The sequence below is a fragment of the Aegilops tauschii genome, chromosome 2 (assembly GCF_002575655.3).
Source record: "Aegilops tauschii subsp. strangulata cultivar AL8/78 chromosome 2, Aet v6.0, whole genome shotgun sequence".
NCBI lineage: Eukaryota > Viridiplantae > Streptophyta > Magnoliopsida > Poales > Poaceae > Aegilops > Aegilops tauschii.
Window position 1 is genome coordinate 642242671 of NC_053036.3, and position 144179 is coordinate 642386849.

Below are 144179 nucleotides of genomic sequence, written 5' to 3' on the forward strand. Positions count from 1 at the left end.
AGACAAAAGATACACCTGAGGCACGGGAGGACCAGCAACGTATGCACGGAAAAGACGGCATACATCAGGGTCATGCAAGCTACGCTCTTACCAAAGAAGAGAAGGAAATCTTCTTTGAATGCCTGCTCAGTATTAAAGTACCGTCTGGCTTCTCGTCGAATATAAAGGGAATAATAAACATGGCAGAGAAAAAGTTCCAGAACCTAAATTCTCATGACTGCCACGTGATTATGACGCAACTGCTTCCGGTTGCATTGAGGGGGCTTCTACCGGAAAACGTTCGATTAGCCATTGTGAAGCTATGTGCATTTCTCAATGCAATCTCTCAGAAGGTAATCGATCCAGAAATCATACCAAGGTTACAGAATGATTTGGTGCAATGTATTGTCAGTTTCGAGTTGGTGTTCCCACCATCCTTCTTCAACATCATGACGCACGTCCTAGTTCACCTATGCGAAGAGATTAACGTTTTGGGTCCTGTATTTCTACACAATATGTTCCCCTTTGAGAGGTTCATGGGAGTCTTAAAGAAATATGTTCATAACCGTGCTAGGCCAGAAGGAAGTATCTCCAAGGGCCGTCAAAATGAGGAGGTCATTGAGTTTTGTATTGACTTTATTCCTGAACTTAAGCCGATTGGTGTTCCTGAATCGCGGCATAAGGGCAGACTGGATGGAAAAGGCATGCTAGGAGGGGAACAAATAATATGTATGGACGGACATTCTCTCACTGAAGCACACTACACAGTTCTACAGAATTCCGCCTTGGTGGCTCCGTATATGGATGAACACAAGAATTTGCTACGCTCCAAACACCTGGAGCGGTCTGATGACTGGATTACACGTGAACAAACCAGGAGTTTCGCCAGCTGGTTGCAAGCACGTACCATGCATGACACCTCTATTGAAGATGACCTGTACTTGCTGTCTCGGTTACCATCTTCGAATATAATGACTTTCAAAGGGTACGAGATAAATGGTAATACATTTTACACGATCGCCCAAGATAAGAAGAGCACCAACCAAAACAGTGGTGTCCGCTTTGATGCAGAAACCAAGACGGGAAAGGAAACATATTATGGTTATATACAGGACATATGGGAACTTGACTATCGACGTGGTTTGAAGGTCCCTTTGTTTCGGTGCAAATGGGTCAATATGACACGAGGCGGGGTAACGGAAGACCCGCAGTACAGAATGACAACAGTGGATCTCAACAATCTTGCGTATGCAGGCGAACCATTCGTCCTAGCCAATGATGTGGCACAGGTTTTCTATGTGAAGGACATGTCTACCAAGCCAAGAAAAAGAAAAGATAAGGAAGCGAATGCATCGTACGATGAGCCAAAGCGGCACATAGTTCTTTCTGGGAAGATAAACATCGTGGGAGTGCATGACAAGACAGACAAGTCAGAAGATTATGAAAAGTTTGATGAAATTGCTCCATTCACAGTGAATATTGACCCGAGCATCCCGTTAAATGATGAAGATTTTCCATGGTTACGGTGCAAAGGGACACACGGGAAGAAAAAGTTTCACACCCAAAGATCTGGGATGTGATCGGCTTCACTAGCTATCATCACTTTCTTCTGTGTTTCACACCCAGAAGGGAATCTCTGTAATAGTTAGGGTTGTTAATTATGTGTTTTGGCATTTGAAACGCGAAGAAATTTTATGTGCAAACAAATTCTTTCATGCCTTACTGATTTTTAAAGTTAAGTTATTCACAAACTAGTGATTCACAGTAATTTCAAATAATTCAAAATTTAAACTATTCAAATTTGAAAACTACGGGCACTAACAGAAAGTTTGTAATTTTTTGTACCTAAAGCAAAAATATTCACAAAGAAACTCTAAATACACAAAAAAATACAACTCAAAAATAAATAAAGAAAAAAAAAGCCCGCCTACTAGGCCAGAGGGGACTGCATACGACCCAGTAGGCCCACGGGGCAGCACAGCACAGGTAGGCCCAGAAGGCCTGCATTTGAGAGGAGCTCGAAGGAGCAGCCGCGGCTGGGTTTATAAACCAGTGCGGCTGCCCTTCGCTAGGCGAGGTGGGACTAAACTTTGCGCCCCTCGCCTGGCAGCGCACCCCCCTTTAGTACCGGGTCGTGGCACCAACCGGTACTAAAGGGGGGGCCTTTAGTACCGGTTGGAGCCACCAACCGGTACTAAAGGGGGTCACTTCCCGCCGCTTGGCCTGGCCAAAACAGGCCTTTAGTACCGGTTGGTGGCTCCAACCGGTACTAAAGGTCCATCCTATATAACTAAACACTTCGAAAATTTTCAGTTTCTCATCTCCCACTTCTCTCTGCCGCCGCCCCGTCCCGCGCCGTCGCCGCCCCTGTCGCGCCGTCCCCATCGACTCCGCGACGCCCCCGTCCTCGTCGCGTCGTCCCCGTCGACTCCGCGGCGCCCCCGTCGCCGGCGTGTCGCCGCACCGGCCCGTCGCCGTCCCGGTCGCCGTACCGGCCCATCGCCGATCCCCTCGCTTCGCCGTCGCCGTCGCCTTTGGATCGACCTCGCCTCGCCGTCGCCTCGACCTTGCCCGCGCGCGCTGTGAGCCCCTCCCCCGGCCCCTCTCCTCCCTCCAATCGATCAAAGCCACACACCGCGCGCCGGCGCCGACCAGCGCACACACACGCGCACGCACACACACACACACTACATGCACACACACACACACACACACACACACACACACACTACACACACACACACACTACACGCGCACACACACACAATTTTTCTGTTTTTAGCTTTTAGTTTTTTCTATTTTTCATACAAAGTTTCAGATGAATTAATTAATTAGATTAGATTAATGTCAAATAGTATATAGAAATGTTAGTTATAATATATATAATGTCAAATATTATAGAAATGTTAGTTATATAGAAATGTTAGAAATTTTGGAAATGTTAGTTTTAGCTAGCTAGATGAATTTAAAAAATGTTACTTTACTTTTGCGGCATATAGTATTTGTTGTCGACGATGCCCGGCCGGCATCCTCGCTGTTGACACGTCCGCGACGACGTCCAGCTGACCCATGTCCGGGACTGGGCTCCGCCGGGCTGGCACTGGGAGGTGCTGCCTGGAGGGGCGCGCCGCTTGATGAGGAACCCGGCCCCGGGTCCCGTCGTCGACCCTGATCTCGTTTGGTGGCGTTCGCGTGGGCTAGTTTCGGTGCGGAGGGAGCCGGCCCCGCCGGAGGTGGTACGTCGTCGTGTCAGGGAGGAGGACGAGCACGTCCATCGCTACATGGTTGTGTCAGAGGGCGGCAGGTTCTCCAATACCTGGCAGTTTCTTCAGGGATCTCACTTCAGCTATGATCCTGTGAGGGTTCCTTCTCTTTGGGTGTCCACCGCCCGCGCCGCAGGAACCGCGAGTGTCCTAGATTCTTCTGTAGTATTCGATCTTTAATTAGCTACCTAGCCAGTGATGTACTATTCAATATTATATATTATCCGAGACGATGTATTCAAGATTATATCTATTATTCGAGATTATACTAAATTGTTTTATATTTCTTTTGGCATAGTTAAATAAAAGCTATGGCGGACAATACCGACAGAGAGAGAGAACAGACCATGTTCGATATGATACGCGGGACAGATGATGATCATAATGAAGAAGATTATGACGGCTCCGAATTTCTAAACAACACCGGAGAGGGTGATATGATATTCGATCGCGACGACCGAATTGATGAAGTCATGAACTACGATTATGACGATGACGAAGAACATGTTGATCCTGAAACAACAAACACCGGCGAGGTATATATATTTATGTTAGCAGGAATCTGGTGATCACCACATGTTTTAAATGAGTTGAAGATATATTAACGAATCGATCTTTCTTCTTTCAGCCATTCGGATCGAGCAAATCTTCAGGCAAAAGGACGAAACGAGGCCCGAACAAAAAGTTGAAGGAGGGCGTAAAGTACAATATCGAGGCATTCAAACCTAATGGCGAACCATTAGCACCTAAGAAGATTGCGGACAAGTTCGTTCGTCAGTGCGGAGTTCTTGTGAAGGACCAACTCCCGATCTCCCTTCAAGAATGGAGAGAGCCAGCAAAGCCACGTCCAAATGTTACTTTTGTCGACAACAGTAAAAAAAACTGCTTTGGGATACTCTCATGGAACATTTCACCCTACCAGATCATTTCACAGAAGCAGATGTGCAGAAAGTCAAGGACGCTGCTTTTAGGAAGATGGCGGTTGCATTCAAGAACCACAAGAGATGTGTATGGGAGAAGTACGTCAAGGAAGGAAGGAAGACTCCAGTATTCGAGGGGATACTAGAGAATCAAAGTGCTCATTGGGACGATTTCGTGAAATTCAAGGATTCAGAAATAGCTAAGGAACGGTCGAGAATAAACAAGAAGAATGCCGAAAAAAAGGATAAGTTCCATAAGCTGGGGCCAGGTGGCTACGCGGTGGAAATGCCTAAGTGGGATAAGTCTGAGAAAGAGATGGAGGATGCAGGTGTCACTCCGGTTACTAAGAGCTGGCCCCCCAGGTGCAGGAGTTGGTTCTATGCGCATGGGGGGGAGTTGGACCCGAAGACAGGCAAAGTTTCGACGAAGGCATGTCTGAATGGAGCCGACGATAACATACTTGTTGCAATAGAAGAGGCTCGAACGGGGGTGTTCTAGCCGAATAGAGAGAACGACGAGCTTACGCGTGCCCTGGGAAATCCTGAACACTCGGGAAGAACACGAGGCAAGGGCGCTATTCCGTGGTATGAGGGGTTTTCGGACTGGAACGCCGACTACAGAACCCGTGCGAGAAGGAAGATTGCGGAGGAGAAGCAGAGGAAGATGGAGGAGGAGGAGAGGAAGCTGGACTATGAACGCCTTCAAGGCCTAGAATCAGCGCATGCGGACTTGGCAGACAAATTCCAGCGGCAGCAGGAGCAGATCGACTCACTTAGCCAGCAAAGGGGGTCTCAGCAGCTGCAGCAGCTAGCGATTGATCCAGCATTGGATAGCACCGCCCCATCCATGCCGAGAAGCAGCGTGGGTTCCGCCCCGGACGACGCAATGCTGGATAGATACCCCGTGGATGACATCACGGAGAACACTAACTGCGAGCTACACGTCAAAATGAAGAACATATCCATGAAGGTGGCAGACGCCGTTGCTTTTGCAAATCCCCCCGAGGCAACCTTCCATTGCAACCCGATTCCACCGGGCTATGCTCGTGTCTTGGTTGATGAGGTGGTGGACCCATATTATTTGGAGCTATAGCTTGACATTCCTGGAGGTGACGACGAGCACTTTCTCGGAGAGGCCAAACATCGTATCATCCTATGGAGAAAGGATTGCATCATCTTTCCAAGGCCACCGACACCGCGTCATCCGACTCCTCGTCGAAGTCCGCCACCGAGTCAGCAGACTCCCGCTCCTCCAAGTCCACCAACGTGTGAGGCCACTCCTCCTCCTCCAAGTCCGGCAAAGTGTCAGGCCACTCCTCCTCCAAGTCCGACACAGCGTCAGACGTCCACTCCTCCTCCATGTCCGGCAAAGTGTCAGGCCACTCCTCCTCCAAGTCCGGCACAGCTTCAGGCCACTCCTCCTCGTCCAACTCAGCCTCGTCAGCCGTCTCTGCCGCCTCAGCAACCGCAGAAGAGACACCCTGCAGCTATGGTGCGTAGCGGTACCAGTCGAGGTCATAGTACAGGAAGTACAGGCGAAGGCAAGCGATATAAATATGGTCCAAACCTCACTACTCCTCTTCCTGAGAGGCCTTACGACAGGACCAAGGAGCAAACCAATGCCATAGTGCGGGCAGAAGTCGATGCCCATTTTGGACCGAAACCGCCACCGCCGCCAAGGGAGAAAGTGCCTGTGGAAGTTATGGACCACTTCATTCGTATGGCTGAACCACCAGCCCCTAAGCCTGTTGACACAGACTATGAGCGCCACATCAGGAAGTTACATCGACAACGTCTACAGAAGGAGGCGAGCTCGAGCTCGAGCAAACAACAAGCAGCTGTCAAAAAATGCGGGAGAACCATTGCCCAGCTGGGAGAACAGTGGGCCCAACCGATCCCCCCGCTTGTTGTGCCGCCAACAACACATGACAGTACACGCGGCCAATATTATTGTGGGCAAACAGTTTACGTTCCCCAGGTGGGCGCTGTGGTAATAACCCAGGAGCATATAATGCAGGCTGAAGAACTCAAGATCACTGTTGGACAACTCCTCGAGATCGAGAACATGTCTGTGCTTACAGAGGAGGAAATAAAATGGAAATTTGTCCGGGGCCAACCTTTGGTCAGGCCAGAACATGTCAAGAAGCTCCCAACGAGAATGTATGAATTGCATCAATGGTACATGGACATTACCAAGAGATCCGATCGACAGTCTCTCATGGTGAAAGTCAACAAGGATCATTACTACCATCTGAAACCTGTGACCGTTGAGTATTCTGAACTGTTTCAGTTATACAATCAAGACGCACTCGACAAATCTATCGTCAGTTGCTATTGTCTGTAAGTGATTTCTTTCTGTAATTTAAGTCTCAAGCTAGATGTATTGATCCTTTTGATCAATCATTACCTGTAATTATCCTCACTATATTCTTTTCTGTGGTATTATGCAGGATGAAGATGTATGAAATGACAAAAGGTGGACGCTATGGCATTGGGTTCATTGACCCAAACACCGTTAATGAATACACATGGGAATTAAGCAAGAATTATAAAAAGCAGGTAGAGGACAGCATGTTCGAGTTCTTGAAGCGCCTCAAATACAATGAAGATATACTACTTCCTTACAACTTCAAGTGAGTCACACTTTCTTGTACTACAAATTCTCTGTTTTTGCCTACTAGCTAGCTAGCTACATGTTTTTGCTTACATATGCCCGCTTAATTAAGACATGCAAACGTGTGTGCATGCATATTTCACTGGATCTTGTGTATCATTAGAGTTGACGATGGAACAGTTGAAATACTGGACTCACTACTCAAAGAAAATAGTGACTATAACATCTTGTTTGGGATAGTCAACAGGTAATTTCAATCATTATTAACTATATATCTCGGCCTATTTAGTTCGTCATTTCATGATATGAACTATTTAATAACCCCTTTATTCATTTTCTTTGTCGGCGGGCAGGGCTTGGGCAAGGTTCATCAGCGTCATGGAAGGCGAATGGAAACGACAGCTGAGATGGTTTCGACCCAAGGTAAGTAATTAAGTAGTGCTAGCTAGCTGCCATCTTTTTAATATTATCACACTTGATTAATTATTATCTGATCAAATTAAATTTCATTCTCGTAAAGGCCATAAAGCAGGCGCAGGGGACTGATCTGTGTGCATACTGCGTTTGCGAGAACATTCGCATGATGACGTCCGAAAGGAGCAGATCTCAAAGACAGGAATGGGTACGCTTGTCAGAACACTATTCACAATTTCTGCACCATTATCGATATCTAGTCACACAACTAATACACATGCATATTGATCTCCTTCTTAACAGTTCACAGAGGTGCAGGACAAGCTCCTAGATACGGAGCGCGTAGAAGCACTTCAAGAGGAAATAGCGGGATTTTTGCTCGACCAGGTCATAAATCCGAAGGGAGAATACTATTACCCGCTACCGCCCCCATCGACCAAGTCATGAACCACTTCCAATTTGTCATCGTGCTCTGAAGGCACCAATTAGGCTAATGCAACTGGCTCCGAAGGCAACATGCATATGTACGAGAAATTGTATATATAGCTATACATGTGTGTATGTGTGAATTAATATGGTGGTTTGTGAGACATTGATGATCTATATATATGATTGGTTCTACTAGCTACCATATATATGCATAACGTGTACAATGTGTAGTATCATAAATTACCAGCAAACGAAAAAGAATTAAAATGGAAAACACAAAATTAAATGAAAAAGAAATCATAAAACCAAAAACCCCCCAAACATTTTAGTACCGGTTGGTGTTACCAACCGGTACTAAAGGCCTCCCGGCCCCCGGAGCTAGCTTGTGCCACGTGGTTGCCCTTTAGCACCGGTTCGTGCTGAACCGGTACTAAAGGGGGGGGCTTTAGTGCCCAAACTTTTGTGCCAGTTACGGAACCGGCACTAAAGGGCCTTACGAACCGGTGCTATTGCCCGGTTCTGCACTAGTGAGAGCAAGAGGTGGCATTGTTACGGTTTGATAATTGGAAGGGTGAGTATGTGAGAATTGAGAATGGTGAATAGATGGTGGATGAAATCGATTGGCAAGACGGCTGGGCAAGCAAATAGACTACCTTTCATGCAGAGCTCGTTGATCTAAAATCAAATTCTAAGGTTGGATATGTGCCCTCAAAGTTAGCTTCGCAAATGGTAGATGACGATTGGGCTTCACAGAGATAGATAAAGCCCATGCTTACGGGTGAAGTGGCAATGGGGCTGAGCAAGATGCAGAAGAGGGTTGTGATGGTGCTGCAAGGATTGTTTGTGTTGATTGGAATTCAGTACAATTAGAAGACACTGCTGATTTGTTCATCGCACCAATGGCTGACACTGAGATGGCCAATTTTTTTGGCATTCCAGTGGATCCAGTAGATGATCAAGATGAGGAAGAGAGGGATGAATCGAGTTTGCCTAATGATGCTAACATAGATGCTTATGAAGATGTGGATGGATAGGTGATGAAAGATGCCGCAGATGATGTAGATGATGCACATGATGATGAGCTTGTAAGTGTGTATGAGAAAGAAAATCCTATTATTGAAGTAGGCAAGTTGTTCCCAAGCATGAAGGAGTTTAGGATGTGTTTCAATACTTATGCAGTCAAACATGAGTTTGATGCCAAGACTATGTGGACTGACAGAAAGGAATTTTATGCAAGGTGCAGAGGTTTCGATGGAAGCGTCAGGCCTTGCAAGTGGTACATATCTGCTAGAATTCAACCTGATGGGAGTACCATTAGGGTTAATCAAATCCCAAATCCACATACTTGTATTAGAAGTTCATAGAGAGTATCAACCATGACATCACAACTTTGGATTGCAGAAAAGATCACTCCAATTTTAGCCAAGAAACCAAACACTACAGCAAAGAAACTTAAAGTGGACTTGGAAAAGCAGTACCCCATTAAGGTGAAGTATACCACAATGTGGAAAGAAAATAGAGGGCAATGAAAGAATTATATGGTGATTGGGCAAATACTTTTAGGATGCTTTATAACTTCAAAGCAGAGGTGGAAAAGAGGTCAGCTGGCAGTGTTGTGGATATAGATACTGAGGTAACAGAGGATGGTAGAGTTCTTTTCTCCAAGTTCTTTTTGGCTTTAAAGCCTTGCATACATGGCTTCAAAGCAGGGTGCCGTCCATATTTGAGCATAGACTCATCTTTTTTGACAGGCAAATGAAATGGTCAATTGGCAGCATGCAATGCTTTAGATGGACACAACTGGATGTTCCCTGTTGCTATTGGTTTGTTTCAGTCAGAGACAGAGGTTTCATGGACATGGTTCATGATGCAGTTGAAAAGATGCATAGGGCCAGTGTCACCTTTGGCAGTACACATAGATGCATGTAAAGGGCTAGAAAATGTAGTGAAGAATTTTTTCCTCATTGTGAGCAGAGGGAGTGCTTCGGCCATATCTGGATGAATTTGATCAAAAAATTCAGAGGGGAAGAATCTGGGAGAATATGGCCAGCAGCAAGATCTTACACCAAACAAACACATTCATATCATCTTAATAATATAAAAGCAGCATGCAGTGAGTTTGGTCCATGGTTGAACACCTATCATTCTCTACTGTGGTACATGTCCGGATTTAACACTGCCTTCAAGTGTGATCATATCAACAATAACTTGGCAGAAAGTTTTAACAACAAGATAAATCAGTTAAAGAACTTGCCTGTGCATGACATGGTTGATCAAATCAGGATCATGATCATGCGCATGTGGGATTTGAGAAGAAGGATTGGTGATTGTTTGCAAGGGGATAAGCTTCATGCAGTGGTACAACATGTGGTGAGTAGGAGCAGAAATCTTACACATTTGTCTGTGGAAAAATCTTCATTGTGGGGTGTTGAAGTTAGAGATGCCAAGACTGGAAGGAGGCATGTTGTTAACACTGAGTTGCATGACTGCACTTGCCTCGAGTGGCAACACACCAAGAAACCATGTGACCATGCCATTCTTTTCTTGGCCTCCCAACCCAAGATAAACATGCACCCATATTTGCATGAATATTACTCAGTGGCAAGATTCAAGGCTGCATATGCAACTCCAATTCCATCACTTACACATCAGTCTCAGTGGCGTGAAGTGGAGATTGAAATTTCCATGTGTCCTCCCTAACAAAAAGAAAGGGTGGCAGGCCTAAAGAGAGTACATTCAAGGCATGGTTTGAGAAAGGTGGGAGTAGTAAAAAGGGGAAGGGGAAGAAGGATGCAAAGCCAAAAAGGTCCCAAAAAGGTAACAAAAATAGATGCAAGCTGTGCCAGGAACTTGGGCACCGAAAAGGATCTCCAAAATGTCGTTACACTCCTGAAAGGCCAAAGTATGTTTACGTTTGTGTTTTTTTATATTTGGGTGTTGTTTTTAATTACTAGCAAAATTACAAGCTTTGTTTTCCAGGAGGAAGCCTGGAGGTCAACCCCTTGTTGTTGAAGATTGCTGGGCAATCAAAATGGCAAGAATCAATGGCTGTAGGAAAAAGAGAAATTTTGGTGATGAACCAGAGTTGGATGATGTTGCGGTGCCAAATGAGCAAGAGTTGGATGATGTTGTGATGCAAAATGATCAAGATTTGGATGATGTTGTGCAAAATGAGGCAGTATTTGATCTTGTGATGCATCATGAGCAACATTTGGATGATGATGTGGTGCAGAATGTGGTGCAAACTGAAGCTGTTGCGGCAGATGTTCCGCAAACTGATCCTATATTGCAAGTTGTATTACCAATTGAAGCTACTGGAGTTGATTTTGTGCAAACTGAGCCTCATGTAGATGTTGTGGTGCCAACTGAAGCTATCCCAGCTAGTCCAGTTAAGAAACCCAAGACTTTGAGTGAACTAGGTGTGGTAGGATCAAAAAGTGGTAAGAAGAAGAAGAAATCGAGTGGTAAGAAGAAGTGAAAACTTCTTTTGTCAAACTTGTCTAATGGTGTTGTGTGTTGTAGAATAACAAACTTGCCTCAATTTGTGTAAAATGGTATTTGTGTAATGCTATTCAAATTTTGGCCGAATTTCAAATTTGACCCAAAATTCAAGTTTGACCCAAAATTCCGATTTGAAATTGTTTAGTATGTGGTATTGATGTTACAATGCTTTCTCAAATATTAGTCATATATATGCATGTTAAGCAATCAATCCGAGCACTTATTGTTGATGTGAAACACTAGTCACGAAAAGTGGCTCCAAACACTACTAGGGAAAAGGCTAGCAGCAGCGCGGGTTTTAGGCCTATCAGTAGCGCGGGAACATGCGCTACTGATAAGGCGTTACAGCTATTCCTTAGCAGTAGCGCGTGTTACACGCGCTACTGCTAGGATAAGTAGCTGCAGCGTTTGTTCAATCCCACGCTACTGCTAATGTAACTACTGGCAGCGCGTTTTCACTCCATCGCTACTAGTATTCTTTTTTTTATTTTTTATTTTTAGTGTATTTATCGTACAAATATTGGTACAATACCAGTTATGAGGTTTACATCATTATGTCCATAACAGTGTGTCAAATGAAGGTGGATTAGTTTCAAGTGGAGGCAATATGTGGTGCATGTCAAAAGTATACTACAAATCCAAACTTGATCTACTTTGGACTAGTAGTACTTTCGATGTGCACCACATGTTGCCTCCACTTGAATCTAATCCGCCAACACAAGCTATTTAATCATCATCATAGTCATTACCACCAACATTAGCTATTTAATCATCATAGTCATAGTGTAGCACACATCATCATCTTCAAACTCTCATTCTAGCTAGCTAATCACTCCTGCTGCTCTCTCTTAGGTAAAATAACATAAAACATGTGTAGCTCTCCTCCTTGATTAAGTTGGAGCATGCAGATGAACCTGTCTCCTAATTTTGGGTAGCACATCTATTTGCTGCCCCTAGTACTTCTCTGCGCTCCCCCATCACATATTTGGTCCAGTCTTGCACTATTAAGCATTCATCGCTGATCTTGAATGCACTAAAGTAACATGTAGGATATCTTGGCCGTAAGCTAATAATACTCATGGTACCTTTAGTCTCGATCCCATAAGGCACAACATTCATCGGGAGGCCCTGTTGAAAAAACATCGTATGGTAACATACTTAGCAATGAAGTTTAGCTTCACAAATAATGTATGGAAAAGATGCACTGAGGACAAATAGTAAAAAACTTACCATCCTTCCTAAATAGATGTGACCGTAGTTCATTACGAACACTATTGGTCGCACGTTTTCAGTACTAACATTTCTAAGTCCAGGAGGAATATTTGTCTTGACAGTATCAAGATCCTCAAGCCATGAAACATAATGACTTAGCTCCTCGCAGTTTAGTTCAGCCCCGGGACAGTAGTAGGTCCTGTCTACCAAGCGCTGGACATGTTTGCTTACACCGAAATAAGCTGACAATACAAATTAGTTGTCAACTATTTTTGAATAAACAATATCAAAGACATAAATATGGTTGAGAAACTTACATAATGGTGTAACTGGAGGCGTCTGCACATCGACCCAGATGTCGGTATTACCTTCAATATCATCTTCCGGACGAATATCAAAGGTGATAACCATATCAGGCTCAAATGCATAAGTCTTGCATAGTGCTCGCCATGTTTTGCATCCAAAATAGGTGTTGTCGTCTGAATTGTATAATTTTGCGTGGAAAATATAACCATGCTCGGTCTTCAAGTAAACTTTCTTTACCTCCATAGTATGACTAAAACCTATCTTATCCAATACAAAAACTCTTGCATGGCAGGGGATACGCTAGTAGAATAGCAAAAAAATATAAGTTGAAGCAAATGAAGCAGATGTCATGCTTAATTAGGAAAAAAGACTTGTCGTTGTGACTTACTGTATCCACTTCAAAATTCTCGTCCAGCTTGATGCTGAAGCACCTATCATCATCTAGGAAGATTCCGTCGCACAGGCCGCGCTCGTCTTCGCAGTATTTGCAAATACCGAAATCCTTTTTGTCGTCAGACATTTCCTAGGTTCATAGTTAAAACATTAATTGAAAATCGATAGAAGACAACTACCAGGATACTCAACACACAAATCCGGGGCACTCGATATTTCCTACATATTCTGGCAAAAGTCATGCCAAAATTCACGGAAAAATCCGGCATGACCTTTGCTAAAATAGGACATATCGAGCGCCTGAAATTTGCCGGAACGGAAATGAATCAACACTCTGGCAAAACATAGGCCACTCGGAGGTGTAACCTGCAAACATGACCGGCCACTTGGATATTGAGCAACACAAGATATACATTTCAAAATATCTTATAGGACTCAAATTAGCATGCATTCAATAAGCAAAAGTAAATCATCTCATGCGTCCGTACATCGTCGAATATTATCACTAATACATCCCGAATAGTGTCGTACATATAACATCACTAGTACAACTAAAACCCTAGCACACGACGGGTATCGGCGCGGGCGGTGGACACCCACAGAGAAGGAACCATCACGGGATCATAGCTCCAGTGAGATCCCTGGAGAACCTGCCAGGTATTGGAGAACCTGTGCTCCAACACAAAAAAGTAGCGATGGACGTGCGCGTCCTCCTCACTGACACGGTGACGCAGCACCTCCGCGGAGTCCTCGAGGCTCTGGACCGTCACTGGCCCACGCGACCGCCACCAAAGAAGGTTTGGGTCAACGACAGGCTGGCTCCTCACCAACCTGCGCCCCCCGATAGGTAGCGCCTCCCAGTACCACCCCGGCGGAGCCCAGTCCCGGACATGGCCCATCTGGTCAAGCAGGTGTCGTCCTCCGCCGACTTGACGATGAGGATGCGGGATAGGCATCGTCCACGTCGATGCGAGAAAAATTGCTTTAACTAAAAAATAGCAACAAGTTCTTACTAACTAGTTCTATTAATTCAACTAGTTCTTACTAAAAATAAACTTACTATAAATAAAAATAGCAACAAGTTCTTACTAACTAATTAGTACCTAGGAACTACTACCCTAATTACCATCTAATTTGATAAACCTAGGGGTGGAAAGTGGTAGCGGATATCCCAATTATCCAACTATAAAGTGAAATAAGTGGTCAAATTTTACTCGTTTTATGATTCATCTTAGAAATTTGATTCGTTTCCACCCTTACATGAACCCTAACTCATTTGAGCCGCATCCGCATCCGATTCGTTTCAACCCTTACATGAACCCTAACTAATTTGATGCAACTAAAAAATAAAGAAACCCTAGGTAGAGGTAGGGGAGAGGGAGGAGCAGGCTTGCTCACCTCGGGTGCCTGCGACGAGCGAGGGGCAGGCGGCGTCGAGGTCGGGGTCGGGGCTCGGGCGCGCGGCGGACGGTGGCGTCGAGGTCGGGGTCGGGGGTGGCGTCCGGGGCGGCGTTGAAGGTCGGGGGTGGGGGCGGTGTTGAATCTGGGGTCGGGGGCGGCGTAGAGGGTGTGCGGAGAGCGCGCGACGGCCGACGGCCGACGGCGGCGGCGGGAGTGGAGTGTTGGATTTGGGGGAAGTGGCTGTGGGGAAGGACGAACCCCGTGGTTAAGTCAGAAGTAGCAGTAGCGCGTTCAAGAAAGCGCGCTGCGGCTAAGTTAGCTACAGCGTGTTCTGGGATACACGCTACTGCTACTCCTTTCTCTTTTTTCCCTTTTTCATTTAGTTTTCTTCCCATTTTATTTTTTCCTTTCACCTTATTCTATTTCTTTCATTTTCAATTACCTTTCTATTTGCTTTCCATTTAATTTTATATCCTTTAGCAGTAGCGAGTTTATAATAAGACGCGCTGCTACAAAGAAAGTAGCGGTAGCACGGTTCGTTTTAGGTCGCTACTACTATGTGTAGCCTATCGGCTAAGCCGTGGGAATTATAGTAGTAACGTGTTTAGGACGAGACGCGCTACTGCTAGAACTTTATCTACAGCGCGGTTTGCAGGGGGGCGCTACTGCTACTTAGCACCAGCGTGCTTTTTTGACCCTCGCTACTGCTAAAGTTCTGTGTATAAGGTTTTCCCTAGTAGTGAAATGAGCTCCGAAGCTAGGCTAAACACCCCATTCGTAAGCAAATTTTTTCGACCTTTTCTAAATGGGCCAGAAAATTTGACATCTAGTGTGAAAATATAGGGTCCATGCCCAATATGAGATCGTTTGGATAAATTATGGCATGCTTAGCCCTAAACCCTAGCTTGAATCCCATGCAACCTTGTTCATGATAGCTATGTTTTGTGAAGGGTTTTTCATGAAAATACCCATAGACCAAGTTTCTTATTTTTTCCAGCAACTCACTCACATAAAACGATGATGAGCGCAAGTTTCATACTTTTATGATTTTTTTAATTAGTTATGCTCAACCCTAGCCCTCAAAACCCTCTCAAAACCCCTCAAACCCCATCTGAAACCCGCACTCTACCGCGTTGTTGGATCTCTGTTAGTGGATGGCCTGGATCAGACGCTAGGGCTATGTCACTGATCCGCGTGAGGCTCTATGATTGGCTGCAGTCGACAACGCTGGATAACCCCCCGCCTCAACTCTGGATCACTGGATCACTGCGCGTTCAACGGTGTGGATCGGCATGCATTGGTACGTCAGCAATCCGCGTGCTACTCTTTGATTTGCTGGATTCAGAAACATTTTTTGCGCTGCGGCGAGTGGGCTAACCGTTGGGCTATGGTGAAAGAAGCCAACCCTTTGGACCTTTGGACCGATCCACGCCTCGTCTAGCCAGGCCCTAGCCAGTAGGCTACGTTGCCATGCATGCTCGATTGCAGCCTACGATGCATGCATGCACGGGCGGCACACACACAGAAGAACGGGTTAGCGTGACCCCTTGACCCCCGACCGATGGCACAGATGCGTGCAGTTGTGAAACGTCACAGCGGGGCTATTGATGCAGGGACATCCATTGATGTGATGTAGCCTTCAGCTTCCCTTGCGTGTGTACACACTCTCGATGCCACCGTACCAAACGCCGCCCGGTCATTACTTCCACCCGGTGAAACCAGTAAAAAAATCAAAAAAACACGTTGCACTAGGGCTCTTTAAGCCATACCTATCGTCTTTCTCTCCCTCATCATCCATACCCCAACCCTATCCTCTCCCATCTGCCCTCCTTCTTCCTTCTTCTCCACATCCTTGGAAAGCCACCATGCAATACAACGGCCCGACCTACCGCTTCCCCCCACCATGCCGGAGATGCTCTATCCCGCTGGCGTCTATGTAGAGAACACCCTTAGGGTGTGGGCGATCTCAAGGTGGAGGGGCGCAAGGGAGTTAATGCAGTTCTTCTTTTCGGCCGGCTACCGCCACCACTCCTGGCTCTCCAAGGATGTTCCATGTTGAGGAGGTCAATCACAATGGCGTTGTGGTTACTCTCCTCGCTACATTCAACAACCTCTTTGACGCCTTCCACCTCCTCGGCTGAGTGTTTTGGTGTGGGTGTGAGTTTATTACTTTCACCACCCACAACATCTTCACCGACTTCAACAACATCTTCCCCACCAACAACGGCATGCACACCCTCCCATACCCCGTCGACAACCAGGAGTGAAGGGCGCTCGGGGGAGCGAGGTGGCGTTCGCCAAGAGAAGGAGAAGGAGAAGAACCCAATCTATCTAGCTATCTATCTATCATATTAGTATTTTAAGTTGTAATCATTTATGTTTGTGCGCTACTATTATTAAGCTGTAAGGCTATGCTATCTATGTCGTGGAACTATGGGTTGTGCTACTATTTATATTGTTGTTGGGTTTCGTGCTACTATATATATTGTTGTTTCATGCTATTATTTGTGGGTTGCTATGGGGTGTACCCGTTTCATGCTATTATTTGTGTGTTGCCCTGTGTTGCTACACCCCATTCACCACACAAACCGTCTTCACAATGTTGGCCAAATCATGGGTCATGACCCAAACCATGGACATGCACACCACATACTCACAAAGTGTTCTATCTAGTTTTTGTTTTTTCTATCTAGTTGATATTGGTCAATTGATATATGTGCTTGATGTTCTATCTAGTTGATCTATGTGTTACTAATACAAGGAAGATTCCACTATGGACATGCAAGTGTATGGGTACTCAAATGTTTTTGCAAAAAGAAAAAAATCTTATATTGGTGTGCTGCATGTGGGCATGCATGTATCTAGGCACTGGCTATTAGGTCCACCCTAGCTAGTAGGAGTAGGGTGCAATTTTATTTGTGCCAATAATTATTGGATTAACTCAAATGCCCAAATAAATATTTCTGTGCTCCTAAAAATATTGGTTTGAATTTTACCTCTGGCCAATATTTTCAGAGCAAAACAGGAAGATTTTCTTGTACCTATTTGAAGCGAATTTTAACATGATCATTTACAAAAATGATTTCTGAGGCTTTCACATATCCCCGTTTAATTTGGGTTTCATGGAACCGTAGACAAGCAACAAATATATAAAGCAAAACAAAAAAAGTTACAATACATACATGTGTTCATGTAGCCATTTTATGAATTGCTACATTTGGTGCACCAAGCGTGTGGGCTAGTTTTCTATTTGGGCCTGCTTTTTGTCACAGCACTCATCAGCCCACGGCCCAATAACATTTTTTACCGTGAACTCTACACATGCACTCTGTTAACTGAAGAATTACTGCATTTTCATTCATCAATAGTAACTTTACACATGCACCCACGGCCCAATAGCATTTTTTACGCAATTTACGAATTACCAAAATTGCTGCATTATATGAATTGCTACATTTCATTCATCAATTGCTTCACACATGCACTCTGTTAACTGAGAATATCATTGGGTCTGAATATCATTACCAGAATTCAGGATTTGCTTCACACAAATTCACATTCAGCTAACAAATGATCCCTGACTTACTGAAACTACTAGCTAGACACAGTAACTGAAACTAGGGACCCTTGACTCTGAAACTAGCTTGAAACACAAACTGAAACTGTAAAAATTTCTAGCGATTGATGAACATCAAGTAAAAGAAACCCATAGCAATGACACATCAATCAAATGCTCCAGCCATCATATTTGCTTGCTGCTTCAAATCGATCAGCTGCTTTAGTTGCGTGCCCATTTTCTTCAATTCACACTTCACTTCAGCACTTCCCATCATCGGATCGGCTCTTTCCACCAAATGTGAGGCGTGTTCCACACCAAGCTTCCCCCCAAAATTGAAATTGAGCTCTTGTGTTGAAGCCTGCATTTTCAACCTCTCAACGTACTCATCGAGGTTGCTGCCAATCCCACCCAATCTTGTGTTGGAGTCGTGCTGTGGCAGCTGGGGGAGGCAACTTGGCAAGCAGAGATGTAGCCATCCCACCCAAGGCCAACCCAAGCGTTGAGCTCCCTGTCAAAGTGTGCTTGGCCGCTGAATGGCAAGGCCCACTCCCCATGCCATCTCCACACAGAATCCTTGGTGTTGAATGAGTAGGTGCCCATGCAACCTTTGCTAGGTGCCGTCATGAAGTTAGCTGTGGACATAAAGATGGTGCATCCATCCGGGTGTAGTGCATAGGAGTTGACTCGGCGGTGGAACGTTGGCGGTGGTGGCGGCAGAGTCTTCCAGGACCAGCCCTCGGTTGGTTGTTGCAGCGCATCCGGCGCGGTGGACCCCCATGACATGACCCCAAAGGAGTGTTGTTTCACGCGGAAGTGGTAAGATAATGCATAGAGCATCTCATCAACGACCACGGTGATGCCGAAGCCACAGACCATGTCAGCAGGGGCATGGGCGCCAATCGTCATTGCGGCCGTCTTGGTGTCGTAGATGAGGCTGCATCGCTGGTTCATGAAGGTGAAGATCTTGGTGCCCAAGGAAGAGAACGACATGCCGGGATGGGGTACAGTGCCAACCGGGCACTCTAACCGCAGGGTCGGAGGCTCCGGGAGGTGCCGGGCAGCGCCGCTGTGCTGGTCATCAGAGTCAGAGTCAGAGTCGAAGCTGTCGGCTTGGATCTTGTGGATGCTGTACCCCTTGGTCCAGTCATCCAACACGAGGTACAGATGCTTGATCCGCCGCGACCTCTTTTCACCGCCGTCGCCGGCATATCCCCGGCGCTTATTAGACATCCCCACTGCGATTTGACAGAAGATCTAATAGTAATAACAGAGTAATCTATCTAATCCTCCTCCTGCTGCAGCTCTGCCTCTGTGTTCACCAATCAAGCGTCCTTGAAGAGTTTCGGCAGAAAGATCGAGCCTTGAATTTATTATATGATGGCCCTGCCGCCCTGCAAAATCTCAGTGTTAGAATCGGAATTGGAGGGAGGGGAGGAGTTGGATTCCGAAAATGATTAGCAATCTGGTGGCGTGACGGAGACGACGGCCAGATCAGACGAGATCGGTGGTGAACACCTACCCAAATCAATTCGCATCTAGTAGCAATCACGGAAGGAAAGGGATCTGTGTACCTGCCCTGCCTGCGGTGAGGGCGAATCGGGGACGGACGATGGCGCCAGATTCAATCCACACCCTGCCCTGCGCCGCCTCGCCTCTCCGTCACACCGGCGCGCCAGAATCAGTCCTTCGAAGGGAAGATGACTGGCAGCACTGCGGCGGCGGCGGAGTTAGCGCGACGGAGAGCGGCCGCCCAAGACCCAGGAATATATGGCTGGTGTTTTTTTAGAAGGAGAAAAGTATTCGTGTGGACGCTGCTACGTAGCGGCGCCGCTTCCCTTCCCTTCCCGTGCGCTCGCTAATCGCTCCGCTAATGCGTGTGTTACAGCATCTCTAAAATCGTTTTAGAGTCCCTAAAAAAATCGTTTTAGAGATTACTGTAAAACATTTTTACAATATTTTTACTGGATGACGTGTGTACAGAAGAGATCCCGTATAAATCCTTCAGGTCAAGTGTGGAGGCCACTAGTCAGTAGTATAATTACCTATCCATCGTTTTCCTATCTTCCTCCCGAAGAAAGGAAAAGCGATCTAACTTTCGCCTCGCGCTCCACCGCCGTTCTCTGGCGGCTCCCCTCCGTCGATGACCCTGATCGTCGGCGGTGAGGGGAGGGGGGGGGGGGGGGGGATCGCCGGATCCACACGTGTGGATAGTTTTAGGTCAAGTACCTTAGTTTTTTAGGCTGTTCATCTTCTTGGCTTCGGCGGCGGCGATGGTGGCGCTGAAAAAAAATTCTTCAGATCCTACTCAGATGAGATGATTGGTCCTATTATTGGGGATGGATTTGGAAAGCACTCATGCGCACTTCTGCTTCGAGTGTGGAAGGCTGGTGCATGGCGAGAAGGGTTGTGTCCCGGCGGCGGATCCGGATCAGCAATGGGGGGAATGGCTCCGGGCATCCCCAGGTCGTTCTTGGGGGACAAAAGAAGTATCACACAGAGGCCCCTCGAGTAGTGCAAATAGCTTTGGAAGTGTCAGGTCAAGTGAGGGAGAACAAAATAGGAGGAAGGCGGGCATAGTCCGTGATCTCCCTACAAAGAGGAACCTGCATAATGAGTTCACCACCCCGGCCGTATCCCACTCTGGCGAGGAGGGCAAGGGGGGGAATGAGGGAACCGGTAACCCAAACAAGCAGAAGCAACAGGTGGAGATAACACCCGAGAGGGATCTGCGGGATGAGATTGAGCAGAAGAGAGAAAGAGATATGAGGTATGAGCTCCGACAGAGGCAACAAGAGAAGCAGGCCGAACTGAGGTTCAGGTACAAGCAGTATGGCCAGTGGGGCCATGAGAATGCTGGATCATCGAGCCAATTCAGGGGGAGGGAGCGCAGACAAGGGTACTATGTTAGGAAACCAAGGTCTAAGCATTATGTGGAAAGGCGATCTCCTAGCAGCCCAAGACATGTTGCTCAGTTGGAGAGGAAAAGGAGACTGAAACTTCACTGGGTAGCTAAGGGTGATCTGGATAGACAGGTAGGAATCGATACTTTTGTTCGCGACACGAGGTAGAAAACCTCATCCGTGTTTGACCGTATTGAAGAGAACAATGATTCATCGGCGGACCCTGCCAGGACGGGGGGCCGCCTGGAGCAATGAATTTCCTAGCCTAGAACTGTTGGGGGTTGGGGTTGGACCCGACAGTGGGCGAACTAAGGGACCTGATTAGGTCATACAACCCAGCGGTGGTATTCTTATCAGAAACAAAAAAAGACCTCACGTGCTATGGAGAGACTGAAATGGAGCCTAGGGTTCAGACATGGGGTTGCTGTTAATTGCAATGGCAACAGTGGAGGTTTAGCTTTGTGGTGGAAGGATTCGGTGGAGGTGACAGTGAGGCCTTGGTGCCAATACTATGTTGACGCACAGATTGTGGTAGACGGGGTCACTGGAATCTATGGGGAACCATGTGGTGAGAAGAGAATGAAAACGTGGGAGGTGCTTCGTTATCTATGTACACAAGATAACCTCCCGTGGCTTTGCGCGGGGGATTTCAATGAAGCTCTTCTCCAAAAGGAGCAGATTGGCGGTAACCCGAGGAGTTTGAGCCAAATAGCAAATTTTGCGGAGTGCATGTCCGACTGCGGGCTTGCTGATCTTGGGTTCTCGGGCTACCCCTTCACGTGGGACAATAAACGGGACGACAGTGACAACATACAAGTGAGATTGGATAGGGCCACATGCAATGCTGAGTTTGCACAGCTCTTCCCGACGGGCGAAGTGGTACATGTAATGACCGAGGAGTCTGACCATCAGGCGTTGGTGGTCAAGGTGCAGGTGGCACCGGCTGCGTTGCACCCGGGGGGCCAGAGCCCTTTCATGTACGAAGAAGCATGTACCACACACGAAGGGTACGAGGCAATGATTGCTAGTGCATGGGCCGAAGCGCAAGCAGCCAATCAGGCGAACGGTGCACTTGGGGCGGCATGCAATCGCTTCAGGCTCACGTCAAGGGCCATGCAGGTGTGGAGTCGCCAAGTGTTCGGATCCATCAAAAAACAAATAACTCATTTGAAGGTTCAGTTGGTTGATGCCAAAGAGCGTGCTGTGCGGACGGGGTACGGGCAGGAAATCAAAGATATTGAGGACCAACTACACGAGTTATACGAGAGAGAAGAGGTATATTACAAGCAGAGATCCCGTGTGGACTGGCTCACAGATGGAGACCAAAACACTAAGTATTTTCAGAATCGAGCCTCTCAGCGCAAGTGGAAAAACACGATCAAGGCTCTAAAAAGAGAAGATGGATCAAGGTGTACTGATGACGAGGGTATGAGGATGATGGCTGCGTAGTTCTATGCACAGTTGTTTGCGTCGGAGGGATCGCGTGAGGGAGCCAGGGTTTTGCAGCATATTGAAAAGGCAGTCACGGAGGAGATGAATGATAAGCTGGATGCTCCATTTACGGATGATGAAATTGAGGTAGCTCTGTTTCAGATGGGCCCTACGAAGGCACCGGGGCCGGATGGGCTGCCGGCCATGTTCTATCAGAAGCATTGGGCGCTTGTAAAAAATGATGTGTGCAATGCGATACACGATTTTCTTGCTGGGACTGCTGCCCCGACAGGTTTTAATGATACTGTTATTGTGATGATCCCGAAAGTAAGCTCACCGGAGCTTCTCTCGCAGTTCCGACCCATTAGTCTCTGTAATGTACTGTACAAGATCGCCGTGAAAGCACTGGCTAACCGGCTGAAGGTGGTATTGCCTTTTATGATTTCCGAAGAACAGAGCGCGTTTGTACCTGGAAGGCTAATAACTGACAATGTGTTGGTGGCATACGAGTGTGTGCATGCGATTAGGAAGCGGAAGAGGAGGAAACCCTTGTGTGCGGTAAAGCTCGATATGATAAAAGCCTACGACAGGGTTGAATGGGATTTTCTTTAACAAATGTTGCTGAAGTTTGGCTTCTCCAGTCACTGGACGGAGATGATCATGAGATGTGTCAAATCTGCTACTTTTTCTGTGAAGCTGAATGGGGGGCTCTCTTCCAGATTCATTCCTTCGCGTGGTCTTCGGCAGGGAGACCCCCTCTCCCCATATCTTTTCCTCTTCTGTGTAGAAGGATTCTCTGCAATGTTGACGAATGCACAGCGGGAGAAGGAGCTGAAGGGAGTATCGTTTGGGACAAACGGGCCTACGGTTACTCATGTGTTGTTCGCAGATGATAGTGTGGTTTTCCTGGAGGGGTACCGAGACAATTTTGAGGTACTCCGTGGTATATTGTAGGATTATGAAGCGGCATCGGGACAGAAAGTTAACGTACAAAAATCTGCAATATTCTTTGGGAAGGGTGCTACCTCTTGAGCATGCGTTGGTTTCCCCTTCAAGAGGAAAGGGTGATGCAACAAAGTAGCGTAAGTATTTCCCTCAGTTTTTGAGAACCAAGGTATCAATCCAGTAGGAGGCCACACGAAAGTCCCTCGTACCTACACAAACAAATAAGAACCTTGCAACCAACGCGATAAAGGGGTTGTCAATCCCGTCACGGCCACTTGCAAAAGTGAGATCTGATAGAGATGATAAGATAATATTTTTGGTATTTTTATGATAAAGATTTAAAGTAAAGATTGCAAAAAATAGATCGGAAACTTATATGATGGAAAATAGACTCGGGGGCCATAGGTTTCACTAGTGGCTTCTCTCAAGATAGCATTAGTATTACGGTGGGTGAACAAATTACTGTCCAGCAATTGATAGAAAAGTGCATAATTATGAGAATATCTAGGCATGATCATGTATATAGGCATCACGTCCGCAACAAGTAGACCGACTCCTGCCTGCATCTACTACTATTACTCCACACATCGACCGCTATCCAGCATGCATCTAGAGTATTAAGTTCATAAGAACGGAGTAACGCATTAGGCAAGATGACATGATGTAGAGGGATAAACTCAAGCAATATGATATAACCCCATCTTTTTATCCTCGATGGCAACAATACAATACGTGTCGTTTCCCCTTCTGTCATTGGGATCGAGCAACGCAAGATTGAACCCAAAGCTAAGCACTTCTCCCATTGCAAGAAAGATCAATCTAGTAGGCCAAACCAAACTGATAATTCGAAGAGACTTGCAAAGATAACACATCATACATTAAAGAATTCAGAGGAGATTCAAATATTGTTCATAGATAATCTTGATCATAAACCCACAATTCATCGGATCTCGACAAACACACCGCAAAAAGAGTTACATCGAATAGATCTCCAAGAAGATCGAGGAGAACTTTGTATTGAGATCCAAAGAGAGAGAATAAGCCATCTAGCTAATAAATATGGACCCAAAGGTCTGAGGTAAACTACTCACACATCATCGGAGAGGCTATGGTGTTGATGTCGAAGCCCTCCGTGATCGATTCCCCCTCCAGCGGAGCGCCGGAAAAGGCCCCAAGATGGGATCTCACAGGTATAGAAGGTTGCGGCGGTGGAAATAGGGTTTCGTGGTGCTCCTGGATGTTTTCGGGGTACATGGGTATACATAGGAGGAAGAAGTAGGTCGGTGGAGCTATGAGGGGCCCATGAGGGTGGGGGGCGCGCCTAGGGGGTCGGCGCGCCTCCCTGCCTCGTGGCCTCCTCGATGATTTCTTGACGTCCACTCCAAGTCCTCTGGATCACGTTTGTTCCAAAAATAACTCTCCCGAAGGTTTCATTCCGTTTGGACTCCGTTTGATATTCTTTTTCTGCGAAACACTGAAATAGGCAAAAAAAACAGCAATTTGCACTGGGCCTTGGGTTAGTAGGTTAGTCCCAAAAATAATATAAAAGTGTATAATAAAGCCCATTAAACATCCAAAACAGATAATATAATAGCATGGAACAATCAAAATTATAGATACGTTGGAAACGTATCAAGCATCCCCAAGCTTAATTCCTGCTCGTCCTTGAGTAGGTAAATGATAAAAAAGATAATTTTTGATGTGGAATGCTAGTTGGCATAATTTCAATGTAATTCTTCTTAATTATGGTATGAATATTCAGATTCGAAAGATTCAAGACAAAAGTTTATGTTGACATAAAAATAATAATACTTCAAGCATACTAACAAAGCAATCATGTCTTCTCAAAATAACATGGCCAAAGAAAGTTATCCCTGCAAAATCATATAGTCTGGCTATGCTTTATCTTCACCACACAAAGTATTTAAATCATGCACAACCCCGATGACAAGCCAAGCAATTGTTTCATACTTTTGACATTCTCAAAACTTTTTCAATCTTCACGCAATACATGAGCGTGAGCCATGGATATAGCACTATATGTGGAATAGAATGGTGGTTGTGGAGAAGACAAAAAGGAGAAGATAGTCTCACATCAACTAGGCGTATCAACGGGCTATGGAGATGCCCACCAATAGATATCAATGTGAGTGAGTAGGGATTGCCATGCAACGGATGCACTAGAGCTATAAATATATGAAAGCTCAACAAAAGAAACTAAGTGGGTGTGCATCCAACTCGCTTGCTCACAAAGACCTAGGGCATTTTGAGGAAGCCCATCATTGGAATATACAAGCCAAGTTCTATAATGAAAAATTCCCACTAGTATATGAAAGTCACAACATAGGAGACTCTCTATGAAGATCATGGTGCTACTTTGAAGTACAAGTGTGGAAAAAGGATAGTGACATTGTCCCTTCTCTCTTTTTCTCTCATTTTTTTATTTGGGCCTTCTTCTTTTTTTCTCTTTTTCATGGCCTCTTTTCTTTCTCTTTTTTCTCGTCCAGAGTCTCATCCCAACTTGTGGGGGAATCATAGTCTCCATCATCCTTTCCTCACTTGGGACAATGCTCTAATAATGATGATCATCACACTTTTATTTACTTACAACTCAAAAATTACAACTCAATACTTAGAACAAAATATGACTCTATGTGAATGCCTCCGGCGGTATACCGGGATATGCAATGAATCAAGAGTGACATGTATGAAAGAATTATGAAGGTGGCTTTGCCACAAATACGATGTCAACTACATGATCATGCAAAGCAATATGACAATGATGGAGCGTGTCATAACAAACGGAATGGTGGTAAGTTGCATGGCAATATATATCGGAATGGCTATGGAAATGCCATAATAGGTAGGTATGGTGGCTGTTTTGAGGAAGGTATATGGTGGGTGTATGATACCGGCGAAAGGTGCATGGTATTAGAGAGGCTAGCAATGGTGGAAGGGTGAGAGTGCGTATAATCCATGGACTCAACATTAGTCATAAAGAACTCACATACTTATTGCAAAAATCTATTAGTTATCAAAACGAAGTACTGCGCGCATGCTCCTAGGGGGATAGATTGGTAGGAAAAGACCATCGCTCGTCCCCGACCGCCACTCATAAGGAAGACAATAAATAAATAAATCATGCTTCGACTTCATCACATAACGGTTCACCATACGTGCATGCTACGGGAATCACAAACTTTAGAACAAGTATTTCTCAAATTCACAACTACTCAACTAGCATGACTCTAATATCACCATCTTCATATCTCAAAACAATCATCAAGTATCAAACTTCTCTTAGTATTCAATGCACTTATATGAAAGTTTTTATTATATCCATCTTGGATGCCTATCATATTAGGACGAATTTTATAGCCAAAGCAAACTACCATGCTGTTCTAAAAGACTCCCAAAATAATATAAGTGAAGCATGAGAGATCAATAATTTCTATAAAATAAAACCAACACCGTGCTCTAAAAGATATAAGTGAAGCGCTAGAGCAAAATTATTTAGCTCAAAAGATATAAGTGAAGCACATAGAGTATTCTAATAAATTCCGATTAATGTGTGTCTCTCCCAAGAAGGTGTGTACAGCAAGGATGATTGTGGTGAACTAAAAAGCAAAGACTCAAATCATACAAGATGCTCCAAGCAAAACACATATCATGTGGTGAATAAAAATATAGCTCCAAGTAAAGTTACAGATGGACGAAGAGAAAAGAGGGGATGCCTTCCGGGGCATCCCCAAGCTTAGGCTTTTGGTTGTACTTGGATTTTACCTTGGAGTGCCTTGGGCATCCCCAAGCTTAGGCTCTTGCCACTCCTTGTTCCATAATCTATCAAATCTTTACCCAAAACTTGAAAACTTCACAACACAAAACTTAACATAAAATCTTATGAGCTCCATTAGTGAAAGAAAACAAGACACCACTTCAAGGTACTGTAATGAACTCATTCTTTATTTATATTGGTGTTAAACCTACTGTATTCCACCTTCTCTATGGTTCATTGATACGTCCATTTTGCATCATGCTTTTATATCGATATTTATCGCATTATGGGCCGTTATTACAAGTTATGCCACAATACTTATGCCTATTCTCTCTTATTTTACAAGGTTTACACAAGGAGGGAGAATGCCGGCAGCTGGAATTCTGGGCTGGAAAAGGAGCAAATATTAGAGACCTATTCTGCACAACTCCAAAAGTCCTGAAACTCCACGAAAGTTATTTTTGGAAATAATAAAAAATACTGAGCGGAAGAAATACGTCAGGGGGCCACCACCTGCCCACAAGGGTGGGGGCGCGCCCCCCTGCCTCGTCGGCCCCCTGCTGGCTCTCCGGTGGCCATCTTCTGCTATATGAAGTCTTTCGTCCAGGAAAAAATGATAAGCAACCTTTCGGGACGAGACTCCGCCGCCACGAGGCGGAACCTTGGCGGAACCAATCTAGGGCTCCGGCAGAGCTGTTCTGCCGGGGACACTTCCCTCCGGGAGGGGGAAATCATCGCCATCGTCATCACCAATGCTCCTCTCATCGGCAGAGGGCAATCTCCATCAATGTGACGCCCTCGATTCAATCGTACACTAATCATACACGCAAATGTGTACGATCAAGATCAAGGACTTTCGGGAAGATATCACAACACAACTCTAGACACAAATTAAAATAATACATGCTTTATATTACAAGCCAGGGGCCTTGAGGGCTCGAATACATAAGCTCGGAAACACAAGAGTCAGCGGAAGCAACAATATCTGAGTACAGACATGAGTTAGACAAGATTGCCTTAAGAAGGCTAGCACAAAAGCGACAACGATCGAAAAGGCAAGGTCTCCTGCCTGGGAGCCTCCTAACTACTCCTGGTCGTCGGCGGTCTTCACGTAGTAGTAGGCATCGGCGGTGGCATCTGGCTCCTGGGCTCCGACATCTGGTTGCATCAACCGGAAAGAAGAAGAAAGGGGGAAAGGGGGAAGCAAGGCAACCGTGAGTACTCATCCAAAGTACTCGCAAGCAAGGATCTACACTACAAATGCATCATTATCAAAGGAAGGCTGTATATGTGGACTGGGCTGCAGAAATGCCAGAATAGAGGGAAAGCCTAGTCCTATCAAAGACTAGCATCTTCTGAAAACCACCATCTTGCAGCAACCGGAGGGAGTAGAGTAGCATAAGTAAAGTAGTAGTAGTGTTATCAACCTCGGCCGGAGATCCTTTCTCGACTCCTTGCGAGAAAGAAATCCCAGAGCCATACTATCCAGTTATTATCACAATCCATTACTCATCACCGTCCAGTCCTCATCACAAGTATCCAGTTCTAGTTGTATCGATCGGGATACAACTCCAAGTGTCCGTTACCGTAGGACAGGCTATCGATAGATGTTTTCTTCCCCGCAGGGGTGCACCAACTTACCCACCACGCTCGATTGACTCCGGCCGGACACACTTTCCTGGGTCATGCCCGGCCTCAGCCAAACAATACGCCGTAACCCAACCTAGGCTTAATAGAGAGGCCAGCACGCCAGACTAAACCTATGCCCCCAGGGGTCATGGGCCATCTCCCCGGGAACTCCTGCACGTTGCGTGGGCGGCCGGTGAGCAGACCTAGCTACCTCCTTCAACAAGGCAGGCGCTTACGCAGTCCAACCCGGCGCGCGCCGCTCAGTCGCTGACGTCTATTAAGCTTCGGCTGATGTACACGACGCAGAACGCCCATACTATGCCCACGTGATGGTTAGTGCTATCAGGCCAGAGGCCCCTCGGATCAAATATCCAAATCGTAGTGGATTAGGAACGCGCGGTAACAAGCAGAGACTCACGAAAGAGGTGACCCCGTTGCCCCGTCTCGAGGACTTGCGGCAAGGGCAAGGAATGCCCGGCCACGCCTCGTAATTATCTCACGGGCACCTTCCAGGTCCGCTCGACTCCACATCACTCGCAATTAAGCTCGCGCGGGTACCCCTCAGGGTCGACCCGTCTTTCCAAGTAACAGTGGTAAAGTACAAGTATCCGTGTGTCCAAACATCAAGGGGAAAACCAGAGGAATCACCCCCGATGAATTCCACTAGATGTAATCATCAAGGTGAACGTAAGAGGAATCACCCCCGAGGTTCACACTTGAGGGGTTGGACGACAGAGTCGTATCGAAAGTGGTTAAGGAGGAAATCACCCTCGATGACCACGACCGAATGACTACACTACAGGGTTAACATCAGAAGTGCTGAAGAGGTTCACCCTCGGTACTCGATAGTAACCCAGTAGTGTCAAGCAACTAAGGGGAAGTGATGTGTGGTGTCGGGGCCTGGTCTTCGATCACGTAGATCGAGTCGTCGATGACGAAGCAGGGGCAACAAGGACAAGTGGGGGTCACTGATGGATCACTAACCAACCTATACTAAACAGTTTAGGATAAGCAGGTAAGGTACAACAGCAGATACAAAAGCAGGCTATGCATCAGAATAGGAGCAAACAATAACAGTGGAAAAATCTAATGCAAGCATGAGAGAATGGAATGGGCGATATCGGGATGATCAAAGGGGGGGCTTGCCTGGTTGCTCTGGCAAGGAGGGGTCGTCGTTGACGTAGTCGATCACAGCGGCAGCGGTCTCGGGGTCTACCGGAGAGAAGAGGGGGAAGAAACAGTAAATACATAGCAAGCAAGTGCATAACAGGACAACAGGCAGAGCTAGACGTGTTCTAACGCGGTGCTACACGATACCGGTGGAGGGGGATAACATCCGGGAAAGTTTTCCCGGTTCCGGACTTGTGTCAGACAGATTACCGGAGGGGGTATGTTCCATGTTCAGGTAGTTAGAGGTATCTAACATGTAAACGGACCACGTATTCGGATTCGTTGGATTTTTCTGAGAAACTTCCATATAGAAAACATTTTCATCGGAGTTACAGTTTAATTTCTATGAATTTTCAAAGTTTAAACAATATTCTGGAATTATTTTAAATCAACAGAAAAAGGAATTATGACATCAGCATGCCATAGGTGTGACGTCAGTAGTCAACAGTGCGGTTGACTGGTCAAAATGACCAGTGGGGCCCACTTGTCATGGACAGAGGCCTTAACAGAGTTTATTTATAACTACTATGAGGTTAATTAGCAACTGGGCCCCACATGTCAGTGTCTCATTAAGTTAACTAGATAATTTTAAATAAATAAAACGTTGATTAAGGGAGTGGGGCCCGCATGTCAACGACTAGTCAAAACCAATCATCGGGTGGACTGGGTCAACCGGGCCAGCGGGACCCATTGGGCCCACAGGCCAGTGGCCCAGGCGGTGCCACGTCGGCGCCAGGTCAGTGCAACCGACGGAGTGATGCCGGCGAGCCTACCCGCGGCGGTGCGTCGCCGGAGTTGGCCGGAAAATGCGTACGGGGCACGGAAAGGGGTGCCGCTAGGCACGTTCGAACGGTCACTCGATCGCGCGTCGAGTGGTGGTGGTGACATCGCCGGACCTGGCCGGAAACGTCGCCGGCGATGAGGGGTGGCGGAGGCGAGGTTCGGGCGGCGACGGAACCGGCGTTGCAGTGCGCGTTTTGTCGAACTAAGGAGCTGGGCGAGGTGTACACGATGTGGCAAAAGCAACAGAGGCACGAACAGGACCAATTGGTCGCCGTGGCCACGCCGGCGACGAGGCCAGGCGGCGGAGGGTGCGGCCTAACGCGGCGCGGTGGCTGCGGCACGCTAGCGAGCTAATGGAGAGGGGGAGGAGGAGCAGGGGCTCACAGTGGGGCGTAGCCGTTCAGAGCGGGCGCGGGGAAGGCGTGGTGCAGCTGGAATCGACGGCGAACGGCGGCGGGGATCCGAGGAGGAAGAAGATGGTGCGGGTCGATGCAGGGCTCCCGGGGCTCGGGCCCGTGGTCGAGGAGGACGGGCTCGAAGCGGCGGAGCTCGTGGGCAAGTCGGGGAGGCGAACGGGGCTCGGTGGCCGCGAGGACGGGCGAGGCACGGCGGCGACCGCGTCGGCCTCCTCTCCAAAATGAAGGAGAGGGAGAGGGAGAAGGGGAAGTGGGTGTGTGTGTGTGTGTGGGGGGGGGGGAAATCTCGACGGAAGCCAGGGCACCGACGCTGGCGTCCTTATCCTCCCTGCAGCGCCTGTAGCGGCGTGGTCGGCGAGGTGGGTTCAGCGGCGACTGTGGGCACGATCAGAGGAACAGGGAGGGGGGAGGAGCTGAAGGAAATATGCCCTAGAGGCAATAATAAAGTTATTATTTATCTCCTTATATATCATGATAAATGTTTATTATTCATGCTAGAATTGTATTAACCGGAAACATAATACATGTGTGAATATATAAACAAAGAGAGTGTCACTAGTATGCCTCTACTTGACTAGCTCGTTAATCAAAGATGGTTAAGTTTCCTAACCATGGACAAGGAGTTGTTATTTGATTAACGAGGTCACATCATTAGTTGACTGATCTGATTGACATGACCCATTCCATTAGCTTAGCACCCGATCTGTTAGTATGTTGCTATTGCTTTCTTCATGACTTATACATGTTCCTATGACTATGAGATTATGCAACTCCCGTTTACCGTAGGAACACTTTGTGTGCCACCAAACGTCACAACGTAACTGGGTGATTATAAAGGTGCTCTACAGGTGTCTCCGAAAGTATTTGTTGGGTTGGCATATTTCGAGATTAGGATTTGTCACTCCGAATGTCGGAGAGGTATCTCTGGGCCCTCTCGGTAATGCACATCACATAAGCCTTGCAAGCATTGCAACTAATAAGTTAGTTGTGAGATGATGTATTACAGAACGAGTAAAGAGACTTGCCGGTAACGAGATTGAGCTAGGTATTGGATACCGACGATCGAATCTCGGGCAAGTAACATACCGATGACAAAGGGAACAATGTATGTTGTTATGCGGTCTGACCCATAAAGATCTTCGTAGAATATGTGGGAGCCAATATGGGCATCCAGGTCCCGCTATTGGTTATTGACCTGAGACGTGTCTCGGTCATGTCCGCATTGTTCTCGAACCGTAGGGTCCGCACGCTTAACGTTACGATGACAGTTATTATGAGTTTATGTATTTTGTTGTACCGAAAGTTGTTCGGAGTCCCGGATGTGATCACGGACATGACGAGGAGTCTCAAAATGTTCGAGACATAAAGATCGATATATTGGAAGCCTATATTTGGACATCGGAATCGTTCCGGGTGAAATCGGCATTTTACCGGAGTACCGGGGGGTTACCGGAACCCCCCGGGGGTTAATGGGCCTCTATGGGCCATAAGGGAGAAGAGGAGGGCCGGCCAAGGCAGGCCGCGCGCCCCCTCCCCCTAGTTCGAATAGGACAAGGAAGGGGCGGGGGCGGCGCCCCCCTTTCCTCTTTCCCCTTCCCCTTTCCTTCTCCAACAAGGCAAGAGAGGGGGAGTCCTACTCCCGGTGGGAGTAGGACTCCTCCAGGCGCACCCCTTGGGGGCCGGCCGCGCCTCCCCCTCCCCCCTTTATATACGGGGGCAGGGGGGCACCCTAGAACACACAAGTTGATCTTCGTGGTCGTTCCTCAGCCGTGTGCGGTGCTCCCCTCCAGCATATTCCACCTCGGTCATATCGTTGCAGTGTTTAGGCGAAGCCCTGCGTCGGTAGAACATCATCATCGTCATCACGCCGTCGTGCTGACGAAACTCATCCCCAAAGCTTTGCTGGATCGGAGCCCGGGGAACGTCATCGAGCTGTACGTGTGCTAAGAACTCGGACGTGCCGGAGTAACGGTGCTTGGATCGGTCGGATCGGGAAGACGTACGACTACTTCCTCTACGTTGCGTCAACGATTCCGCTTCGGTCTACGAGGGTACGTAGACAACACTCTCCCCTCTCATTGCTATACATCACCATTATCTTGCGTGTGCGTAGGAAATTTTTTGAAATTACTACGTTCCCTAACAGTGGTATCAGAGCCAGGTTTTTATGGTTTGATGTTTTGCATGAGTAGAACACAAGTGAGTTGTGGGCGATATAAGTCATACTGCCTACCAGCATGCCATACTTTGGTTCGGCGGTATTGTTGGATGAAGCGGCCCGGACCGACATTACGCGTACGCTTACGCGAGACTGGTTCTACCACCGTGCTTTGCACACAGGTGGCTGGCGGGTGTCAGTTTCTCCAACTTTAGTTGAACCGAGTGTGGCTACGCCCGGTCCTTGCGAAGGTTAAAACGGCATCAACTTGACAAACTATCGTTGTGGTTTTGATGTGTAGGTGAGATTGGTTCTTGCTTAAAGCCCGTAGCAGCCACGTAAAACTTGCAACAAACAAAGTAGAGGACGTCTAACTTGTTTTTGCAGGGCATGTTGTGATGTGATATGGTCAAGACATGATACTAAATTTTATTGTATGAGATGATCATGTTTTGTAACCGAGTTATCGGCAACTGACAGGAGCCATATGGTTGTCGCTTTGTTGTATGCAATGCAATCGCCCTGTAATGCTTTACTTTATCACTAAGCGGTAGCGATAGTCGTAGAAGCATAAGATTGGCGAGACGACAACGATGCTACGATGGAGATCAAGGTGTCGCACCGGTGACGATGGTGATCATGACGGTGCTGCGGAGATGGAGATCACAAGCACAAGATGATGATGGCCATATCATATCACTTATATTGATTGCATGTGATGTTTATCTTTTTTATGCATCTTATCTTGCTTTGATTGACGGTAGCATTATAATATGATCTCTCACTAAATTATCAAGAAGTGTTCTCCCTGAGTATGCACCGTTGCCAAAGTTCGTCGTGCCCAGACACCACGTGATGATCGGGTGTGATAAGCTCTACGTCCATCTACAACGGGTGCAAGCCAGTTTTGCACATGCAGAATACTCGGGTTATACTTGACGAGCCTAGCATATGCAGATATGGCCTCGGAACACGGAGACCGAAAGGTTGAGCGTGAATCATATAGTAGATATGATCAACATAATGATGTTCACCATTGAAGACTAATCCATTTCACGTGATGATCGGTTATGGTTTAGTTTGATTTGGATCACGTGATCACTTAGAAGATTAGAGGGATGTCTATCTAAGTGGGAGTTCTTAAGTAATATGATTAATTGAACTTAAATTTATCATGAACTTAGTCCCTGATAGTATCTTGCTTGTTTATGTTGATTGTAGATAGATGGCCCGTGCTGTTGTTCCGTTGAATTTTAATGCGTTCCTTGAGAAAGCAAAGTTGAAAGATGATGGTAGCAATTACACGGACTGGGTCCGTAACTTGAGGATTATCCTCATTGCTGCACAGAAGAATTACGTCCTGGAAGCACCGCTGGGTGCCAGGCCTGCTGCAGGAGCAACACCAGATGTTATGAACGTCTGGCAGAGCAAAGCTGATGACTACTCAATAGTTCAGTGTGCCATGCTTTACGGCTTAGAACCGAGACTTCAACGTCATTTTGAACACCATGGGGCTTATGAGATGTTCCAGGAGTTGAAGTTAATATTCCAACAGAATGCCCGGATTGAGAGATATGAAATCTCCAATAAGTTCTATAGCTGCAAGATGGAGGAGAATGGTTCTGTCAGTGAGCATATACTCAAGATGTCTGGGTATTATAATCACTTGATTCAACTGGGAGTTAATCTTCCGGATGATTGCGTCATTGACAGAATTCTCCAATCACTTCCACCAAGCTACAAAGGCTTCGTGATGAACTATAATATGCAAGGGATGGATAAGACAATTCCCGAGCTCTTCGCAATGCTAAAGGCTGCGGAGGTAGAAATCAAGAAGGAGCATCAAGTGTTGATGGTCAACAAGACCACTAGTTTCAAGAAAAAGGGCAAAGGGAAGAAGAAGGGGAACTTCAAGAAGAACAGCAAGCAAGTTGCTGCTCCAGAGAAGAAACCCAAGTCTGGACCTAAGCCTGAAACTGAGTGCTTCTACTGCAAGCAGACTGGTCACTGGAAGCGGAACTGCCCCATGTACTTGGCGGATAAGAAGGATGGCAAGGTGAACAAAGGTATATGTGATATACATGTTATTGATGTGTACCTTACTAGAGCTCGCAGTAGCACCTGGGTATTTGATACTGGTTCTGTTGCTAATATTTGCAACTCAAAACTGGGACTACGGATTAAGCGAACACTGGCAAAGGATGAGGTGACGATGCGCGTGGGAAATGGTTCCAAAGTCGATGTGATCGCAGTCGGCACGCTACCTCTACATCTACCTTCGGGATTAGTATTAGACCTAAATAATTGTTATTTGGTGCCAGCGTTGAGCATGAACATTATATCTGGATCTTGTTTGATGCGAGACGGTTATTCATTTAAATCTGAGAATAATGGTTCTTCTATTTATATGAGTAATATCTTTTATGGTCATGCACCCTTGAAGAGTGGTCTATTTTTGATGAATCTCGATAGTAGTGATACACATATTCATAATGTTGAAGCCAAAAGATGCAGAGTTGATAATGATAGTGCAACTTATTTGTGGCACTGCCGTTTAGGTCATATCGGTGTAAAGCGCATGAAGAAACTCCATACTGATGGACTTTTGGAACCACTTGATTATGAATCACTTGGTACTTGCGAACCGTGCCTCATGGGCAAGATGACTAAAACACCGTTCTCCGGTACTATGGAGAGAGCAACAGATTTGTTGGAAATCATACATACGGATGTATGTGGTCCAATGAATGTTGAGGCTCGTGGCGGATATCGTTATTTTCTCACCTTCACAGATGATTTAAGCAGATATGGGTATATCTACTTAATGAAACATAAGTATAAAACATTTGAAAAGTTCAAAGAATTTCATAGTAAAGTTGATAATCATCGTAACAAGAAAATAAAGTTTCTATGATCTGATCGTGGAGGAGAATATTTGAGTTACGAGCTTGGTCTACATTTGAAACAATGTGGAATAGTTTCGCAACTCACGCCACCCGGAACACCACAGCGTAATGGTGTGTCCGAATGTCGTAATCGTACTTTACTTGATATGGTACGATCTATGATGTCTCTTACAGATTTACCGCTATCGTTTTGGGGTTATGCTTTAGAGACGGCCGCATTCACGTTAAATAGGACATCATCAAAATCCGTTGAGACGACGCCTTATGAACTATGGTTTGGCAAGAAACCAAAGTTGTCGTTTCTTAAAGTTTGGGGCTGTGATACTTATGTGAAAAAACTTCAACCTGATAAGCTCGAACCCAAATCGGAGAAATGTGTCTTCATAGGATACCCAAAGGAGACTATTGGGTACACCTTCTATCACAGATCCGAAGGCAAGACATTCGTTGCTAAAAATGGATCCTTTCTAGAAAAAGAGTTTCTCTCGAAAGAAGTGAGTGGGAGGAAAGTAGAACTTGATGAGGTAACCATACCTACTCCCTTATTGGAAAAAAGTACATCACAGGAACCGGTTTCTGTGACGTCTAAACCAATTAGTGAGGAAGTTAATGATGAAGATCATAGTACTTCAGATCAAGTTACTACAGAGCCTCGTAGATCAACCAGAGTAAGATCCGCACCAGAGTGGTACAGCAATCCTATTCTGGAAGTCATGCTACTAGATCATGATGAACCTACGAACTATGAAGAAGCGATGGTGAGCCCAGATTCCGCAAAATGGCTTGAAGCCATGAAATCTAAGATGGGATCCATGTATGAGAACAAAGTGTGGACTTTGGTTGACTTGCCCGATGGTCGGCAAGCAATTGAGAATAAATGGATCTTCAAGAAGAAGACTGACGCTGACGGTAATGTTACTGTCTACAAAGCTCGACTTGTCGCAAAAGGTTTTCGACAAGTTCAAGGGATTGACTACGATGAGACTTTCTCACCCGTAGCGATGCTTAAGTCTGTCCGAATCATGTTAGCAATTGCCGCATTTTATGATTATGAAATTTGGCAGATGGATGTAAAAACTGCATTCCTGAATGGATTTATGGAAGAAGAGTTGTATATGATGCAACCAGAAGGTTTTATCGATCCAAAGGGAGCTAACAAAGTGTGCAAGCTCCAGCGATCCATTTATGGACTGGTGCAAGCCTCTCGGAGTGGGAATAAATGCTTTGATAGTGTGATCAAAGCATTTGGGTTTGTACAGACTTTTGGAGAAGCCTGTATTTACAAGAAAGTTGGTGGGAGCTTTGTAGCATTTCTGATATTATATGTAGATGTCATATTACTAATTGGAAATGATATAGAATTTCTCGATAGCATAAAGGGATACTTGAATAAGAGTTTTTCAATGAAAGACCTCGGTGAAGCTGCTTACATATTGGGCATTAAGATCTATAGAGATAGATCAAGACGCTTGATTGGACTTTCACAAAGCACATACCTTGAAAAAGTTTTGAAGAAGTTCAAAATGGATCAAGCAAAGAAAGGGTTCTTGCCTGTGTTACAAGGTGTGAAGTTGAGTAAGACTCAATGCCCGACCACTGCAGAAGATAGAGAGAAAATGAAAGATGTTCCCTATGCTTCAGCCATAGGCTCTATCATGTATGCAATGCGGTGTACAAGACCTGATGTGTGCCTTGCTATAAGTTTAGCAGGGTGGTACCAAAGTAATCCAGGAGTGGATCACTGGACAACGGTCAAGAACATCCTGAAGTACCTGAAAAGGACCAAGGATATGTTTCTCATATATGGAGGTGACAAAGAGCTCATCGTAAACGGTTACATTGATGCAAGCTTTGACACTGATCCTGACGATTCTAAATCGCAAACAGGATATGTGTTTACATTAAACGGTGGAGCTGTCAGTTGGTGCAGTTCTAAACAAAGCGTCGTGGCGGGATCTATATGTGAAGCGGAGTACATAGCTGCTTCGGAAGCAGCAAACGAAGGAGTTCATATCCGATTTAGGTGTCATACCTAGTGCATCGGGTCCAATGAAAATCTTTTGTGACAATACTGGTGCAATTGCCTTGGCAAAGGAATCCAGATTTCACAAGAGAACCAAGCACATCAAGAGACGCTTCAATTCCATCCGGGATCTAGTCCAGGTGGGAGACATAGAGATTTGCAAGATACATACGGATCTAAATGTAGCAGACCCGTTGACTAAGCCTCTTCCACGAGCAAAACATGATCAGCACCAAGACTCCATGGGTGTTAGAATCATTACTGTGTAATCTAGATTATTGACTCTAGTGCAAGTGGGAGACTGAAGGAAATATGCCCTAGAGGCAATAATAAAGTTATTATTTATTTCCTTATATATCATGATAAATGTTTATTATTCATGCTAGAATTGTATTAACCGGAAACATAATACATGTGTGAATATATAAACAAACAGAGTGTCACTAGTATGCCTCTACTTGACTAGCTCGTTAATCAAAGATGGTTAAGTTTCCTAACCATGGACAAGGAGTTGTTATTTGATTAACGAGGTCACATCATTAGTTGAATGATCTGATTGACATGACCCATTCCATTAGCTTAGCAACCGATCGTTTAGTATGTTGCTATTGCTTTCTTCATGACTTATACATGTTCCTATGACTATGAGATTATGCAACTCCCGTTTACCGTAGGAACACTTTGTGTGCCACCAAACGTCACAACATAACTGGGTGATTATAAAGGTGCTCTATAGGTGTCTCCGAAAGTATTTGTTGGGTTGGCGTATTTCGAGATTAGGATTTGTCACTCCGAATGTCGGAGAGGTATCTCTGGGCCCTCTCGGTAATGCACATCACATAAGCCTTGCAAGCATTGCAACTAATAAGTTAGTTGTGAGATGATGTATTACAGAACGAGTAAAGAGACTTGCCGGTAACGAGATTGAGCTAGGTATTGGATACCGACGATCGAATCTCGGGCAAGTAACATACCGATGACAAAGGGAACAACGTACGTTGTTATGCGGTCTGACCGATAAAGATCTTCGCAGAATATGTGGGAGCCAATATGGGCATCCAGGTCCTGCTATTGGTTATTGACCTGAGACGTGTCTCGGTCATGTCTGCATTGTTCTCGAGCCGTAGGGTCCGCACGCTTAACGTTACGATGACAGTTATTATGAGTTTATGTATTTTGATGTACCGAAAGTTGTTCGGAGTCCCGGATGTGATCACGGACATGACGAGGAGTCTCGAAATGTTCGAGACATAAAGATCGATATATTGGAAGCCTATATTTGGACATCGGAATCGTTCCGGGTGAAATCGGCATTTTACCGGAGTACCGGGGGGTTACCGGAACCCCCCCGGGGGTTAATGGGCCTCTATGGGCCATAAGGGAGAAGAGGAGGGCCGGCCAGGGCAGGCCGCGCGCCCCCTCCCCCCTAGTCCGAATAGGACAAGGAAGGGGGGCGGCGCCCCCCTTTCCTCTTTCCCCTTCCCCCTTCCTTCTCCAACAAGGCAAGAGAGGGGGAGTCCTACTCCCGGTGGGAGTAGGACTCCTCCAGGCGCACCCCTTGGGAGCCGGCCGCGCCTCCCCCTCCCTCCTTTATATACGGGGGCAGGGGGCACCCTAGAACACACAAGTTGATCTTGGTGATCGTTCCTCAGCCGTGTGCGGTGCCCCCCTCCAGCATATTCCACCTCGGTCATATCGTTGCAGTGTTTAGGCGAAGCCCTGCGTCGGTAGAACATCATCATCGTCATCACGCCATCGTGCTGACGAAACTCATCCCCGAAGCTTTGCTGGATCGGAGCCCGGGGAACGTCATCGAGCTGTACGTGTGCTAAGAACTCGGAGGTGCCGGAGTAACGGTGCTTGGATTGGTCGGATCGGGAAGACGTACGACTACTTCCTCTATGTTGCGTCAACGCTTCCGCTTTGGTCTACGAGGGTACGTAGACAACACTCTCCCCTCTCGTTGCTATACATCACCATGATCTTGCGTGTGCGTAGGAATTTTTTTGAAATTACTACGTTCCCCAACAGGAGCGACCCAGCGGGAAGGTGGGCTGGCTTGCTGGCACGGGCCGAGGCCCAGGGGGCAGGGGGCTTTCTCTCTCTCTCGCCTCCTCTCTTTCTTTTAGTTCTTTTTTTAACTTAAAATAGAGAGAGGAAAAGATTTATCTGAGCATCCAAAGGATTTAGGAAAAATACGGGACTTGGCCCATTAATTCCTCCACATTTTTAGGTATTGCCACAAATAGTTTGGAGGCAAGAGGAATTGACTAGGAATTTTGGAAATTGGGAATGGCATATTTAAATGCTGCTGGAACACTAATTAATTTACAGGGGCAATTTGGGAACTCCAAAGATTTTGGTTTTAACATGAAAACTACTTAGAGAATATTTGTCATATTGTGAACTATTTTGATTGCGTGAAAGAAGAAGCAAATATTTGACATGCAATTTGAATTTGAAAAAGAAGCAGATTTTGGACAAGTGGCATTTTGGCATGATGGTCATGATGACATGACCTTTATTAGGGGGAGATTACTGTAGTGTGATGCTGGGGATGTTACAAGTCTCCTCCACTACAAGAAATCTCGTCCCGAGATTTAAGTGGGTAAGTAAAGAGTAACTTCGGGAGAACTGACCCTTATATGGTTAATTATGTGGTGAACAATTTAGGGAATGAGGCATAAGTATCTCTCGAGTTGAAACTTAATAAACATCGAGAGCAAAGTATGAAGGTACAATAGGAAGTTTCAAGCGAATGGACAAACGATTGATACCTGAACAAAGTGTGAGGAAGGGGTTCAGAGCATCGGGAACAGATCATCTCTCGAAAGGTGGCTCGTGACATGATACGAAGCCAAATGCAAGAATATTTCGGAATCAAAGATATACAGGAGAGTCAGTTTCGATCCTGTGAAACTGTGGGTTATGGGCCCACCATGTGGGTTAAAAGCAGGAAGGCACTATCATTTTGCACAGTCATGATGGCAAGGCAGGTCAGAGAATAGCCTGTCAATTATGTTGGCAACAACGTTGGTACCAAGGGCGAGGGACGAAGAGAACCATTCTCCTGCTCGTTGAACGAGGCGGACCAATAGGCAAAGTTCTCGTCCATTGGTGGTTACCGGAATGTCATTAGCAATAATAACAAGGTCTTACTGATAAATTGTACACCGAGGTGTTTACATAAGCAGGGAACTATTACTGCTTAGATCATATAGATCACAAGAAAGGTTAAACAAAACAATGGAAAGGAAAATGTGGTTATTATTTTAACCAGACCAATGGAAAGGAAAATGTGCTTATACAAAAGTATTAGAGTATATGCTTCCCAAGAACAAACAGAGCATGATATACATGACAGGACATCAAGTACTTATCCATTTAGTTAATGGGGCAAGGAGAATCATGATGTTTACCCATACAGTGATGTTTGGATAATTGATCTAGAAACATTTAGCATTGTGCCTCCAATGTTCTTAATGATGTTCGGAGTAACACAGTCATGCTTCGGGATAGCATTGACATGGTCAGAAGGTAAAGGTCAGATTTCAGAAACACAAGGATCCAACAGGAACTGCTAGAATAGTTCGTACAATTTCATCATTGAAAGGTGAGGATGCGGCCGATGGGTTCAGCAGCAATCCATCGACAGGTCAAAAGGATGTAATGCCAAAATGATATGAACAAAATTGTGTTGGGGGGAAGGCAAGAATGTTGTCGAGGATAACCCAAATCATCGAGGGGCACGGATGGTATTTCTCATCATGAATTCGATTGATATCCTGGAGGAGCATCAGAATGTTGATGGTGATCACGACACATTTTTTGAGAGATTTCATGAAGATGTAATCGATCGGCGATGACATCAAGTCAAAGGAATGATGAAGCCAAAGGTTATTGGAACCATGGGTATGACACAAACTTGAAATCAAGCTTGTTCTTCAAGGCGAAATGATATGACAAGGAAGATCAACGTAAGCTTAGCTCATCGTCGAAAATTGTGCTTCGGGAAGAAAAACCAGGTAGCACAGTTAAAATTTGGGCATGATAATGATATAGCTGATCAGGCTAGGAATGATGTGATGGAGTATCATTCCAACGAGAATTCACAAGAGGTAGTGCAATGACACAATATCCTTGAGATAACCGGGAGGGGCAATACTCGAGGTAGATCAAAATAGAGGTTGGACAGATGAAATGATCTGCAGAAGACAAGTATTTTAACTTGTCCGGGAAATGGAATCAAGGAGAAAATACAGTCGGAACCACGATTGCAAATAATCAATTTAAAGATGCAAGATGAGCTTATACCAAGGGAGCATTTGATTATAAGAGAAACTTCCATGATAAGATCTACATCGTGTCCACGGGCATGAACACAAAGTTCAAGGCCGACTCCCACTTCTTCAATGCATAACCTCTCATTTACTTCTCGCTTTTGACAAAGTTGTAGTGTAGAAATTTTTATCCGGCGTAACACCAGTAGAGTATGACCCATAGAAATTTCCGGGTTCACACAAATTAGGGAAAGCATTAGCTCAATCCGTTGGGGCATCTTAGGAACATTTGAAAAACTTTAGAGGTAATTAACTCAAGCTCGGAAGCAGAGCATGTTTGGCAAAGCAGAGGATACAAGTTGTCAAAGAAATTATGTATCATGGGAATAACTCACAAGAATTTTGAATGTGAAGGATACTGTCGAATAATAACCCAGCAATGGTACTGTCGGTCCACAATGGAGCTGATGTGAGTATCGGTACTCAACCAGCGAAATAAAGAATGCAAAGGCATCAGATTATAGAACATCTGAATAATTTCCAAGCTTGAATACAAAGGAATTACGATTTTCAAATCAGAAGATCTGAAGCAGAGGCTCTGATCAAAGATAATTGAGGTGAATCGATACAGATCGACAATCAATCACGGTCTGATTTGACAAGAACAAGCTCATGTTTAGATTGACGTCTGAGCTGGAAGGACGAATGCTAGAATCTGATTAAGGATTACGAGCATTCGCGACATATTGGATCAAGGAACTCGGAACGATAGAGACATAGGATGTCAACGAAGATTATTAGAAATATGGAATTAACCATAATGCAAGCAAACAAGAATTTCAACAACAATAGGCTGCTGAGGGTTTTCGGAAGATCGAATGGTATTTCGAAGACTTTTGTGAAATACCTAAACAATTGGGGATGAAGGAATCCTCGATAATTGTGAGGAATTATTCGTACCCGTATTCATGTGGTAAAGAACTGCAGGGCAGTAAGCTCAAAGGATTCTCGGAACAACGGCAGGTATTCTGTGGTATCTTGTAATCATCAAGAGCAATTGGGAATGATTATATGAATGACACGCCTAAGTCGTTATCCATATGAATATAACGATGGTAGGGAATTGCAAAGGCGGAGGTCACAAGGGTCTCGGGAAAACATCGGAGAGTAACTACAGAATCTTCTGGTGCAGTAAGTGGTCATCGGTAATGTCGGGGCTCTCCGGGAGGAAGTGGGTCCGAGAACCCAAGTGTCGGCGTTAGTAAATCCATTTAACCCGAATAGGAGAGAGATCAGAGTCCCAGAGTATAGTCGAGGAATAAAAGATCCTAATACCACCCAATTGGCGACGTGGGCCCGTAAGCCACACAACCAAGTTAGTAAAACGGTTTCCGGTTTCTAGACTCAACTTCGGCCAAGGAGTTGGAAAGGGGGCTACCTACAGGAAACCTGGCTCTGATACCAACTTGTGACGCCCTTGATTCAATCGTACACTAATCATACACGCAAATGTGTATGATCAAGATCAAGGACTCACGGGAAGATATCACAACACAACTCTAGACACAAATTAAAATAATACAAGCTTTATATTACAAGCCAGGGGCCTCGAAGGCTCGAATACATAAGCTCGAAAACACAAGAGTCAGCGGAAGCAACAATATCTGAGTACAGACATGAGTTAGACAAGATTGCGTTAAGAAGGCTAGCACAAAAGCGACAACGATCGAAAAGGCAAGGTCTCCTGCCTGGGAGCCTCCTAACTACTCCTGGTCGTCGGCGGTCTTCACGTAGTAGTAGGCATCGGCAGTGGCATCTGGCTACTGGACTCCGACATCTGGTTGCATCAACCGGAAAGAAGAAGAAAGGGGGAAAGGGGGAAGCAAGGCAACCGTGAGTACTCATCCAAAGTACTCGCAAGCAAGGATCTACACTACAAATGCATCATTAACAAAGGAAGGCTGTATATGTGGACTGGGCTGCAGAAATGCCAGAATAGAGGGAAAGCCTAGTCCTATCGAAGACTAGCATCTTCTGAAAACCACCATCTTGCAGCAACAGGAGGGAGTAGAGTAGCATAAGTAAAGTAGTAGTAGTGTTATCAACCTCGGCCGGAGATCCTTTCTCGACTCCCTGCGAGAAAGAAATCCCAGAGCCATACTATCCAGTTATTATCACAATCCATTACTCATCACCATCCGGTCCTCATCACAAGTATCCAGTTCTAGTTGTATCGATCGGGATACAACTCCAAATGTCCGTTACCGTAGGACAGGCTATCGATAGAAGTTTTCTTCCCTGCAGGGGTGCACCAACTTACCCACCACGCTCGATTGACTCCTGCCGGACACACTTTCCTGGGTCATGCCCGGCCTTGGCCAAACAATACGCCGCAACCCGACCTAGGCTTAATAGAGAGGCCAGCACGCCAGACTAAACCTATGCCCCTAGGGGTCATGGGCCATCTCCCCGGGAACTCCTGCACGTTGCGTGGGCGGCCGGTGAGCAGACCTAGCTACCTCCTTCAACAAGGCAGGCGCTTACGCAGTCCAACCCGGCGCGCGCTGCTCAGTCGCTGACGTCTATTAAGCTTCGGCTGATGTACACGACGCAGAACACCCATACTATGCCCACGTGATGGTTAGTGCTATTAGGCCAGAGGCCCCTCGGATCAAATATCCAAATCGTAGTGGATTAGAAACGCGCGGTAACAAGCAGAGACTCACGAAAGAGGTGACCCCGTTGCCCCGTCTCGAGGACTTGCGGCAAGGGCAAGGAATGCCCGGCCACGCCTCGTAATTATCTCACGGGCACCTTCCAGGTCCGCCTGACTCCACATCACTCGCAATTAAGCTCGCGCGGGTACCCCTCAGGGTCGACCCGTCTTTCCAAGTAACAGTGGTAAAGTACAAGTCTCCGTGTGTCCAAACATCAAGGGGAAAACCCGAGGAATCACCCCCGATGAATTCCACTAGATGTTAACATCAAGGTGAACGTAAAAGGAATCACCCCCGAGGTTCACACTTGAGGGGTTGGACGACAGAGTCGTATCGAAAGTGGTTAAGGAGGAAATCACCCTCGATGACCATGACCGAATGACTACACTACAGGGTTAACATCAGAAGTGCTGAAGAGGTTCACCCTTGGTACTCGATAGTAACCCAGTAGTGTCAAGCAACTAAGGGGAAGTGATGTGCGGTGTCGGGGCCTGGTCTTCGATCACGTAGATCGAGTCGTCGATGATGAAGCAGGGGCAACAAGGACAAGTGGGGGTCACTGATGGATCACTAACCAACCTATACTAAACAATTTAGGATAAGCAGGTAAGGTACAACAGCAGATACAAAAGCAGGCTATGCATCAGAATAGGAGCAAACAATAACAGTAGCAAAATCTAATGCAAGCATGAGAGAATGGAATGGGCGATATCGGGATGATCAAGGGGGGGGGGCTTGCCTGGTTGCTCTGGCAAGGAGGGGTCGTCGTTGACGTAGTCGATCACAGCGGCATCGGTCTCGGGGTCTACCGGGGAGAAGAGGGGGAAGAAACAGTAAATACATAGCAAGCAAGTGCATAACAGGACAACATGCAGAGCTAGACGTGTTCTAACGCGGTGCTACACGATACCGGTGGAGGGGGATAACATCTGGGAAAGTTTTCCCGGTTCCGGACCTGTGTCAGACAGATTACCGGAGGGGGTATGTTCCATGTTCAGGTAGTTAGAGGTATCTAACATGTAAACGGACCACGTATTCGGATTCGTTGGATTTTTCTGAGCAACTTCCATATAGAAAACATTTTCATCGGAGTTACGGTTTAATTTCTATGAATTTTCAAAGTTTAAACAATATTCTGGAATTATTTTAAATCAACAGAAAAAGGAATTATGACATCAGCATGCCATAGGTGTGACGTCAGTAGTCGACAGTGCGGTTGACTGGTCAAAATGACCAGTGGGGCCCACTTGTCATGGACAGAGGCCTTAACAGAGTCAAAATGACCGGGGCACGGAAAAGGGTGCCGCTAGGCACGTTCGAACGGTCACTCGACCGCGCGCCGAGTGGTGGTGGTGGCATCGCCGGACCTGGCCGGAAACGTCGCCAGCGACGAGGGGTGGCAGAGGCGAGGTTCGGGCGGCGACGGAACCGGCGTTGCAGTGCGCGTTTTGTCGAACTAAGGAGCTGGGCGAGGTGTACACGATGTGGCAAAAGCAACAGAGGCACGAACGGGACCAATTGGTCGCCGTGGCCACGCCGGCGACGAGGCCAGGCGGCGGAGGGTGCGGCCTAACGCGGCGCGGTGGCTACGGCATGCTAGCGAGCTAATGGAGAGGGGGAGGAGGAGCAGGGGCTCACAGTGGGGCGTAGCCGTTCAGAGCGGGCGCGGGGAAGGCGTGGTGCAGCCGGAATCGACGGCGAACGGCGGCGGGGATCCGAGGAGGAAGAAGATGGTGCGGGTCGATGCAGGGCTCCCGGGGCTCGGGCCCGTGGTCGAGGAGGACGGGCTCGAAGCGGCGGAGCTCGTGGGCAAGTCGGGGAGGTGAACGGGGCTCGGTGGCCGCGAGGACGGGCGAGGCACGGCGGCGACCGCGTCGGCCTCCTCTCCAAAACGAAGGAGAGGGAGAGGGAGAAGGGGAAGTGGGTGTGGGGGGGGGGAGATCTCGACGGAAGCCAGGGCACCGACGCTGGCGTCCTTATCCTCCCTGCAGCGCCTGTAGCGGCGTGGTCGGCGAGGTGGGTTCGGCGGCGACCGTGGGCACGGTCGGAGGAACAGGGAGGGGGAAGGAGCGACCCAGCGGGAAGGTGGGCCGGCTTGCTGGCACGGGCCGAGGCCCAGGGGGCAGGGGGCTTTCTCTCTCTCTCTCGCCTCCTCTCTTTCTTTTAGTTCTTTTTTTAACTTAAAATAGAGAGAGGAAAAGATTTATCTGAGCATCCAAAGGATTTAGGAAAAATACGGGACTTGGCCCATTAATTCCTCCACATTTTTAGGTATTGCCACAAATAGTTTGGAGGCAAGAGGAATTGACTAGGAATTTTGGAAATTGGGAATGGCATATTTAAATGCTGCTGGAACACTAATTAATTTCCAGGGGCAATTTGGGAACTCCAAAGATTTTGGTTTTAACATGAAAACTACTTAGAGAATATTTGTCATATTGTGAACTATTTTGATTGCGTGAAAGAAGAAGCAAATATTTGACATGCAATTTGAATTTGAAAAAGAAGCAGATTTTGGACAAGTGGCATTTTGGCATGATGACATGACCTTTATTAGGGGGAGATTACTGTAGTGTGATGCTGGGGATGTTACAATCAACATCTTCCCCAGCACCATCTCCTCTCAAAACCCTAGTTCATCTCTTGTATCCAATTCTTGTCTCCAAGTCCGGGATTGGTACTAGTAGGTTGCTAGTAGTGTTGATTACTCCTTGTAGTTGATGCTAGTTGGTTTATTTGGTGGAAGATCATATGTTCAGATCCTATATGCATATTAATACCCCTCTGATTATGAACATGAATATGCTTTGTGAGTAGTTACGTTTGTTCCCGAGGACATGGGAGAAGTCTTGCTATTAGTAGTCATGTGAATTTGGTATTCGTTCGATATTTTGATGAGATGTATGTTGTCTATCCTCTAGTGGTGTTATGTGAACGTCGACTACATAACACTTCACCATTATTTGGGCCTAGAGGAAGGCATTGGGAAGTAATAAGTAGATGATGGGTTGCTAGAGTGACAGAAGCTTAAACCCTAGTTTATGCGTTGCTTCGTAAGGGGCTGATTTGGATCCATATGTTTCATGCTATGGTTAGGTTTACCTTAATACTTTTGTTGTAGTTGCGGATTCTTGCAATAGAGGTTAATCATAAGTGGGATGCTTGTTCAAGTAAGAACAACACCCAAGCACCGGTCCACCCACATATCAAATTATCAAAGTACCGAACGCGAATCATATGAACGTGATGAAAACTAGCTTGACGATAATTCCCATGTGTCCTCGGGAGCGCTTTTCTCTATATAAGAGTTTGTCCAGGCTTGTCCTTTGCTAAAAAAAGGATTGGGCCACCTTGCTGCACTTTATTTACTTTTGTTACTTGTTTCTTGTTACAAATTATCCTATCACAAAACTATGTGTTACCACTTATTTCAGTACTTGCAGAGAATACCTTGCTGAAAACCGCTTATCATTTCCTTCTGCTCCTCGTTGGGTTCGACACTCTTACTTATCGAAAGAACTACGATAGATCCCCTATACTTGTGGGTCATCAAGACTCTTTTCTGGCGCCGTTGCCGGGGAGTGAAACGCCTTTGGTAGGTGGAATTTGGTAAGGAAAAATTTATATAGTGTGCTGAAATTTACTGTCACTTGTTACTATGGAAAGTAATCCTCTGAGGGGCTTGTTCGGGGTATCTTCACCCCAACCAGTAGAGCAAAGAGTTGCTCCTCAACCTACTGAACCTACTAAAAATGAAAATGTTCCCTTTGAAGTTCCTTCGGGTATGTTAGAAAAACTGCTAGCTAATCCTTTTGCAGGAGATGGAACAAAGCATCCTGATGAGCACCTAATCTATGTGGATGAAGTTTGTGGATTATTTAAGCTTGCAGGTATACCCGATGATGTTGTTAATAAGAAGGTCTTCCTTTATCTTTGGAGGGAGATGCATCGACATGGTATAGGCTATGTGATGATACGGGGTCATGGAACTACAAACGATTGAAATTGTAATTTCATCAGAAATTTTATCCTATGCATCTTGTTCATCGTGATCGCAATTATATATATAATTTTTGGCCTCGCGAAGGAGAAAGCATCGCTCAAGCTTGGGGGAGGCTTAAATCAATGTTATATTCATGCCCCAATCATGAGCTCCCAAGATAAATAATTATTCAAAGTTTTTATGCTCGGCTTTCTGATAACAATCGCACCATGCTCGATACTTCTTGTGTTGGCTCTTTTATGATGAAGACTATTGAATTCAAATGGAATTTATTGGATAGAATTAAACGCAACTCTGAAGATTGGGATCTCGACGAAGGTAAGGAGTCAGGTATGACGACTAACTTTGATTGTGTTAAATCTTTTATGGATACCGATGTTTTCCGTAAATTTAGCACTAAATATAGACTTGACTCTGAGATAGTAGCTTCTTTCTGTGAATCTTTTGCTACTTATGTTGATCTCCCCAAGAAGAAGTGGTTTAAATATCATCCTCCCATAGAAGTAAAAGTAGTTGCACCAGTTAAAGTTGAAGAAAAGACTATCACTTATAATGATCCTATTGTTCCTACTTCTTATGTTGAGAAACCACCTTTCCATGTTAGGATAAAGGATCATGCTAAAGCTTCAACTGTGGTTCGTAAAAGCAATATTAGAACTTATACACCTCCTGAGCAAGTTAAAGTTGAACCTAATATTGCTATTTTTAAAGATCTCTTGGATGATAATATTGATGGTCATGTTATTTATTTCTGCGATGAAACTGCTAGAATTGCCAAACCTTGTGCTAAAGATAAACATAGACCTGTGGTAGGCATACCTGTTATTTCTGTTAAAATAGGAGATCTTTGTTATCATGGCTTGTGTGATATGAGTGCTAGTGTTAGTGCAATACCTTATGACTTATACAAATAAATTATGCATGATATTGCACCAGCTGAGATAGAAGATATTGATGTCACAATTAAACTTGCCAATAGAGATACTATTTCACCAATGGGAATCGTTAGAGATGTTGAAGTCTTGTGTGGGAAAACTAAATATCCTGCTGATTTTCTTGTTCTTGGTTCCCCACAAGATAGCTTTTGTCCCATCATATTTGGTAGACCCTTCTTGAACACTGTTAATGCTAGAATAGACTGCAAAAAGAATGTAGTTACTATTGGTTTGGGTGATATGTCTCATGAGTTTAATTTATCTAAATTTAGTAGACAACACCGTGAAGAAGAATTGCCTAGAAAGGATGAAATCATTGGTCTTGCTTCTATTGCCGTACCTCCTAGTGATCCTTTAGAAAAATATTTGCTAGATCATGAAAATGATATGTTTATGAATGAAAGAAGGGAAATGGATGAAGTATTCTTTAAATAGGAACCTATCCTGAAACACATTGCCTGTTGAAATCCTAGGGGATCCTCCTCCACCCAAGGGTGATCCCGTGTTTGAGCTTAAACCGTTGCCTGATACTCTTAAATATGTTTATCTTGATGAAAAGAAGATATATCCTGTTATTATTAGTGCTAACCGTTCAGAGCATGAAGAAGAGACATTATTGAAAACTCTGAAGAAGCACCGTGCTGCTATTGGATATACTCTTGATGATCTTAAGGGCATTAGTCCCACTCTATGTCAACATAAAATAAATTTGGAAGAAGATGCCAAACCAGTTCGTGATCATCAACGAAGGCTGAATCCTAGGATGAAAGAAGTGGTAAGAAAAGAAATACTAAAGCTTCTGGAGGCAGGTATAATTTATCCCATTGCTGATAGTCAGTGGGTAAGTCCTGTCCATTGTGTCCCTAAGAAAGGAGTTATTACCGTTGTTCCTAATGATAAAGATGAATTGATCCCGCAAAGAATTATTACAGGTTATAGGATGGTAATTGATTTCCGCAAATTAAATAAAGCTACTAAGAAAGATCATTACCCCTTACCTTTTATCGATCAAATGCTAGAAAGATTATGCAAACACACACACTTTTGCTTTCTAGATGGTTATTCTGGTTTCTCTCAAATACCTGTGTCAGCCAATGATCAATCAAAGACTACTTTTACTTGCCCTTTTGGTACTTTTTCTTATAGACGTATGCCTTTTGGTTTATGTAATGCACCTGCTACCTTTCAAAGATGCAAGATAGCTATATTCTCTGACTTTTGTGAAAAGATTTGTGAGGTTTTCATGGACGACTTTTCCATCTATGGATCCTCTTTTGACGATTGCTTGAGCAACCTTAATCAAGTTTTGCAGAGATGTGAAGAAACTAATCTTGTCTTGAACTGGAAAAAGTGTCACTTTATGGTTAATGAAGGCATTGTCTTGGGGCATAAAGTTTCTGAAAGAGGTATTGAAGTTGATAAGGCCAAGGTTGATGCTATCGAAAAGATGCCATGTCCCAAGGACATCAAAGGTATAAGAAGTTTCCTTGGTCACGCCGGTTTTTATAGGAGGTTCATTAAGGACTTCTTAAAAATTTCTCGGCCTCTGACTAATTTATTACAAAAAGATATACCATTTGTCTTTGATGATGATTGTGTAGAAGCATTTGAAATACTTAAGAAAGCATTGATCTCTGCACCTATCGTTCAGCCACCTGATTGGAATTTACCCTTTGAAATTATGTGTGATGCTAGTGATTATGCTGTAGGTGCTGTTCTAGGGCAAAGAGTTGATAAGAAATTAAATGTTATCCAATATGCTAGTAAGACTCTAGACAATGCTCAGAGAAATTATGCTACTACTGAAAAGGAATTCTTAGCAGTCGTATTTGCTTGTGATAAGTTCAGACCTTATATTGTTGATTCTAAAGTAACTATTCACAGTGATCATTCTGCTATTAAATATTTTATGGAACAGAAAGATGCTAAACCTAGACTCATTAGATGGGTTCTCCTGCTACAAGAATTTGATTTGCATATTGTTGATAGAAAGGGAGCTGAGAACCCCGTTGCAGACAACTTGTCTAGGTTAGAAAATGTTCTTGATGACCCACCTATTGATGATACCTTACCTGATGAGCAATTAAATGTCATAAATGCCTCTCGTAGTACTCCGTGGTATGCTGATTATGCTAATTATATTGTTGCTAAATTTATACCACCTAGTTTCACATACCAACAAAAGAAAAAGTTCTTTTATGATTTGAGACATTACTTTTGGGATGACCCACATCTTTATAAAGAAGGAGTAGATGGTGTTATTAGACGTTGTGTACTTGATGTAGGGGAACGCAGCAGAAAACAAAAATTTTCCGACCTACGCACCAGCCCAGGACCACTATGGAGACTGCATACATGGTTTGATCCTTTTCGTTACCGACTCGTAGCGCAGCGGGAAGTAGAGTCGATGACGATCGGCGGTGCAGATCCCCGCAGCTAGGATTTACAACCTCCCAACCGCGAGGATGTATACCCTCATCTGCTCCTCAGAAAGCCCTCCGGGAGGCGGTCGAACAGTCCCCCGGACGGTGTTGCGGACAGCCCTTCGGAAGGACCTACAGAACTCGGACCGTCACTTGGACAGCCCTTCGGGAGGCATTCTCGAACAGCCCCTCGGGCACTAAGATCGAAACTACGACCTCTCTACAGCGTTGCACACATACGGTGTCATCTTGCCAAGACAAAGAAAAAATAAATTAAAAAGGAAAACGAAAAAAGGAAAAAGGAAGAAGGAAGAATAATAGACAAAAAAAGTAAAACATAACCAGATCCCGGTCTAAGGTCGCGTGGTTAAAGTAGCGGTCCTTGACGAGGGAGGTAGGTGGTTCGAATCCTCACAGCTCCCATTTTTGCGGATTAAGACACGAAACACGTAAATGGGCCAGCCCAGTGCGCTGCGGGGGTGTGCGCCCATTTGCACCCATGCCTGTAACGGGCGCAACGTGCGTCGTTTAGGGAATGCCTTCCTAGACACACATAGGGGACTCCGCAGCAGCGTGTCACAAGCGCTTTGGTATGCGAGGCCTAGGCCTGGTGCAGCTATTCACGTGTGTGGGGCCCATCAGGAACTTGTGGCTGGTGGGGCTTATGCTGCTGACTGGATTCGACTAAAGATGTACTAGCTGGCTCAGCAAAGACACATGAGATTTTGTCACAGAAAATAAAGGAGAACAGGGGGTTCATCTCTATCTCGCCTTCAGCGAGTCCACCTTCCGACTCGCTGAAGGGGCAATCTCTTTTTCTCTTTTTCTTCAAGTTTTCGGTCTTTTTCTCTTTTTCTTCAAGTTTTCGGTTTTTGTTTTTTTCCTTTATTTTTGTACTTTTGTTCATACTAAATATACATTACATAAAATACTCTATAAAACATTTGAAAAATGTTAAACAAGTATTTGAAAATGTGGAACAAGTATTTTGAAAAATTAATCGAGTATTTGAAAAATGTTGAACAATTATTAAAAATTGATGATTTTTAATCAAGTATATAAAAAATAATAATCAAGCATTTGAAAAAAAATGTTGAACATGTATTTCCAAAATGTTGAATAAATATTTAAAAAATGTTCAATGTGTATAATTTTTTTAACCATGTATTAGAAAAATGATGGAAAAAATTGATCATGTATATAAAAATATTAGTCTAGCATTTGATAAAATGTTGAATAAGTATTCGAAAGATGTTAATCAAGAATTTAGAAAATGTTAACTGTGTTTAGAAAAATGTTAATCATGTGTTAAGAAATGTTAATGAAGTATTTGAAAAAATGTTGAATGTGGATAGAAAAAATGTTGACCATGTACAGAGGGAGTATTAGAGAATGTTAATCCTGTATTTGAAAATGTTAATCTAGTATTTGAAAAAAAGTGTGTATAGGAAAAATCTTAATCATGTATACAAAAAATGTTAATCTTGTATATGAAGAATGTTAATCAGTGAAAAAGTTTAAAATGCGTATACTAAAAATGTTGATCAGGTATACAAAAAATGTTATTCTTGTATTTAAGAAATGTTGTTGACATATACAAAAAATGTTGATTGAAAACCATAAGAAACAAAGAAAACCAGAAAAAATGAAAACCGAGAAACGAAATAAATCAAACAAAACAGAAATTAAAAAAATGAAGATACAAATGCAAATAGAATGAAAAAACGGAGAAGAACAAAGAAAATAAAATGTTAAAACAAAACAAGGGGAGAAAACCGGCTCAACTTGCTTCAAGTAAGTCGCGCCCTTTTAGTTATCACGAACAGAGGGCGGGCATGGTGGCTAGTTGCGCTTGCTTTGTTCGCGGCAACCAGGGATTGATCCGTCGTGCTTCCCCCTTTTCCCTTTTATTTTTCTTAAACTATGCGCGAAAATGCGTCGGCCTAGTAATGACCACCATCACGAAAACTTCGACGTGAGACTTCCTGCGGACTCGCTTAATGCGAGATATAGACGCCACGGGGAACAGGTCCCAAGTCCCAACGTGCATGGTTTAGTGGTTTACAGGAGATTTTATTGGATCAAGAAGATTTTGGGCTTGTTATGCTAAGGGTACATTGAAGGCTACCACGGGACAAGTTCTGGAACAAGGTCTGCCCGTATACATTAGTAGTAGCAAAAGTAGACAAGAGAAAAAAATTATGCACCAGGTACAGGAATCCATCCGGGTCAAGTTTGCAAGGATGTTTTTTTCTGGTGGGTCAAGCTTGCCGCATTCAATATTTGTGGTGTTCACTCTCAGATAGATGAATAAAGAAGCTAGCATGATAACGATACATCGCTGTTGTCGGATATCGTGACTTTATGGTCAAGTGTGATGTGTTGGACGGATACTCCAGGAAGTTAGAAACACGAAACAAGAATTCAGAAGAACTTAATTTTCATGAGAACTTTGACTATCATGGAGAAAATAAGGGATTGCAGTTGCAGATAGAGTCTGTGACGTCAAGGGAGTATCAGTGGAGCTCTTGCATAATGGTTTGAGTCCAGGCACACGGAGGTTAGCGCGTGGTGGCTTCAAGATGGCGTTCTCATATTTGGCAAAGGTGGAGTGTCAAAATTATGTATCAAATATTATGTGTACGAGTCAGGCTACAGACTACAGTTGGACTTTTAATTAGTGGTGGGTTAGGTGTTTGAGTCTAACATTTTAACTGGAACCTATTATATAAATGCACCGCGAGATAGTCAAATATGCTAAACATAAGTTGTAGGCTAAGACGGAGATCGCAAGAGGGACAGTGGAGACGCCCGTGACAGGGGTGGCTTGACCGACCGTGGCACGGCAGTCCAAGCATTGTCTGGCGTCCTTGGAGGGCTGATCATCGGTTTTGTATCATGTGATTTGGTAAATGGGAAGAAGTGTATGTAATCATGCCTAGAAGATGTAACCATGTTGGTGAACATCGATAACAAATTTTGATATTGTGCTCGTGCTCGTTCTTGTCCTCCACAGAAAGAGCATGTGGCTCGAATTATTTTAACACCACCATCGACCTCGACAGTGTCCAACACAGTCCCACCTCGTCAAGGCATCCATCCTCCATGGCATCCACCTTGACTTGCTCGGTACCTCGCCTGGGGTTTCTTCTACCCCCACTGTCGGGGATATACCCCGCGGTGTAACCCGGCCGGAAGTATAACTCGGCTGGACTTGGCGACTCACTAATGACCTGCCTTGACTGGACGACTCACTAAGTGACCCACCCGAGCCTGGCGACTCATGGGTGACCCGGCGAGCGGGTCAGAGGAACGACAAGACCCGGCAGCCCAGAAGGCGGTTCATGGAAGGTCGGCTCATGTTATGGTGGGCCGGTTTATGAGGAAAGCACAAGGAATATTCTCCTACAAAGGAAGCAAGACTAGGACTCCACTTGTAATACACTAGTCATAATCCTAATAGGACTCCACATGTAACCCGCCCCTTCAACTTATATAAGGAGGCGCAGGGCTCCCCAAAGAGGGACGAGCAAGAAGAAACAATCTCTAGGGCTAGATACAAAGAGCCGGCTTACCAGCGACTCCCTCATGATCATAATGAGACCTAGCCACAAACAACATGTAGGGTTATTACCGGATGATGTTTCCCGGGGCCCGAAGCTGTCTAAATCCTTGTCTTATGTTGCGTCTCTCGATTCCGCCCAACCCCTCTCAAGCTACTACATAGATGCGTTGGCCTCGCGACTAAGTCCTCACACTAAGGACATCTGTCGTGACAATTCCACGACAGTTGGCGCCCACCGTGGGGCTCGCGCACGGTGGTGTTGAGTTCTTGGAGGGATCTCTTTAAGGGATCGAGAAGCTCGCTTTTTTCCAGATGAAGAAAAGTGGGCACAGAGCAATCACGCAAGATAACCCGGGCTGGAACAGTTGCCAAGCTCTTCAGAAATTCCTCCGCCGGCTGTTTTCCTAATTCTATTGGTTAATTTTGAAAGTTGGGAATATGAGATTTAAGTTCGAAGGAGATTAGGGTTGCTTGTGTGCGCCGCCACAGGTGACCTAGCAATCTGCTAATCAGGAGCTAGACCGGTTTCGGGGGCTCTGCTGCTAGAAGTCTAGACCAACAGAGTTTAAAAAAAGTGCAAATCGCCAGGGCAACAGTGGTTTGTCCGGCAAAGCAGCTACATTTAAACCGCGAGCCGCTGCCGTCAAGTTACAGCTGGCGAAAGCAGGTCCCGAGACAGATTTGTACCGCAATCACCGAAGACAAGTCAACTTGCATGGGAAAACTGGAATAAACGACGGGAGTAAACTTGGCAGTTTGAGGATTCGATCTCACGCCGCATAGTCAACAATTGACTCGCCAAACACGGCCCAGTGACCTGACAAGTTCTTTGCTACTCCCTCCTTTCCGGTTTATAGTGCTTATCTCAAAATTTTAGTTTTTCCATTTTATAAGGCTCAATTTGGTTGGTTTTCATCACATGTTCAGATTCCAAGGTGCATTAAATCATTGCATGCAAGTACTAAGAGAAAATTGACCAATGCATGTAATTTATGCATGCATGCATTGCAATTAATGCATTGGTAAACATATACTTTTTTGAGGAAAACAAGAACATTAATTGGGTGCTTTTGCAAACTACAAAAAGTATTCCACCACTCACCATCTACCTTGGTTGGTGAGAATTTTGAATTGAGCCTTATAAACCGGAAAGGAGGGAGTACCAATTCAAGTACGGTGGAGAGCCACTCCTACTCGGACGAGGCCAGGCATCTGCTATGCTTTAGGCTGTCCATGTTCGAAATCCACGTGAGGGCAAAAAGTAGCTATCACCAGATCAACTAGATCGGGATCGCGCCATGGCGCGAGGGTGCCGGTCCCAACGTTTTGATCAAGCGGGTAATACTAAGTTAGTAGTAATTCAGGTTTAGCATGTGCTATTAAATTATGATCACTGAAAAGTTTGTTAATACAAATAAATAAATTTAAGTTGGACCTTTCCATGATCAAACTTTAGTTTCTTTGAGTGTTCCTATAACAAAATCCAATCTACATGAAAATAATTTTAAACTGACTGAATATTATTTCATAAAAACAAATGGTTAAAGCAATGAATCTTCAAAATAGGCACTTCTCCAACACATTTTCTATATTCTAATTCTAATAAAGCCAAGTGCAAACCTAAACTTACGAAAATATTATCAATTTGAAAACATCCAGGAATGTAGGTTGACTAAAAAATGTCAGTTTAGCACAAAGCTACAAATTGTAGAATTCACAAAAAAAAACTAAGCATAAAAAGATATCTAATGCAGAAAATTGCTGAGCCAGATCAATTAACTCTAAATTTTATTTATGTGACCTAGAACCCGAATATGTCAACGACCTGAACCAGAAAATTGCTGAGCCAGATCATTCTTACTCCACAGTATTCATCATCAACAATGAGTCTGCACTTACACCTTGACATACACCTTCAAGCAATCAAACCTTAGCCCAATGCAACAGAAGCATAGCTCCACGAGCAGATAAAGCATTGAAACTATAGGTGCAGAAGAAAAGTAGAAGTAGAAATAAAGTAGGTGCCTCCTCTCCGAGCGCCGCTGCCTCTCCCAGTGCCGCCGCCTCTCCCAGTGCCGCTGCCGCCATAGCCCCTTCCCCTAGATCCCAATGGGGTCGGGGTGAGCACCGTCGATGATCACCTCGGCCTCCCCCTGTGTCGTCTGCGGCACAGCAGAGGTGGTCGAGCCATCGAGGTGAGCAGTGGTGGGCAGCTGTACGGTATGTCCTCTTCTTTTTCTCTTTCGTCGACGACGCCTCCGCGCCTTCCAGCGTCACCTCGCCAACCACCACCAACAACAACATAGGGATCTATAGCTAGTGTACAATGAGTCTATTGCAGAAACAGAGCAGAGGTAACTTGGAATGGAAGAAGAAAAGAAGTTTATTGCGTGGCAACGACCTTGTGTGGGGTGGACGACGTCGTCGTCAAGGTCTAGGTCAATGTCCTCCTCGTCCATGGAGGGAGGGCACCTACTGCATCCAAAACGAACAAAAAATAAATAAGCAAGGGTTGACAAACAAAGCAAGCAATTTTTTTACAGAGAAATAGAATGCCCAGCTCAGAGCAGAGTACAATCTTTTAACTGGAAATATCTGCAAACTGATGCAAGTGTGTAGAAACTTGGCTGTATATGTAGCATCAACCAATCCTCTCATATTATTCAGTGAATACTGAGACTATGTAAACTCGAACACTATGAACAAGATCTAGAAACAGTGTCATAGCAAAGCAGCAATAAATTGGAAAAAAATTGTTTAGATGCATATAGATTGTTTCCTTACTTAAAACCGAAAGAATTCAGAGTGAGGGCCTAGAGAGGGGCACTGAAGATGGCATTCTGTTGATGAATGCTGAACAGGGACGATCATCACTGGAGATTACACTTGCTGATCAAAAGGCAGTGATGGAATCCCTTCCCCTGGCATGAGTTTCATACCAGTGATGGCACTTCTTCTTGCTTGTTGAGGACTAATCCCAGAAATAGATTATTTTTCCTGAAGCTCGGTGAAGCACAACATGGGCACGGACACATCAGTGGATCTCTACACGATTGATGTAGGTTGCATCCCCTTGGTGACAATGAGGACCCCAACAATGCTTCTCCTGCATTGTGCGACCAGTGAATGCGGACACCATCACAAAATTTGTTTAGAGTGAGTTCACTGAATTCTGTTGTGTTCCAAGTTTCAGGTTGGCATGAAGAATTTGAATGTTGAATTATTATTTACATTTCCATGAGCTTACCTTGTATATTAAAATCAGAGCTCCATTCTATAATAATGACACAATATACTTCCTATTCATAATTCTGATCACATTAACAAATTCTAGAAATACATTAGATTTTTCCTTCAATTACGACAATAGAGGAAAGCATTTCAGAAGATGGGTGTTTTTTTTAGTGTCTTAAACAAACACATGTTTACATGTGAGCTCACCTCCTTGCCGGATAAATCATTGGACTGGATCATGGTCTCCAGTAGAAGCATCCTCTCACAAAGCATCTATAGTATCTGCGGAAGAAAAGTCTCAATAAGATGACTCCATGACATATACTGTATTTTCTTCTAGTAAATCAAGGAACAATACACTTGATTTATGAAGAGTCGATGGTATGTAAACTTATTTAGCAACTCTAAACATACACTTCTCATCCAAAATTTATTGACCCTACTACATTTGTATTTCAAGAGGTAGCTACTTCAGAAAATGATATAACAAGAACATGTTGATCTCCACAATAAGAATTGTATCTTTTAACTATAGATAATATTTTTCCTTGCAAAGAAATTTCCTGAATTACATTAGGACAGATAGAAAGCATATCATCAGTACTATATACAATGCAACTAAGAGTTTATTAGGCCATAATATGCCTTTTTATGGTAGCCATGGTAACTTTAATGTTCATGTCCCGAAAAGTTAAAGTGAGAAGTCAAGAGAGATAGAAAAACTCCATGTGTTTACCCACACTGAGCATGTAAAAATATACAACCCGCAGAAGCATCAAAGAACACATTATTAGAACCAGCATGGTCCAGACTCACTCTGAAGCAACACTAATAAATTCACATCTTGTACATGCCAAAACAACAAAAAAATGTATTACCAAGAAGCAAGATGAACAAAAGCATGTGCCTCCTGTAAAAATGTGAACCACCTGGAAACTGTCTGGCCATACAAAGAACAACGATTATCAAAAGAAAACAACCATCGAAAGAACCTTCCCAAAAAAATGTATCTGTGACTGAACGCCTCCATCTCTATCTCTAACGTGTGATGAATTATGAAATATGTCTTGGCACTTAAAGATGGATCAACAGAGGATGATTAAACCATCTCACAAAAAAGTGCTAGGTACATGCATCAAAACCAATTATTATACTACAAGATATAATTAACGGTCAAAGAAAGCATCTTGTTCTTTTAATAAGAAACAGTGAAAACAACCCGTAGCAAGATAATAAGGGCATTTTCTAGATATATCTTGGTCATTCTTTCTTTCCAAAGCTAGAGAATATGTTTGTAGTTTAGTAAGTACCTCTCTTTTAGATGCATGTGGTCGTGGTCGCTGCAGCAGGCGTCGAGGATGCCTCAACCTCCTCTTCTGTCTCTACAGCCGACACCCTGTCAAGCATCCGACTGACAGGAATGAACTGGTCAACGGGCACATCTTCAGCTGGGATGCCCAGCTCATTGAGGAGCTTTCTCTGAGTAGCATTTCTGACACCTACAGAATAACAAGTTACTAATCGTAAGTGAAACACAAAACTGAAACTCATTGCCGGAGATACACAAAATAGAAACTCATTACCCTCCCGAACCTCTCGTATCATTTAAGACATCCTCGTGGATAACAACACCATCTTCTGGCTGCCAAATAATTGTAATTATTAGTACATAAATGTGATTAATCAAAAGGATTAAGACATCTCAAAAGAAAGCATACAAGCTATGAAGATCCAATGTAAGTTCAGAGAACACACAATTCAATGCCTCGAAGCTACAACATATGTGTACTTGTGGCTCCCTACATCGTCACTAATTAATTCAGGCATTTTCATGCGCACAAGAGGCAACCATGAGATAAGAGAAAGAAACACAAGAACACCAATAGACAGGAGCCCACTTTACTCATTACAAGTAACATGCACTCGCCTTACATAATGACTAACACCATTGATCAATGAACTGGAGTGTAGATGATGTGTACCTGATCAGAGTAGTCTTGCCTACACCAGGAGGTCCAATCACCAATATGGAGCCACTTCCCACCACCAGATCATGGATCATCTCCGCGCTGCCAGATAAGGACAAATCAGGCACTAGACAAAATAAAAAAGGCAACCAAAACCTAGGAATCTAGGCAGACCGCAACAAAAAACTCCTAGGAATCTAATCATATCCGAGCACCTAATGCATCCAACCACCAAATTAAGAAAGGCAACAAAAATCTGCCACGAAAATATGCATGAGAACAAGTCTCCCGTAAAGCAACAACAAATACCAGGGATCCAAGCAGACCCGAGCACCTAATCCATCCAAAGGAACCCGGCCAGATCCAGGAAGGAGCAGCCAATGCATCCAAAAAAATAGCCAGATTCGAGCAGCCAATACATAAAGAAAGCTACTGGAGCCGCACATAACAACTAATCTACATATATTCGCTCTGCTAAACAGGAGGGAAAGGAAGAGCTCACCAACCAGGAACCTTGCAACCTCTCAACACGGCAGCAGACAGCAGGCCGACAAAAGCCTCGACAAACAGAACAAACAACATCTACAGCGGACCTGCAATAATAAATTCAACACAAAATCAATGGAAACACAAAAACCTAGAACTGAAAGAGAAGACCGGCATCTCTATCAATTGCTTCCTCTGAATCCCTACCTATCAGCTGCCTCCTCTGAATGAACAAATGCAACAGGCTTAACCGTAAAAGTAAGAGGTTCCTCTGTATTATGTATTATGTATTATGTGTTGTGTTATGAATCAACTAAGCAAGGAAGTAATAATGCGATGAGATATTGTCCTTTTAGCAAGGAAAATATTGTCCTTATCAGGGGCATGGAAATTAAATTTAGTCAATACTTTAGTTCCTAGTGCATGAATAAAAAGAGATCCCTACTTTATTTTTTACCTAGGCAACTTCTTTGGCCTCTCACATTAGATATTTAACTTGAAACAGAATAGGATCTTGGGTGGAGGCGGGGAACCTCACCATGGTCGGGATCTCGCGAGGAGGCGGCGCCGGCGGCGGGGTAGAAGGGCCTGCTTCTCATGGTTCCTGGTGCCGGATCGATGCACCGAAGGGCCTGGCACTGGTTGTAGAGAAGGAGGCGACCGTTGGGGCCCGGCTTGATGGCGGCGCGGATCCAGAAATTATGACCTCTTTGCCTGCCACAACTCTTTCTGCCATGCAAAAGACATTCCCTGTGCTGCAATGTAAATAACACGAAATGCATCTACTCAAAATCTATTCACTTGGTACATTGTTTCCTTAATCAAAGATGTGTAGAGCACTGCAAAAATTAAAACCAAAGTGAGGATTTACAAGGAATCTCATTAGTCTTAAAATTGAAGTTTCCAACCTCCGTATCCTAGTATATGTTATCCACATTTAGCATTGAAGGTCAAGTTTCCGTCGTCTGACTCAAATTAACTAAGAAGAGCTAGCTAGTGAGCTGCGGCTACTAAAATCAGTGATGCTAGAGCATCATAGCTATGGTGTGAGAGCAACATACATTTTATTTTAGCATAGGAATTGTAACAATGTCATAGGATGCCTTTCAGCAATTCTCAGTTTACCAGGTTGTGTTTATTTCTGTACGGACTTTCTATGGGTTTGTCTCAGTTTAGCAGGATATATATACTGAGAAGTAGACTGAACTTCATGTACCTATTCACAAAAGCTCATGTGGTATCCGCCAGATTAGTAATTTGTAAGGTTATATGTACAGGAAGGAACACAAAAAGGCACCTAGGTTGCACAAACTGTCGATTCTCTTCTCCAAAATAGCAAGCACTTCTATCTATTTAAGCATACAAACTTTAGAAGTTTTTCCAAGAAACAGAAGTTGATTTACACAAACTATTTGTCATGCATGGATCATAAGAGAATACAAAAATAAGCCTTAATTCAAACGCTAAGTGGTTCATGTCAAACCAAATCTTAGGTAATTCATATTTCTGAATATTTCTGCCTTTTGAACATCTATGAATAATGATTACCATGAATTATACCAATAATTTCGTAGCCGAGGTTTGAGAGTGAATGGCATGGCTATGTCCCTGCATCACAACATGATGAGATGTCAGTCATGTTCTGAACCATTGTTTACTAAAGCTGAAAATACAGACGTGCTTAGTTTAGGTATGGAAAAGTCTGAACCATTCTGCAGTTTGGAAGTTCGTACGAAAATATGAAGAGCATCCAAACACTTAAATGGTTGGCATAAGCTAGGTTAAAGAAAATCACACAGGCTTGCTCAATTGGCGAGCACTGTGAAACTAAGAAAATGTGTCAACTCATACCACTTAAATATCATCAGTATTAGAGCGTAAGTTCTTACGATTTGAGAACAACCTTCAGGTGTGTATGTTATGAGTTATGACCCTGGCCACTTCTCCCCTGTTGTGGCCTCCTTTCACCCAAATCCTAGCCATGAAGAAGGGGGCGGCTGGAACATAGATGCAAATGTATGAATAATTGAGAAACTGGAAGAGACCGTGAATTAAAAGGAGATTGCTCAGGCCGGTAGCCATGCATGAAGAGGGAGGGGTGTTGGCCTGCTCCTCCATATCCACCTCCTCTGGCCAATCTACCTGCTGCACCTACAGAGACAGGATGAGGAAGGGGAGGTCTAAGAACCTGCAGCAGCTTCCCCATTTGCCTTCCTTCACATAACCGCAGGCACTCGCGCATCAAAAAAAGAAAAGAAAAACCAGAGGAAGAAAAGGTGAGGAGGGATCCATACCGAGGCTCTTGGAGGGGATGATGCGTCCCCTACACCGCCGCCTGGTAGATCTGGCCGCCACCAAGGGAGAGGCCGGCGACATGGGCAGGGAAAGGGAGAAGTTGAAGTCGCCGATGGAGACGGCAGGGGAGGGCGAGGGAACGGGCAGCGGCGGCGGCAGGGGAGGGCGCGGCTCCACGCCTCCCCCGCTCCTCCTGTCATGTGCACGCGAGGACGAAGGTGGCGTTCCTAGCGGCGGCTCCACATCTCCCTCGCTCCTCCTGCCGCGTGCACGTGATGACGAGGCGACGACACTGGAGAAGTGGATGGTGGGGATCCAGTGGGTTGGGCAACGGAGACGGCGGCGGCGCGAGGGCGAGCGGTGGCGGTGTGCGAGGCAGAGGAGGGCGAATGGAGGCGGCGGCGCGAGGGCGAGCGGTGGTGGCGTGCGAGGCAGAGGAGATCGAGAGAGGGAGAGGAGGAGGTGGGACGAGCTGGTTCGAGGCGGTCGGTGGCGGCAGCGGCGGCTTGAGAGAGAGAGGCGCGCTGGAGGGGAGAGGAGGAGCTAGGGTTCGAGCCGGCCCTTTTATACCCCCACTGCATGAAATGACCAAAATGCCCCGGTGGGGGCATGGTATTTACATTTTGTTGCCATTACTATTCATTCCAGCAGTGTCAATCCCAGATCCAACGGCCCAGGCTTCTCCAGATCTCGATCGGACGGACGAGAACGCATCAAGGGAAACGATCCAACGGCCGGGAGTGCCTGAGCTCTAAGAAGGCTTGTACATCCATCCTTCTCTTATTTCTGGATGTGGAAAGGACCCATCAGTTATTATTTCTATACCACATAGAAAAAGTGACTTGGCACAGATTCCTAGGTTTGGGATGAAGAGCCGTACTCAGATGGGATCGTGTACTAATCACACGAGGCCAAAATCAACTACTCTGCCCCCGGGGTTCGCTCGCCGAAAAATCGACCCGCCGCTCTCCACGGCCATGGCCCGTGCGCCTGCGTCCGCACGGCTCCAACGCCTCCGCGGCCGTGGCCCTGCTTCGCGGTCGCCGCCAGCCGGCTCGCTTGTTCAACCACCTCTGTCTTGGTGTCCACTGCGAGTTGCCGTCACCTGTTTGATTACCGCGCCTCGGGTCGCCCCTGTTTGGTTTTACCTCTGACCCGCTGCCCCAGGCATGCTCTCCTGCTGGTTGCCGCCTGAAGAAAGGAAAGGTGGGGAGATGAGTGGACGATTGAAAAAAAAGGGTGGACGTTCATTAGGTGATATCTTTCCTGCTGGTCATCCCAATGCATCAGGTGATACTTTTCCTATGTATTTTATCAGCATGTTAATTCTTTTTAAGAACAATTACTTGGGCATGTAATATTGTCTCGCAGGACAATTGTTCATAAGGCATTATACTGCGGGTATGGAGCACGCACTGATAACATTCTGCAGCGACGTTTTCGTCCGTGCTGCACTACCCGATGAACAAACGTGCGCAAGTTGCCGCCCCTGTGGCCCGGTCTACATTAACTCGCCCGTCCGCGCGGCTTACCGCGCCTGCGGCCGACTCTCTCATCCGTGCCGGCTTACGATACCGCGGTCGACTCTCTTATCCGCACTGACTTACAATACCGCGACCGACTTATCTGTTGCCTGGGCGAATCCGGTGACATCCCTCTAAGTATATTTTTTGGCATATATTATTTTTTGTCGAGTCATAATTACTTTGGTCTGTATATTTGTATGTGCAGCAAAGGTGGTGTCGTGTTGTGCCTCTGAAGTGTACGTCAGCACCATCACGCACCGGCGTCTGCGTCCGCTTACTGATGGAACAGGTGTGCGTAAGTCGCCACCCGTGCACCTTAATCTACATCAACCCGCCGGAGCCGCGTTGAGCTGCCCTTGCCGCTTTGAGCCGCCGGGGTTATATTAAGTCGCCGGTCTGCCTGAGCCGCCAGAAGTATATTGAGTCGCTGGTCTGTCTGAGCTACCTCTGTCGCGATAAACGTGTCATCCGTCGTCCAAACAAATCAGGTGATATCCATCTGAGTTTGCTTTATTAGCACATGTTGTTTTTGTCAAATAACAAGTTTGTCCTTGCCTTGGTCTGCAATATTGTTTATGCAGGGCAATTATTTATGACATATTATACCACGGAGATGGAGGCATGCCAACATCTTTGGGCATAGGTGGTCATGGTTACTCAACGGACTCCCGCACCGGCTTACAATGCCGTGGCCGTCTCTCGTGACCACACCGGCTTACAACGCCGTGGCCGTCTCTCGCGACCACGCCGGCTTACAACAAGGAGGACAACTTGCCCGTCCGCACCAGCTTACTACGCCACGGCCGGTTCATCTGTCTGTCCCGCCTCATATGTTGCGGTCGTCTTTACCGTCTGTCTCTCGCGGCCTGGTCTACATCAACACACCAGGCCGCACTTGTCTGGATGAGTTGTTTATTGAATATGAGCAAGTCACTACTTAGGAAGCCTGGTTTTCTTCCAACAATTTGGAGGAAAATTATCATATATTATCAGCCGCTGTCTGCACTGGATGGTTCAATGGGCAGCCGCGTAAGTCGCTGCCACTACAGTTTGGTTAAACTTCAAACAGCTCGTTGGAAGGAGCCATTGGCCGAGTTGCTGACACGGCTCATACGGGATCATTTATAACCCACCGCAGCCACCTCAACCTTTTGTGGATTCACATCGCGTTATCAACGCCAATGATATACACCTTCTTCTATGGTCAAATATGGAGAATCTCAAGCCAACTCTTCGAGTCATCTTGAGACTCGGGGGCTACAATGGTATGGCTCGGCAAAATTAGCCGGTTTCAATGAATTCAAGAACTCCAGGTCATTAAAGGGAAGATAACCCGACCCTGAAGGCTACCGCTTTATTGGCGAATATTTAAAGGCCGTCAGAAAATTTCCGGCTCAAAATGAAGATTCCGGTTTAAAATATAGCTCAAGAGACATCTCTCTCCCGCAAAGCTTTGAAGCTCTCAAAACCGGTTCAATATCCGGCTCAAGGTAAATTTGTCCCTTACAAAGCTTTGAGGCTCTCAATATCCGGTTTAAGAATTTCCGGTTCAAAAAGAATTAATCTCTCGCAAGTTCGAGTTCTCAGACAAATTAATGGTTACCAAAGAGAACTTGCTGCCATGATGCACGGTTCGAAACATGGGTATCCTGCCTTATGGCTTATCTTATTATGGTCACTTGGGGGCTTCCTGCTCATCCGGCATAGCTATCAGTACCCTCTTGATCGGTGCAATGCCTAAACTTATATGGTCACTTGGGGGCTTCCTGTTCAAACATAGGTCGTATTCGAACCAAAGAGAACATAGCTGTCGATACCCTTTTGATTGGCAAACTGCCGAACCCACTTGGGGGCTTCTTGATCGTATCCGAATCATAGCTCAACCCTTTGGGAATCGACGTGGATCGTATTCGAATCAGCGTCGCTAAAAAACTCTTAAGGTCATTTGGGGGCTTCCTATTCAAACATAGGTCGTATTTGAACCAAAGAGAACATAGTTGTCGATACCCTCTTGATCGGCATCGCCAAAGCCACTGGGGGCTATATGATCGTATTTGAATCTTAGCTTAACCCCTTTGGAACGGTTTACTGATCGTATTCGAATCAGAAGCCTCAAAAATTTTATCTGTTTCTCATACAGTTTTTTGTAATCACAAATATTTGAGTTGTCACAAATATCATATGTGCCGGCTTTTACTGAATTGGGTTCTCACCCTCACTGTCCGGGTCATATAAACCGGCGGTATCATTCAAAGGATCATAGGGATCTTGTGATCTACTTGTGTGCAGGATAAGACTATATTTGGGTGGTTACCCGCCCTGGCTTTTGACGTTAAGTCGCCAGGGTATATGTTGTTTAAATTTTATGCAGGGTTTGCAGAACTATGACTTATATAAATGCTTAAGTCCAAACTCATCATTAAAATTGATGCTTCAAAATGATTATATGTTCTGGATTGTCTCAAAGGCTATAAGCCGTCGGGTTATAAAAATTCTGGCTTACAATGGAGGCGTATTAAATCGCCATCGGTCAAGAGCCGCCGGATATTTAAACTCCGGATTTACTTGTCAACCGATGAGGTATTCAAATCTTTAATAGCCAAAACTGGCTGGATTTTCATGATGATATTGAATTATTGAGGTTTTCATACCGGCTTATATTATTCAAATCTTGAATAGCCAACATGGCTGGATTTCTATTGTGATTATCAATAACCAGTGTTATGATTGAGGTTTTTAAAGTCGCTTTAGCGCAACGGCTATTATTTTTATCAATGGGCATGATTTATTTTACAATGGAGGAAATAGTCCCGAGTCGCTGCAGGCTTACGACCCGGCATTTGGGGGCTACATTGTTCAAATCAAGATAACATCAAATGTGCAAGTCCCATGTCACTGCCAGCATGCACCATGGCACTTGGGGGCTAATGTAAAGTCATTTTTTGATCAACTTATTGAAGACCCAACTCATCCCATTGTAACGAGCCGGCCCTTGGGGGCTACCAATTGCTCCCGTCAAAAAATTCAAGGTACACAAGCCTCAGTCCATTATATTGAAAGATCCACTACTCAGTTGGTAGAGCACAAGGCTCTTAACCTTGTGGACGTGGGTTCAAGCCCCATGATGGGGTTACATCATATGATATTCTTTTTAAAGAAGTATATATAAAAGTCCCAGCTCAATATTATCTTACTGAGCCGGCCCTTGGGCACTAGTAGAAAACTGGCCTTTTGTCCCGGTTCGTAAGGGCCTTTAGTCCCGGTTCAGGAACCGGGACTAAAGGGTCGTTACTAATACCCTCACCCTTTAGTCCCGGTTCAAACCAGAACCGGGACAGATGGGCCTCCACGTGGCCTGTGCGCCGAGCCCAGGCAGGAGGGCCTTTGGTCCCGGTTGGTGGCACCAACCGGGACCAATAGGCATCCACGCGTCAGCATTTCTGTGGCTGGGGTTTTTGGTTTTTTTGAAGGGGGGGGGGCGTTGGGGGTTTTGGGGGGTTAATTTAGGTATTTCATATATTGTGTTAGCTAGATAGCTAATTAATAGAGAGAAGTGTCCTCTCTTATGTCCGTGCTTGGTCGACGTTACGTACTATACATACGTATAGAGAGGACTAGGCACGCTAGCTAGCTAGTAGGCAAACGAAGGAAACATAAGATCGTCATGAACATATATGCATACAGAGAGAAGTGATATTGACCACCTCTCCTTCTCCGAGAGATTGGTCGAACAACAAGTTCTCGTATATCTATCCGACACTACCGGCTACATATATACAATAATTATCTCTTACAAATATAATCTCCTAAATTACGGACGCATGGTCCACATAGTATTCTCCGTCTTCAGTGATCACGTGGTCAAGAAAGAATGCCGCCAATTCCTCTTGAATTGCTCGCATGCGATCTGGTGCTAGGAGTTCATTCCGCATCCGAAACATCTAATTTGAAGAAGGGGTCAATACATATATATATATATATATATATATATATATATATATATATATATATATATATATATATATATATATAAATGAATGAAACTCAACACAAATGATGGTAATAAAATAAAATTATGAATATTGTTATTTACGCACTTCATATTGTTCGTTAGTGTACCCGCCCCGCTCACAGGTCGTGTGGCGGATGGACTCGCAAACGTAGTATCCACAGAAATCATTCCCTTGTTCCTGCCACAACCACTTTACAAGAAATAGAGGTCAATCAAACAGATAAGCAAGAATGCCAAATGGTATTGATGAAACTAGCGCTTGAATCAATAGCTAGGAGACGCGCGGAACATGGTACTATAGTACTTACTTTCGGGTATCTAAATTCCAGCTCCTTCGGCAGTCCCGGGGATTTTGTGGTGAATTTTCTCCAAACCCTGCCAGACAAAAGAAAACAATTACTTGATATCAGGAAATGAATAAAGTTGCTGATATGGTGGATAATGATCGATTTAACTTACTTCTGGAGGATTTCAGTCATGTTCGCATACTCTTGGGGATCTTTTCGTTTAGAGTCCAAGACAGTTACTAAGCCCTGCTCAAGCCTAATCTCTAGGAGAATATAATGGTAACTGCGCACGCATGCATAACTCATCAATTACATTACTATAATCTGGACTAATATATAAGGGAAACCGAATATGCACAAGACAGTAACACTCACTTGAAGTTGTAAGGAAAGAGTATTATATCTTTGTTTTCATTTATTTTGAATGATCGTAGCAAGTTGGCCTCGGTTTCTGCGGCATGATCTTTAACCTAAACTGCATCTATGAGATTTGTGTTAATGAACTCAATATCACCGATTTGTCTTTTCTTCAATTCGGCGATCTTCAATCTGCATAATATAGTGAGGATAATTATAAATACATGCAATGAAAGAGCTGAGCTATATAGAGAGACTTAATGATAGAAGTAGTAGTACTTACAGACAGTAGCAGGTGACCGTTGCTTTATCGAGGGCCAATTGATTGAAAAACTGATAGAACTCCTCAAATGGAATAGGCAACAAATCAATTCCAACCAGGTCATGCTCCGATTTAACTCTCGCATACAAAGTACTCCTCCCCCCAGACTCTCTGCAGATTTTCAAGTACCAATCATGCAATCTTCGCATCATCATTGTTAAAGATTTCTCATCTTTGACGAGAGGCTTCCCATACTCGTATCTGTGTATCTGCACGTCCAGGAAATCGTAATGTACTTCGTCGGGTAGGTAATTGTCAAGATTGTTATAACCGGGCACCATCCTCGGATCGACGCTAGGCACCTTGAGCGGGGGGCACGATTGATTCCCTTGTTCGCCGAGCTGGGCAATTTGTTTCCCAGCTGCTCGTCGTTCTTTCAACCTTTGATCACTGACTGTATTTCCTGACCGCTCCGCTTCGGCCCATGTCTTTACAATAATGCGCTCATAGTTGCCTTTCGGCGGAGACTTGGGTGGTTTTGCCAGGGCAGCCAGAGTGCTCTTCGCTTTCACCGGATCTACCTTTTTCTCCGGAGGTGGATGTCTCTTTGCTTTCAACCCTTGAAACCACTCCTTCGCTTCGGTTCGCGCGATCTTCGCGTTCTCCTCCGGGGTCATCTCGTATGGTAACTTCTCTGGAGTCTTCAGAGAAGGACCGAATCTGTATGTCCTCTCGCCTCTGGCTGTACTGCTAGACACCGACAGAGCAGACAGAGCGGCAGTGTTCTTTACTTGCTTTTTGCGAGGTGGGGGAGAAGGACTACAACGCGCAGGAGCAGCTGCCGGAGCGGCGGCGGGTCTCTTCCGCCCTTGCTGACGAGGCGGAGAAGGAGTAGGCTGGCTGCTCGGGCGCGCCGGCGCAAGCGGAGAAGGAGGTGGAGTGCCGCCACGCACCGGAGAAGGAGCCGGCCGAGGGTCCTGATTGTCACTCGCCGGAGGAGGAGGCGGTGGAGGAGGCGGAGTCCCCTAACTCGCCGGAGGAGGAGGCGGAGGCGTCCAGTTTGGAAGGTTGATGAGCTCCTTCCGCTATAGGCATGGAGTCTTCAGAGCAGAACCCAGCCGAGTCTCCCCTTCTCCGGTAGGGTGGTCAAGCGGGAGGTCCTCAAATCCCTCCGTTATTTCATCCACCATCACCTTAGCATATCCTTCTGGAATCGGCCGGCAGTGAAAAGTTGCGCTGGGTTCATTAGGATAAACAGAGCCAACAGCCGCCTTGACCTTCATATTCATCCATTGCGTCATAAGGTGGCAATTTTGAGCCTCCGTGATAGCATCCACGGGATAGCTGGCAGGAGCCGTCAAGACAAGCTCTGGCTGAAGCAGCTCGGTGGAAGCCACGCTGCTTCTCCGTTGAGATGGCGGGGTAGCTTCAGGGGAAGCTTCGACAGTTCGTTTGCTGCGATTTGCTTCTCGTTCCTCTATCCCGAGTACCCTTGCTTTAAGCGCCTGCAGTTCGGACTGCTGCACTTGCTTCCTCCTCTCCTGGCTTTTGTAACCGCCTGCGTCCGGAAACCCAGCCTTCCACGGAACGGTGCCTGGCGTGCCTCGTGTCCGTCCAGGGTGCTCAGGATTCCCGAGGGCCTTTGTGAGCTCGTCATTCTCTCTATCTGGAAGGAACGTCCCTTGCTGCGCTGCTTTGATATAGTACCGAAGCTTCTTCAAGGGTATGTCAAGTTGCTCGTCCGTCCAAATGCACTTCCCTGTTACAGGGTCCAAGGTTCCGCCAGCCCCGAAGAACCAAGTCCGGCAACGGTCTGGCCAGCTCATTGTCTCTGGTTCGATCCCTTTTTCAACCAGATCATTCTCAGCCTTGGCCCACTTAGGCCGGGCTACGAGGTAGCCACCTGACCCCGTGCGATGGTGAAGCTTCTTCTTCGCAGCATTTTTCTTGTTTGTCTCCGACATCTTCTTACTCTTTTCCGATGTCTTGTGGGCCGCAATTGCAGGCCAGTCATCTCTGATCTTCTCATATATGCCCTTGAATTCTGGTGTCTCTTTTTTCTCGACAAACCTATTCAGGTCTTTCTTCCACCTCCTGAATAAATCTGCCATCCTCTTCAGAGCAAAAGACTTGATTAATTGCTCTTTAACTGGCTTCTACGGATCATCCTCTGGCGGTAGGGTGAAATTTGTCTTCAGCTCAGTCCAAAGATCATTTTTCTGCATATCATTGACGTAAGACACCTCAGGGTCTTCTATAGACGGCTTAAACCATTGCTGGATGCTGATCGGGATCTTGTCCCTAACCAGAACCCCGCACTGAGCAACAAATGCCTTCTTTGTTCGGATGGGTTCAATAGGTTGGCCGTCGGGCGCGATTGCTATGATCTCAAACCTTTCATCCGAGCTCAACTTTTTCTTCGGGCCTCGTGTCTTTACCTCAGTTGTGCTCGAACCGGAGGGCTAGAAAAAAGAACAAATACTTAATTAATATGTGTACATACCAAAACAATGAATGCATCAATTAGCTAGTCAGCACAGGCTTAACTAATATATGTACCTGGCTGGACTCGGTTCGGTCACCGGACCCGTCATCACGTTCTTCTTATTGCACCGGCATTAGGTCACCGGAGCCAGCTTCTTCACCCTCTCCTTGCAGACCATCGGTGTCGTTGAGATACAACGAGACGGCATCACTTCCTTCTGCGATTATGTCCCTCAACAACGCTTCTTTTGCTTCGTCTCGGGCGGTGTCCATAGTTTCTACAAATATTTACAACATGGCAATTATTATTCAAACATGACAAATGGATATATTAGTGGCAAACGTAGAACTAGCTAGCTAATCATAGTAAGGAATCATATATATTAATTAGTGGCCTCGACGCTGCTTCTCTAGGGTTTGGGGTGGCCTCAACAACGCTTCAAGGGTTTGGGGTGGCCTCGAGAACGCTTCAACGAGGGGGTAATATCGACCCCCCCACGTATCGTCCTCTCATGTTCGAGAGGATCGCCGAGGGGTCGGGACGTTGCCTAGTGCCGAGTGATCCTCGACCCCTCGAAACCTCGACGACCCTGGAACCCTCAACCCCTAGACGACCCTGGAACCCTCGACCCTCGATCCCTAGACCCTATAGAACCCTCGAACCCTCGACCCTGAAACCCTCGACCCTTGACCCCTTAACGACCCTCGACCCTAGTTCCCGACCCTCGACCCCTCGGCGATCCTCGACACCCTCGTTCCCGATAAAAAGAAGAAAAAAAAGAGGAGAAGATCGAAGAAAAAAAGAAGAAAAAAAAGAGGAGAAGAAGAAAGGAATAGTGGAGAGGAAGAGAAAATAGAAATTCTATTTTCTCTTCCTCTCCACTATTCCTTTCTTCTTCTCCTCTTATTTTTCTTCTTTTTTCTTCTTCTTATTTATTTCTCATCTTCTTTTCCTCTCCTCTTCTTCTTTCTTTCCTCTTCTTATTTTCTTCTTTCCTATTCTTCTTTTTCTAAAATTGCAACTTTTGCATATATAAAACTTTTCTATGAACAAAAAAACATTTTTAACAAATATATTTAGCAAATTCTAGCCACATACATCACATACACATATACATTATAGCCACATACACATATACATCACATATGAACAAAAAAATAAACTAATAAAAATAAAAAGAACATATTGCAACATATGAACAGAAACATATAGCCACATACATACACATACCTTATATATATATATATATATATATGAAAAAAAATTGTTGGCGCCGGCGGGCCGGGGCAGAGGGGCATGGCGGCAGCGGTGGCGCCGGCGGGGCAGGGCAGGGGCGGCTGGGCGGCGCGCGGCGCCAGCGCAGGGCAGGGGCGGCGCACGGCAGCCGCGCAGGGCAGGGGCTGCGGCGCGGCGGCTGCGCCAGGAGAGGGGCGCAGGGGCGCGGGACGGGAGGGGGCTGTGCCCACAGGGGGCGGCGGCGACGGCGAAGGCGATCAGCCTGACGGTGTCGGTGGCGGCAGCGACGTCGAAGGAGAGCAGCTTGACAACGTCGGTGGCGATGGCAACGAGGAGGAGCAGGGGCGTCGGGCGGCGACGGCGACGAGGAGGAGCAGGGGGCGTCGGGGAAGAAGTGCGTGATTTGGTCAAAAACTGCTAAGTGTTTGCTTATATAGAAAAGGCTTTGGTCCTGGTTCATGGCACAAACCGGGACTAATGCCCCCTTTAGTCCCGGTTGGTGCCACCAACCGGGACCAAAGGCCTCTTTTCAGCAGCCCAAAGGGCGGGAAGCGGCGGCCTTTGGTCCGTTAGTGTACCCAAGATTTTTCAGATCGACTGTTGTCATTCCGTACTGTGGGTCTACATGTACCCCACCTCCTGACAGATTGACCCATTTGCACTTAAACAAAGGGACCTTAAAATCTTGTCCGTAGTCAAGTTCCCATATGTCCACTATGTAACCATAATATGTGTCCTTTCCCTTCTCGGTTGTTGCATCAAAGCGGACACCGCTGTTTTGGTTGGTGCTCTTTTGATCTTGGTCAATCATGTAAAATGTATTCCCATTTATCTCGTATCCTTTGTAAATCAATACAGTCAAAGATGGTCCCCTGGACAACAAGTATAACTCATCACAAACAGTGTTGTCACCTCTGAGACATGCTTCCAACCAACTGCTGAAAGTCCTAATGTGTTCACATGTAATCCAGTCGTCGCACTGCTCCGGGTGTTTGGAGCGCAGACTGTTCTTGTGTTCATCGACATACGGGGTCACCAAGGTAGAGTTCTGTAGAACTGTGTAGTGTGCTTGAGACCAAGAATGCCCGTCCCTGCATATTATTGAGTCCACTCCTAGCGTGCCTTTTCCAGTCAGTCTCCCCTCATACCGCGATTTAGGGAGACCTATCTTCTTAAGGCCAGGAATGAAGTCAACACAAAACCCGATGACATCCTCTGTTTGATGGCCCATGGAGATGCTTCCTTCTGGCCTAGCGCGATTACGGACATATTTCTTTAGGACTCCCATGAACCTCTCAAAGGGGAACATACTGTGTAGAAATACGGGCCCCAGCATGACAATCTCGTCGACTAGATGAACTAGGACATGCGTCATGATATTGAAGAAGGATGGTGGGAACACCAGCTTGAAACTGACAAGACATTGCGCCACATACTCCTTAGCCTTGGTACGATTTCTGGATCGATCACCTTCTGAGAGATTGCATTGAGGAATGCACATAGCTTCACAATGGCTAATCGGACGTTTTCCGGTAGAAGCCCCCTCAATGCAACCGGAAGCAGTTGCGTCATAATCACGTGGCAGTCATGAGACTTTAGGTTCTGGAACTTTTTCTCTGGGATATTTATTATTCCCTTTATATTCGATGAGAAGCCAGTCGGGACCTTCATACTGAGCAGGCATTCAAAGAAGATTTCTTTCTCTTCTTTCGTAAGAGCGTAGCTGGCAGGACCTTCATACTGCTTCGGAGGCATGCCGTCTTTTTCATGCAAATGTTGCAGGTCCTCCCGTGCCTCGGGTGTATCTTTTGTCTTTCCATACACGCCCAAGAAGCCTAGCAGGTTCACGCAAAGGTTCTTCGTCACGTGCATCACGTCGATTGAAGAGCGGACCTCTAGGTCATTCCAGTAGGGTAGGTCCCAAAATATAGATTTCTTCTTCCACATGGGTGCGTGTCCCTCAGCGTCATTCGGAACAGCTAGTGCGCCGGGATCCTTTCCAAAGATTACGTGTAAATCATTGACCATAGCAAGTACGTGATCACCGGTACGCATGGCGGGCTTCCTCCGGTGATCTGCCTCGCCTTTGAAATGCATGCCTTTCTTTCGACATTGATGGTTGGTCGGAAGAAATCGACGATGACCCAGGTACACATTCTTCCTGCATTTGTCCAGGTATATACTTTCAGTGTCATCTAAACAGTGTGTGCATGCGTGGTATCCTTTGTTTGTCTGCCCTGAAAGGTTACTGAGAGCGGGCCAATCGTTGATGGTCACGAACAGCAACGCCTTTAGGTTAAATTCCTCTTTATTGTGCTCATCCCACGTACGTACACCGTTTCCATTCCACAGCTGTAAAAGTTCTTCAACTAATGGCCTTAGGTACACATCAATGTCGTTGCCGGGTTGCTTAGGGCCTTGGATGAGAACTGGCATCATAATGAACTTCCGCTTCATGCACATCCAAGGAGGAAGGTTATACATACATAGAGTCACAGGCCAGGTGCTGTGATTGCTGCTCTGCTCCCCGAAAGGATTAATGCCATCCGCGCTTAAAGCAAACCATACGTTCCTTGGGTCCTTTGCAAACTCATCCCAGTACTTGTTGGGGAACGTAGTAATTTCAAGAAATTTCCTACGCACACGCAAGATCATGGTGATACATAGCAACGAGGGGAGAGTATGATCTACGTACCCTTGTAGATCGCAACGGAAGCGTTGACACAGCGTGGAGGAAGTAGTCGTACGTCTTCTTCCCGATCCGACCGATCCAAGCACCGTTACTCCGGCACCTCCGAGTTCTTAGCACACGTTCAGCTCGATGATGATCCTCGGGCTCCGATCCAGCAAAGCGTCGAGGAAGAGTTTCGTCAGCACGACGGCGTGATGACGATCTTGATGTTCTACCGACGTAGGGCTTCGCCTAAGCACTACAACGATATGACCGAGGTGGAATATGGTGGCAGGGGGCACCGCACACGGCTAAGGAACGATCACCAAGGATCAACTTGTGTGTCTATGGGGTGCCCCCTGCCCCTGTATATAAAGGATGGAGGAGGAGGAGGCCGGCCAAGGCTATTGGTGCGGCCAGGATGGGAGTCCTACTAGGACTCCAAGTCCTAGTAGGAGTCCATCAAGAGGGGAGGAAGGGAGAAGGAAGTGGAGGAGAAGGAGAGGTGGCCGGCCCCCTTTTCCCTAGACCAATTCGGACCAAAGGGGAGGGGGGGCGCAGCAGCCTTTTTCCTCTTCCCACTAAAGCCCATCAAGGCCCATTACTTCTCCCGTAACTACCCGGTACTCCGAAAAATACCCGAATCACTCGGAACCTTTCCGATGTCCGAATATAGTCATCCAATATATCGATCTTTACGTCTCGACCATTTCGAGACTCCTCGTCATGTCCCCGATCTCATCCGGGACTCCGAACTTCTTCGGTACATCAAAACTCATAAACTCATAATATAACTGTCATCGAAACCTTAAGCGTGCGGACCCTACGGTTCGAGAGCAATGTAGACATGACCGAGACACGTCTCCGGTCAATAACCAATAACGGGACCTGGATGCCCATATTGGCTCCTACATATTCTACGAAGATCTTTATCGGTCAGACCGCATAACAACATATGTTGTTCCCTTTGTCATCGGTATGTTACTTGCCCGAGATTCGATCGTCGGTATCCAATACCTAGTTCAATCTCGTTACCGGCAAGTCTCTTTACTCGTTCCGTAATACATCATCTCACAACTAACATATTAGTTGCAGTGCTTGCAAGGCTTATGTGATGAGCATTACCGAGAGGGCCCAGAGATACCTCTCCGACAATCGGAGTGACAAATCCTATTCTCGAAATACGCCAACCCAACATCTACCTTTGGAGACACCTGTAGTACTCCTTTATAATCACCCAGTTACGTTGTGACGTTTGGTAGCACCCAAAGTGTTCCTCCGGTAAACGGGAGTTGCATAATCTCATAGTCATAGGAACATGTATAAGTCATGAAGAAAGCAATAGCAACATACTAAACGATCGGGTGCTAAGCTAATGGAATGGGTCATGTCAATCAGATCATTCAACTAATGATGTGACCTCGTTAATCAAATAACAACTCTTTGTTCATGGTTAGGAAACATAACCATCTTTGATTAACGAGCTAGTCTAGTAGAGGCATACTAGTGACACTCTGTTTGTCTATGTATTCACACATGTATTATGTTTCCGGTTAATACAATTCTAGCATGAATAATAAACATTTATCATGATATAAGGAAATAAATAATAACTTTATTATTGCCTCTAGGGCATATTTCCTTCAGTCTCCCACTTGCACTAGAGTCAATAATCTAGATCACATCACCATGTGATTAACATCGATAGTTCACATCATCATGTGATTAACACCCATAGTTCACATCGCCATGTGACCAACACCCAAAGGGTTTACCAGATTCAGTAATCTAGTTCACATCGCTATGTGATTAACACCCAAAGAGTACTAAGGTGTGATCATGTTTTGCTTGTGAGAGAATCTTAGTCAACGGGTCTGCCACATTCAGATCCACATGTATTTTGCAAATTTCTATGTCAACAATGCTCTGCATGGAGCTACTCTAGCTAATTGCTCCCACTTTCAATATGTATCTAGACCGAGACTTAGAGTCATCTAGATTAGTGTCAAAACTTGCATCGGCGTAACCCTTTACGACGAACCTTTTTATCACGTCCATAATCGAGAAACATATCCTTATTTCACTAAGGATAATTCTGACCGCTGTCTAATGATCTACTCCTAGATCACTATTGTACTCCCTTGCCAAATCAGTGCAGGGTATACAATAGATCTGGTATACAGCATGACATACTTTATAGAACCTATGGCCAAGGCATAGGGAATGACTTTCATTCTCTTTCTATCTTCTGCCGTGGTTGGGCTTTGAGTCTTACTCAACCTTACACCTTATAATACAGGCAAGAACTCTTTTTTGACTGCTCCATTTTGAACTACTTCAAAATCTTGTCAAGGTATGTACTCATTGAAAAAACTTATCAAGCGTCTTGATCTATCTCTATAGATCTTGAAGCTCAATATGTAAGCAGCTTCACCGAAGTCTTTCTTTGAAAAACTCCTTTCAAACACTCCTTTATGCTTTACAGAATAATTCTACATTATTTTCGATCAACAATATGTCATTCACATATACTTATCAGAAATGCTGTAGTGCTCCCACTCACTTTCTCGTAAATACAGGCTTCACCGCAAGTCTGTATAAAACTATATGCTTTGATCAACTCATCAAAGTGTATATTCCAACTCCGAGATGCTTGCACCAGTCCACAGATGGATCGCTGGAGCTTGCACATTTTGTTAGCACCTTTCGGATTGACAAAACCTTCTGTTGCATCATATACAACTTTTCTTTAATAAATCCATTAAGGAATGCAGTTTTGTTTATCCATTTGCCAGATTTCATAAAATGCGGCAATTACTAACATGATTCGGACAGACTCAAGCATAGATACGAGTGAGAAGCTCTCATCGTAGTCAACACCTTGAACTTGTCGAAAACCTTTTGCAACAATTCTAGCTTTGTAGATAGTAACACTACTATCAACGTCCGTCTTCCTCTTGAAGATCCATTTATTCTCAATTGCTTGCCGATCATCGGGCAAGTCAACCAAAGTCCAAACTTCGTTCTCATACATGGATCATATCTCAGATTTCATGGCCTCAAACCATTTCGCGGAATCTGGGCTCATCATCGCTTCCTCATAGTTCGTAGGTTCGTCATGGTCAAGCAACATGACCTCCAGAACAGGATTACCGTACCACTCTGGTGCGGATCTCACTCTGGTTTACCTACGAGATTCGGTAGTAACTTGATCTGAAGTTACATGATCATCATCATTAGCTTCCTCACTAATTGGTGTAGTAGTCACAAGAACATATTTTTGTGATGAACTACTTTCCAATAAGGTAGAAGGTACAATTACCTTATCAAGTTTTCTACTTTCCTCCCACTCACTTCTTTCGAGAGAAACTCCTTCTCTAGAAAGGATCCATTATAAGCAACTAATGTCTTGCCTTAGGATCTGTGATAGAAGGTGTACCCAACAGTCTCCTTTGGGTATCCTATGAAGACATATTTCTCCGATTTGGGTTTGAGCTTATCAGGATGAAACTTTTTCTCATAAGCATCGCAACCCCAAACTTCAAGAAACAACAACTTTGGTTTCTTGCCAAACCATAATTCATAAGGCGTCGTCTCGACGGATATAGATGGTGCCCCTTTTTAACGTGAATGCAGTTGTCTCTAATGCATGACCCCAAAAACGATAGTGGTAAATCGGTAAGAAACATCATAGATTGCACTATATCCAATAAAGTACGGTTATGACGTTCGGACACACCATTATGCTGTGGTGTTCCAGGTGGCGTGAGTAGTGAAACTATTTCACATTGTTTTAACTGAAGACCAAACTCGTAACTCAAATACTCTTTTCCACGATCAGATCGTAGAAACTTTATTTTCTTGTTACGATGATTTTCCACTTCACTCTGAAATTATATGAACTTTTCAAATGTATCAGACTTCTATTTCATTAAGTAGATATACCCATATCTGCTCAAATCATCTGTGAAGGTCAGAAAATAATGATACCCGCTGCAAGCCTTACATATTCATCGGACCACATACATCAGTATGTATGATTTCCAACAAATCTGTTGCTTGCTCCATTGTTCCGAAGAACGGCGTTTTAGTCATCTTGCCCAAAAGGCATGGTTCGCAAGCATCAAGTGATTCATAATCAAGTGATTCCGAAAGCCCATCAGCATGGAGTTTCTTCATGCGCTTTATACCAATATGACCTAAACGGCAGTGCCACAAATAATTTGCACTATCATTATTAACTTTGCGTCTTTTGGTTTCAATATTATGAATATGTGTATCACTACGATCGAGATCCAACGAACTATTTTCATTGGGTGTGTAACCATATAAGGTTTTATTCATGTAAACAGAACAACAATTTATTCTCTTACTTAAATGAATAACCGTATTGCAATAAACATGATCAAATCATATTCATGCTCAACGCAAACACCAAATAACACTTATTTAGGTTCAACACTAATCCTGAAATTATAGGGAGTGTGCGATGATGATCATATTAATCTTGGAACCACTTCCAAACCACATCGTCACTTCACCCTTAACTAGTCTCTGTTTATTCTGCAACTCCCGTTTCGAGTTACTACTCTTAGCAACTGAACTAGCATCAAATACTGAGGGGTTGCTATAAACACTAGTAAAGTACACATCAATAACATGCATATCAAATATACTTATGTTCACTTTGCCCTCCTTATCCGCCAATCACTTGGGGTAGTTCCGCTTCCAGTGACCAGTCCCTTTGCAGTAGAAGCACTTAGTCTCAGGCTTAGGATCAGACTTGGGCTTCTTCACTTGAGCAGCAACTTGCTTGCCGTTTCTTCTTGAAGTTCCCTTTCTTCCCTTTGCCTTTTTCTTGAAACTAGTGGTCTTGTCAACCATCAACACTTGATGTTTTTCTTGATTTCTACCTTCGTCGATTTCATCATCACGAAGAGCTTGGGAGTTGTATCCGTTATCCCTTGCATATTATAGTTCATCACGAAGTTCTACTAACTTGGTGATGGTGATTTAGAGAATTCTGTCAATCACTATCTTATCTGGAAGATTAACTCCCACTTGATTCAAGTGATTGTAGTACCCAGACAATCTGAGCACATGCTCACTAGTTGAGCGATTCTCCTCCATCTTCTAGCTATAGAACTTGTTGGAGACTTCATATCTGTCAACTCGGGTATTTGCTTGAAATATTAACTTCAACTCCTGGAACATCTCATATGGTCCATGACGTTCAAAACGTCTTTGAATTTCCGATTCTAAGCCATTAAGCATGGTGCACTAAACTATCAAGTAGTCATCATATTGAGCTAGCCAAACGTTCATAACGTCTGCATCTGCTCCTGCAATAGGTCTGTCACCTAGAGGTGCATCAAGGACATAATTCTTCTGTGCAGCAATGAGGATAAACCTCAGATCACGGATTCAATCCGCATCATTGCTACTAACATCTTTCAACACAATTTTCTCTAGGAACATATCAAAATAAACACAGGGAAGCAACAATGCGAGCTATTGATCTACAACATAATTTGCAAAATACTACTAGGACTAAGTTCATGATAAATTTAAGTTCAATTTAATCATATTACTTAAGAACTCCCACTTAGATAGACATCCCTCTAATCCTCTAAGTGATCACGTGATCCAAATCAACTAAACCATGTCCGATCATCACGTGAGATGGAGTAGTTTCATTGGTGAACATCACTATGTTGATCATATCTACTATATGATTCACGCTCGACCTTTCGGTCTCCGTGTTCCGAGGCCATATCTGCATATGCTTGGCTCGTCAAGTATAACCTGAGTATTCCGCGTGTGCAACTATTTTGCACCCGTTGTAGATGGACGTAGAGCTTATCACACCCGATCATCACGTGGTGTCTGGGCACGACGGACTTTGGCAACGGTGCATACTCAGGGAGAACACTTCTTGATAATTTAGTGAGAGATCATCTTATAATGCTACCGTCAATCAAAGCAAGATAAGATGCATAAAAAGATAAACATCACATGCAATCAAAATATGTGACATGATATGGCCATCATCATCTTGTGCCTTTGATCTCCATCGCCAAAGCATCGTCATGATTTCCATCGTCACCGGCATGACATCATGATCTCCATCATCTTGATCTATATCAATATGTCATCACATGGTCGTCTTGCCAACTATTGCTCTTGCAACTATTGCTATCGCATAGCGATAAAGTAAAGCAATTATTGGGCGCTTGCATCTTATGCAATAGACAGACAACCATAAGGCTTTTGCCAGTTGCCGATAACTTCAACAAAACATGATCATCTCATACAACAACTTATATCTCATCACGTCTTGACCATATCATATCACAACATGCCCTGCAAAAACAAGTTAGACGTCCTCTACTTTGTTGTTGTAAGTTTTACGTGGCTGCTACGGGCTTAAGCAAGAACCAATCTCACCTACGCATCAAAACCACAACGATAGTTTGTCAAATAGACTCTGTTTTAACCTTCTCAAGGACCGGGCGTAGCCACACTCGGTTCAACTAAAGTTGGAGAAACAGTCACCCGCAAGTCACCTATGTGCAAAGCACGTCGGGGAAACCGGTCTCGCGTAAGCGTACGCGTAATGTCGGTCCGGGCCGCTTCATCCAACAATACCGCCGAACCAAAGTATGACATGCTGGTAGGCAGTATGACTTATATTTCCCACAACTCACTTGTGTTCTACTCGTGCATATAACATCAAACCATAAAACCTAGGCTCGGATGCCACTGTTGAGGAACGTAGTAATTTCAAAAAATTTCCTACGCACACGCAAGATCATGGTGATGCATAGCAACGAGGGGAGAGTATGATCTACGTACCCTTGTAGATCGCAACGGAAGCGTTGACACAGCGTGGAGGAAGTAGTCGTACGTCTTCTTCCTGATCCGACCGATCCAAGCACCGTTACTCCGGCACCTCCGAGTTCTTAGCACACGTTCAGCTCGATGACGATCCTCGGGCTCCGATCCAGCAAAGCGTCGAGGAAGAGTTCCGTCAGCACGACGGCGTGATGACGATCTTGATGTTCTACCGACGTAGGGCTTCGCCTAAGCACTACAACGATATGACCGAGGTGGAATATGGTGGCAGGGGGCACCGCACACGGCTAAGGAACGATCACCAAGGATCAACTTGTGTGTCTATGGGGTGCCCCCTGCCCCTGTATATAAAGGATGGAGGAGGAGGAGGCCGGCCAAGGCTATTGGTGCGGCCAGGATGGGAGTCCTACTAGGACTCCAAGTCCTAGTAGGAGTCCATCAAGAGGGGAGGAAGGGAGAAGGAAGTGGAGGAGAAGGAGAGGTGGCCGGCCCCCTTTTCCCTAGTCCAATTCGGACCAAAGGGGGGGGGGGGCGCAGCAGCCTTTTTCCTCTTCCCACTAAAGCCCATCAAGGCCCATTACTTCTCCCGTAACTACCCGGTACTCCGAAAAATACCCGAATCACTCGGAACCTTTCCGATGTCCGAATATAGTCATCCAATATATCGATCTTTACGTCTCGACCATTTCGAGACTCCTCGTCATGTCCCCGATCTCATCCGGGACTCCAAACTCCTTCGGTAAATCAAAACTCATAAACTCATAATATAACTGTCATCGAAACCTTAAGCGTGCGGACCCTACGGTTCGAGAGCAATGTAGACATGACCGAGACACGTCTCCGGTCAATAACCAATAACGGGACCTGGATGCCCATATTGGCTCCTACATATTCTACGAAGATCTTTATCGGTCAGACCGCATAACAACATACGTTGTTCCCTTTGTCATCGGTATGTTACTTGCCCGAGATTCGATCGTCGGTATCCAATACCTAGTTCAATCTCGTTACCGGCAAGTCTCTTTACTCATTCCGTAATACATCATCTCACAACTAACATATTAGTTGCAGTGCTTGCAAGGCTTATGTGATGAGCATTACCGAGAGGGCCCAGAGATACCTCTCCGACAATCGGAGTGACAAATCCTATTCTCGAAATACGCCAACCCAACATCTACCTTTGGAGACACCTGTAGTACTCCTTTATAATCACCCAGTTACGTTGTGACGTTTGGTAGCACCCAAAGTGTTCCTCCGGTAAACGGGAGTTGCATAATCTCATAGTCATAGGAACATGTATAAGTCATGAAGAAAGCAATAGCAACATACTAAACGATCGGGTGCTAAGCTAATGGAATGGGTCATGTCAATCAGATCATTCAACTAATGATGTGACCTCGTTAATCAAATAACAACTCTTTATTCATGGTTAGGAAACATAACCATCTTTGATTAACGAGCTAGTCTAGTAGAGGCATACTAGTGACACTCTGTTTGTCTATGTATTCACACATGTATTATGTTTCCGGTTAATACAATTCTAGCATGAATAATAAACATTTATCATGATATAAGGAAATAAATAATAACTTTATTATTGCCTCTAGGGCATATTTCCTTCAGTACTTTCTCATGATTTTTCTCCAATGCGACCCGTCAGCGGGTGCTCTCAACTTCCCGTCTTTCTTACGGTCCTCACTGTGCCATCGCATCGACTTGGCATGCTCTCCGTTTCTGAACAGACGTTTCAACCGTGGTATTATAGGAGCATACCACATCACCTTCGCAGGAACCCTCTTCCTGCGTGGACCGCCGTGAACATCACCAGGGTCATCTCGTCTGATCTTATACCGCAATGCACCACATACCGGGCATGCGTTCAGATCCTTGTATGCACCGCCGTATAGGATGCAGTCATTAGGGCATGCATGTATCTTCTCCACCTCCAATCCTAGAGGGAAAACGACCTTCTTTGCTGCGTATGTACTGTCAGGCAATTCGTTATCCTTTGGAAGCTTCTTCTTCAATATTTTAAGTAGTTTCTCAAATCCTTTGTCGGGCACAGCATTCTCTGCCTTCCACTGCAGCAATTCCAGTACGGTACCGAGCTTTGTGTTGCCATCTTCGCAATTGGGGTACAACCCTTTTTTGTGATCCTCTAACATGCGATCGAACTTCAGCTTCTCCTTTTGACTTTCGCATTGTGTCCTTGCATCGACAATGACCCGGCGGAGATCATCATCATCGGGCACATCGTCTAGTTCCTCTTCATCTTCAGCAGCTTCACCCGTTGCAGCATCATTGGGCACATCGTCTGGTTTCTCTTGATCTTCACCAGCTCCCCACGTTGCAGCATCACGGTATTCAGGGGGCACGTAGTTGTCATCGTACTCTTCTTCTTCGTCATCTTCCATCATAACCCCTATTTCTCCGTGCCTCGTCCAAACATTATAGTGTGGCATGAAACCCTTGTAAAGCAGGTGGGTGTGAAGGATTTTCCGGTCAGAGTAAGACTTCGTATTCCCACAATCAGGGCATGGACAACATGTTGGGGAACGTAGTAATTTCAAAAAAATTCCTACGCACACGCAAGATCATGGTGATGCATAGCAACGAGAGGGGAGAGTATTATCTACGTACCCTCGTAGACCGAAGCGGAAGTGTTGACGCAACGTAGAGGAAGTAGTCGTACGTCTTCCCGGTCCGACCGATCCAAGCACCGTTACTCCGGCACCTCCGAGTTCTTGGCACACGTTCAGCTCGATGACGCTCCCCGGGCTCCGATCCAGCAAAGCTTCGGGGAGGAGTTCCGTCAGCACGACGGCGTGGTGATAATCTTTATGTACTACCGACGCAGGGCTTCGCCTAAGCACCGCAACAATATGGCCGTGGTGGAATATGGTGGAGGGGGGCACCGCACACGGCTAAGGAACGATCACGAAGATCAACTTGTGTGTCTATGGGGTGCCCCCTGCCCCCGTATATAAAGGAGTGGAGGAGGGGAGGGCCGGCCCTCTCTCTATGGCGCACCCTAGGGAGTCCTACTCCCACCGGTAGTAGGATTCCCCCTTTCCTAGTCCAACTAGGAGTCCTTCCATGTAGTAGGAGTAGGAGACAAGGAAGGGGAAAAGAGAAGGGAAGGAAGGAGGGGGCGCAGCCCCTCCCCCTAGTCCAATTCGGACTAGGCCTTGGGGGGGAGCGCGGCCTGCCCTAGGCAGCCCCTCTCCCTTTCCGTATGGCCCAATAAGGCCCAATACTTCTCCCCCGTATTCCCGTAACTCCCCGGTACTCCGAAAAATACCCGAACCACTCAGAACCTTTCCGATGTCCGAATATAGTCGTCCAATATATCGATCTTTACGTCTCGACCATTTCGAGACTCCTCGTCATGTCCCCGATCTCATCCGGGACTCTGAACTCCTTCGGTACATCAAAACTCATAAACTCATAATATAACTGTCATCGAAACCTTAAGCGTGCGGACCCTACGGTTCGAGAACAATGTAGACATGACCGAGACACGTCTCCGGTCAATAACCAATAGCGGAACCTGGATGCTCATATTGGCTCCTACATATTCTACGAAGATCTTTATCGGTCAGACCGCATAACAACATACATTGTTCCCTTTGTCATCGGTATGTTACTTGCCCGAGATTCGATCGTCGGTATCCAATACCTAGTTCAATCTCGTTACCGGCAAGTCTCTTTACTCGTTCCGTAATACATCATCCCGCAACCAACTCATTAGCTGCAATGCTTGCAAGGCTTATGTGATGTGCATTACTGAGAGGGCCCAGAGATACCTCTCCGACAATCGGAGTGACAAATCCTAATCTCGAAATACGCCAACCCAACATGTACCTTTGGAGACACCTGTAGAGCTCCTTTATAATCACCCAGTTACGTTGTGACGTTTGGTAGCACACAAAGTGTTCCTCCGGCAAACGGGAGTTGCATAATCTCATAGTCATAGGAACATGTATAAGTCATGAAGAAAGCAATAGCAACAAACTAAACGATCACGTGCTAAGCTTACGGAATGGGTCAAGTCAATCAGATCATTCACCTAATGATGTGATCCCATTAATCAAATAACAACTCTTTGTCTATGGTTAGGAAACATAACCATCTTTGATTAATGAGCTAGTCAAGTAGAGGCATACTAGTGACACTCTATTTGTCTTTGTATTCACACATGTATTATGTTTCCGGTTAATACAATTCTAGCAGGAATAATAAACATTTATCATGAAATAAGGAAATAAATAATAACTTTATTATTGCCTCTAGGGCATATTTCCTTCACAACACATAAAACCATTCTGCTTGTTTGCCTCAGCCGCATCGAGAAACTCATGCACGCCCTTAATGTACTCAGAGGTGTGTCTGTCACCGTACATCCATTGCCGGTTCATCTGCGTGCATTATATATAATTAAGTGTCCAAATTAATAAAAGTTCATCATCACATTAAAACCAAAGTACATACATAGTTCTCATCTAACAACATATAGCTCTCCAGAGCATCTAATTAATTAAACCATACATTGATACTGTGTAAAACATTTAAATGCGAAAACAAAGGCGATCATAATCGCAACCAAGGTAACAACTGATCCAACGGCATAATGATACCAAGCCTCGGTATGAATGGCATATTTTCTAATCTTTCTAATCTTCAAGCGCATTGGATCCATCTTGATCTTGTGATCATCGACGATATCCGCAACATGCAACTCCAATATCATCTTCTCCTCCTCAATTTTTTTTCCTTCAAGAAATTGTTTTCTTCTTCAACTAAATTTAACCTCTCGACAATAGGGTCAGTTGGAATTTCCGGTTCACATACATCCTAGATAAATAAAATCTATGTCACGTTGGTCCGCATAATTTTCATAAACAATAAATGAACCAATAGTTATAAAGAATAATATATATACCACATCCGAATCATAGACAGGACAAGGGCCGACGGGGGCGGATACCAAAACCATCGCACTATATAAGATGCAATAATAAAAGTAAGAAAATGATACAAGTATCCATCTAAACATACAAGTAAGAATATTTTTCCTTTCAGAAAGAAGATAAGAACAAGAGGCTCACCACGGTGGTGTCGGTGATGAGATCGGCGCGGGTGATCGACGACGGTGAAGACGGGGGTGGGGCGTGACGGACCGCTAAATCTAGACAAATCTCGAGGAAAATGGAGCTTTGAGGTCGAGCTTCGAGAGGAGAAAGCTTAACTAGTATGGCTCGGGCATTTCATCGAACACCTCATGTGCATAGGAGGTTAGCTAGAGCACCACAAATCCCTCCCCTCGCCGGCCCAGAAAAACAGAGCACTAGAGTGCTCTGCTCTGGCGCGAGGGGTATATATAGGCAGCACCATTGGTCCCGGTTCGTGGCATGAACCGGGACTAAATGGGAGCCTTTGGTCCCGGTTCATGCCACGAACCGGGACCAATGGTGGTGGGCCAGGAGCCAGGCCCATTGGTCCCGGTTCGTCCCACCAACCGGGACCAAACGGTCCAGACGAACCAAGACCAATGGCCCACGTGGCCCGGCCGGCCCCCTGGGCTCACGAACCGGGTCCAATGCCCCCATTGGTCCCGGTTCTAGATTGAACCGGGACTAATGGGCTGACCCGGCCTGGACCGTTGCCCCCTTTTCTACTAGTGGGGGGCTACACTGGTTGAAGTTTTTATGAGCATAAGGCAATTACAAGTCCCAGGTTTCTGCAAGCATGACAACCCGGCACTTAGGGGCTACATATGTGGAATATTCAATTTATGACTAATGATTGAGATGAATAACCCGGATTTGTTCAAGGTTGCAACACTTATATTGAAGCAAGTCTTAAGTTATCACTATGTTCTCCTCTTAAGACTTGGGGGCTACAGGTATTATGCATATAAAGAAGGAACATCTTCAAATTCTCAGCTTTGAGTGAATCAGGAAGATCAATTACATGACCCGGTGTCAACAACAATTATGACTCAGCATCATCAGTTTTTTATAACCCGGAGATTTTGGAAATTATAACTCGGCAAGATCTACATCTTTAAGCCGGTTGAAAACCAGATGAGTATTTCAAGACCTATATTTTTTAAGCCGGCGCTTTGGAAGCCGACTCAAATGGATTCTTTGTTTACAATATTTTTTCTAAAGCAAATTGATTGTGAAGCTCGTCTATTGACCCGGATTTTCTAGAAGAAGGAAATGACAAGGACTTAAGGATGTTCAGGTGCCGGTTTACAAGAATTCTTAACCCGGAGCACAACCTGTCAAATTTGTTCTTGTGTTTATTTTGCAGCATAAGTTTACCATGGATAAATCCAAGCTAAACTTGGGGGCTAATGTCAGGGATATACCCCGCGGTGTAACCCGGCCGGAAGTATAACCCGGCCGGACTTGGCGACTCACTAATGACCTACCTTGACTGGACGACTCACTAAGTGACCCGCCCGAGCCTGGCGACTCATGGGTGACCCGGCGAGCGCGTCAAAGGAACGACAAGACCCGGCGGCCCAGAAGGCGGTTCATGGAAGGCCGGCTCATGTTATGGTGGGCCGGTTTATGAGGAAAGCACAAGGAATATTCTCCTACAAAGGAAGCAAGACTAGGACTCCACTTGTAATAGACTAGTCCTAATCCTAATAGGACTCCACATGTAACCCGCCCCTTCAACTTATATAAGGAGGGGCAGGGCTCCCCAAAGAGGGTCGAGCAAGAAGAAACAATCTCTAGGGCTAGACACAAAGAGCCGGCTTACCAGCGACTCCCTCATGATCATAATGAGACCTAGCCACAAACAACATGTAGGGTTATTACCGGATGAAGTTTCCCGGGGCCCGAAGCTGTCTAAATCCTTGTCTTATGTTGCGTCTCTCGATTCCGCCCAACCCCTCTCAAGCTACTACATAGATGCGTTGGCCTCGCGACTAAGTCCTCACACTAAGGACATCTACCGTTACAATTTCACGACACCCACGTTGACATGTCTAGCTTCAGTCACGCTCTCATCGCCTTTCTACCCAAGGTTGACAACCCCACCCTTGGCAAGAATTTCCACCCCATCTTGCTGTAGAACTGGCCTACGAAGATGTCGTCGCTAGGGTATTTGGAAAGAGCAGGAATGCCAGGGTTTGCAAGTCTATTCTAGAAGCTTGGGTCAAACTTTGGTTCGCTAGTGTGATGCTTTAGAGCATGGTTAATAGTATAACTAACTGTTGGCTATAAGAAAGTGCCATGTCATTTATAGTCAATCTTATAGTCAACATGTATAAAAAAATATAAGTATGTGCTACTTTATTAATATATGACCCACCTTCCACTCTTATATAGTGTCTAGAAGCACGTGCTGCAGCTGGCTCTTGCATAAGAGCCCGCTTACATTCTCTTGCCTATCCTCTCTCCTCCAACTAAGTATAGAAATATTATTTTACTCCTTACAACCTGCTGACTGTATCTCATTGTACTTGCTCTTATGTGTAATGCGGAATGGCCGTCTGCTCTGCCGCTCCCTAACACAGCACCCCTCTCTTAAGCGCATGCTAGTCACCAATGCACGGTACCACCGTCGGTGAGGCTATACAAGCCGGAGAAGATTTTCCAGCAGACCACCACTACTATTACATGAGATCAGGTACTGGTTGTATCAAGTTTCCATGTAACAGATCAGAATTATAATTTTGTCTGAAGAAATGTTATCTTTTGTTAAAACGGAAGAAATGTTATCTTTGTGTACAATAAAAAATAAGTCCTACAAGACTATGATCATGCTATGCCGCTGCAATTATAGATCATTTTCTTTCTACTCCTTCTGTTCACAAATATAAGATGTCCTAACGTTTTAGTGTGTTTGATCACTCATTTCAGTCCGTATGTACTCCATATTGAAATATTCAAAGCATCTTATATTTTTGAGGGAGTATTTATTACTTAAATTCCTTGTTTGGGCAGTATTGAATTCATACTCCAGCCAACTCATTCAAAAGTCTGAACTAATTGAGAGTGGTCGCAATATATTTCAATACACCCACTCACGTCTAGGCTTATTTAGTCCTTAGATGTGGGATTTACGCCACATAATCCGTTTTTTAATAGTGCGTTGGCAGGGTCTTGAACTAAAAACCTCCTGTCTCGGATACCATATTGAATTCGTACTCCAGTTAACTCATCCAAAAGTCCGAACTAATGAAGAGAGGTGGGCAATATACTTCAAACAACACAAAAAGTCTAATCTCTACCCTCATACTCACTTAAAATCATATATATTAACTTACCATTACGAAACTCATATTAACTTATCAGAAAGGGGAAACTTGTTCATTTACCCAAAAGTTTAGTAGCTTTGGATTATGTTACCCGACACTGGATGGAAATTGTTAAAAATAACCAGTAGGGGGTTCGATGCAAGTAGTAAAGTAACATTTGGCATGTTCAAACTTATCTTAAAATGAAAAGGCAGGAATGCCTATGAGCGTAAACAAACGAGTTGCATCTAAGGGTTAAATTTGTTTACTTCGCAAAAAAATCTTTCTCTAGGTAAAATTATGAAGTAGATTAATACTGCCTTCGTCCCATAATGTAAGACATTTTTTGATACTACACTATAATGTCAAAAAACGTCTTACATTATGGGACGGAGGAAGTATATTTTTTGATACTAATCAGTTGGCAATCAACTTTGGGTATATAATCCAACACTACTCAACTTCTAGGTAAATAACCAACTTGCATTTACATGGATAAATAGATATAATGTCAAAACAAGATTAGGCACCTTCATCAATTTTTCGGGTTAGGCCAGAAATGAAAGTGGGTTATATATAAACAAAAAAAGTGATGCTTCTTAATTTGATTGAAGTGTTAGATCTTAGAGCAGAATCTAACCTTCTTGATGATTCTAAATTGGCCACAAATTCTGAGGCCGAGCAGAAATTACGTCTTCTTCTAAGAGAGGAAGAAATGAAATGGGCCTTGCGTGCTAAGGTTCAAAGTTGTCCAAGGGGACGACAATACCCAATTCTTTCATATGATTGCGAATGGCAAGCATAGGAAAAAGAAAATCATCTAGCTCGAGCAGGATGAAGGGACGGTAGTGGGTCATGAGAACCTAAAGTTATATATATTCCAATTACTATAAACACCTATGTGGCCCTCCTGAGGACAATAATGTGTCCCCTGATAAGCTGCGGTTGGAGATATGCCTCAGCTTAGGTCAGATGAAAACGAGATTTTATCTACACCATTCACGGAAAAGGAGGTCTTCAAGGCGGTTTCACAAATGAAGCAGAACAAGGCGCCTGTGCCAGATGGGTTCCCGGCGGAATTTTATAAAAGATGTTGGCATATCATCAAGGGTGATCTTATGCCCATGTTCCATGATTTTTTTCAATGGCCATATGCAACTATTTCATCTTAACTTTGGAACGATTACGTTGTTGCCAAAGAAAGAGGACGCAGTTCATATTGAGCAGTTCGGGCCAATTTACCTTCTGAATGTGAGTTTCATTTTTTTTACTAAATTAGGCACAAACAGACTGACATGGATTGCACATTCAATGGTTCAACCGAGTCAGACTACCTTCTTGCCTAGGAGACATATCCTAGAAATGGTAGGTGTCCTACATGAAACTCTTCATGAAATCCGTTCAAAGAAACTTGATGGGGTAATCTTCAAGGTGGATTTCGAGAAGGCGTATGATAAAGTCAAATGGCCATTTCTCCAGCAAGTCATGCGAATGAAGGGGTTCAACAAAATCTGGAGGAAGCAGGTGGATTCCTTTATTCAAAAAGGCAGCACCGGAATTTAGGTGAATGATGATGCGGACCATTTTTTTCAGACCCACAAGGGTTTAAGACAAGGAGATCCAATGTCTCCTATCTTATCCAACATTGTGGAGGATATGTTGGTTGTACTTATTGGTAGGGCCAAGGAGAATGGTCAAGTAAGTGGACTCGTACCTCATCTGATTGATGGGGGGGGGGGGGTTCTATCTTACAATACGTGATGACACTATCATTTTCATGGAACACAACCTCGCAAAGGCTAGAAATATGAAACTAGTACTTTGTCTTTTTGAACAATTGTCGGGGTTGAAGATTAATTTTCACAAGAGCGAATTGTTTTGCTTTGGAAGAGCCAAAGAGGAGCAAGACGCATATAGACAATTGTTCGGTTGTGAAATGGCTTCCTTGCCTTTCAGTTATCTAGGAATTCTGATTCACCATCGAAATTATCGAATAAAGAGTGGAAACGCATTGAGGATCGATTTGAAAAAAAAACTAAGCTGCTGGAAGGGTAAGCTTATGTCATATGGAGGACGGCTTGTACTGATTAATTCAGTACTGACTAGCATGCCAATGTTCCTCTTACGTTTTTCGAAGTACCTAAAGGGGTACGGAAAAGAGAGTAGATTTTTATCGATCCCATTTTTTCTAGCAGTCAAATGATGTTAAGGCAAAATATCGTCTGCCTAGATGGGATATCATTTGCAGACCCAAAGACCAACGGGGGGCTTTGGATTGAGAATCTGGAGATTAAAAACAAGTGTTTACTCAGTAAATGGCTGTATAGGTTATTAGTGGAGACTGGCGGTATGTGGACACAGATTTTGCGAAACAAATATCTACATTCTAGAACTCTCACTCAGGTTACCGTAAGACCTAGAGATTCGCCATTCTGGAAAGGCCTAGTGAGAACGAAAGATTTTTTCTTCCACGGAACGAGATTTGTTGTTGGTAATGGTACAACAACAAGATTTTGGGAAGACACGTGGCTAGGGGACACGGCGTAGCCTTACAGTATCCCACCCTATATAATATCGTCCAACGTAAGGAGGATTATGTTGCTGCAGTATTACAAATGGTTCCTCTTAACATCTAGTTCAAGAGATCTTTAGTTGGGAGCGTTGGAGCTCATGGCTTCACCTGGTGGGGAGATTGATGGATGTTCAACTCTCGGTCCAGCCTGACTCTATCCACTGGAAGTTAACTGGAAGTGGGGTTTTTACGGTCAAATTGATGTACATGGATTTAATTAATTCTTGCCCAATCCCGAGACAGTTTCACATTTGGAAAATTAAAGTTCCCCTACACATCAAGATTTTCATGTGGTTTGTCCACAAGCGAGCGAAGATGGGTCGGTAGTGCAAGATGTTGTTTTTGTGACCGAGATGAAACAATACAACACCTTTTTATTGATTGCCCTCTCGCTCAGCTTCTCTGGCGTACCATTCATATAGCCTTTAACATTAACCCTCCTACTAGCATTGACATGTTGTTTGGGACATGGCTAACTGGAGTGGACCCAACCACTGCGGCACGTATTCGGATAGGAATATACGCACTATTTTGGGCTATATGGAACTGCAGGAATGATTTAATCTTTAACAGACAACGCATTCTAAATTTCTTGCAGGTTATCTTTAGGGCTACGGCATGGATCCGTACGTGGTTGTTACTCACTCCTATGGACTCCAGGGAGTGCAACCGATGGGAGACGGTAGCACGGGATATCTTCAACCGGTTTGGATGACGGTCTATCGCTAGGATAGATGTTTAGTCATCTTTTCCTATTTACATGCCGGTTGTGGCTTTATCCATTTGATGTTTTCTTTTTTGCTCCGTTTGCGAGCTGTACTAGATTTCAGACTTTGTGTTACTTGGCACTTTTTTAATAAGATGGCCGCATGCATCTTTTGGATGCAGGGGCCGGGGTTTATCCTCCTTTTCAAAAAAAATACAATTAGTTAACTTAGAGATTAAAGGAAAGAAATGAACTTATGAAAAATTACTGGATAACTAATATTTTAAATGCATGACTAAATGGCGTAAATATCAAATTGCACAAGGTTATAAAGATGACAAAAGAGCAAATACTTTCATAATTGTATATAAGATAAATATTGTAAACATGTTGCATGAAAGGTAAAGTAGCAGTTACCAAAGATTCGCTGTGAAGTTCCCATATATTCAATTGCAGTTTGGGCATGTTTTGGTTTAGTTTTATCTCTTCCTCAATTGCATTCTTCAGAGTCTGCATATGTTTGTGATCATCGGGGACCTTAACATAAATTTGCTCAAGTGATGGGAGGTTCTCTAAACCCAATATGAAATCACCAAACTGATTTAATGCGGGAAGCACGAAAAAAAATCCAGAGTTTGGAGACTTTGCATGGCTCCTTGTGCAAACCTCAGCTCCATGGTGTGACTCCCGACTTTGAACCTCTTTAGAGACGCAAATGAATAGCCATTGTCAATGACCAATCATTTGTCTCTGCCATGTGTAGGTTCATTCACTTGAATGTGCAGTTCACTTAGAGATGGTATGCTCCCAAGGACTTTAAGGTCCTGCTCTCCTATTGTTTTCATTGACGGCAGCTCTTCTTCTATTCTGGTGGACCCTATGTCCAGCACTTGCAGAAATTGTAGTTTCCCTATTTGTTTTGGGATTCTAGTGATAGATGTGCAGTTTAAACTCAGATATCTCAAGTGAAACAAATTGTATATATCCTTCCAATGATTATTGACGACTTGCCTACAATAAGCTAAATCCAATACACGCATGACCGGAAAGCTCAAGAGTGCTGGTAAAAAACTGAAAGCTGGACTAGACACAGTAAGTGACCTCACATGGGACAAGCTTTTTGTTAGCAGCTTATTAGCAACTTCTTCAATGGTGGTCTGTATGGACAATCGGCGGATCTTACTTGGTAGATGCAATGGTTGCTGACCACCTACCGTTGTTAAGAAATTCTCCTCATTTGACACGGAAATGATGAGGTCACGCACCATATCGTGCACATGACAAGAGTGCACTTTATTCCCATTGTCAAACTGTATGGGTTGGACCAAGCTTTTATTAATGAGCTCTTCCAAGTAATCCTCTCCTTACTTCATATAAAGTCTTCTCTGAGTTTTCTTCCACAAAACCTTCACCGACCCATTTCCATATCAGTTCTTTTGTTTTAATCTCATAATCCTCTGGATACACACTAAGATGCAGTAAACAAGTCTTTAGGTGTGGAGGTAGGTCATAGTAACTAACTGATAATATCCGTCTCATCTTCTTCACGTCATCATGACTATCATCTAGCCCTGAACCCATAGATTTGTGCACCTTGCACCAATATTCATGTGTATGTGTTCTTCCCATTTTACTGGACAACAGACTAGCAATTGTAAGGATAGCTAAAGGCACTCCACCACATCTTTTCAAAATGTTCTCAGATACTTCAACCAATTGAGCAGGTGTTGTTTTATTCTCAGTGCCATATATTCTTTGGTAGAATAACTTCTTTGAATCAACAACAGAAAGAGGTTGCAGACGATATAAACAACCAGCTTCCTGGGCAACATTAAGAACACGAGTTGTTGTTATTACTCTACTTCCATATTCATTATTAGAGAAAGCACATTTGATGTTGTCTTCCCAGACAGATTTATCCCATATGTCGTCGATGACAATCAAGTACCTTCAATTAATACCAAAAGACATATATTATAAGCCTATTTAAGTTTTCATACTATGAGCAGAATTGAGCTATATGTAGTAAAATTTAACAGCTTAAATTACAAAGATGGTGAAAAAAAAAGAGTCAACGCAATTGCAATTTCCTCGTGACATGCATATACCAAACGTGAGGGAGAAGCACATATATACGTACCTCTTGTGTCCCAGGAATGTTTTTATCTCACGGCGTAATTCTTCTTCACTCCACGATGCCTCATTGATGTCCTTGTATGTGTGCTTGTCAAATTGACGGAGCAAGCTTATGTAAATCATCTTCATGTTAGGATTAAGAGACACAGAAACAAAAGCCACACAATTGAATTCCCCTTTAAGTTTCAAATAGACTGCATTAGCAAGGGTTGTCTTGCCTAATCCACCAGATCCAACAATAGAGACCACCTTGAGCTGTTTCTTGGAAACCTCGTCTCCCTCTGTCAACATCTCGACTACCTCACGGCTGTTCTCTTCAATGCCAACAAGTTCCGTCGCCTTTGTATACAAGGCTTTCGCGAAGGGTGTCAATAGCTGTACCAGTTGGCTTGGCAGTGGCCTCTCATCCGGTTGTTTGCGGATATGTTGGTGTAGCGATCTGCGACAAACAAACGGTAGGAGATGTGAGGGTAAACGTTGCAAAAATTCGTCAAAAGTAGGAGTATTATGCTGGACAAGGATGGTAAAAAACATCCAGATGCACACACAAGAGACTGCCCAATCTAATTTGTCTGCACACACAAGAGTACATATATTTGTCCAATTTTCAAAGTCTCTTAAAGCTTGTGGATCGGTGATGCACAAAATTCCATACATACACTGTTTGCTAGCTACTAGCTACTACATGGATGATAACAATATAGATACATGGACTGGACAACCGATCGATTTGTTATGGATCTGCCGCTGGTAATATCATGAACAACTTTTATTCTTTCAATTCCAAACTAAGAAGCACAGAGAATCGCAGCATGCTTAATCGGCTCAGAATGGTAGCTAAAAAAGCATAACGTCAGAACAAACTGGGGGGAGGGACGGGGAGGGGGTACTGACCGGCAGCGGGGAGGGCGGCGACCCCTGTTGAGCTCCCACCTTCCGCTGGATCTGGCGGTGGCTGAGCAGAGTGGTGAGAGTGAAGCCGTGTGTATAAATGCACTGATGGGAGCTCTCAGCTAGGGAGGACAAGGGACGGAGATGGATGTGCGATAGCGGAAAACGTCTTACCTCTCTCGAGGGACGTGGTTCGTGTTATATGGAAGGGGGGCGCGATCCCAATGATCGTTACAGAGAGATTCTTCAGGGGAGATTACTTGGGAAAGAGGAGATAGAGATAGTTACAATTATGATATGTTTAAATAACCTAACTAACAGCCAAGTCTATCTCTATCTCTATCATGCCGTGAGATCTTCAACGTGTAACGTGAGGTGCAGGGAAACATTGTTTAACAATGGAGAGAGTGACGGTTGGCAGCTGGGAAAGATATTTCTACTGTGTGGCTACAGAGCATGTTACTGCAGCTAAGCTCAGTCTCAATTATTTTTTCTTACGAACTGCGGCTTAGTCTTTTTTTAAACCCCTCTCAAGGCATTAAAAAACTATATAAAAAACCAATACAATACATCCATTAACCTGTTATCATGCATTCATGCATATGGGTTGTATCCTCATTGATGCAACGATGAAATTGATAAAAAAATTCTACTCTCAAAAAGGTAAAAAATGATAAAAATGGGAAATACCATACACATCCATATATACCTTTATAATTTGTATGATGATGAGGAACTTATTCCTTGTGCAAAAGAGACCACACCATGCCATGCACCATCAAATGTTTTTCCCTTTTTTTTTGGCTTTGATGGAGTAGATCTGGGCGGCCTGCATCAGGACCATTTAAAATGCAAGACACTTAAAGAGGTGTCCGGAAAAAATAACTAGTTTTCTTTAAAAACTAGTGCTTATTTGTAGAGCATGGATAGGTGCTTAATTAGGCACACATGCTGTGTTTAAGACAAACAGGTTTATTTTTATAAGCACCTCTCTAAGCACATTGCATTGTAGTCCCAAAGTACAAGATACGAATATATTTTGTCTGAGATCCAAAGTTTTTAAGCATTGCCAAGAAAAAAATGTACATCCATAATTCCAAATCAATATTGGTTGGCTAATCATTAAACATTTAAGAGAAAGAGGACATCAAGCAGACAGCGGGCTGCCGGGACCTTTTTTCAACAGGGACCCACGGCCCGTCGCAACTGTTGTGATTAATCATCACATGATTAATTAAGGGAATCTCCCCTTATCCAAACTGCCACACCGTTGCATCCCGCAACCTACGCAAGGCAGCAACTGCCTCTTGACGGTTCTCTCCCGAATCGGCGCCTCTCCAAACCGACGCCTGAAGGCGTCTCCCCATGTCATATATATACTGTAAACATGATCAATAAAGGATACAGTTGAATCATTTGTTCTCTCTCGATTGTCTCTCGATTAGTTCCAACTAGTTAAGTGCCTGTGCGTTGCCACAGACCATCAAATTTGATTATTGCTCACAATCCTTACTGGCCGCCTACACAGATCCGACCTCGCGAGTTGTCTCACCGCCATCGCCAACACCTTATCACCCCCTTGCTCTCCTTCAACGTTGCCACGGAATAATAATAATATAAAATAAAGATCAAACAATTGTTCTATTTCAAACATGTGTGCCAAAAATGGCATTTGCTTTGTATTCCTATAATGGCAAATTGATGTTCTCTCCCACTCCTATCTTCCTGGGACCCCTTTCCCCTCAACCTTCACTCTTTTATTGCTGTGCAATGACCCTCAACCTTCATACTCAGGACCGTGTTTAATCTCTGTTTTTATGTTCTTATTCTTTCAACATATTATACTATTTTTATCGACTCAAAATCCTTCTAACATCAATCAATTGAATAAATAGAGAGCAATAATTCAATTTTTCGTATTTTCCATTTTAGTAATGCAAATAAAGTTTGACACTGACTTGGCACAGATTTGATCAAAACATTTCTATAAAGAAGTTGTGATTCAACTGCTCCCCTGAGATCGTGACGTCCTGTTTAAGGCCATTGATGAAATGAGTTACAACACTGGGTTTGCACGTCAATCTGCATGCCTGGTTAATGATCACCACCTTCGGTGAGCACCATGATGATGGCCACCAACCACTCCCCCATGCCATCCATAGTTCCATGGGTACTACTGGAATCCTATTCTGAGCATTGGGTTTGAATGGAGTCTTCGCAGCCTTCCGATAAATCAAACCAACATTGATCAAACCCAAAGAGGATTAGCGAACTTATCAATTTACCAGTACAATCGAGTGTAGTGAAAGCATGATTTAGACCAAAATAAAGCTTTTAATCATACCAACTGTTGAGCTAACTTAGGTTTAGGGAGGATCAGAACACACGAGGATGACAAGAAATTTGGAAGTAGCTAGGGAAGAATAGGAGAGTTCTGAGAAGGGGAGGGTGGGATTGAAAATTACTCTCTCCGTTCCTAAACGTAAGTCTTTTTAGAGATTTCAATATGGGCTTGAGAGATGGGAGATCAGTGTCAGCAGGAGAGATCATCAGAACAGTGTTGTTGTACATAGGGGCAGCGTGAGCAGCAAGGAAAAAGTCATGCAAGCAGGGTATGTTGCGCTTGAGAGACTGGAGAAACCATGGAAGCACCTTAGCAAAATGTGAAGCGGGACGCCGCCCGACTGGAAGCTTTGTTTCAAGATGCATGAAACCAAACTCCGTCCCTTGATAGAAATTCAAGCAGAACAAAATATAGGTCACATAAAGAAAAAATAAAGCATAGTTAAACACAACTCTGATGTATTCACTTAAAATAGGATGATAATGATCTAAAGAAAACAGCGATCATCAAGGATGTCTCACCTTCAAACACCCTGCTGAATTAAGGTTTGTTCTAAAATAAACAACTAAAAGATAAAATATTTAAAGCATTACAGTGACATGGTGTTTTGTTTTTCTTCACAAACTAACATGATCAGGATCGGGCAACATGGACAAACAAACATTCCTCATGTTTTTCTTTTCTTGCTTTCAATTCACTGAAGGAAAGTAAACACCCGGTGTTGTGTGTGACTCGCCCACACCCATGGGGAAGACAGGTCCATGGGCTCTGGCAACCCACAACCAGACTGCATGATCCAGCGTAAAGGCACTGCTTGCTGCTACCTTGGCTCCCCAACCATCACAACAGCAGGTTTGCGTCGACTTGCACACAAAACCACGTCTCTACTGGCTGCAACATAACCGTGTCTTCCTATGTGGTTACACACTCCTCTTTGATGTCCCTCCATCTCTCTCTCCCTCTCCCTCCTCTCAACTACCAGCACAAGGGACAAAGAATAGCATGGAAAACAACACTCATCAACTCTTAACTACAACCCTTAGAGGCATATCATCATAAATGTTGTTTGTAAAGGAGGAGCCAAGACAACATCTCAAAAGCTTATAGACCATGATCACCATCCTGTGATAAGCCTCGGATTTCACAGGTTTGGCCTGCAACTTTACAATAGTTTTGCTAGAACTGAGTGTCATGGTCCAAATGTAGCAGTAGGACAGGAAGAAGTGGTTGAGGCCAAACCTGCACAAAACTATCCATCTTGAGAAATGAGAGGACATAGAGGTTAAGTGGCATCAGCGGGTTGACAAGGCCTCGCTGATTGCAGTGCAACCAAGAGCTCCCTGGTGGCGGAGTCATGAAAACAGAGCTGTGCATCGCTAGGGGTCATCAAAACAGAGCAAAATATCCATTTCAGTAGTAAAGAGAAAAGTTACGAAAGAAAACTTTTCACACAAAATCAGAACATGGATCCATATCAGAGCTAGAATACTTTTCACAATCAGAATTGAGATCCATATCAGATCATGAAAACTTTTCGCTGAGTCAGTACCGATAATGATATGAACCAGTTTTTTAGACTATAAGATATGAACCAGTTTATCGAAAGAAACTGCAGTAATAAAGATTAAATGTGCAAATCGCGGCAATGAACTACCAGAATTGATTAAACTGGAATTTCAAATAACATATACAGAGGCACTATAGTTCAATTACGATATAATCATATTCTCACAATCCGAGCCGAAAATAGTACTCGCGTGATGAGAAGAAACGTTGTAGGTAGGGAGGTCAGTGAAGACACAGATCGAGGTGGGTGTGGCCAGCGATGATGTAGCAACAAGGTCGCCCTGTACATAGACATCAATGAGTGATAGTGCTTAGGAGGGAGGAGGTGGCCACCACCACTCACCTTCTCCAGCTCATCATCGTCATCATCAATATAATTTTTCTGCTGAAGCTAGCCTCCGCATACAGAAATCCTTGTGTAGCATCCGAGTTTGGACCTTGGATATATGCTAAGGTGCCAAGCCCAAATTATGTTAACCAGTGTCTAGATTAATCATTTTGAACTAATGTTTGCTCAAAACGAAGGAAACAACCAATGTGACATATCTTATAACTATTGAAAAGTAAGGCGATATATGGATAAACTATATTTAAGGGAAGTGTTTCCCATGTTCTATATGAACAAAAAGAAATTGTCATCATTGGTCTAATATATGAGTTAAAATCGCCAAATCACAAGAACTAAAATACCATCGAAATGAACAGGGTTACATGTACATGATCTGTAATATTTCATCGTACATAATCTTCACTTCTCTCATCTTCTTCATCAGGCAATGGGCCAATGCATTATTTCATCATCGCTGTAGGCTGTCACAAGAGGCTAACATGCAATCAGACAGTCAAATGTTGAAAAGCGTGAGTGTGCAGAGAAGAGGATGAGATGCACATACCTCGCCATGCTCGCGGACCAACTGTGGATGTAACTTTCCTCTATCCAATACTGCAGGTCCCATATTCAAAGCGTCCTCCTCGCTGGGACAGCCGGCGGCTGCGCCGGGGTAGCCTAACCGCTACAGGTCGCGACCTAGGGAGGCGGCGGTGCCATGCCTCTGCTCATACACAATGTTCTGGGGTGGCGGCGGCTGGCCCCCCTTTGTCGGCGCATGGTGCTACGGCGCGAGTGAGAGGAGGAGGAGATGGATGGGTGGCCGGTGCGGTGGTTGCTGCGGGAGAGATGGGCCGCCGTGGGTGGTCGCGGACTCACGGGAGGGAGCCAGGGAGGGGCGCCAATAGGTAGTTCTGGATTGGGAGAGAGGTCTGGTTCTTGAGATGGAGATTGGGTCGGGAAAAGGTGAAGGACGTGGGTTCTGCCCTGTTTTTGGGTCGGTGTGGTGCGCGAGGGGAGGAAAGGGCTGAACTGTGTTTTTAATAATAGAGATACGTTATCAGCACGCTCCTAGCCAAGAGCCATTTGGCCGAGAGAAAGCAACGGGAGTCGGCGTCCTCGACGACCGAAGCGCGCGATGCAGCCCTCGCGCCGTCGTCGCCGGCCGCATCAGGCCGTAGCCGTTCCTGGCCGCGTCCGCGCCGAGCCTGTCCGCGCCGCCGGACTTGCGCCCGCGCCGTGCTCGTGGCCACCCAGCGCCTTGCCGCCCGGCCCCCGCGCCGCTCACCAGCCTCTGCGCCGCGTCCCGGCCTCCGCGGCCGAGCACGGCCGTGCATGCTCCGCCTCGTCCTGCCGCCTGCCCCCCGCGCCGCTCACCGGCCTCTGCGCCGCGTCCCGGCCTCCGCGGCCCGAGCGAGGCGTGGCCGGCTCCGCCAGCCCACTCCCGCTCCAGGCTGTGGCACCTGCCCCGCGTGCTCCACCAACACGCCCATCCCGGCGTTCCTAGCGCAGCCCAGCCGGCGAGCCAAGGCGGTGGTGCACAAGCTAGTATGGCTATGGCGCTCTTTACGGGAGAAAATCCCAATCACGGGAACTACTCCTGTGAAAGAGATAGAATCTTATCTCTTCGCAAGTTTTGCACCCTAGCCCTTGCGGCTTTACCTATTTTTGAATAGGCCAAAACTTGTATTAATTGTGATTTTACGGTTAATTCTAGCAGTGATTTTATTCCTGTTTTAGACCGTTAAATCTGGTACATATATTTTTGTACCATTTTCTGTTGAATACCAATGTATTCCAGATACTAAATTGATGTTATATATTTCCACGTTGTGGCGACCAGACCCAAATGGATCAAGCCTACTGTGCTCCGGTGTCATCCCTGGATCAGTAATGCTGACACCACACAGTACATCGAAGGATTTATAGCAGAGTGGCAATCACACACTTATTACATCGGTGTCTCAAAAGAGAACTCATTACCATAAATATGTCTTAAGGCCATCTAATATCGATAACAGCGGAAGACTTGGAAGATAAATGGGTCCATCAACTCCAACGGCATCACTGAGTATAGAACCACGACCTAAAAGCACCTTAATCGTCGTCTGAAAAGTCTGCAACATTAACGTTGCAGCCCGAAACGGGTCAGCACATGGAATATGCTGGCAAAATAACACATAGAGAATGATGGAATGAAACAGCTATACTATATGCATATTTGGCCGGTGGAAAGCTCTATGGTTACTGTTTTGCGTAAAGCCAATTTTTCCCTACTACAAACGAATAAATTTATTTAACTATCATGGTGGTTGTTAAACATTGAAAATGGTTGATAGCATCCTCAATCCCAATTAAAAGTAGTCATTAAACCCAACAATATTAATTAGAAGTAACATGTTGAGATTCACATGATATTCAAGTACTAGATACTCAAGATTGTCCATAACCGGGGACACGGCTAATCATGATTAGTTTATTACACTCTGCAGAGGTTTGCGTACTTTTCCCCACAAGACTCGATCGCCTCCGTTGGATTTCTCGCACTACTGGTGTTTGAGAAACGGATGACCGAGACACAGTCTTTCAGAAGCGCTAGCACCTTACGATGGATAGACCGGTACACCTACATCCCCTACATCTGCTAGTCTACCCTGTAAGAGTTCGCACGACTTAGTCAACTATGCCAGAGCCCATAATGGCTTGTGGCTGCACACGTAAGTATTTAGCATGAAAGATCTTATGATCCCTTTGAGCCTGGGTGGCGGTCCAAAATAAAACAGGCAAGTCCTGATAGACATCAGGTGCCTCAATCCACCTAGATGTGTGTTTAAGTTGCCACCTTAGATAAACCCTTAAAATTATCACACTCACATCTGTCATGGATATCACTCACCCAATCCACGTCTACTAGCATAGCATGGCATAATAAGCAAATGTAGAAGTAACTCCCAAAGGTTTCATAATAAACAGGTGATAGGTACTACCTCATCTACTTCCCATCCCACAATTTAATTAGATCCTAATCATGCAATATGTGAGGATGGATCTAATGCAATAAAACTGGGTTGTAGAAAAGGTATGATCAAAGTGTTACTTGCCTTGCTGATGATCCGCGAGTCCTAGAGATTCGAAATAACAGGCGGCGCAATCCGGGTAATCTATCGCAGACAAACAACAAGCATACAATAAGTACTCATCTAATGCACAGGTAAAACTCGAACAAAAGATCGAACCAGAAAGTTCAACTTAAGAACTCCGGTTGCAAAGAAAGAACGAACCGAACAAAGAAACCGAAAACAAACGGCGGAAAACAACTCGGTTCTAGCAAGTTGAAACTAGGTCAAATTTTACCGTAGCAAAAACTTGTTTAAGTTGATTAGTCGGAACGGCGGTTTCGAAACGAAACTCCAGGCGCTTGAATCACATGATTCCGATAAACGAGCGAGAAGATAAACTAGAACGAAGATCGGATCTGAGATCGCGATCGCGGAATAAATCCGACGAAAAGAAAAGAAGAACGGTTGAACGAATGGACGTTCCTTAACCTAGAACAATCCGGTGATCACGTTCGTTAGGACGAACGGTCCGGCGAACGGTCTCGAGGCAACTAAACTAGAAAAGAAAACGAATCCGATCTAGGGTTTCGAGAAAAGAAAACCGAACAAAAAACCGATCTAGAGAACCGGAACGGTTTAGAGAAGAAAAGAATCGGAAAGATTTAGAAGAAAACCAATCCGAGAAAAAGAAAAAGAGACGCGGGGCAACCTCGACGAGGCTCCGGCGAACGAGGCTCTGGCGGCGGCGGCGTGGGCAAGGGGCGGCGGCGGCACAAGGGCGGCGGCGGCGCGTGACGCAAGGCGGCGGCGGCGCGTGACGCAGGGCGCGACGTGGGGCAAGGCGCGGGGTGAGGGCGTGGGGTGAGGGGCTTGGGGCTTGGTGTGGGATTTAGAGGGGGGTGCTTGGGTATTTATATTGGTGAGGGGGAGAGATTACTTGGGGGAGGGAACAAGAAATAAGAGAAGGAGAGGGAATCCTAAAAAAACAAACTGAGTCCTACTTGGACTCTAGCGGCGGCGGCTCCCTCCTGGCGCTGGCGCTGGCGCGCGGCAAGGCCTAGCCTGGCCGGCCGGCCTGCTGGCTGGGCCTTGGCCCAAGGCGCTGCGGAATTGTTTTTCCGGTTTCGCGCGCAGAAAAACACAGAAAAGAAAATCTAAACGAACTCCAAAACTCCTAAAGTAAATTTTCCCCGACTCCAAAAATTGAGTCGAAAAAAATGAACTTTTCTCCGGGCCTAAAATGCAAATTTTGAAAACGCGCATTTTTCCCTATCCAAATAAAAGGCAAATGAAACTCCGACAAAACCAATGATCCTCTTTTCGAAATTTGAGAGAACTCAAATATGAAAATGACGAAATCTCCAACTCTCTCCGTGGGTCCTTGAGTTGCGTGAAATTTCTAGGATCGGCAAAATGCAAGAAAATATGATATGCATGATGATCTAGTGTATAACATTCCAAATTGAAAATTTGGGATGTTACAAACCTACCCCCCTTAAGATGAATCTCGCCCTCGAGATTCGGGTTGGCTAGAAAATAGGTGAGGGTGGTCCTTGAGCAAATCTTCTTCTCTCTCCCAGGTGGCTTCATCCTCTGAGTGGTGGTTCCACTGAACTTTGCAAAACTTGATAACCTTGCCGCGGGTAACTCTGCTGGCATAATCGAGAATCTTGACTGGTTTCTCTTCATACGTTAGGTCGTCCTGCAACTGAATTGCTTCAAGCAGCACTGTATCTCTTAGCGGTACCTCCACCATCTCGGCGTGACATTTCTTCAGCTGAGAAACATGGAATACATCATGAACTCCTGACAGTCCCTCTGGTAATTCCAACTTATAAGCGACTTCTCCCATACGTTTCAAGATCTTATACGGTCCAACGAAACGTGGTGCTAATTTTCCCTTAACTCCAAAACGTTTAACTCCTCGAAGTGGGGATACTCGGAGATACACTCTGTCTCCGGTTTCGTAAACTGTCTCCTTGCGTTTAGAATCTGCGTAGCTCTTCTGCCTGGACTGGGCTACCTTGAGCCTATCGCATATCAACTTAACTTTCCGTTCAGACTCCTTAATCAAATCTGGTCCAAACAACTGACGGTCTCCAACTTCGTCCCATGACAACGGTGTCCTGCACCTCCTTCCGTATAAAGCTTCGAAAGGTGCCATCTTCAAACTGGTTTGGTAACTGTTGTTATAAGAAAACTCCGCATACGGCAAATTATCATCCCAACTAGATCCATAATCTAGTGCACAAGCTCTCAGCATATCTTCCAAAATCTGATTGACTCTCTCGGTCTGTCCATCTGTCTATGGATGAAAAGCGATGCTGAACTCTAGCCTGGTTCCTAAAGTTTCATGCAACTGATTCCAAAACTTTGAGGTAAATTGGGTTCCTCTTTCTGATACAATACTCCTCGGAACTCCATGCAAACAAATGATCCTAGTCATGTATATCTTTGCCAACTTAGCACTGGTGTAAGTGGTCTTGACTGGAATGAAATGTGCTACCTTCGTCAAACGATCAACTACTACCCATATCGAGTCATATCCTGCTTTCGTCCTGTGATAAAATCCATGCCTATCTTATCCCACTTCCATTCGGGTATCGGCAATGGTTGCAACAATCCGGCTGGCTTCTAATGTTCTGCCTTTACTCTATGACATACGTCACAAACTGCTACATATGCTGCAATGTCCTTCTTCATTCCGGTCCACCAGAATGTCTCCTTCAAATACAAATACATCTTGGTATTTCCTGGGTGAATCGAATATGGTGAATCATGTGCCTCTTGTAAAATCAACTTCCTGATCTCCGGGTCATTTGGCACATAAACACGGTCCTCAAACCATAGGGTATCGTGCTCATCCTCACAAAATCCCTTTGCTTTCCCTTTGCTTAGTTTCTCCTTTATAGCAGCAATCTCCTTGTCAGATTTCTGAGCTTCTCTGATTTTATCCATCAATGTTGACTGAATCTCCAATGCTGCTACATAGCCTTTCGGAACTATCTCTGAACTTAGTTCACGAAGGTTTTCTGCTAACTCCTTGGGTATTTCTTCCGTCATCAATGTATTGACATGGCTCTTGCGGCTCAATGCGTCAGCTACTACATTAGCTTTTCCGGGATGGTAATGCAATCTCATATCATAGTCCTTGATGAGCTCCAGCCATCTCCTTTGTCTGAGGTTCAACTCCTTCTGCGTGAAAATGTACTTCAGACTCTTGTGATCCGTGTACACCTCGCAATGATTTCCAATGAGGAAATGTCTCCATGTCTTCAATGCATGCACTACGGCTGCTAACTCCAAATCATGCGTGGCATAATTCAACTCATGAGGCTTCAGTTGTCGTGAAGCATACGAAACAACTCTCCCTTCCTGCATAAGCACTGCTCCAAGTCCTCGACGTGAAGCGTCGCAATACACCTCATAATCCTTGGTCTGATCTGGCAAAATCAACACTGGTGAGGTAACCAAACGTTTCTTCAACTCCTGAAAACTAGCCTCACACTCCTCAGTCCAATTGAACTTAGTATCCTTCTTCAACAACTCCGTCATAGGCTTTGCAATCTTTGAAAAGTTCTCAATGAATCTCCGGTAGTATCCTGCGAGTCCAAGAAAACTCCGGATCTCTCCAACTGTCATTGGGGCTTCCCATTCGGTTACGGTCTCAACCTTGGTGGGGTCAACTGCTATCCCTTCTCCGGATATAAAGTGTCCGAGGAATCCTACTTCCTTCAACCAAAACTCACATTTGCTGAATTTGGCATATAATTGATGTTCCCTTAGTTTTCTCCAAAACCAAACGCAAATGTTCCTTATGCTCTTCTTCATTCTTCGAATAAACCAGGATATCATCAATGAACACTACGACGAACTTGTCCAAAAACTCCATAAACACTTTGTTCATCAGGTTCATAAAATAGGCAGGTGCGTTAGTCAATCCAAACGACATAACGGTATACTCAAACAGTCCATATCTTGTGGTGAATGCTGTCTTAGGTATGTCCTGCTCTCGAATCTTCAACTGGTGGTACCCTGATCGCAAATCGATCTTGGAAAAACACTTTAGCTCCTTGCAAACGATCAAACAGATCATTTATCATTGGCAGTGGGTACTTGTTCTTGATGGTCACTTCGTTCAATCCACGATAATCAACAACCATCCGTAATGATCCATCCTTCTTCTCCACTAGAAGTACGGGTGATCCCCAAGGCGAAGAACTTGGGCGAATGTAACCTTTCTCCAATAACTCCTTAATCTGATTCTTAATTTCTACCAAATCCTTTGCAGGCATCCGGTACGGTCTCTTCGATATTGGGCCTGTACCTGGCAATAACTCAATCAAAAACTCGATGTCTCTATCCGGTGGCATGCCTGGCAACTCTTCGGGAAATACATCAGGAAAATCCTTTACCACTGGTACTTCCTCCTGCACAACTCCTGTTAGGCAATTTACTTGTGTCCTATTTGGCACATGCCGGGATACATACTTGATCCTTCTTCCTTCTGGCGTTGTAAGAAAAATTGTCTTACTGGCACAATCGATGTTTCCTCCATACATCGACAGCCAATCCATACCAAGAATTACATCCAAACCTTGGGATTCCAGAATAATCAAATCTGTTGGGAAAACATGCCTTCCTATGCTTAATGGCACTTGAAAACATCCTTGACTGGCCATGTATTCTGCTCCTGGCGAACTTACTAGCATAGGTGTTTTAAGAATCCTAGTGGGCAGGCTATATTTTTCCACAAATCCCCTCGATATGTATGAATGTGATGCACCAATATCGAAAAGAACGAGTGCGGTAAATGACTTAACCAAAAACTTACCGATTACTGCATCCGGCTGATCTTCAACCTCCTCCACGTTAACGTGGTTCACCTGTCCCCTATTAAAAGGGTTCGACTTCTTCCCTGAGCTTCCATTGCCATTTCCATTCTGGCCTTCAGGACATTCATTGGCATAATGTCCGGTCTTGGAACACTTGAAACAGGTGACTTGACTCAGATCTCTCTTGGATGGGGTTGATGGGGTGGTCCGGTTCTGGCCGTTGCTTCCTCCATTCCCATTACCATTCTTGTGGCCATTGTGGTTGTGCGAACTACCTCCTCCATGGGTATGCTGAAATTGAAATCTCGATTTAGGGGTAAAACGGGGCTTCTGCTGGCCTCCAGAGTTATACTTCCCCTGTCCATACTTCCTCTTGCGGTTCTCAATCTGCTGTTGCTTCCCTTCAATCATGATGGCACGATCTACCAACTCCTGGTAGTTGTTGAAACTTCCTACCATCAACTGCATGCTTAACTCATCATTCAGTCCTTCCAGAAACTTCTCCTGCTTGGTTGCATCCGTAGCAACGTCATCTGGGGCATAACGTGCTAGCTTGCTGAAGTCGTCAACGTACTGGCCAACTGTCCTTCCTCCTTGGCGTAAGTTGCGAAACTCACGCTTCTTCATGGCCATAGCTCCTGCTGAAACATGTGCAGTGCGGAAAGCTTGCTGGAACTGATCCCATGTGAGAGTGTCAACTGGGAAGGTGGCTGTGAAATTCTCCCACCATGCTGCCGCGGGTCCTTCTAACTGATGTGCGGCAAACTTCCCTTTCTCACCATCCGTGCATCCTGTAGTGGTCAACTCCCTTCCTATCTTGCGGAGCCAATCGTCTGCTACTATCGGCTCGATGCTACTAGAAAACACCGACGGATTCAGCCTAAGGAAACGGGCTAAGTGGTCAACAGGGTGGTGGTGGTGGTGGGTTGTTGTTGTTGTTTTGCTGATTCTGAACTAACATCTGCATCAACTGATTCTGCTATTGGATCAATTGAGTGAGCTCCGGTGGAAATCCATTGTCACGTCTCGGAGGCATCTGAGGGTTTAGAAAAGACGAGAGATAAGAATAGAATGAGGTCTAAAGAGAAAACACTACCCCAATGCACATGAGCAAATCACACAAAATCACTCATTCAATCAAACAAGGGCTTACAATCGATCTAGCTATCGCAATAGTGCTCGAACTATAGTGTTTACATGGGGGGAAATACTACTAATAGTTGGTGGTCATCTAGAAATTTGAACCGGTGGAAGACTCCATGATGTCCGCTCCAGCTTCGTCTTCAAATTCGGGTTCACTTGGATCCGAATCGGTGTCGTCGATGATGATGTAGTTATCCGGACATGCGACGTACATGTCTTCCTTCCTGGATGCTAACTCCCTCTTGAGTTCTTCAATCTCTTGCTTAAGATCGACGTTGTGTCTTGCTAGAGCTACGATCTCGTCCATGTAGTCCTTGCGTGTAGCCTTCAGTTCTCCTTCTAGCTCGTTGATCCTTGCCTTCGCATTCTTCAACTCTATCATATCATTGCACATCTGGTTCTCGTGGCGTCGAATGTGCTGATTTAACTCCTGGATAAATGCTGCAATGGATCTATCCTTCTTGGTGGTGACTAACTCCCATTGTTCATCTCGGCGTCCGCAAATCTGGTAGATAGTGTCCTTGAGGTCTTCTTGATAAACTTCTCCAATGCGTCCTATGGTGATATGGACTGCCATGCTCCTTCCTAGACTCCAGGTTGGTGCATTGAAAACACTATCTATGGGTTTCGTGATTGGCGTGAATGTCCTTCCCGGAACGTGAGCTTGAATCTTCCAGCGCTCCTCTTCAGGCAAAGTGGCGTTGAAGGTTCCCGTGAAACTTGGTAATCCAATGTTTAGGTACTTGGTGACTTCCTTCAAGTGAAATCCAAAAGGTGTGCCTTCATCCGGTTGGGCGTACTTAATCTTCGCGTCCTTCATCCTAAAGAGTAGAAAAGATGAGGAGTTTAGAAAATGAGGAGAGAATAGTGATCTATGGCTTTAACTTAGTAGTCGTGTCCTACAGTCAGCGTGTGCTCTGATACCATTCTCTGTGGCGACCAGACCCAAATGGATCAAGCCTACTGTGCTCCGGTGTCATCCCTGGATCAGTAATGCTGACACCACACAATACATCGAAGGATTTATAGCAGAGTGGCAATCACACACTTATTACATCGGTGTCTCAAAAGAGAACTCATTACAATAAATATGGCTTAAGGCCATCTAATATCGATAACAGCGGAAGACTTGGAAGATAAATGGGTCCATCAACTCCAACGGCATCACTGAGTATAGAACCACGACCTAAAAGCACCTTAATCATCGTCTGAAAAGTCTGCAACATTAACGTTGCAGCCCGAAACGGGTCAGCACATGGAATATGCTAGCAAAATAACACATAGAGAATGATGGAATGAAACAGCTATACTATATGCATATTTGGCTGGTGGAAAGCTCTATGGTTACTGTTTTGCGTAAAGCCAATTTTTCCCAACTGCAAAGGAATAAATTTATTTAACTATCATGGTGGTTGTTAAACATTGAGAATGGTTGACAGCATCCTCAATCCCAATTAAAAGTAGTCATTAAACCCAACAATATTAATTAGAAGTAACATGTTGAGATTCACATGATATTCAAGTACTAGATACTCAAGATTGTCCATAACCGGGGACATGGCTAATCATGATTAGTTTATTACACTCTGCAGAGGTTTGCACACTTTTCCCCACAAGACTCGATCGCCTCCGTTGGATTTCTCGCACTACTGGTGTTTGAGAAACGGATGACCGAGACACAGTCTTTCAGAAGCGCTAGCACCTTACGATGGATAGACCGGTACACCTACATCCCCTACATCTGCTAGTCTACCCTGTAAGAGTTCACACGACTTAGTCAACTATGCCAGAGCCCATAATGGCTTGTGGCTGCACACGTAAGTATTTAGCATGAAAGATCTTATGATCCCTTTGAGCCTGGGTGGCGGTCCAAAATAAAACAGGCAAGTCCTGATAGACATCAGGTGCCTCAATCCACCCAGATGTGTGTTTAAGTTGCCACCTTAGATAAACCCTTAAAATTATCACACTCACATCTGTCATGGATATCACTCACCCAATCCACGTCTACTACCATAGCATGGCATAATAAGCAAACGTAGAAGTAACTCCCAAAGGTTTCATAATAAACATGTGATAGGTACTACCTCATCTACTTCCCATCCCACAATTTAATTAGATCCTAATCATGCAATGTGTGAGGATGGATCTAATGCAATAAAACTGGGTTGTAGAAAAGGTATGATCAAAGTGTTACTTGCCTTGCTGATGATCCGTGAGTCCTAGAGATTCGAAATAACAGGCGGCGCAATCCGGGTAATCTATCGCGGACAAACAACAAGCATACAATAAGTACTCATCTAATGCACAGGTAAAACTCGAACAAAAGATCGAACCAGAAAGTTCAACTTAAGAACTCCGGTTGCAAAGAAAGAACGAACCGAACAAAGAAACCGAAAACAAACGGCGGAAAACAAGTCAGTTCTAGCAAGTTGAAACTAGGTCAAATTTTACCATAGCAAAAACTTGTTTAAGTTGATTAGTCGGAACGGCGGTTTCGAAACGAAACTCCAGGCGCTTGAATCACCTGATTCCGATAAACGAGCGAGAAGATAAACTAGAACGAAGATCGGATCTGAGATCGCGATCGCGGAATAAATCCGACGAAAAGAAAAGAAGAACGGTTGAACGAACGGACGTTCGTTAACCTAGAAGAATCCGGTGATCACGTTCGTTAGGACGAACGGTCCGGCGAACGGTCTCGAGGCAACTAAACCGGAAAAGAAAACGAATCCGATCTAGGGTTTCGAGAAAAGAAAACCGAACGAAAAACTGATCTAGAGAACCGGAACGGTTTAGAGAAGAAAAGAATCGGAAAGATTTAGAAGAAAACCGATCTGAGGAAAAGAAAAAGAGACGCGGGGCAACCTCGACGAGGCTCCGGCGAACGGGGCTCCGGCGGCGGCGGCGTGGGCAAGGGGCGGCGGCGGCACAAGGACGGCGGCGGCGGCGGGTGACGCAGGGCGCGGCGCGGGGCAAGGCGCGGGGTGAGGGGCTTGGGGCTTGGTGTGGGATTTAGAGGGGGGGTCCTTGGGTATTTATATTGGTCAGGGGGAGAGATTACTTGGGGGAGGGAACAAGAAATAAGAGGAGAGGGAATCCTAAAAAAAAAACCGAGTCCTACTAGGACTCTAGCGGCGGCGGCTCCCTCCTGGCGCGCGGCAAGGCCTGGCCTGGCCGGCCGGCCTGCTGGCTGGGCCTTGGCCCAAGGCGCTGCGGAACTTTTTTTTCGGTTTCACGCGCAGAAAAACACAGAAAAGAAAATCTAAACGAACTCCAAAACTCCTAAAGTAAATTTTCCCCGACTCCAAAAATTGAGTCGAACAAAATGAACTTTTCTCCGGGCCTAAAATGCAAATTTTGAAAACGCGCATTTTCCCTATCCAAATAAAAGGCAAATGAAACTCCGACAAAACCAATGATCCTCTTTTCGAAATTTGAGAGAACTCAAATATGAAAATGACGAAATCTCCAACTCTCTCCGTGGGTCCTTGAGTTGCGTGAAATTTCTAGGATCGGCAAAATGCAAGAAAATATGATATGCATGATGATCTAGTATATAACATTCCAAATTGAAAATTTGGGATGTTACACACGTTTATCACGTGTTGAGATTAATTACGTTCAGTTGCAATTGAGATTTTTCATCTCTTGCAAAGATAATTTCAGTACCTCCACGGTACTGGTTTGCGATTGAGAATTTTCTTTTCTCGCAAAACAATCTCATTGCAATTGAGAATAATTTTCTTTCACAAAATATTAATTCACTTTGCTGAATTATCTTGCAACTTGATACAAGATCATCTCATTTAATTTGAGGTCTATACAACTCAAGTTTTTCACTTGAACATCAAGTTTGCAACATCATTACTATTCATTACAATAGTAGTGTATTTCTGTTGAGTACGATGTATTCCGGAATGTATGTATCTCCATGTTCGCTACATGTCGAGATTAATACGTCTATTTGCAATTGAGATTTTCAATTTCTTGCAAATATTGAATGCAAAATTCTAAGTGTTGTTTTTTTAAATTGATGCTTGGAATCACAAGGTAGTCATATGGATCTACTGCATATGCAGATTATCGATGACTACTGATAAAGCCTACATTTTGTCATTCTCGACATTATGATTGCTTTACAAAGTGCTCTCCTACACATTTTACTAAGTCATGACATAAGGCATTACGAGTGAGTATCTACTGATTTCATCAGATTATACTCCCTAGTGCTGTGAGATCTACTCCATTTTGGAGATTATCTTCAAGGTGTCATATTTAGCAATTTGAGATTCACACTAATGGTTTCAAGATAACTTCTTGAAATACCCATTGATTTTGCTAAGTTCATTACAACATCAATCATGATGGTCTTTAATTTAATGACTGTAAATTAATTATCTATGGTTTACCCATAGAGATATCATATGGCTATAGAATTTGAGGCATTCGCCCTTAATGGCCACCAATGCCCTATCTAGGCCATGGACATCCTGATCGCTCTTGTGTCTCATGGGATAATGTGTGCAATCCAGGATTCACTTCTGGTCAGGATCACACCATTAACAGAAAAATGTTGTCTTATACAGTATAAGACATTAGATTCAAATCTCAACATCTGGTTATTTTGTATCAGCAATCCCTGAGATACAATGAACCTCAAGGGCAAAGGTTTGAATCTTACTTCAACCTTCAATCCGACATCACCAGCTGTGACGGGACCCTATGGGCACGGAGAATGTGATGGTTGAATATGCCTTAACCGACATGTTTGGAGACTATGAATAGTCTTTCAATCTCCTGAGTGGTCAATATAATTAATGTCCATTTACGATGTTGTGACAACAACATAAGTATTGTTGTCATCATATATTGTGTATCACAATATATTGTATCAGCACTTTGGTACAAATACATTTGTATGTATTCTATATATCTGAGTGATTTTCATATTGAGAATCTTCATGTCTATATATAGATTTCTACGGGGGTCAATCCGATGAAAAATGATATGTGCCTTGTGGACATATGCACCACAAACTCTATACTCAAGGAAGTCGATGTTCCCACTCTCATTGAGAGAAAGGAGATATTTTTAAAATCGCTAGACGCGATGAAGTATTTGTTGGCTCAACTCGAGTCATATTTACTATCCCTATGGGTACTCGAGTAACATCGGGATGCTTCATTGCTTCCCAAGTTTAACTCGTACCCTACTAAGCTATAGAGATATTCGTCAAAGTGATTTCCATAGCGAAACTTATGCTGACAAGAAAGAGAAATACATTCTCTTTACCATATGCAACGGATATGGCAAGCACATTCTCTATGTATTATCTGGATTGTACTACACATACTACAAAACCCGTAGCACATGTTGCGCCCAAGATAGTTTTCCAAAATGTCTTGTACATGAAAAACTTGGCATACTCGCCTTGGTCATCGAGACATTGGATTGAAACCGAAACTATCAACAATTCCAATAGTTTATGATTATTATGATGCTAAATTCTAACACCATTTGGATTTTATGTGCACTACAAGTGACACAGGGAAGCTAATTTTAAGGCTCGCACACCTTAAAGTCTATGTTGAACCACTCAGACTCCTTGAATGCATAAAGTTGAGGTAAGTGGCTCTTCCCAACCATTGACTAGACTATTCAGGTATCCATGGTTTTCCAAAGACACATCTACACGATTGTCTCAATTGTGCTTTATTCACACGAAGCCATTGGCTCATTATCCTGACATCGATTTCAAGAAAATCGTATGGATAGCATTGCAGAATTCTCCTTGAGTGCCTTTCTCTATGGCCTTCAGATTGAAGTTTAGCAATTTGTCCTAATGTCTAGACTCGAAATGGTTTGGTAGAATCCTATATCCAAAGAGTTAAACTGTCAGATTCATTTACTGAATATAAAGGTGTCACACAATTCTACAATCCTGCAAAAGTACGCCTGAATGAGTGGAGGTACCAACAAAATCCACTCCACTCCCTGTTCAAAGCTGTTAATACTCAGCGTGTGAAACAAAGATGAATGAATAGTAATCAATCTGGTTGTCCTTTCATTAGATGATCAAGGTATTTATACAGATGGCAACAGACGTGACCGATCACGAGAGGTGCCTGTTCGGGGAAGGAGATAACCGACGCGACGGTTGCCAAGCAGGCAACTGCCTACGGTAAGACAAGAGGAGATTCCCTCATTATTAACACATGTTAATTAATTCTAACACTCCCCCTAATCTGCACTTGTTCATATAGTATCATCATCTTGAAAAGCTCCTCCAAAAACCCTGTGGGAAAAATGTGAGGAGTATAGTGTTTGATATGTTGCTAAAACTCCTTCAAACCCAGTGAGAAAATAAGGAGAAAACGGTGCAACATATAATACTTATTGTCTCTTTTAACTCAATACGAGAAAACTCATAGCGTCTAGAGGACAATAAATATGTCGTATATACTTTCCTAAAAAAACCCGGTGGGGAAAACTGAAAGTATGACATATGATCTCATGTTGATATTACCTCATTGAAAACCTTTATGAGAACCTGTAAAGTAAACTCATGAAGGGAAAAGGAGTATAATATAATGCATTGAACAGGAATAATTCAGGAAGATACTCCCCCTGATTCTTGCAAAATTCGAAGCCGTCACCTACCAATTCCATGAACACATTTCTGGAACATAGAAGTTGGTAGAGACCCGATGAACAAATCAGTCGCATGATTTGACTTGCAAGATATGCAATATAGTGATATTGCTTATTATGTAACCTGTTTGCATCCGGGCAACACAAGAAACATTATCGTTGAGATAATGGTTGGTGGATGTAGCCATGAGGTCTGTTTTGAAGACTCTTCATGAGGGGGCTACCACACCTAGTAGGAACACTAAGCTTGTCTACGATCTGCCATAGTGGGGATCTGATCGATGTATCCAATGATATCGGTGTTCACATTTCTGTGAAACTGAAAAACCAGGACAAGATGTTTGATGCCTTTGGCGATATCGAAAGATATTCTTGAGTACCAACCAATTGTGTTTGGTGGATCCAATGGCATTATGGAACGTTGAGTCCCAATATCTCATTTTCATCATCTCTTGGTCTAAATAGATCTTTCTCTACGTCTAGAGAATGAACTACCATGTGAGTTATGGATGGATAAGATTTGTCCACAATAAATTTCTCTAATATAATATGGATATAGACAACATAGTATACCATAATGTATGAATGAAGGTGCTCCGTTTGTAGTAACGAGCGGTATGTTGGTTTACCCAAAATCCTTCATTTTAAATTCCTTCATTTAGATGATTACATGTGTCGCCATTGCTGACACACAAACATGGATAATCATCATTGTAGGAGTAATCCTTGTGTATAAGGAAATTACTACGTCGGTTGTACCATATGTACCGACAACAATAAGTCGTATGGTGACTTACTGATTTTTTACACAATGTATGTTGCATTTTGCATTTCGATTCAGAAGTGAGATTCCATCGGGATTCAATCATATATGTCTGAATCTAGTGATCCACATGGATATGTGATCACTACATCTATCAACTATAGAGATAGATGATTTTGTACTGCCAATGATATAAGTTATCGAAAAGAGATTCCACCTCTGGAGAATAGTTGGGTATCTGCGTGAACCCTTGTGCTACAATACTTGCTCTATGTTTCACCACCTAGTTGTTCTCAATTTTGTTTCCAGAAGAAAACTGGTGTTAGTATTGCTTATGAATACCCTCTCATTATTGAGCAAGATCATTTCTACCTAGATTATACCCTTTGCTTGAGTTCAGTCCGAGTGTTGTTCACATTTTACCATGGCCATGGTCTTTGGATCTGAATCGTTTGAAAGGTTTTTGCAATCTAGTTGAGAAATGTATGTCGACAATTGTAGACTTCCGGTTATATGATTCTTCATAATCTATATATCAATATATAGTTGATGGAAATATCGTTACCCATGGTGACTGCTCGCGATTTCCCAATGCGGTTGAGTCGGGTATTCCGATGTCCTGGTCATTGTGTGCACTATGACCTGGGTTGGTGGAGGTTTCCCATCCCCTGGGTGTATACTACCCATTAGGTGTCTGTCAACGTAAAGTTGACTTGCATTTACTGATTTAGAGGCCTTGATATCCTTGCTTGCAAGAAGCTGAATCCTGATGTACTATTTTCGTACTTCTCCCCCTGTTGCTTTGAACGGGGAGTTGAGTGGTTTTAGTTGGTACCTCCACTCTTTCTGACATATTTTTGCAGGATTGTAGGATTGCGTGACACCTTTATAGTCAGTAAATGAATCTGGCAGGTTATTTGCAATGTGTTGCAAATCTTCTGAACGCATGGTTCAGATCTTTGAGTACGTGGATTTGAGGCAGAAATGTGTTGAACATTCCACTAATTTCCTGGCATTCTTTATGGTACTTGAAATCTCCCCCTAATGCCTGGAAATGTTCCTCACTGAATCAGCATACTGACCTTGAATAACTCCCCATGCGCGGGGCTTGAGGTATTGACGGAAATACAATTATTCCTCACATAGATCCCAACTATATGTTGAGGGGCCAATGATGTATGCCGGGTGGTGATATCGGTATGCAACTGAATTACCGCAGATAGGAAATACTTGATAGATATCCACATATCAAAGATAGAGAGGAATGATATTATGCAGTTATGTCATGAGTGTGTAAAACTGCATGACCCCAACGTAAAGTTGGTAAGTTGCAATTCCAAAGTAAAGTTAATGCAATGAGCTTAACTCTTTCGATTGGATTCTACCAAACCATTTTGAGTCTAGAAATTAGGACAAATTGCTAAACTTCAATCCAAAGGCCATAGAGAAGGCACTCAAGGAGAATTCTGCAATGTTGTCCATTCGATTTGCTTGAAATCGATGTCAGGATAATGAGCCAATGGTTTCGTCACTCCGTATGACGGAGAGGTATCACCGGGCCCACTCGGTAATGCATCATCATAATGAGCTCAATGTGATCGAAGTGTTTGATCACGGGATCATGTATTATGGTACGAGTAAAGTGACTTGCCGGTAACGAGATTGAACGAGGTATTGGGATACCGACGATCGAATCTCGGGCAAGTAAAATACCGATTGACAAAGGGAATTGAATACGGGATAAATTGAATCCTTGACATCGTGGTTCATCCGATGAGATCATCGAGGAGTATGTGGGAGCCAACATGGGTATCCAGATCCCGCTGTTGGTTATTGGCCGGAGAGGCGTCTCGGTCATGTCTGCATGTCTCCCGAACCCGTAGGGTCTACACACTTAAGGTTCGGTGACGCTAGGGTTGTAAGATATGAGTATGCAGTAATCCAAAAGTTGTTCGGAGTCCCGGATGAGATCCCGGACGTCACGAGGAGTTCCGGAATGGTCCGGAGGTGAAGAATTATATATAGGAAGTGCAGTTTCGGCCATCGGGAAAGATTCGGGGGTCTCCGGTATTGTACCGGGACCACCGGATGGGTCCCGGGGGTCCACCGGGTGGGGCCACCCATCCTGGAGGGCCCCATGGGCTAAAGTGGGGAGGGGAACCAGCCCATAGTGGGCTGGTGCGCCCCCCTTGGCCCACCCCTGTGCCTAGGGTTGAAACCCTAGGGTGGGGGGGGCGCCCCACTTGCCATGGGGGGTACTCCACCCCCCCTGGCCGCCGCCCCCCTGGGAGATTGGATCTCCAGGGCCGGCGCCCCCCAGGGGGCCTATATAAAGGGGGGGAGGGAGGGGCAGCCGCACCCTTAAGCTTTGGCGCCTCCCTCTGCCCTGCAACACATCTCCCTCTCGCAGAAGAACGACGAAGCCCTGCTGCGGTGACTGCTGCATCCACCACCACGCCGTCTTGCTGCTGGATCTTCATCAACCTCTCCTTCCCCCTTGCTGGATCAAGAAGGAGGAGACGTCACGCTGACCGTACGTGTGTTGAACGCGGAGGTGCCGTCCGTTCGGCGCTGATCACGACGAGTACGACTCCATCATCCACGTTCTAGTGAACGCTTCCGCTCGCGATCTACAAAGGTATGTAGATGCAATCTGAATACTCGTTGCTAGATGAACTCATAGATGGATCTTGGTGAAACCGTAGGAAATTTTTTGTTTTCTGCAACGTTCCCCAACAGTGGCATCATGAGCTAGGTCTATGCGTAGTTCTCTTTGCACGAGTAGAACACAATTGTTGTGGGCGTAGATGTTGTCAACTTTCTTGCCGCTACTAGTCTTATTTTGCTTCAGCGGTATTGTGGGATGAAGCAGCCCGGACCAACCTTACATGTATGCTTACATGAGACCGGTTCCACCGACTGACATGCACTAGTTGCATAAGGTGGCTGGCGGGTGTCTGTCTCTCCCACTTTAGTTGGTGTGGATTCGACGAAAAGGGTCCTTATGAAGGGTAAATAGAAGTTGACAAATCACGTTGTGGCTTTTACGTAGGTAAGAAAATGTTCTTGCTAGAACCCTATTGCAGCCACGTAAAACTTGCAACAACAATTAGAGGACGTCTAACTTGTTTTTGCAACAAGTGCTTTGTGATATGATATGGCCAAAGTTGTGATGAATGATGAATGATATATATGTGATGTATGAGATCATGTTCATATAATAGGAATCACGACTTGCATGTTGATGAGTATGACAACTGGCAGGAGCCATAGGAGTTGTCATTATTTTTTGTATGACCTGCGTGTCATTAGAAACGCCATGTAAATTACTTTACTTTATTGCTAAACGTGTTAGCCATAGTAGTAGAAGTAATAGGTGGCGAGCAACTTCATGGAGACACGATGATGGAGATCATGATGATGGAGATCATGGTGTCATGCCGGTGACAAGATGATCATGGAGCCCCAAGATGGAGATCAAAGGAGCTATATGATATTGGCCATATCATGTCACTATTATTATTATTTGATTGCATGTGATGTTTATCATGTTTTTGCATCTTGTTTACTTAGAACGACGGTAGTAAATAAGATGATCCCTCATAATAATTTCAAGAAAGTGTTCCCCCTAACTGTGCACCGTTGCGACAGTTCGTTGTTTCGAAGCACCACGTGATGATCGGGTGTGATAGATTCCAACGTTCACATACAACGGGTGTAAGACAGATTTACACATGCAAACACTTAGGTTAACTAAACGAGCCTAGCATGTACAGACATGGCCTCGGAACACAAGAGACCAAAAGGTCGAACATGAGTCGTATGAAAGATACGATCAACATGGAGATGTTCACCGATGATGACTAGTCCGTCTCACGTGATGATCGGACACGGCCTAGTCGAGTCGGATCATGTTTCACTTAGATTACTAGAGGGATGTCTAATCTGAGTGGGAGTTCATTAAATAATTTGATTAGATGAACTTAATTATCATGAACTTAGTCTAAAAATCTTTGCATAAATGTCTTGTAGATCAAATGGCCAACGCTCATGTCAACATGAACTTCAACGCGTTCCTAGAGAAAACCAAGCTGAAAGACGATGGCAGCAACTATACGGACTGGGTCCGGAACCTGAGGATCATCCTCATAGCTGCCAAGAAACAATATGTCCTAGAAGCACCGCTAGGTGATGCTCCCATCCCAGAGAACCAAGACGTTATGAACGCTTGGCAGGCTCGTGCTGATGATTACTCCCTCGTTCAGTGCGGCATGCTTTACAGCTTAGAACCGGGGCTCCAAAAGTGTTTTGAGCAACACGGAGCATATGAGATGTTCAAAGAGGTGAAAATGGTTTTCTAAGCTCATGCCCGGGTCGAGAGATATGAAGTCTCCGACAAGTTCTACAGTTGTAAGATGGAGGAAAATAGTTCTGTCAGTGAGCACATACTCAAGATGTCTGGGTTGCACAACCGCTTGTCCCAGCTGGACATTAACCTCCCAGATGAGGCGGTCATTGACAGAATCCTTCAGTCGCTCCCACCTAGCTACAAAGGCTTTGTGATGAACTACAATATGCAGGGGATGGAAAAGACCATTCCTGAAGTATTTGCAATGCTGAAATCAGCAGAGGTAGAAATCAAAAAGGAACATCAAGTGTTGATGGTCAATAAAACCACCAAGTTCAAGAAAGGCAAGGGCAAGAAGAACTTCAAGAAGGACGGCAAGGATGTTGCCGCGCCCGGTAAGCCAGTTGCCGGGAAGAAGTCAAAGAATGGACCCAAGCCTGAGACTGAGTGCTTTTATTGCAAGGGGAAGGGTCACTGGAAGCGGAACTGCCCCAAGTACTTAGCGGACATGAAGGCCGGCAACACTAAAGGTATATGTGATATACATGTAATTGATGTGTACCTTACCAGTACTCGTAGTAGCTCCTGGGTATTTGATACCGGTGTCGTTGCTCATATTTGTAACTCAAAGCAGGAGCTGCGGAATAAGCGGAGACTAGCGAAGGACGAGGTGACGATGCGCGTCGGGAATGGTTCCAAGGTCGATGTGATCGCCGTCGGCACGCTACCTCTACATTTACCTACGAGATTAGTTTTAAACCTCAATAATTGTTATTTAGTGCCAAGTTTGAGCATGAACATTGTATCAGGATCTCGTTTGATACGAGATGGCTACTCATTTAAATCTGAGCATAATGGTTGTTCTATTTATATGAGAGATATGTTTTATGGTCATGCTCCGATGGTCAATGGTTTATTCTTAATGAATCTCGAACGTGATGTTACACATATTCATAGTGTGGATACCAAAAGATGCAAAGTTGATAACGATAGTCCCACATACTTGTGGCACTACCGCCTTGGTCACATTGGTGTCAAGCGCATGAAGAAGCTCCATGCTGATGGACTTTTAGAATCTCTCGATTATGAATCATTTGACACATGCGAACCATGCCTCATGGGCAAAATAACCAAGACTCCGTTCTCCGGAACAATGGAGCGAGCAACCAACTTGTTGGAAATCATACATACTGATGTGTGCGGTCCAATGAGCGCTGAGGCTCGCGGAGGATATCGTTATGTTCTCACTCTCACTGATGACTTGAGTAGATATGGGTATGTCTACTTGATGAAACACAAGTCTGAGACCTTTGAAAAGTTCAAGGAATTTCAGAATGAGGTAGAGAATCAACATGACCGAAAAATAAAGTTCTTATGATCAGATCATGGAGGAGAATATTCATGAATTTGCCACACACTTAAGGAAATGTGGAATCGTTTCACAACTCACGCCGCCTGGAACACCTCAACGAAACGGTGTGTCCGAACGTCATAATCGCACTCTATTGGATATGGTGCGATCTATGATGTCTCTGACTGATTTACCGCTATCATTTTGGGGATACTCTCTAGAGACAACTACATTCACTTTAAATAGGGCACCGTCTAAATCCGTTGAGACGACACCGTATGAATTATGGTTTGGGAAGAAACCTAAGCTGTCGTTTCTAAAAGTTTGGGGATGCGATGCTTATGTCAAGAAACTTCAACCTGAAAAGCTCGAACCCAAGTCGGAAAAATGTGTCTTCATAGGATACCCTAAGGAAACCATTGGGTACACCTTCTACCTTAGATCCGAAGGCAAGATCTTTGTTGCCAAGAATGGATCCTTTCTGGAAAAAGAGTTTCTCTCGAAAGGAGTAAGTGGGAGGAAAGTAGAACTCGATGAAGTACTACCTCTTGAACCGGAAAGCAGTGCAGCTCACGAAAATGTTCCTGTGGTGCCTGCATCCACTGAAGAGGAAATTAATGATGATGATCATGGTACTTCAAATCAAGTTGCTACTAAACTTCGTAGGTCCATAAGGACACGTTCCACACCAGAGTGGTATGGCAATCCTGTCCTGGAAATCATGTTGGTAGACAACGGTGAACCTTCGAACTATGAAGAAGCGATGGCGGGCCCAGATTCCAACAAATGGCTTGAAGCCATGCAATCCGAGATAGGATCCATGTATGAAAACAAAGTATGGACTTTGACAGACTTGCCCGATGATCGGCAAGCGATAGAAAACAAATGGATCTTTAAGAAGAAGACGGACGCGGATGGCAATGTTACCATCTATAAAGCTCGACTTGTCGCTAAGGGTTATCGGCAAGTTCAAGGGGTTGACTACGATGAGACTTTCTCTCCCGTAGCGAAGCTGAAGTCCGTCCGAATCATGTTAGCAATTGCCGCATACTATGATTATGAGATATGGCAAATGGACGTCAAAACGGCATTCCTTAACGGTTACCTTAAGGAAGAACTGTATATGATGCAGCTGGAAGGTTTTGTCGACCCTAAGAATGCTAACAAGGTATGCAAGCTCCAGCGATCCATTTATGGGCTGGTGCAAGCATCTCGGAGTTGGAACATTCGCTTTGATGAGATGATCAAAGCGTTTGGGTTTATGCAGACTTATGGAGAAGCCTGCGTTTACAAGAAAGTGAGTGGGAGCTCTGTAGCATTTCTCATATTATATGTAGATGACATACTTTTGATGGGAAATGATATAGAACTTTTGGACAGCATTAAGGCCTACTTGAATAAGAGTTTTTCAATGAAGGACCTTGGAGAAGCTGCTTATATATTAGGCATCAAGATCTATAGAGATAGATCAAGACGCCTCATAGGTCTTTCACAAAGCACACACCTTGAAAAGATATTGAAGAAGTTCAATATGGATCAGTCCAAGAAGGGGTTCTTGCCTGTGTTGCAAGGTGTGAAATTGAGCTCAGCTCAGTGCCCGACCACGACAGAAGATATAGAAGAGATGAGTGTTATCCCCTATGCCTCGGCCATAGGGTCTATTATGTATGCCATGCTGTGTACCAGACCTGATGTAAACCTTGCCATAAGTTTGGTAGGAAGGTACCAAAGTAATCCTGGCAAGGAACACTGGACAGCGGTCAAGAATATCCTGAAGTACCTGAAAAGGACTAAGGACATGTTTCTTGTTTATGGAGGTGACGAAGAGCCCGTCGTAAAGGGTTACGTTGACGCTAGCTTCGACACAGATCTGGATGACTCTAAGTCACAAACCGGATACGTGTATATGTTGAATGGTGGAGCAGTAAGCTGGTGCAGCTGCAAGTAGAGCGTCGTGGCGGGATTTACATGTGAAGTGGAGTACATGGCAGCCTCGGAGGCAGCGCATGAAGCAATTTGGGTGAAGGAGTTCATCACCGACCTAGGAGTCATACCCAATGCGTCGGGGCCGATCAAACTCTTCTGTGACAACACTGGAGCTATTGCACTTGCCAAGGAGCCCAGGTCTCACAAGAAGACCAGGCACATCAAGCGTCGCTTCAACTCCATTCGTGAAAATGTTCAAGATGGAGACATAGAAATTTGCAAAGTGCATACGGATCTGAATGTCGCAGATCCGTTGACTAAACCTCTTCCGCGCGCAAAACATGATCAACACCAGAACTCTATGGGTGTTCGATTCATCACAATGTAACTAGATTATTGACTCTAGTGCAAGTGGGAGACTGTTGGAAATATGCCCTAGAGGCAATAATAAAGGATTATTATTATATTTCCTTGTTCATGATAATTGTCTTTTATTCATGCTATAATTGTGTTATCCGGAAATCATAATACATGTGTGAATACTTAGACACCAACATGTCCCTAGTAAGCCTCTAGTTGACTAGCTTGTTGATCAATAGATAGTCATGGTTTCCTGACTATGGACATTGGATGTCATTGATAACGAGATCACATCATTAGGAGAATGATGTGATGGACAAGACCCAATCCTAAGCATAGCACAAGATCGTATAATTCGTTTGCTAGAGCTTTTCCAATGTCAAGTATCTTTTCCTTAGACCATGAGATCGTGTAACTCCCGGATACCGTAGGAGTGCTTTGGGTGTGCCAAACGTCACAACGTAACTGGGTGACTATAAAGGTATACTACGGGTATCTCCGAAAGTGTCTGTTGGGTTGACATGGATCGAGACTGGGATTTGTCACTCCATATGACGGAGAGGTATCACCGGGCACACTCGGTAATGCATCATCTTAATGAGCTCAATGTGATCGAAGTGTTTGATCACGGGATCATGCATTACGGTACGAGTAAAGTGACTTGCCGGTAACGAGATTGAACGAGGTATTGGGATACCGACGATTGAATCTCCGGCAAGTAAAATACCGATTGACAAAGGGAATTGAATACGGGATAAATTGAATCCTCGACATCCTGGTTCATCCGATGAGATCATCGAGGAGTATGTGGGAGCCAACATGGGTATCCAGATCCCGCTATTGGTTATTGGCCAGAGAGGCGTCTCGGTCATGTCTGCATGTCTCCCGAACCCGTAGGGTCTACACACTTAAGGTTTGGTGACGCTAGGGTTGTAAGATATGAGTATGCAGTAATCCGAAAGTTGTTCGGAGTCCCGGATGAGATCTCGGACGTCACGAGGAGTTCCGGAATGGTCCGGAGGTGAAGAATTATATATAGGAAGTGAAGTTTCGGCCATCGGGAAAGATTCGGGGGTCTCCGGTATTGTACCGGGACCACCGGATGGGTCCCGGGGGTCCACCGGGTGGGGCCACCCATCCCGGAGGGCCCATGGGCTAAAGTGGGGAGGGGAACCAGCCCATAGTGGGCTGGTGCGCCCCCCTTGGCCCACCCCCTGCGCCTAGGGTTGAAACCCTAGGGTGGGGGGCCCACTTGCCTTGGGGGGGGTACTCCACCCCCCTGGCCGCCGCCCCCCTGGGAGATTGGATCTCCAGGGCCGGCGCCCCCCCAGGGTGCCTATATAAAGGGGGGAAGGGAGGGGCAGCCGCACCCTTAAGCTTTGGCGCCTCCCTCTCCCCTGCAACACCTCTCCCTCTCGCAGAAGAACGGCGAAGCCCTGCTGCGGTGACTGCTGCATCCACCACCACGCTGTCATGCTGCTAGATCTTCATCAACCTCTCCTTCCCCCTTGCTGGATCAAGAAGGAGGAGACGTCACGCTGACCGTACGTGTGTTGAACGCGGAGGTGCCGTCCGTTCGGCGCTAGGATCTCCGGTGATTTGGATCACAGCGAGTACGACTCCATCATCCACGTTCTAGTGAACGCTTCTGCTCGCGATCTACAAAGGTATGTAGATGCAATCTGAATACTCGTTGCTAGATGAACTCATAGATGGATCTTGGTGAAACCGTAGGAAAATTTTTGTTTTCTGCAACGTTTCCTAACAAAATCCACATGTTGTTAGAATTTAGCATCATAATAATCATAAACTATTGGAATTGCTGATAGTTTCGGTTTCAACCCAATGTCTCGGTGACCAAGGCGAGTATGCCAAGTTTGTCTTTTACAAGACACTCTAGAAAACTATCTTGTACGCAACATGTACTACGGGTTGTGTCATATGTGTAGTACAATCCAGATGATACACAGAGAATGTGCTTGCCATATCTGTTGCACATGGTAAAGAGAAGTTATTTGTCTTTGTTGTCATCATAAGTTTCATTAGAGAAACTATTTTGACGGATACCTCTATACTTTAGTAGGGTATGAGTTAAACCGGGAAGTAATAAAACATCCGTAGGTTACTCGAGTACCCACAGGGATAGTAAATATGACTCGAGTTGAGCCAACAAATACCTCATCGCGTCTAGCGATTTTAAAATATCTCCTTTTCTCCCAAGAGAGTGGAAACATTTTACTTCCCTGAGTGTAGAGGTCGTGGTGCATATGTCCACAAGGCAGAAATCATCTTTCATCAGATTGACCCCCATAGAAATCTATATATAGACATGAAGATTCTCAATATGAAAATCACTCAGATATATAGAATACATACAAATGTATTTGTACCAAAGTGCTGATACAATATATTGCGATATACAATATATGATGACAACAATACTTATGTTCTTATTAGGACATCATAAATGGACATAAATTGTGTTGACCACTCAGGAGATTGAGAGACTAGACAAAGTCTTCAAACATATTAGTTGAGTCATATTCAACCATCATATTCTCCGTTAAAGGTTTAAGTGAGCTCCAAACCTTTGCCCTTGAGGTCTGTTGTGTCCTAAGAATTGCTCATACAGAATAATCAGATGCAGAGATCTGAATCGATATAATGCCTTATGATGTATAAGACATTTTTTTCTGTTAGTGGTGTGATTCCGACCAGAGGTTAATCATGTGGTCTAGGATTGCACATACTATTCCACGTGACACAAGAGTGATCATGATGTCCATGCCTAGGTAGGGTAGTGATGGCCATTGAGGGCGAATGCCTCAAATTCTCTAGCCATCGGTTACCAGAGATAATTAATTTACGGTTAGTAAATTAAAGACCATCATGGTAATGTTGCAAAATTAATGGATATTTCAAGAAGTTATCTTGAAACCATTAATGTGAATCTCAAATTGCTAAGCATGACACCTTGAGGATAATCTCCAAAATGAAGTAGATCTCGCATCATCAGGGAGTATAATCTGATGAAATCAGCAGATACTCACTCCTAATGCCTTATGTCATGACTTAGTAAAATGCATGGGAGTGCACAATATTGTGCAATCATAATGTCCAATATGAGAAAATATAGGCTTTATCAGTAGTCATCGATAATCTGCCTAGGCAGTAGATCCATATGACTACCTTGTGATTTCAAGCATCAATTTGAAGAAACCACCTTGAATTTTCCATCCATATTTGCAAGAAATTGAAAATCTTAATTGCAAATAGACGTATTAGTCTCGACATGTGGTTAACATGGAAATAGATACATCATAGAAATATTCCGGAATACCTTGTACTCAACGGAGAAACAATACTGCAGAGGTATTGAATTTATATTTGCAAGAGATTCAAAATCTTCATTGCAAATGGACATAATTAATCTCAACACGTGATAAACGTGGAAATTTATTACATCAAATTATGATCTGGAATACATCTCGGTACTCAACAGAAAAATTCTACTAATGTAGTGAATAATAATGATGTTGCAAACTTGATGAACAATCTGTGGTTGGGGCACCATCTGTCCGTCGCTGTGAGGTCGACGTGCTTGAATTATCAACGGAGTTATGACATGATTTTCAAGTTTCAACAAGCGCCAGAAACTTGCTCATGGCTTGAAGTCTCCGGTCAATGTTTAAGTGAAAAACTTGAATTGTATAGACCTCAAATTAAAATGAGATGATCTTGTATCAAGTTGCAAGATAATTCAGCGAGGTTAATTAATAATTTGCGAGAGAAAATTGATCTCAATCGCAATGAGATTGTTTTGCAAGAAAATGGTAATTCTCAATCGCAAATCTATATTGTTGTGCGAGAAAACTTAATCTCAATCGCGGAAAACTTGTTCTAGAATTTTAAAACTCAACAGAAAATGCATGTCAAGTATCAACATACACATATTTCTGGAATTTTAAAACTCAATAGAAAATACAGTAATTAACAGGGTCCAAGACAGGCAAGTACTAGTAAATAGTACTGTTATTATTGTTCAAAATTAGCCTGGACCACTGTTTTACCCATGTTGCAAATTTCGCAAAACCAGGGACCCGCATGCAAAAATGGCAAAGGATAAGGTTGCCTCTACTCTCTCTCCTGTGCGGTTCCGTGATGGGGATTTTTCTACCGCCGTCTCGAGCGGCCTCGAGGGTTAGCCAGAGAAAGGAGAGGGAGGATCTTGCCGTGCCGGAAGCCGCCGCCGCAAGGCGCTGGAAAGCGCCGTCACGGGCTTGAGACGCTCAGACGCGGCCGCTTCGGGCTGTGCAGGAGGCCGCCCGTTCGCTATGTGTTGCCGCGACGTGCCGCCGGAGAGCGCCGTTGGTGGCGGCAGGACTCAACGCGGAGGTGTGATCCGGCAGCGCGGCAGGAGACGAAGCCGCTGGAGCCGGCGTCTTGGTCCAGCGGGGACTGAAACCAGGCGATGTCTCTTGCCGTGGATGCCTTCGTCCTTCGTCCAGCGTATGGCAAGATTCTGTTCATGGTAAGGCAAATTTGTGTAGCCATGAAGAAAATTGGAAAAGTAGCACCTCGTTTCTCTGTAGCAATTAGATGAAGTTGGTACTCCAATTTGCGTGGTGCTTGACTCCAGTCTCCGATTCTCTTGTTCTTCCCATCTTGGAGTTTGTTCGTCGGATTTGCTGCCGCTCTCCATCGGGGACGCTGCTATTCGCCCCGTTCTTCTCGCGTGGCATCTCTCTCGGGAGAGTCGTGCGCCTGTTTCCTCACACACGCGCATTCGAAGGAAGTAGTTGCGGATGGCCGGACGAGAGTCGTGGCCTCGAACGCCACCGCCCGGGAAGGGCTCTGCACGCACATCCGCCAGGATGCGGCCTGGACGTGCGCCAAAGCCGTCGCAGGCAGGGCGCCGCTGGAGTCGCCGTGCGGGAGCGTGCTGATAACGTGTTAATACTCAGCGTGTGAAACAAAGATGAATGAATAGTAATCAATCTAGTTGTCCTTTCATTAGATGATCAAGGTATTTATACAGATGGCAACAGACGTGACCGATCACGAGAGGTGCCTGTTCGGGGAAGGAGATAACCGACGCGACGGTTGCCAAGCAGGCAACTGCGTGCGGTAAGATAAGAGGAGATTTCCCCATTATTAACACATGTTAATTAATTCTAACAAAAGCAACTAGGGGAGATGTATGGCAGCAGTACATCACGAATCAGCTTCTCGCAAGTAAGGATATCAAGGCATGTGAATCAGTAAATGCAAGTCAATTTCAAGTTGGCAGACACCTAATGGATAGTATACACCCAGTGGACGGGAAACCTCCACCAACCCAGGTCATAGTGCACATAATGACCGGGACATCGGAATACCCGACTCAATCGCATTGGGAAATCGCGAGGAGTCACCATGGGTAACGATATTTCCATCAATTATATATTGATATATAGATTCTGAAGAATCATATAACCGGAAGTCTACAATTGCCGACATACATTTCTCAACTAGATTGCAAAACCTTTAAAATGATTTAGATCCAAAGACCATGGCCATGGCAAAGTGTGAACAACACTCGGACTGAACTCAAGCAAAGGGTATAATCTAGGTATAAATGATCTTGCTCAATAATGGGAAGGTATTCATAAGCAATATCTACACCAGTTCTATTCTGGAAACAGAATTGAGAACAAGGAGGTGGTGAAACAAAGAGCAAGTATTGTAGCACAAGGGTTCACGCAGATACCCAACTATTCTCCAGAGGTGGAATCTCTCTCCGATAACTTATATCATTGGCAGCACAAAATCATCTATCTCTGCAATTGATAGATGTAGTGATTACATATCCATGTGGATCACTAGATTCAGACACATATGATTGATTCCCGATGGAATCTCACTTCTCAATCAAAATGCAATACACAACATACATTGTGTAAAATCAATAAGTCACCATAAGACTTATTGTTGTCGGTACATATGGTACAACCGACGAAGTGAGTTCCTTATACACAAGGATTACTCCTACAGTGATGATTATCCATGTTTGTGTCTCTGCAATGACGACACATGTAATCATCTAAATGACGGAGTTTAAATGAAGGATTTGTGTAAACCAAAATATCGCTCGTTACTACAACTTGAGCACCTTCATTCATACATTAAGGTATACTATGTTGTCTATATCCATAATATATTGGAGAAATTCATTATGGACAAATCTTATCCATCTATAACTCTCATGGTAGTTCATTCTCTAGATGTAGAGAAAGATCTATTTAGACCAAGAGATGATGGAAATAAGATATTGAGACTCAACGTTCCATAATGCCATTGGATCCACCAAACACAGTTGGTTGGTACTCAAGAAGATCTTTCGATATCTCCAAGGCATGAAATATCTTGTCCTGGTTTTTCAGTTTCGGAGAAATCTGAATACCAATATCATTGGATACATCGATCATCCCCACTATGTCAGATCGTAGACAAGTTTAGTGTTCCAGTTAGGTGTGGTAGTCATCCCATGAGAGTTTTCGAAACAGACCTCGTGGCTACATCCACCAACCATTATCTCAAAGATAATGTTGCTTGTGTTGCCCGGATGCAAACAGGTTACATAATAAGCAGTATCACTATATTGCATATCTTGCAAGTCAAATCATGTGACTGATTTGCTCACGAAGTCCCTACCAACTTCTACGCTCCACAAATATGTTCATGGAATTGGTATGTGACGGCTTCTAATTTTGCAAGAAGCAGGGCGAGTATCTTCCTGAATTGTTCCCGTCCAATGCATCATATTATACTCTTTTTCCCTTTATGAGTTTACTATACAGGTTCTCATAAAGGTTTTTAATGAGGTAATATCAACACAAGATTATATGTCATACTTTCTGTTTTCCCCACTGGGGTTTTTAGGAAAGTATACACGACATATTATTGTTCTCCAAACTCTATGGTTCTATCATATTGAGTTAAACGAGACAATAACTATTATATGTTGCATTATTTTCTCCTTATTTTCCCACTGGGTTTGCAGGAGTTTTGGCAACATATCAAACACTATACTCCTCACATTTTTCCCACATGGTTTTTAGAGAAGACTCTTTACAATATATATAATGCTACTTGGACAAGCGTAGATTAGGGGGAGTGTTGTGATTAATCATCACATGATTAATTAAGGGAATCTCCCCTTATCCAAACTGCCACACCGTTGCATCCCGCAACCTACGCAAGGCAGCAACTGCCTCTTGACGGTTCTCTCCCGAATCGGCGCCTCTCCAAACCGACGCCTGAAGGCGTCTCCCCATGTCATATATATACTGTAAATATGATCAATAAAGGATACAGTTGAATCATTTGTTCTCTCTCGATTAGTTCCAATAGCAACTAACTGCGCGGCGTGGAGCACGCTAGAGGGTGCGAATCAACTGTGCGACCCATGACACACAAGTCTGTCCAACTCCGATCTAGCACTATCGATGCTTTCCACATAGCGTTGAGTGTCTGGGCCAGGACTCTTAAATGAAAGTGGCTGGACAAAAATGACAGTGTCCTGCATTTTTCCATCAAGAGACTAATCATTACTCCATGGAAATAGAAGAGGCTGAAAATATATAAGAAACAGTAGCCTGGAAGAGAAAGACATATGGCAGAGCTAAAAAGTTGCCAGGATCGTCAGTCGTCGCACGGGTTGTTATTTTATATGCATATATAATCAGATCATCTACTGTACAGTTGAGGGAGGAGGAGGCGGAGCCTTTTCCGTTCCTGTATTGGGCTCAAATCGCCAATGCGCCATCGAAGGCTTCGCCTTCGCCCTCATCATCGGAGATCAGAGGCTTAGCTATAACTCGACAAAACTACCAGTTGCGGTGCAAATCCGCGAGGAAACAAACCATCCAGTGGTTCGCCCTCATCGTCGGAGATCAGAGGCTTAGCTATGACTCGACAAAACTACCAGTTGCCGTGCAAATCCGCGAGGAAACAAACTGTCAAATGTTAATCAAAATCTCAGCAGGTCACGATTCGCCATTATCTTTGTGAGTTGATATCACTTCGTTACTTCGATAAACATGAAGATCTAGAACTGAGGCCTGCAACTAAACAAGAGTTTGAAAGCATCTAAATTATAACCGCAAAAAAAGAAAACATCTAAATTATAACCATCCAGATGACCATATATACTCTTCACTGAACCACGAAAGACGGAAAGACTTGTCGTTGCCGATGGGATCGAGAGGAGCGAGAGAGAGATGAACGCACGCGAGGGAGAAGACACCAATATATTCTGTGCCGTCTATCTGACAGCGTTTTCTGTTATTCCTACTCTTAACTCAAAGCGATTACAGAGGCTAACTAACTCCCGATCGGCTGCTCCGGATCCGCGTACGTCGCGCCATCCCACGACCGCATCACCAGCGCCATACTGACCGGGAGGTTACATCAAACAGAAAAACAGAAAACAAGCGATCGTGCAAAGAGCACGCCTCACGTCCTAGCTATATGCATGTGCATGACTCCGTCCCATCGGACTGCATGCATGCCATTATTCTAAACGGCTAACTACGCTGGTGAGCTGAGCTTAGCTAGACACTACAGGTCACCCCCTTAAGCATTGCTCTCCAGCTCCAACCTTGACCATACCAAGCTTCTGCCGCATCTCCACAAAAGTAACACGCCCCAGCGCCTTCGTCAGTGTATCAGCTAGCTGCTCCCGAGTGCGAATATGATCCACCTCCACCTGACCCGTCTCAACACAATCGCGGATATAGTGATATTTGATGTCGATGTGCTTGCTTCGGTCATGATGGACTGGATTTTTGCTGAGAACAATAGCAGCCTGATTGTCAACGAAGAGCTTGAACTTGACCGGCGGCTTCCCGAGCATCTCACTGACCAAACGCGACAGCCACACGCCTTGGCAAGTTGCCGCTGCCGCTGCAATGTACTCGGCCTCACATGAAGAGAGCGCCACAACCTTCTGCTTCTGCGAGCACCATGTAACAAGATTGTTGCCGAGGAAGAAGACATTGCCGGAGGTGCTCTTCCGGTCTTCTATGTTGCCGGCGTGGTCACTGTCGCTGTAACCGACCAGTTCCACCTCGCCGCGACCGGCCACGTAGCGACAACCATAGTTCAGTTTGCCTTGTACATATCTGAGAACTTGCTTCACGGCCGCCCAGTGATGCGTGCTTGGTTGCTCCATGAATCTGCTCACAATACCGACGGCATGGGCGATGTCAGGTCTGGAGTTGACAAGGTAGCGAAGGCTCCCGATCACGCTGCGATACAGAGTGGGATCAAAAAGGTCACCACCGTCCTCCTTCCTCAACTTTAGCCGGCATTCCATCGGAGTGTTGCAGCTATTGCAGTTTTCCATGCCCGCGGCATCCAGAATCTTTGCCGCGTAGCTCCGTTGATGAAGGGTGATCTCCCCTGCTCTCTGCGACACCTCAATGCCGAGATAGTAGCTGAGCAGCCCTAGATCACTCATCTTGAAGAGTGTCTTCATTTGTTCCTTGAACTCACTAATCAGCCCTTGATCTGTACCGGTGAAGACAAGATCATCCACATATACACCCACCAACAGAAAAGTGGACTCATCACCACGCCTGTAGACTGCATGTTCAAGTGGGCTTCGAGCAAAACCGAGGGATATTAGTGAATCATGTAATTTTGCATACCAGGCTCTTGGTGCTTGACACAGTCCATAAAGAGCTTTGTGCAACTTCAGTACACGGTGCTCCTCTCCTACAGCAGCAAATCCAGGTGGTTGTACCACATAAACCTCCTCACTGAGATCACCATTTAAGAATGCTGACTTGACATCCATATGGTGCACTTCCCAGCGGTGGTGCGCGGCGAGCGCGAGCAGAACGCGAACTGTCTCCAGTCTGGCCACGGGAGCAAACGCTTCTTCATAATCCACTCCTTGCTGCTGCACATATCCCTTGGCAACCAAGCGAGCCTTGTACTTTGTGATGCTGCCATCTGGATCCCTTTTCACCTTGTAGACCCATTTCAAACCGATGGGCTTGAGTCCGGCCGGCAAGTCAGCGAGCTCCCAGGTCCTGTTCTCGACGATGCATCGGATTTCTTCATCCATCGCCGCCTTCCAGGACATGTTCTCGAGCGCCTCATCCACGTCCCGTGGCTCCTCGGCACTGAGTAAACAGTGCTCGAAATCCTCGTACACTGCATCTTCTTCAGTGGCGTCGAGAACACAGGAGAGGCGCCTGTATCTGATCGGTCCAAAGTCCACATCACGCCCGTCATCATGCGTTGGCGGAGTGGCCCATCTTATCGCTGGCGATCCCGGTGGCGTCCTGGTACCAGTTGTGGGCGTGTGCAGCACTGGAGTTCCCGGCATCGTCGTCTCCGTCTCTGCCTGCGGTGTCCCGGGTGATGATGTTGGGGACGCCACCGAGGCGGGCGAGACGCAATGAGCGGCTCCACTGTCCAGCTCCTCAACCCCTGGATTCGTCGTGTACACCACAGAGAACATGGTCGGCGCGGCCGGCGTCGTGGGCGCGGTCGCCGCGTTCCAGCTCCAAGGTCGCCCTTCCTCAAAGATCACATCCCGGGTCACCTGAACTCTCTTGCTTTCAGGGTCATAGACGCGATAACATTTGGCACCCTCTTCATATCCAACAAAGATCATAGGTTTGGACCGGTCGGAGAGCTTGGTGATGCCCGGCCCGAGCAGCTTGACGTGTGCGGTGTACCCGAAGGTACGCAGGTGCTGAACTGCAGGCTTCCGACTGTGCCACGCTTCGTACGGTGTGACACCCTCAAGGCTGCGGGTGGGAGCTCTATTCAGAAGGTACACTGCAGTTTTTACTGCCTCTCCCTAGAAATATGCAGGTACAGCCATGCTTTTCATCAGACATCTGGCCATCTCTACAACTGACTGATTTCGCCTCTCTACCACGCCATTCTGTTGAGGAGAATAGGGCGCCGTGGTGTAGTGCTTCACTCCTTGTTCATTGCAATATTCTCTGAATTCAGTTGAGTTGAACTCCCCACCACGATCGGATCTGAAAGCTCGAAGTTTGCATCTACCTTCAGCCTCTGCCATGACCTTGATTTTTCTGAACTCACTGTATGCCTCATCCTTGGACCTGAGCAGTTCGATCCACATATAACGGCTGTAATCGTCAACAACCAGAATGAAGTATTTGTTGCCTCTTGGAGTTGGTGGCGTGATGGGTCCACACAAATCTGTGTGCACAAGCTCTAGTGCCTGCTCTGCTCGATAAGAAGTTGCCTGCGGAAACGGGGCACGATGTTGCTTTCCAAGTGCACACCCATCACAGTACTGCTCGATGTGAGCTATCTCCGGCATGCCTCTGACCATTCCTTTTGCAGACATGGCGCGTAGTGCTCTGAAATGCAAATGCCCCATCCTTGCGTGCCACTTCCAAGTCTCGTCCTCAACCTTTGTCAGCAGGCACGCTGGCGTGTCAATGGTCAGCACCCCGGTGTACAGCCGGCTGCTAGTGCGCCGGACACGGGCCAGCAGGCGTCGAGACGGATCATGTATGGTCATCACACCACTCTGAATATCAACCTGACACCCCCCTTCGTCGAGCTGTCCAAGTGAGATTATGTTACTTCTCAGGTTCGGGATGTAGTACACTTCTGACAGAGCGCGCTGCTCGCCCCCTTGTATTCTGAAAACCACTGAACCTCTCCCACAGATTGCCACATGTGACCCATCTCCAAACTTGACTGTCCCGTGCACAGATTCATCCAGTGTGGAGAAGCAACACCTTTCGCCTGTCATGTGGCTGCTGGCGCCGGTGTCAAAGTACCACACCCCGTCCGGCGAAGGAACGGGTATCAACTTCTCTTCGTTGAGAAACACTGCCTGCGGCGCCACTGCCTCTAACGCTGCAGTGGTGGTGACCACGGCCATTAGAAGCCCCTGATCATGCTCATCCCCAGCACGCACAAGATTTGCTTACTCCTGCTTCCCTTGCTGTCCCTGTTTGTCAAGGTACGACCAACACTCCTTCTTCCAATGACCAGGCTTCCCACAGAAGTGACACTTTCCTTTCTTCTTTCCACCCAACCCACCAGCGCCGCTGTTGCCGGCCGCAGGTTTGCCTCCGCCGGGAGACTTGGTCTTGGCCGGCTGCTTGTTCTTGCCGACGCCGCCGCCACCGGACGATGAGCCGCCGCCCAGCTTCTCACGGGCCAGCCACTCCTCATGAGTGAGCAGAAGGCGCCTGGTGGGTTGCGTGCCGTCGTCGAGGTCGTAGTGGTCCTCGCATGCAGAGAAACGCCCGACGAGTTCCTCAATGGACATGGTTTTCAGATCGATCAGGGATTCGATCGCCATGGCCATCGGGCGGTACTTCCACGGCACCACTCGGAGAAACTTCTGAACGGCGTTGTGCTCGGTGACGGGGTCACCGTATAGCTCCAGATCGGCGACGAGGGCGGTGAGACGCAGCCCGAAGTCCTCGACGGACTCCCCGTCTTTGAAGCGGAGATCCTCGAACTCCTGCCGGCGCACCTGCGCCTTGGCCTCGCGGGCGCGCTCGCTGCCCATCCGCATGGTCTTGATTGTCTCCCATGCCATCTTCGCCGTGTCCTTCGCGGCCAGCACGCGCAGCATCTCCGGCGGGACGCCGGTGAGGATGATCTGCAGCGCGCGCCGGTCGTCGTTCTCGTCGGCGGCGTCGTCGGTCACAGCAGTCCAGACGCGGGCGACCTGCAACTTAACTTGCATCACCAGCGCCCACTCCTGGTAGTTCGTGCGCGTGAGCATCATGGACGACCCCGACTCCTCTCGCACGACGCGCTCCACGACACGGTACTCGCCGCCGCTGCTGCCGGAGAGGCGCGTGAGTTGCGCCTTTGATGAGGGCGTCTTCGACGGCGACCTCGTGCCGCCCTTGTTCTTCCCATCCGACTCGTCCCCGGACATGACCACGGCGGATCAAACACCGCCGCCGCGCTAAGGATCAAACACCCGGGCTCTGATGCCAATTGTCGTTGCCGATGGGATCGAGAGGAGCGAGAGAGAGAGATGAACGCACGCGAGGGAGGAGACACCAGTATATTCTGTACTGTCTATCTGACAGCGTTTTCTGTTATTCCTACTCTTAACTCAAAGCGATTACAGAGGCTAACTAACTCCCGATCGGCTGCTCCGGATCCGCGTACGTCGCGCCATCCCACGACCGCATCACCAGCGCCATACTGACCGGGAGGTTACATCAAACAGAAAAACAGAAAACAAGCGATCGTGCAAAGAGCACGCCTCACGTCCTAGCTATATGCATGTGCATGACTCCGTCCCATCGGACTGCATGCATGCCATTATTCTAAACGGCTAACTACGCTGGTGAGCGGAGCTTAGCTAGGCACTACAAGACTCTCGCTGTTTAGCTATTTTTTCGTTGTTCAATTCAGTGTAGTTGCATATATTTTTTAGCGCAACGTGCTCCGTTGCCCCCCATGCACCAAAAATCCATTTTACTCTTATATCTGATAATTATCAAGGAAAATACTCTCTCCGTCCTAAATTAAGTGACTCAACTTTACACTAACTTCGTACTCACTTATTTTGGAACGGAGGGAGTAGCCAATATAACAAGGTTTATTTATTCTGGTCTTTTACTGATAGGGACTGGAATTACAGGTTTCTGGTAAATCTCTGAAGTTTCCGGTTGTTTTTCGACCAAAATGCGTTCAAACAATCTCTGAAATTCAATCAAATTGGGTTAAATTTGAGCAAAAAAATCAAAATAGAAAATACCGGCCAGGATTTTTTTCGGCCGGTCAGCTTTTGGTTTTCTGGACCTGAACCGAGAACCTTGAAATGACAACAATACATTAAACAACCAGCAAAAAATAAAAATAAACATCGAAAATCATATTGATCATCTTCTTGCAGTTTGAATGCAATTTTTAAGAAAGGTTAAAAATATTAACCAGGCAAAGCCAACAACAAAACAGATGCTAAGCAGTACTAATCAGAGGGGACAGAGCAGGGCGCCTCTGCTCATCTGGATCACCAGCAAATGGCACTAACTTAATGGATTCTCGTCTCAGTTGTGTTTTTCTTCTTCTTTTGTTTCCTGCGACGACATGGCTCGTTCCTAGGTGTTTCCTGGTTTTATGGTTTAGTTTGAGCGGCGTGTATTCTTGATATGGACAACAAGAAGACGTGGCAATGCCGTCCTCTTCCAGGTTTAATGACAGTGTGTACATTCATCGCCAGGATTGTTTGATCCAGTGGAAACCAAATAGGAGACCAGACTTCACATACATTTGGTTACTTAATTGGGAAATCCTTGTCAGACAAATAATTGCACTCATCTCACTTTTGTTCTTGCCCTTGCAATGTTTATGTGGTACTCCCTCTGTCTCAAAATATAAGACGCTTTTTAACATATTTTGAGGCAGAGCGAGTACATGATAATAATGAAACAACATTTTTGCCTGATACTTAAGATATACATACCAAACTGGCCGATTCTAAGGTAATTTGACAAACCAACAAAACTTATAGCATTAAGCTGTGATAACACTTACTGTTAAATTGAGAGAAAAGGTGTGTGCACTACACCAGTTGCATGGTGTAATATCTAACTATCTATCTACAAATGCAGTATGTTCCTTAACTTTAAAGCTCTCACACTCAATTGAGGTCTTCAATTTGAAATGAAGTCACTTGACTTGGACTGGCTCAACGATCTTTTTTCTCAAAGAGCTCTCTCATTCAATTTGGTATGCTCCCTAATTTTCAAGGCCTCGTAGTCAATTGAGGTCTCCAATTTAGAATTGGGTCATCCAATTTTGATCGATAAATAAAATAAATTTTCAAGGAGCTCCCTCATTCAATTCTTTTCATTTACTATACTCCCTCAGTTTGGGGCTCTCCCATTAGACTAAGATATTCTATCAAGGAAATCTCTCGTTCAATTCCTTTAATTCACAATGCTCCCTAATTTTGGAGGTCTCCCATTCGATTGATATATTCAATTTTAGCGTGGGTTCACAATTTGAACGGGTCAACAATATCAATCCGGTTCACCCTCTAACCACCTATATAAAAAATGCCAATGTGAGATACTATAACACGAATATAGTACATGTAGTAATTGACACATAAATTTTTCTCACATATGTATGAGTTGATTAGCAGATAACACAGAATCACACCACAAAAGGCCACCAAAACACCACACTATAAAGAAAACGAAAACACACTCCATCATCTCCCCCACTTGCCAAACCAAATATTTCAAAATAAAAGTTGTATCAGTTTTTTGAAAAAGTCAAATTTCTTCAACTTTGACCAAGTTCCAAGCCACAAACATCGACATCCGCAATACTAAATAAATAAAATAAGAAAATTCATTTCATGATGATTTAATGATACCAATTTGATATTGTATATATTGATATATTTGTCCACCAATTTGGTTAAACTTAAAGAGGTTTGACTTTTAAAAAAAACTAATACAACTTATATTTTGAAACAAAGAGAGTAGAGAAATTATGAAAACCCAACAACACCAACCGGCAGCAAAGCGCCCAACCCTTCTAGTATAGAAAAATGATCATCTGGACTGCAACAATTGCACAATATCGTATATGTGTGGATTCTCAAAGCTCAATTCGAGAAGCATCTCTTTTGTGAAGAAGAAAAATAAGATGCATCGATAGCATGCATGGACTTTTTTTGTGAACTATGCAATTCAAAATTACAAGAAGTCACCCACACAAGCATATTCTTTCGTCTCTTGTTTTAGTCTGTGAGTGTTTGATGAATTTTTTCCTTCTCAATGCACATGATCCAAAAATCCAATATCCAGTTGCTAAATTGCATGCAGAGAAAACTAAAACAAACTAACATGGAAGAAACATATGATACTTGTCAGATAATTAGTTCCAACCAAAGCCTAGTAGTACATTATAGGTCTCGTTGATGTCAAATTGAGTGCAATAGCAATAGAAATGATACATGCAAATCATCATTATTCCTTTTTGCAAGGCATAAATATGATATATGAATATCGTTTATTATTCTGAGAATGTGTAAAGAATAGGCTATCTTGCCATCTGTCTTGTGCTTTAATTTCTCAAGATATTCATTTGAGATACACACTACAAAATTATGAGCCATGAATAGTGATGCACAAAATTGTTTACAAAAGATTTCTGGCAGAATGGAAGGATGCAAAACAGCAAAAGCTATCCTCGTAGTAAGATATGGAAAGTAGAAGTAAGCTTTCATCTAGGCCCTCATAAATGCGATTCTGATGGCACATAGGAAGAAGTTGTCCCTGCGCCACTAGCACAATTTGATACAAAACTAGGGACAAAGCTGTAGTCGGGTGCAGCCTCCAAGCTGGTCGCGCGTTCCAACACCTTTGCGACCGTTGACATCAAGGGCCTTCTGCTGCTGTCAACCTGTAAGCACCACATTGCAAGCTTCATCGCTTCCATGACCTCCTCCAGATGACATTACATATCATTACTGCCACTGTCCACTAAATCGAGCAGCTGGCCAGATCTTGCTTTTTCTTCAAGCAGACTTATCAGGTGGATGCTTTCCTCCAGCAACGATTCGTCCAAATTCTCTCGGCCACAAATGATTTCCACGACCACAATGCCAAAGCTGTAGATATCAGCCTTCTCGGTGATTTTTGAGCCAAGCCATTCGGGAGCTAGATATCCACGGGTGCCTCATACTCTAACTGCTGACAATCTGGCGTTGTTAGAAAGTCTTTAGGTGCAGAGGTAGGCCAGAGTAACTTACAGATAATATTCTCCTCATGTTCTTCACATCATCATGATTATTGTCTAGCCCCGAACTGATGGATTTGTACACCTTGGACCAATACTCATGTGTATGTGCTCTTCCCTTTTCACTAGACAGCAAGCTACCTATCGCAAGGATAGCTAGCGGAACTCCCCCACATATTTTTAAAATTCTCTTAGATACTTCAACCAATTGATTAGGTGGTGACTTGTTCTCCATCTCATATATTCTTTGATAGAACAACTTTCTTGAGTCGACAACAGAAAGAGGTTTCAGCCGATATACACCACCAGCTTGCAGGGAAACATCAAGAACCCGAGTTGTTGTGATTACTCTACTTCCGTATCCATTCTCAATCAATGCATACTTGATATTTTCCCAGACGGATTTATCCCCACTAGTGGAAAAAGGGTCAAACGTG

General features: G+C 44.8%; 2 protein-coding genes, 2 long non-coding RNA genes and 1 pseudogene across 12 annotated transcripts; 1 reads left to right on the forward strand and 4 right to left on the reverse strand.

Annotated features, from left to right (window-relative positions):
* Positions 1 to 17921: 17921 nt before the first annotated feature.
* Positions 17922 to 19841, reverse strand: LOC109744607 (uncharacterized). Its single transcript, XM_020303759.4, has 2 exons — positions 19563 to 19841; positions 17922 to 19382 (listed from the first exon to the last, which is right to left on the reverse strand). The coding sequence occupies exon 2, from the start codon at positions 19219 to 19221 to the stop codon at positions 18358 to 18360; it is 864 nt and encodes a 287-aa protein (XP_020159348.1). The 5' UTR covers positions 19222 to 19382; positions 19563 to 19841; the 3' UTR covers positions 17922 to 18357.
* Positions 19842 to 21272: 1431 nt separating this feature from the next.
* On the forward strand, positions 21273 to 22340 carry LOC141041417 (uncharacterized). Its single transcript, XM_073507561.1, has one exon. It carries the CDS (start codon positions 21273 to 21275, stop codon positions 22338 to 22340), a length of 1068 nt encoding a protein of 355 aa, XP_073363662.1.
* A 35481-nt stretch (positions 22341 to 57821) lies between these two features.
* LOC109744606 (uncharacterized) lies at positions 57822 to 64543 on the reverse strand. 8 transcript variants are annotated; one of them, XR_006670859.2, is made up of 13 exons: positions 64032 to 64543; positions 63627 to 63734; positions 63286 to 63345; positions 62276 to 62492; positions 61754 to 61844; positions 61267 to 61353; positions 60868 to 60926; positions 60595 to 60783; positions 60163 to 60224; positions 59492 to 59566; positions 58835 to 59156; positions 58452 to 58525; positions 57822 to 58360 (listed from the first exon to the last, which is right to left on the reverse strand). It is a non-coding gene; the product is annotated as an uncharacterized lncRNA (long non-coding RNA). The 8 variants fall into 8 exon arrangements; XR_005769503.3 differs by having other exon boundaries at positions 57822 to 58525; positions 63298 to 63345; positions 63641 to 63734; XR_005769501.3 differs by having other exon boundaries at positions 57822 to 58525; positions 63641 to 63734.
* Positions 64544 to 95863: 31320 nt separating this feature from the next.
* LOC141041418 (disease resistance protein RGA5-like) overlaps positions 95864 to 144179 on the reverse strand; it is a 55389-nt pseudogene continuing 7073 nt past the window's right edge.
* LOC120973891 (uncharacterized) lies at positions 101148 to 104355 on the reverse strand. Of its 2 annotated transcripts, none has more exons than XR_005769508.3 (3): positions 103092 to 104355; positions 101872 to 103008; positions 101148 to 101786 (listed from the first exon to the last, which is right to left on the reverse strand). It is a non-coding gene; the product is annotated as an uncharacterized lncRNA (long non-coding RNA). The 2 variants fall into 2 exon arrangements; XR_005769507.3 differs by having other exon boundaries at positions 101148 to 101792.

What these genes read in the sequence shown, in the direction of transcription:
- LOC109744607 (XM_020303759.4), bottom strand. Translation starts at nt 19,221, where the DNA reads ATGTCTAATAAGCGCCGGGGATATGCCGGCGACGGCGGTGAAAAGAGG.
- LOC141041417 (XM_073507561.1), top strand. Translation starts at nt 21,273, where the DNA reads ATGGAGAGACTGAAATGGAGCCTAGGGTTCAGACATGGGGTTGCTGTT.